Source organism: Argiope bruennichi, chromosome 8, assembly GCF_947563725.1.
Source record: "Argiope bruennichi chromosome 8, qqArgBrue1.1, whole genome shotgun sequence".
Taxonomy (NCBI): Eukaryota; Metazoa; Arthropoda; class Arachnida; order Araneae; family Araneidae; genus Argiope; species Argiope bruennichi.
In genome coordinates this window covers 38,842,141-38,986,319 of record NC_079158.1, presented here as the reverse complement: position 1 = coordinate 38,986,319, position 144,179 = coordinate 38,842,141, and the positions used below count along the sequence as shown (strand labels likewise).

The following is a 144,179-nucleotide window of genomic DNA, read 5'->3' as shown; positions in this document are numbered from 1 at the left end:
CCTTCATCCAGTTTTTTTTTCTGTTCCCTTTTAGTTCCCGATGGCTTGTAAGTTGTAGTCGAGTCGATAAAGGCAGGGGAATGTATTAAGGTTTCATTATTAATTGATTAATTTAAGAACTCTTTAAGCGTTAAAACTAGTTAGAGCTTTATCTTGGTGGAACTTCTTCGATTTCTTAAGTATTCTTTGAAATAAACATGGGTTCATCTCATTAATAAAATCTTGTCGATCCTTTCAGGTACCTAAGGCTTAAAGATATCGCCCATTATGAACTCGTTTGATTAAAATTTCATGAAGACTGCTTTGAAAAAGACCGATTTAAAGAGTTTTAAAGAGCATTATTCAATTCAGAAAACTATTTTACTCCTTTTACGCCTTAATACCTATTAATTAAAAATTTATTAAAGTATGCTGTATTATTATGCGAACTAAATAGACGTTTAATCTAAAATTAAGCAAATGATTAAATTAGTGAGAATATAAAAATTATTTTAATGCTTTTAATTTTTTAAAAATAAAGTTAAGTTTTATTATTGCAATATAAATTAGGAAAAGATATTACTTTCTCAAAATTTTCAATATTCAAGTAAAATGTTAAAAATTGGACAAGATAATATTAAATATAAATACTTGAAGAAAGTCGATTTTCAATTATATTCATAATGCATTCAAATTTAATGAATATTTTGTATTCTTTTGTCTTTAATTATTTACTATAATTTAATTTCATGCCATATTACTGCCGGCTGATATTACAATTTTTGAGAGGATTTTAAAAATTTTAATTACAAAATACTTTTTGCAGTTAAGTATATTAATAAAAGCTCTTTTTATATATTTATTTTATTGTTTTCAACTCTTAAATTTTCAATATATCTCATTAGGTATTATCATAAATATTATAAAATCTTGTAATCAGTTTTGCACAAATATTTATTATATAGTGTCTGTAATACGGAACAAAAATTTCATTAAAATTAAGCCAATGAATGATAATTAATTTTCTAAAATACTTACTAATTATACTATCACTGTCATCACATAATTATACAAAATTTCTGCACATTTTTGGTGTTTAAGTTTATATAAACAAAAAAAAAATGCTTCTAACTATATTTGTGATTGATTGAAATTCTGGGACTAGACTTTACAATAGTCATTCAGGTAATCAGACATTAAATGTTGTTTTTGATATGACTCTATGCCTGTCAGGAACATCTATCTATCTCTAAGCCTTTTATATTTTATTGATAAGTAGCTGGTGACCGGCACATTACTGCCGCAGAAGAAATAATTTTGGAAATATCGCTTGAAATTTGAAATATCTATCGCTTTAATTCGGAATAATAGAAAGAAAGATTTATTTTCTTGTCTCGACAATGAATACATTCATTGAAATTGAATGACATATATAAAGGAAAAGTATAAATAACATTCATTGTAATTTTTTGACTTATTATTCATACGGTAATTAATAAACAATATTTTTTGTTTTCTGTCTTCATCAATTCTTGGCTGTCCGACTCGTGAGCATCCAACATACAACTGGCCATGTGAAAAACTTACGACGATTTTGTAGGTTTAAAGCAATAATTTGGCTAAGTTTTATTGCAATCGGATGAATAGTCCGACAATGCATAAAATACTAAAAAAAAGATTCATTTTTATATATTAGATTTATTTATATTTTTTTATATATTAGATTTATATCATCGCTCAAATGTAATTTTAGATAGGATAAATTCTAATCTTATCCTATCTAAATTTATAGCTGTTCATTATTAAATTAGATATATTTTGCTTTCAAAAGTTATTATAGTCAAAACATCACAAAGAAGTGTTTAAATCTTGAATGCATTAGAATAAAATTATGTTTAAAGATACTATATTATACAATAATTTTGTACCATTATAGAATTTATGGAAGAGTTTTTCCAATTATGAGAGGATTGAGCCTTCTAATTGTAGTGACATATTATACAGAGATTATCTCTATATCTAGGATAAATCATTTAAAGCACAAGAAAAAAGCAAGCGAAAATATATCCCATATTATCAAGAAAAAATAAAGCGAAATATCATATATGCATATTCATTACGAATAGAATCGAAAGATATTTATAAAAGAGATAAAAATATTAATATCAAAGATTTACTGTTGTCAGGTATAAACGTTTACGACATCAGAATGCTGAGAAGGATTAGAACGCAAAATAGCTTTCGTATATTTTACCTAAGCTTTGTTTTTTGAAAATATATATTTCACGAAATTAGGAGCATTAGATTTTAAACGAATTCAGTGCAAAGCCTTTTACATTCTCTAAAATATGAATAAAAAAACAAGAGAAAGTAATCCCAAGAGCTAAGTATAGATGATCTGAATTCAATATGATTTTTCCTATTTTAAGATTACAATATTGAGAAAAGTCGGATTGATTTTAATAATAAAGGATTAATACTATTTTCGTATATAGAAGAGATAAGAGATCATTTTACATAATTTTATCTTATTTTAATCATAATATTAAATTATGATTAAATATAGCTAGGAAAATAGAGTTCGCTAGAGTAGAGTTCGTTCTCTATTTTCTTGAAATACATGTAACACTGCTTAAATGTAAATATAACAAATTTAATTTGCTGTGTAAATTAAATAACTATTTGAATGCAGTTGCATTTTTTGAATTTGATAGTGTAATGGCATTTGCAGAAAAATAGTTTAAGTAAATTGGTATTTTCGAGTATTTAATTCGAGTTTGTATTATTATGTTAAATATACTTTGTCAAGATCCAATATTCCGGAAAGTTATCGTATCTTTGCTTGAATCAATACATCGCCAAATTTCCAGCAATTCGAGGAATATTCGATTTTTTCTTCAGTCGCCAAATTTGTCGCTAAATCGTTTTCAAGCACGAGAATCATCGGCTCAAGTATTCGTAGTATTATTATTCATCGGAGTTATCTGGGAAATTATCTTCTTTTTCGAGAAACTTAGAGGCTGGACAGCAATATTAAAAAGGCATAACAATATTCTTAAAAATTTTCGAATTCTTTTTTCTATTTATGAAATTTAAGTAACCCAATTTTATAAAGCTTAATACTTTTCCTTAGATATGAAATTTCTTGAAGAAAATTAATGAGAAACATCCTCGTAGTTCTCGCAGTTATAACATACAAAAAGTTCTTTGAAACGGTAAAATATGCTCTATTCTAATCGTATATGATTTAGTTAAGCCTAATAAAAAAACTGACAGGCAAATTCCATTGCAGTTAAATAACGAAGGTACTGGGATTTAATTCCAGGCAAATTGCATTGTAGTTTATTTTATTTATTTGGACCTTATTAAAAACGCTAATGTGAGTTTTGTTTCCCCTCAAATTTAAACTATCTTAAAAACTTTTATAAATTGTATGTATATAGCAAATTGATATAGTATTCATCTAACACCTGAGGCCAAAAAGGTATTTTTGAAATCGTAGAACATCATTTGAATCGATAAGACAGTTATTTTAATTAAAATATAGTCGAAACAATTTTTTTTGTTAGAGTGCATTCATTGAAACTGCTACAGAATACTTAAGAAAACTTATGAGGAATATGTTTGAAATTCTTACAGTTCTCTGTATAATATTTTGTTACATCAGATTAATACAAATTTTCAAAGTACATTTTAAAATGAGTTTTGTTGTAGAAATGTTTTGAAATGATATGACGTTCAACTTTTAACTCTCTAAATGAAGAGGTACGGAGTATAAATTCAATGCTCATTAAGGCTTCCCAAATTCTCCTGCAACACTTACTTCAGTAAAGAAAAGAGAAAACAGAAATGGGAAAAATAGCCTCAATTAACGAGAGAAAATTCATTAACAACAAGAAAAGCAAACATTTTAGCAAAATGGAGAGACATAAGTTAATTCATGAATTATTCTTTCCAAATATAATACAGCAGTTGTCTTTGTGTTTGATAAAGGAAGGAATGCTTTTATATGTATGAAACATCATTATATTTGATTACTGGAAATGTTTGTAATGGATGTACGGGTACGAAAGGTTCAACAAGGTCTGTAAAGTAAAACAATGCTTTATTCCTTGAAAAACACAGTTGAGGAGTATAAAAAGAGGAACAACTGTAGAAACTTACAACACATGCAAACATAAAATCCCTAATCGGAGAACAACAATAGATGTACAGTTAAGAAACTAACTTGGCGGTCGATATGAAAGGAGGAGAAAGTGACTTTTAGTGTGAGTGATATGATTTTAACATATATGAATTTCAATAATAATTTCACCATTTAAATATTTATATTTTCTTTTGCCTAGCTGTTGTTTAACCCCTTAACCGCCATGGCCATTCGTGATATTGACTTGAATAATCGCTTCACCAACTTATAAGATGAAATCAAATTTCATTATCACTCTAAATACAAAAATTGCACTCATAAACTAACACTTCTAGAATTCTATGGATTCTTAGTTGAATAAATAGAATAGTACATTCTAGAAATGGGAAGTGTGATCTATTAGGTAATTAATACAACAAAATAGTTAAGGAAGTTAAATAATTTTCTTCAACAAGCTAAATAATAATAAACGTTTAGAAACATTGTACATTATGTTGAATAAAAAAAGTTATCTTTAGTAAATTCTTATCTATTAGTTATCTTTAGTAAATAATCACTTTGTTTAATCATTACAATTATATTCCGACATCAGATATTTAACTTACCGCATTTAAATTTCGTTTTGAAATCTTACTACAGTTAGATCTATCTGAAAACAAATGGTACGGGGAAATACTTTTAATTATGTATTAATCTTTATTAACATCATTTTTACAAAATATACACTCGCATTTATATTCAACATTCATTTCATGAAGTGTAGTTTCCAAATTCATATCTAGCAATCATATGTACATATATATATTAGTAAAGCTCTTCAAATATGGCATTTAATGAAAATTTTGCTACATTCACTTTGATGCTGCGATTTCTATGTGCATAAAAGTCATGAACAGATGAGAAATTTTAGTAGATTTCAAAGTCTGATTAGGAATGTTGGTGTCCATATTATGCCGTAATCTACTTTACTATTCACTGAGACACCAATGAATTGATGAAAGATTGCGATATTGTCACTGTTCTAAAGTGCAAATGCAAATGGGATGAAATGCGAGTAACGAATTTACTATGCAACAATTAATACATCAATATTTGAAATTAATGATCAGATAAGAAACCATATGTCACAAGTGTTGTCATAGGTGTAAGGAATGCAAGAGTCATCATTTTCCGAATGTGAAAATATCAATTTATAAAAAAGGAAGTTAACTAAATTTATATATTTGGAAAAAATATTTTTAATTAAATTCATTAAATTTATATATCTATTTATTATTTCAAAGGACACTTAAAAGGCTGAAAGGCGGAAATTATTTTATAAAAATAATTGACCCCTTTTACATTTTTTTAAAACTAAGTAATATCTTTTATGGAGTTTTTATAATTTTTTGATACTTAAAAATTCGATTATCGTTTGCTTCATCTTTTGCATAAACTTGCTCACATATCACTTGCAATAAATAGTGGAAAATTATTTTACTTATATATTCAGTAATTAATGTATGTTTTAACTGTTCTAGCATTTCTGTGATAATGCATTTTTGTTTTTAATTATATATTCGTTTGAGTAATTATTTTGATTTTACCTATTCTTTTATAATCGAATTTTCTTTTTCCTAGTGTATTTTCTCTTCATGTATTACTCGCTATGGTTTTTTTTTCTTTGCTTATTTCTCATTTATAGCACTCTGTAAATGGAGATTTCTCTCTAGTGTGCTCTTTTGTAAATAAGTAAATAAACATTCTTGATGGCCATCAATAAAAGTACCCTGAAGGAATCCAAAACAATCCTATTAATGCTGTTTCTTGTTTATATAGTTTACGGAAAAAAATTACAGAAATAATAAAAAAATATTAACAATAATATAATTAAATGAAATAAAAAATGAGAATTTAACTGACACCATTTCCATTTTCCACAATTAATTGTTTTAGGCATGAATACCTCCTACATATTCTATAACTCAAAAATCATTACTCATAGTATATGAAACGTTCGGTTGCATAGAGAGCTAGTAAATTTATTACTTTATTTATTGGTTATTAGGTGCAAGTTAAAAATAGATTAATGTTTTAAATACTTTATTTAGTAAAAGAATATCGAATTCTTAAAGTTTTTTTTTCAATTACGTCGAATAATATGATCATAGTAATACCATTTTCACATTATTTTAAAAATGAAAAGTTAAATGTCATTGTTATTAAATTAAATTTATTTTATTGCTTCAATTAATATTTCACTCTCATGCTTTTGCTAAAGGTAATTTTATGTTAAAAAAATTTGATTACAGTAACGCAGAATTTTTACTTTCACTTTAATTCGCATGGCAATGGTTTTAAGTTAGATGCTTTAATGCTTTATGTAATTGGGTGAAGTAAAAGCCATTACGCGCAAAATTCAACACGAGGCAATAGACTAGCGAATCAAGATGGAAATCTTATTATTTTTCCCAACTGCAAGTTCAAATACATATTTTTTGATAGTAAACTTATCATTTTCAATATAAACAAAGATATTTTTTCTATAGGTTAAATGATTCAATTATTCAATATTTTTCAATTTTTCAATATTTTTCGTTAAAGTGAACAGAAAACTTGTAGAGATAAAAGCAATAATTTAAATTATATACAAACGTTTTTATTCAATATGAGAAGCAACACGGATACTATAAAGGATATGTAAAATTACCATTTTGATCGGTGCATCGAATTGTATACTTCTTGACAATATTGACAAAAATTTAATTTAAATAAAATAATTTTGGCATTACCCGAAATTTTGTTTCATCAAATTCTTTTATAAATCACTATCTTTATGATAAAGATTATGATTTTTAAATGAATCTTTTATTGATGATTAATCTTATTAAAATCATTTGTTTCTATGCAAGTGAGGAAAATAAATATATATCCAGGTTATTCAGAATATAGGAGAAGATTTATACAGTTATCCATAATGAAAAACAATCTATTAGGGGAAATAAAACACATTATTGGCTAGAAAAAGGTTCAAGGTTTTATTTTTTCCCATTTGTACAATCCCTGACAAAAAAATCGGCAGTGTGGTAATTAAGGAGACACTGGCGAAGCCTTAGAAAAATACTTTTAATTCTCTGCAATATGCACAGAGATAACCATGGTTGCTTTACAACGTGTATTTCAGTTTAATCTGAACAGCAGGCCGCCTCGTCATAAATGGCTTTACAATTTGCAAAAATTTCAAAGATAAGGGTTGTTGTATATGCAAAGGCAAAATCACTGCTGATTCCCGCACGTCGGTGAAATAGTAAGCGTATTCGAACTTCTGCCGAATGGAACCTTAGGAAATTCACAAAGAGGAGACAGAGCTTAGAATTCCGCAAACAGTGTTATGGTATGTGTTTAAAATTGTGAGACCTGTAAAACTTGTAAATCTTTAAGATCGGTCGGCAAGATCGAATTTTAACAGCAGTAAGTCAAGAAATTGCGATGTGTGGCAAAAAATGAACTTTCGATTCTACGTTTTTAACACTGGAACTCATTATGAATTCGCCGAATAAAACTGAAAGCTTCTTTATAATATGATGCGTCATATGTATTCCTAAATATTGTCGTTTTTATTCGAAATAAATTTTCATAAATCTGATCCTTCCTTTAGAATAACCCTTATAACTCCCCATTACTTCGGATTCTGGGATTTTTGAAACATAGAAACTTATCAAAATTCCAAATTGGAATTCTCCAGTGAATGCCATAAAGAAAATATGGACAAGGAAAAATGATGTCTATGCATTATAAATGAAATGAAAAGAAACGGCATCAGAGAAGAGGAAATATCTGAAGTCATAATTTTTCCTTAAAGTGGAGTATCCAGAAAAGTTCGTCACGTAGATAAAAAAAAAAAAAAATCATTTCGCAATTAATATCAACCTAAATATTGTTTAAAAACTAAAATTCAGTTTTTTTTATTGTTGAATGGCATACTACTATATATTATTCATATATTGTATATATCTTTCATTATCACTCTATATCATTCATTATTTAAATATTTTTTTCTTAAATATGAGTCTTTGTCTTTCAGGTAAATTTGAAAAAGACATTGTTCCAGTTCTTATAAAAAAATAATAAACGAATAAAATTTAATGCTAAATTAAGTATTTCCAAATAAGCAATGTGCGATCGATTATAATTTTAGTTAGTTTTAGAGAAGACTTTTTGAAAGAAAGATTTTATTGCACTCAAAATAACTACTTTTTCATAATTTAATCTCTGTTTAAATATGTTAATGCGATCTCTAATTTATCGAAAATATGATGAATTAATCATTTCTCATTGGATAATTTGTGTATTTTACTAATACATAGCTAATTTAAGAAATGGAAGAAGACAGTTATATTTAATGTCAAGATACGAGGCTTAATTAATGATGAAGTTGAAATGTTGAAATAAATATTTTAATTTAGTTCCATTTGTTAGAATTTGTTCGTGAAATAACTGATGCAAGATGTTTAAAGAAATTTATTTGCAGAGCATTTCTAGTTTTTAACAATATCATATCAGGCTATTTTAATTTTGCAAAAGATTTAAAATCCATTTTAAAGATAATTCGTCTTTTTTTTTTCAGAAATACATATATTAAAATTATGCTAATTTTCTGTTCTAATTCTTACTAAGTAAAGTATGACTAGATGTATATCGTCATTAAATAATTAAATTTTCATTATTTCTGCTAATGCATTTTTTTATACTAATTGAGCAAACGATTTCAGTGATCCAGCATAACCTAAGTCATATTTTGGAAAATAAATGCATTAATACTGTGAATTCATTTATGCCATACCTGAAAAATCTTTACGGGAAATAATACAAAAACCTTCTTTAAATTTGGCAAAAGGTAATATCATTTCTAAAGTATGAATGCCTTGGATCAAATGTCATATTGATCTATTGGATCAATATGGCATTTTAGTAAAAATCAATCTGGTTTCTTTTCCATTCAAGTATTATGACCGTGTATTTACAAATCACATACATTTAATATTTTTGTCTAATTATATAATAATCATGCTTTACAAACTAGGAATATTCAATTTTTGTAAATTCTGAATTCTTTTTTTACAGTTTTTATGGACTTGATATTATTCCTCCATCAGGTATTTCTAATATTGGAATCCGAACTCAACTCATAATTAAGCAGGTTCTCGCTTTCTTGGAGAAAAAAGTGCATTAATGCTTGTGTATTTGTGTTGCTCATGTCCCAATGATCGGTGAAATTTCTTAAGGGAAGAGATGACCCATTGGCCGGCGATAATTATTTTTTTTCAAACTGACTTTAATGTCTACGTTATTATTTAAAACTTTCGATATTTCAAATATACTGAGCCAAGTGCCAAAGTGGGAAGATTTCATTTGACACTCTTGATCATATAAGATTTTACTAGGATCTAAGTTCTATTGTATTTTCTTACCAGTGTGCATACTTCCAACCTTTGATATCATTCTTATTCTTTTTATAAAACTAGCGTAAAGAATTTTTATGTTTTATGACAAAATATTATTCATCTCTCGATACTGAACCGTTCGGAACACCCCTTCACAAGTAAAACGAGGCTCATCCGAATATTCCTGCAAAATTTCCATTTTTTTTCCAACTCTCTTTCAGAACCCTCAAAGGCAGTCTGAATAGATATTTTCTACACTCTTTTGTGCATATTCTCCATAAAAATATAGCGATTTTCTAAATGGAGGTGGGGTGGGGTTGATGGATAAGCACTTATTTTTGAAACAGAAACATGAGTGTTTCAGAATTTGAAGTATTAGTTGAGTTTAACAGATATCAGAAATATAAATGTACATCACATATTTAGCCTCGAAAACAGATAATAAAGACATTAATTCAAATCTTTTTTTTAGAAATTCAAATATACTTGCAAACAAATATGCATGTTTAATTTTTTTTGTTAATGCAGTTCATGTTCAAGTAATATATGCCGAATATACTGTGCTTATGTAGTTTTGGAATCCACAGTGCATTTCATAGGGGAGAAAGTTGCCTGAAGTTCACAGTAGTAAAAGTTAGACACCTTGGAATTCGAAGGTACATGACATGGGCTGTTATATTCATCTACTGACAGTGGCATTAAGTGAAAAGAATCCATTAAAGTCACAAGTTATATACCAGTTGCTGAGTGAAAATTCATTTTTTAAATTTATTACTATTCTTGTAGGGAAAAAAAGCTGGGCATTGGGAGATGACATGTTTTATCAACTAGGTTTATCTTCACGTGAAATTACACCATTATAATCAGTTATCAATTAATATTTTTATCAAAAAATTTAGAACAAGTGTTTTATTGAAAAAAATACAATTTCTTATAGTTTAATGGATTTAAAAAATATTATTTTTCTATAAAAATGAATGCAGATTTATATATTTTTACATATTTTATTAAATACTATACCTTTGTGATCTTTTAAACTATATATATATATATATATATATATATATATATATATATATATATATATTCCTTTTTCTATAACGAATGGCTGTTTAAATAATTAACGTATTAATTTGAAATAATAGCATTCATTGCGAAATTTTATATAATTTCTTATTCAGCATTTTTGTTGTGGATAATAAAGCAAGTGAAATGTTGCTGGTACCAATTACTTTCAGCGGTTTCAAATGAAATATAATGACATTCTCTCCTCTCTCCAACGATATATATTTAATTTATGTAATTCATATTACGAAACTTTATTACATTTCGAGACAAGATATCAATGCAATAATTGGAAATGCTTGAATTTGCAACAATTGGATTGATAGAATTGTATCAATGGTATAATAATCCTTATTCAACAATTTACATAAAATATAAAACTTTTCAATTGAATGCATGATTCGTATGTACTAAACTCAAGTATAATTTTATAGTTGATATACATGCATAAATATTATTACAATCGCCAGATATAATGCTCTCTTATTCATTGTAATAAAATTTTAACTATTCTATTTATATTACCTTGATTTATATGAAAGTTCCGAGTGGATGTAAAATATTAATAATCTTCATAGAATTGAGAGGAAAGTATGGGTTCTTTTTATGTAACTTATATATATATCCATTTTGTCATTCATACGAAAGGCAAGAGAATGAATTGATTAAAGATATATGAATATATGAATTGATTAAAGATAACGAAATGATAAGCCAAATGCAAATAAATGGCTAAATCTCGAAATCGAATATATTATATGAAACCGGATATATTTAAGTATGAAATCAAAATACAGTTTAATAAATAGAGAGAGTTAAATATTGTGAATGATAATCAGATGCTTTTAAAATGAAGTTAAAATAATGAATTTATTTTTTAATAGGATGAAAGTACAGGTGAAAATGTCTTTAAAGGAATTATTATCATGGGGATTCTAAAGGCTAATACGGATAAGCAATTAATTATTTGCTGAGGATTCAAACCAGCCATGTTTATCGATTTTATTTTTTAGTAAATTTTATTCATTTTAATAACAAAAAAAATAATATCCAGGATAAGTTGTATCCTACAAATAGTTCAGTATATAGCCTGCCTCGATAATTAAGAATTGTGGGTAATGTGCCTTTATTTTTTCATCAAATTACCAAGCATTCTTTTTATGTTACAAATAATTTATAGGCCACAGCTCTAAGTAAATAATCCATGTATTCTATTATCTTTCGCATATTCTACTCAGATATTTGCTCTTAAATGAACAATTTTCCATTTTTTGCTTTTTACTGTATAAAATGCTTTATTATTACACTGTTAAACTTTACATTTGAAATAGGAAGAAATAATCATCATTTCTAAATATGATTGTTCCCTAAAATAAAGCAATACGATATCATTTATTATCCAGAATTAAGGAATAAATCCACAATAAATAAAAAAATAACTGAAATGCTTAGTATTTGTTTTTGTACATTTTAAAGAAATTATTAAAATATTCAAATTGATTGTTCATATTCTTGATATTTCTTTAATTGTGATAATAATTATTTTCAATAAAGAAAACTGAAATCATATAAATATATACAGAATATATTTTAATGTTCCCTTTTTCCAAAAAATTAATCCTTTTATTTGAAAAACGTGAAGAATCCAAGTCAAATTATAACGGATAGACTTTCTGGAAATGAATTTTGTTCAACATTGACAGACACCTGCAAATTTGGTATAAAAACTGCATACCAAATTTTATCTCTCTACTAAAAATGATTTTGAATTAAGATGTTCACAGATACGCAAACATAATTCCAAAAAGATGTTTTATTTGATCTGAGGAAGGACAAAAAACATGAAAATTCGTCATAATCGCGATCGAATTTTTAAACGATTATAATAATTTTTTTTGCCCACTTCGTATGCGAAAAAGTGAAAAGTACCAGCCATGCATTTTTAATTAACCACTTAACTGCGGAATTTATTTTTTTAAAGTCCCTTATACACCCCCTTTTTAAAGTCAACCAATGGCACAATTATACATATTGCAAATTTTGCAAAAAATCATAATAAAGCAACTAAGATTTTATTTTTATTATATAAAACATTACACATTGACACCAATATGAAGATTTAGTTTTACGTGTGCACACGTTGACCGCACTTAATTGGTTAAACTCATATTGCATAATTACTTAAGGACTATGAAAAATCTCATTTATTTTGATGCAGGTAAGTACATTTATTTAATGCTGAACGAAGAATAACAATAATTAATAATTCTGCTAAAATTGTAAATTTATATTATATATATATGGGTTTGTCACATTTTACTATATATCGGCATTATATTTATACTGATTTTGACTTTCTAAATACACATTCGAAACTTTATTTTATGGATGGCATATATACGTCACTCGCATCTCTATGCATCATGTTATAGGATACATGGATTATGTAATATGATCAGAGGATGTAACATAGCATTTCCCAGACTTCAAAATATCTGACTAAAAGATCCGAAAAAAAAAATGCGTTGTCACTAGAGCATATGACACTTCAGTTATGCAAGGCAAATTCTTATTTGAAATTTTCTCGACAAAAAGTTCTGCCTGTTTTATTAAAGAAAAGCTGAAGTTCCGGTTACGAAAATATTCTATGGAAAGTAGTGCTGAAAAAATAGAAAAGTAATGCTTTGAATAAGCTATAGAAGCCCTATGTGCTCATAAAAAATTATAATACCAAACTGTGAATTGTTTAGATTTATTTAGAATGCTTCTAAATTAAGCTGTGTGTTTTTTTGCCACATTTTAATATAAATAAAAATTATTGTGGTTATTTATGTTCCAAACCTCCACCTAAACAACTCCCCCAAATTTCGCCATACTTTGCGCATCTAATATTTAAGGAGATATTTAATAATAAAAATACAGTCACCTTTTAAAAGTTGAAACGTTGATTAAATATTAATTTAATAAGAAATTAACTGAAATGTTACAATTTTTCCTTAGTAATTTAAGAAGAAATAATTCAATAAGAAATATTTCTATGGCAATTTAAAATCGGAAATTTAATTTTCATGCTATTTTCTTTTCTTTAATTTTTTTAAAATTTAATACATAATTGGACCGATGCAGACGATTTTGGCAAGTGAAAATTCATCGGATAATTTTTTTTAAAAAATCGTCTGATTCTTATTTTAATTTTTTAAAAATCAGATAATAAATCGAATTTGCCTATTATACTATTTTTAAACATAAGAGTTATTACATTAAAAATATTAAGCAGTGTTTAAAACCCTGTTATACCGAGATCATTGGACGATACACAATATTAGTATTAATTATGACTGCCTATTGCAAAGAGTATCTTTAAAAAATCAAAAGATATCTAAAATCAGTATAAATTAAGTAATACTGATACATTAATCAATAAAAATTCTATTACAAGCAATATCGTATATTATCATTTTGGTTATCAAATAAGCATAACAATGAAAGTGATTTAAATAATTATGAACATCTTGTATTGAAATGAAGTCTCGGATTTGTGCATCGAATAAAATAATTTTTTGGTATTTAAATTTGTATTTCAGTTTGAGCAGTAATTAATTTAAAAGTCTAGAATTTCTTAGATACCTTATAAACCTCGGGTGCCCTTTCCATTCGGATAAAAATTAAAAATAAAACCTAAAAATAAAGTGTAGTATTTAATTATAAGTTTTAATCAATTCGTGGTTCAAGGGATTAATTGAATTTCGTTCATTTCATTAATCTCTTTTTGTAATGATATAATAAATGTTTTAATTATTTCCTTTAAATTTCTATGTTGTTAATATAAAATAATCAGTTTAAATCTCTTTTATTACATCACTCTTTAACGAATTATCTTTTTTCCTATGTTTAAAAATATAAAATGGCTCTTTGTATAATTAATTTCTCTTCAAATCAGACAAAATTTTAAAATAAAAAGTGTATTTTTTATTTTTTGTAAATTGTTAGAAATAATTTGGAAGGATTTACAAACAGCTATAAACAGAGTCGAGCTTTTATTGGCATTTATATTTCCCAAAGCGATTTTTTTTCAGACTTAAAATAAGCATCTAAATTTACGAATTTTTGGAATCTAAAGCAAAGAATTCTAATTTCATTTTATTTATTTTTGTCTAAATTTTTTCTGCTTCATGAAAAGATACTTTTATATAAAAAAAATTGCTTACTATTCTTAAAGGATTTTATTAATTTACTCACAAAAAATGCTGCATTTCGATTTTGGAAAAGAAAAATAATTTCAATAATTTACTTCATAAAATAAATATTCTTTTGAAATTGTAAATGAAACTTATATAATAATAATAGGAAGTCAGTCTTAGATTATCTCGTAATATAATTTTATTTGACACATGTCAACTAAAAAATCATATATATAAATTTACATTACAACGATTTAAATTATTAAATGATTGATTTATTATAATTGTCTATAGAACAAAAATATCATAAAATTTATTACTCTTTTAACCAAATGGATCAAACAATTTTTTGAATCATTTGAGAATAATTGATTCGAAGATTCTCCCCTCAAAATGTCTTGGTACTGCGTCATTGTTTTCTATTTTCTTTTGGATTAATAGAAAATAGATAATGAATTAATATTGAGAAAACACTATTAAAGATAAATGTTATGAATTAAAAAAAATGTATGTAATAAAGAGAAAATAATGTAGATCGTTATATTAGAATTATTATGAAAATTTGATAACATTTAATTAAAAAGCCTAAAAATTAACCTTTGTTTTTATTTTTCTATAGTATTTCATACATTAAATGCGTATTTCAATTAATTTGCATTTTTAGAACTTTGACTATGTCGATTTATAATTTGAAATTATTAATTGGTTATATTTATTTAAATATAGATTCTGATAATATATTTTCATTAGAACTGATTTCTCCGGGTAAATTAAAAAATAATGAATAAATAAATACAAATTTGTTTTCTTTTAAATGGATTTTTTTTTAAAATCAATAGTCGAGTTTTTATTAGTAAAAAGATATTCCTATTCTAAAAAATTGTAATAAAAAAATTAATCGGATTGAGAACATGTTATTTGTTTTATCTTTAAGTAGTTATTTCTATATTTCATAAAATTTATATTATAAAGTTTCGGCTCTCTGATAATCCCTAGATTTTCTTCTATGAAGTTCGAATCAGTTTTTATTCAAACAATTGAGCAATAAGATAATGATAAATTAAAAAAAATGAAACTCTAAATGAAAATTAATCTAAAATAATAGATTTTGGAAATAACCGACAAATATGATTAATGCAGCATTTACGAATCCCGACAGCACTTTCGTTCTCCTCTAAATGAATGCAAATTGATTTCTGTATCGCAAGCGGAGACAGGATTTTGTTTAAGAAAATTCATCACGCAAAATTCTCCATCTTACTTCAGACCCCAACATAAAAAAAAGGAAAAGGGGAAAAAATAAATATCCGAAAACCTTTCATCTTGCAATACCTCTCCCATCGGACATCTACTCTATTTCATTTTGTTTTGCACCCACCTTTTAGCGAGTCCCAAAACCTTATTACGCTTAAATGAAAAGGTAAATTGATTTCTATGGACTCCCTCCTATCTTAAGTAAGGGAGAAAGCGCTTAAGAAGGCCAGGTCGCGGAAGAAAAGAGTTCCTCTTCATATTCCGGTAAAAGCTGTGGAATACAAGCGTCGTCATGGCAACCCGAAACACCTGGTTGGCACTTTTAGTGTACGGATTGCTCCGTGGAAGAGCAATTTATTTCTATAGTAACTTTCCCCGAATATTCCCTCCGACCCACTCTAAGTTTCTTGACGAAGTTTCAATTGATACCATCTGCCTTTAGCGACTTTCAGGTCATCCCGGTCCCTGAAAGGAATTCGCGATTCATCTGTCGAAAGTGGAAGCCAATAAAATTCGGCTGGAATTCGAATGTGTCGATCCACGCGTCATAGAGCAAAGATTCTGCGAAATGGGAGACTGGATTCTTGACATAGAAAGGGTAAAAAAAGTTTGACTTCATGATTAAGCGGCTACATTATAGTAATCAAATAAAATAGTCTTTGATATAAAAATCGAAATCTATATGAATAATAAAGACGAATGTGTGTGTGTTGGTGCTCTACAGAACAGACAATTTAGCATACCGAATACGATACAAATATATGTTGGAAGGTGGGAATGTGCGCATTGGAGTGATTACTTTTAAATTACAGTTAAAATTTTGATTAAAAATTAATCCAGAATTTTCAAGAGATAAATTACGAAAATTTTATTACTTAAAAATAATTTCACAAAGTTTTAAAATTTTAAAAATCATCTTTTTAACGATACTATTTTAATTTTTATACAAGTTTTTCTTGAATTGTTTAAATTTTCTTTTTGGATAATTTCCAACAATAGATTTTAAAGTTTAACTGACATTCAAAAAGTTTTCATTGTTCCAACAGATATTTAATCCCGAGATTTTCCCTCTATTCTTGAAAGATGGGACTTCTGTTTAATATCTGTGTAGTTTCATGAGGATTCAATAACATGAATCCTCATGTTCCTCATGTTATTGAATGAATCCTCATGTTACTGAATCCTCCCCAGGTACAGTTATATTTTTCATAACATTATGATCTTATGATTCATTATTAATATGTTACATATGTTTACATATTACCAATGAGTAGAAAAGGTGAAAGGCTATTAAAATAATAAGGTTGTCAGATGTCTTTATTTGATACTGAAAAAATACATTCTTAGGGAATTAAGTATTGAATTATGCATAAGAGATTTAATTAAAAGTAAATATAGCCAATAATCCCGGCGAACCAACCAGTAGCCACAGTCGACTGTTAAGAAATATTATATCATCAGAATAAAGAACATAGCGTTTCGGAGCATAAAAATCATTTTTCAGGTTATTAAAATTCTATTTATCCAATACACCAGGGAAAAAATATTTTGAATCCACTTCAAAAACATTTAACTCAGGATTCTAATTTAGGAGCGAAAGTTGGTGTATATTGAAGAATTTCTTGAAATAGACGACACAATCATTTTGAGAACTATCATTATATTTAAAATAGCTTTCGCTCTAGACAATCTATTTTATTACACATTTAAATAGAAACAAATATTTCATTGCATATTGAAATAGAAACAAATATTTCATTGCATATTGAAATAGAAAAAAATATTTCATTGCATATTGAAATAGAAACAAATATTTCATTGCATATTGAAATAGAAACAAATATTTCATTGCATATTGAAATAGAAAAAAATATTTCATTGCATATTGAAATAGAAACAAATATTTCATTGCATATTGAAATAGAAACATATTTACTTTAGCACAAGTAGTGAAATAAGAACATAATTTAACAAAACATTATTACAAAAACACCTGACAATATTGTTACGATAAATTCATGGTTCTATAAAATATTCAGAATTTACATTTGGATAACATTTGGAATAACATTTTGTATATGTAGTTCAGTATCTTATGGCGGTAAGTATGGTTTTCTTGCAGCACGACTCAATAAAATGTTTACCAATGTTTTTTCCTGCTTTGAATGAACTAAAATGTTAATTCTCAAATCTAAACTGAAAGATTTAAAAGTGCATAAGACGTCCGAATCCAAATAAAAATTATTATGAAAACTTTAATGCATAAAATGCAACATTAATAAACTACTTCATCAGTTAAGAAAATCTTGTAAAACAATATTAATTTCAAGTTAAATGAATTAGATATTCTGTGCAGATAATATTAATTTAATTTTTAAATTCATGACATTTCTGAAATGAACGAAATATTCTCAAAAGCTAAAAACAAGTGGAAAAATATTTCAAAGAGATTAAAATATTTGCAGTTTTATATACAATTTGTTCTTGATGAATAAAATGTTTTACTTCCTTTTTTCAAATTGTTCAATATTTTCCAATAAGCTTGATTCATTTCCCGTTATACTCAACTTATGCTTAAACGCAAAACATGGCGGAAATAGGGTTAGTTATAAAGAAAGTAAAATCATAATTATTTAGATATTTTCTGATATTTCATTAATATATGCTCTTTTATGTAGGAGATTATATCTTTCTAAGAAAAGGAAGCTCAAAAAATTAAGAGTAAAGTTTTAGTTTTCTTACCTTTATGATCAAGGACAGCATAAATAGGTACTTAAATTTAGCAGAGAAACAACAAAATCCTATAGTTTCAGCTATTGCCACTCAAATTTTTAGTTGTCACTACATTCGATAAATTTGGCAAGAAATAATAAATATCGCCAATTTTATGCCAAATATATTTTCTAGGTCAATATTTACTATAAACAATAAATCGCAGATAAGGAAGTACGATGAAAAATAGTACATTTGAAACACAATGAAAAAAAATGGCATTTAGATGCCAAATCACATACATTTTTAGAATTCTTGTCAAAATGTTTCGTTTCTTGTGCATATTACGTAATTTTTTCTTGAGCATAGATGCTTTTATTTTGGAAAGTTCTTTTTTAAAATATGAAAAAGCTCTATTCTTCACTGCTTTATTTACTTCGCTTTTCATCAACTTCTGCTTGGAACAAATCCTCTGTTTTATATATTTAATTGCAGCCTGCGCTTTCGAAACTTTTTGCTTTAAAAAATTTTTCAGGGATTTTAATCCCAGTTTTTTTAATCTTTTCTTTTGTAAATTCTACTATTTATAATATATGTGCATTCATTCCAATCCAATTTTTCTTGTGTTTTTGGTATAAAAACTAGTTATGCTTGTATTTTATTTGAAAAACAAAAATGAAGTCAAAGAAAAAAAAAGCAACAGAACATTTTACATCTCGTCATCTGATCGTGGTTCAAAATTAAGAGGTCCATTCCAAAATAGTCCTAGCGTTGCTTTAAAGTGGGACGTTAATATAACTAAACTAAACAAAAATTAATCGAATAAGGAAAACTGTCTTTAAAATATTTCGAAAGAAAAAACAGATTTTTTTTTTAAATTCGAACTTTTTACATGAAGCATCATTGAATGATTACGTTTATATTTAATTCAAAAGGTTTTTCTTCTTCTGAATTGGTTGTATTAGTCGTTGTATTCCATGCATAATGATTTTAATGGTATGGAAATTGCAGCAAAATCTTTTACCTTATGCTTGTTTATATTTCTGTTGCATGAAAACTACGTATCTTTATTTTAATATCTTTTCACAGAATGGTGTTTGTTTTACCAAATTTACTTTTTGTATCTAGAATAAAAAATTACCTTTCTTAAATGTTAAAAAAAGTTTTTAATTTTAAGCAAAATCCGTATATATCTTATAATTTTTAACTAATATGCGCATTAACGATATATTTCAAGAAATTAGAAAAATCCTTTTTTAAGATAATATTTTTTTTATTTTCCTTCAAAATAAATAATATATTCTTTTAACAATTTTCTCTTCGTCATTATTTAAAGTGATTCTAGTTGCCTGATATACAAAAGATAACAGTTTTTTTCTTCTTATTTTTGATTTTGAATCCTGATGCCGAAAGAATGCAAATTTGATTGCGTTGGCAGTAAAAAATAATTGCTTCGCTTCTTCTTGCTTCTTTTTGAGATTAGGATTCACATTTTATTAAATAAAAATCATTTGTTTCTTTACTGCTCGATTTAAATCTGCTAAGAGCTTTCTGTACTCAAAGAATAAAATTCAGCTTTTCTCTATGTCGCATCGTTTCTAAGATTACGACTTTTATTATGCTAAGCGGTAGATACAATGATTCTTTCATTTCTATTTACATTTCAATGCAATAAGTTTATCCGTGTAGTAGTTGCTTCTTGCGAATTTCGAAATAATAATCTTATTCTGGTAATGCTTACTTTTAAAAATAGAGTGAATGTTTATATCTTTTTATATTGAAATATTAACGAATTTTAAATTGTGTGATTTTTTATTGTAGTATTATGAACTTAGGATGGAAATTCTAGAATTAAAGATTCATTTTTAATTTCTTTTTAAAAATAAAATTAAAAAGAGGGTGAATTAAAAAAAATATATTTTTCATATTTAGTATTTTTTATCATGATTTTATTTACCAGGATTTTAAACTTATGTTTTTAGATTGGTTTGATTTAGTTATATTAACGACCCGTTTAAAGCAACACTAGGGCTATTTTGGGATGGACCTCGTCATTTTGAACCGTGGTCAGATGACGAGAACGACACCTGAGCTGTCAACCCCTTCTCCACACCACACCAGCGGGAGGACGTTTGGTCATGACGTATTTAACGTGCAACAGACCCCCTTACACGACGGTTCTTCTGTGGAATCGGGTCACGAACTTGAAACCCTCCGGTTCTGAAGCCGACACCTTACCACCAGACCACCGCGGCCTCTTATGTTTTTAGAATAAGAATAAGTGTATTAGATATTGTTCCGATTCAATTTAAATGAATTAAAATAATTATTAAATACAAGTGAAAGAGCTAAATCTTATATAGGAAGAAAATCATTTAAAAATCAAAGCTTTTGTATAGCCAAAACAATATATTATAGTGAGACTCAATGTGTTTAACCCTTTAACGGGCGATTTTTTTCTAGTCATATTATGTTAGAATATTTTCAGGCTTGAAATTAGAATAAGAAAAGGCATTCATTTAGCCTTTTTAGATAAATTTTATTTGATTAATTAATCAATTTGGTTAATTAATAATTAAGTAACAAACCAAGATACATCACTTTGTGTGAGATAAAGAACTGAAGCATCTAAGTTTCTGCCTTTTTTAAAAAAATGTCAGAACTTATGCCAACCTACATAATTTCATACAAAGATTGATAAATTTGGTGGGAGGCATATTTCCCATGGCCCTAGAAAGGGTTAACAGACTGCAAGAGAAAAAAGCTAGAACAATGAAATCTAAGATCTAGAAGAAAAAAAAAACTATTGTAGTAAGGATAGGACATTATAAAATATGTTCTAGTAATTTTCTGATAAAAGAAAGAATAAAATTTCATTTTAAAATATAACTGAAGATCATTAAATTTTCAAGATAGAAGCTGTGAATTATTATTGTCGAGCTAAAAGTTTTTTTCAGAACCACAATCCAGAATTGAAGGTGTTATGAGTCAACTGCTTGTATGAAAACATTATTTCTTTTCTTATATATTATTATGATATTGTTACGAATCTGTGATGCGGCTTTAAAGCATAGTTGGTTCCATGGGAGGTCCCAGAGCTTGGCGACAAACTTGGCGACCATTTTGCGACTTGGCGACGAATTTGGCGACTTTGGCGCCGAAATAGATTATACCCGAAACATCGAGAATTTTCCCGAACCATCCAGTAGGAACCGAGTTACGCCTCCAACGTTCCTGATTGGTTGAGAGGCTTTTAGCCCCGCCTCCTGAGACCTATAAAAGGAAGCAGCCGCAGCTGCCGAGTAGTCGTGAACCGGGGGTGAATTGAGAAGTCGTGAATTGAGTAGTCGTCGGGATCGACGTGGAAGAACGAGTCTTCGAGAGAGAGAGAGAGAGAGAGTAGTCGGGATCGACGGTAAAGAACTGGCCTTCCAGAGAAAGCGGAGCAGCGACGGAGTGAAGCTAGTGCTGAACTAAGCTGTGCGCTACTGTCTGCAGGAGAGACTGTTGTATGCTGCACGTTCGGCTGAAGAAAATCGTCTTCTGTGCTGTATATAGTTGTCGTCCTTGTGCTGTACCGTTTTTCTTCGTGTAAATAAACGTCGTTGCTTTATTTTCTACTGCCGCCTGCTGATTGAACGTTTACCACACCATATAACACCCACTATCCAAACGAACCCCGATAAATTTCGTAACAATATGATATTACTAAAAGATGAGGACCCAGTTTTAGAATAGATATATGAATTGAAGTATTGGCATCCTTTAACTGCCAAATGGTTCGTAAAAATATTAGTTGTGTTTAATTTTTCTTGCATCTCTAATTCATAATTTTGATTTCAGAATTATCTCAAAAGTATTTTTAAGCAGCAAATAGATTTAGTCGAGTCAAGTCCGTGACATTATAGTAAGTAATAGTTCGGGTCGTCTATGTTTTAACTGCTCTCATTTTTTCATGATTTCTTCTTTCTCCCTCATATAATCCGAACAAATAAGCAGTTTTTCTTCAGCATTCAAAATCTCTTTAGTCATTGAAATGAGATGCAACAATAAAAGCGATTTCAAATTTCGTTGCAACGAATTTTGTTCCATTGAAATATATTTTTCATAATATGCACAATTTAAAATATGAAGTTAAATCAAGAAATATTTTTAAAATTTTGCCAAAATTTAGAAAAAAAATTACCTGGAGATTAAAATAAAGTTTATACAAAAATAATTTTTTATATATATTTTAAAATGGACTAAAAACTATTTCTGTAAAATAACATTTTTCTATTAATTTGTTTGTACATAATATGCAGAGTGGAAAACAGCAGTATTTCACATAATTTTTCATTAATTAAATTTGTTAAAAAATTGTTCCACGATTAATATTTTTACCTTCTAAAACATATACTATCCCAGGATTGATAATTGTATGCCAAACAGTTTAACTTATAGAGCGGTAACACAAATATATTTATTTTTAGTACATAGATTACATTGCGGTTCTTTGAATGAAATTTAAATCGTTTTCTCTGTTTTTATAAATTTAAATGAAAGAAAATGTATTTACAAGAAGTAAATTGTAATGTGATGTCATAAATTACAAGCAGATGTAGTATGTAATTATTAATATAGTATTAGCTGCACCACTGCCTCTAATATTAATGAAATCAAAATTTAGATGTCTTTTGAAACCCAGAAACTGAGGAAATAATAAGTATTGAAATCAAGATGCTCCTAGATTTTTATATGAACATACTGACTGTCACTCTGAATTTCTTAAAATGTAATTTATATGGATTCGCCGGTCATCAGTAACCCCCCCCCCGCCCTGCAGTTAAGGTATTAAATAACTTCGATTCGGCTTTGTATTGAAAATTCGTAAAAACATCTGTTAAATTGTTTTGTTTTCATATAAGTAGCAAGCTTTGAATAGATGACTAGCAAGGATTAAAAAATATTTCAATGTATTAAAACTCGACAGTTAAATAAAGAGCTGTGATATTAGGGTGTCCTATAAGATTCTTTCTTGTTTATAATATGAAATGAATTCACAATATTTACTGTTTAAGATATTATTTATTTTGTTTTATAAGAGCCCTTTCACTCGCTCTCTTACTTTCTTCCAGGTCTCAAGGAAGTCTCATTATGCCATCCTTCCAAAACTGTTGTGTTTTGGACAAGAAATAATCCTCGAGGTGTGCTTTTATTTCGCTGATGGATTTAAAGCGTTTATCGCGAAGAGAATATTTTAAGGACAGAAAGAAGTGATAATAAGATGGAACGAGATATGGAGAGAATGCAGGATACTGCAAAACCTCCCAATCAAACTGTAACAGCTTTTATCTTACGATTAGTGAAATATGTGGTCTAGCATTGTCATGATAAAAAACAACGCCTTGTCGGTTAAGTAATTCTGGCCTTTTTTCTTTCTTTTTTTTGCAGCTTTTAATTGATCCAGTTGATGACAATATTTTGTAGAATTTATTGTTTCACCTTGAGGAATGCGCTCGTAGAAAGTTACGCCTTTCCGATTCCACCCAATGGACAAAAGAATCTTTTTCGGGTGTAGTCCCGGCTTTGTGACAGTTAAAAGCCTATTATCCTTACACCAAATGCATTTTCTATGCACATTTTCATATGAAATCCAAGTTTAGTCTCCATTGACAAGCCTCTTTAAAAACGGATCTATTTTAGGTCGCTGGGGAAGAAAATCGCACTTAGAGGTGTGATTCATCAGGTTGGTTTCCGTCAATAAGTGCGGAACCCAAACTTTGCAGAGATTAACATATCCCATTTTGATTAGGTGATTATGCATTGTTGATTTGGAAATCTTAATGGCATTCACTAAGCGATTAACATACCCCATCTTGATTAGGTGATTATGCATTGTTGATTTGGAAATCTTAATGGCATTCACTAAGCGATTAACATACCCCATCTTGATTAGGTGATTATGCATTGTTGATTTGGAAATCTTAATGGCATTCACTAAGCGATTAACATACCCCATCTTGATTATGCGATTATGCATTGTTGATTTGGAAATCTTAATGGCATTCACTAAGCGATTAACATACCCCATCTTGATTAGGCGATTATGCATTGTTGATTTGGAAATCTTAGTGGCATTCACTATTTCCCGCACACTATATCACGGATTTGCATCAAGCATGGCCTTGATAAGGTCCGAATGCGTCGTTTTTGGGAGACGGTCTTCATCTTCCAGATTAACCCCCCCTCTAAATCTTTTAAACCAATTGTGGACGGTTGTAGTAGTTATAGCATCATCCTCGTACACGGTAGGAATCTCGCCGACATTATCCTTTACACTGTCCCCTTTTTTGAAACAGCATGACGTAAATGTAGCTTTTCGATACCCATGTTTAACGCTGTGGATGAAAGACTGTGGCACAAACGAAACGTACTGTAAAAGATCTCTGGTACGACTGAAACCGATGACACAGACGGCTAATAGATAAGCCTGCACGTTTGCACAAGCAGAGCCAGATAAGGCCATTTATAGCGCGATGAGAAAGAAACTTTTGGGGCACCCTAGTATTTTGATGGAATGTTTGAATTAAAAAAATTAATTGACAAATAGACAACGACCATTTTTGTTGTTGTTGTTGTTTCCTATGGCACTTGCCATGGACAAGCCCGCTGTTACGAAGACAGCGATTTTAAGCCGGTGGGGAAGCGTCTCTTGTTTTTATAGTAGCGCCAACTAGGGCCAAGAGTACGGCTTTGCTATTCACGCATCACTCATTCGCTTCCACAACCCCTTTTTACAGGAGGGCACATCTCAAAGAACAACGGAAGAACAACCATACCCAAACCGAGACTCGAACCCAGGACGCCCAGATGATGGGGAAGACGCACTACCCCTATGCCAGGACGCCGGCACGACAATTTTTAAACTAATTAATCAAATTTAAAATTAAAAGTAAATGTTTGTGTAATTTCACTTCATTTACTTCAGGATTAACTGAAGAAAACTTATAAGACAGCAGAATTTCATTTCGGTTTCTATTTCTTTGACCTTTACTTATTTAGATGATACACGCTGCTAACAAGAAAATACAAAACAAGCTATTTTAAAAGGTGTTACATCATCATACACTAAATTGTTTCCATTCGCGAAAAGAATTGCCTCGTTTAAGCTTTCAATCGATCAAATTTGACAAATAAAAATATTGCCACAGAGGAGGAGTTTAAGTTCATTATTCTTCCACTGAATCAAGTTGCCAAAAGCATGATATATCGCAACATCCCTCGAGAGATAGATACTTTCTTCCCTAGACGGAAACGTTGAAAATAATGAAGAAAAATGTATCTGCTAATTAGTAAAACCTGAAGGAAATTTTAGTGAATTACCTTCATTTATTCATTATAAAATTTCAGGAAAATATTTATAGGTTAATTGGAAATATTTAGCTAGAAAAACGATTTTTAGAAAACCGATATTTGAGAACCATTAAAAATAAAATCTGCAATTCCAGTTTTAATAAAATATTAATCCACCGATACATTTAATGAGGGTGAAGCTTATTTTATCTTCATAAAAATGTAAAACAATTTATATTTGATAAAATTTTAGAGATTTTACTAGTTGGGTTTTAAAGTGTTGAAATAAGCTTATCCTGATAAAAACCACTTTATTTTGAATCCTAGTTAAATGTAAAAGAGGACAAATGAATCGGTATGTTCCGTTTTAAGGATACTAGAAAATCATTTTGATATTAACTACATAATTTTAAACACTAATCAAATGTCACAGATGGACCATGAATTGGTACATTCCGTTTTAAGAATGCAAGAGGATCATTTTGATATTAACTACATAATATTGAATCCTAGTCAAATGTCAAGATGGCACATGAATCGATACGTTCTGTTTTAAAGATACAAGAGCAGCATTTTGATATTAATGACATAATTTTGAACTTTAGTTAAATGTAGGAATGCTTCATCAAGCAATGTGTTCTGTCTTAAAGATACGTGAGAATTAATTAAAGAATTTGCCATATTTTAAATTTCTACACACTCTAACAGGGGGCACATCATGTTAGAGGATCAGAAACTTCAGGCATGGTGGTTGGTTCTCGCCATCCTAGTGGGTATAGAAATGTATAGAAGTTTAACGAAATTGCCATATTTAATGTCATTATAATTAATGTGGGGTATGAAAATTAATTTTCAAAACGATGTAATTTTATGATATGTTTGAAAAAAATCTTCTGCAATTGTAAATTTGCTATTCAAAATTTTAAAAAAATGTCATCTTATTTTTTTTTAATTGCTTTGCTTTCTTGATATTTCGAGGGAAAAAATAATTTCGCAATTTACTGCTAAACAGAAAACATATTCTAATCATTAATTCCCTAACTTGATCAACAATTACACCGGAAAACGTTTCAGAATATCAATTTTTAAAAGGGATAATTATGGTAAACCTTCTTAGTTTGATGTATCATATCTCTCTCCAATTGAATTACTTTTACTCTTAATTTACATTTTTAAAAAGAGAGTTATTTACCACTCAATAAATGCTAACGTTATTTAAATTAAAGCTTACCAGATGGAAATGAAACATTCATTTAGCTCAAAATGATAATTTGAAGTGAAAAAGAGAAAAATGTTCATCTTAAAAGAATAATTATAGAATCGCAGCCAACAAAATTCATACATTCATCTTCATTTCTTTCACAAAATACAATTTTATAGAAAGAAAAATGGATAATAAGTAACGGTGAACTTGACATTTGATTCTAGAAGTAAAATTGAAAAATATTAATGGTTTTAATATATTCGTAAATTAAAAATTCATGTCCTTTGGGATATTCTAGAAACCTTTGATCAACAGTTCTCATTTATTTTAATATAAATCTTTCGCATCCTCTCATTAATTGTAATATAAGAGAGCTAATTTTCGCATTTTCATCGAGCAACGACATTTTAAAAAATTGGAACTTAATTTTTAATTTATGTTGTGTGTTGTGTGCCTCAGTTTGGCACGTTTTAGCTTATATAGGGTTTTAGAAAAAAAAACCCAAGATGCATTGATAAATTTTAAAATAAGTGTTATTTAAAAATAATTAAAATTGTTTTTTTTATGTCTGAGAAATATATTAATCCTTACTTCGTTGGAAATGCTGTAATATTTCATGCAATTTTTAATACATGAAGTTCACAATAATATAAAAATCTATGAAGTACTTTGTTGCGAATCTGTAATATCACTTTTATGTGCATTTTGCATCATAACAAAAAAGAGAGTTTACAGATATTTTATTGGGTATAGAATCGACGCCAAGTCAATGATCCTCGACATTAAGGAAAACTCTCGTGCCTTTGGCACAAAAATGAAGTTTTTCGAAATAAATAATTAATTCGATTTCGCTGTAAGCAGCCAAGATCCGAGATCCTTCTAGAAACTTCAAAACTTTTCATAGAGTATATATAAGTAGAAGCGAACAGTGTCCAGTAAATTTTATCTTTGGAGATAGCGAAGTGAGATCTTCCCTGTCTGTCTGTCAGCCACCAGTCAGACAGTTTGTCTATGTGTCTGTGAACCCGATAACTAAAAAATGCTTCAATCTGGAAGGCTGAAACTTGGTTTAAAGAAATATGACTATATTTGTAGATATCTATCAAAGTTTGAAAGAAGTCCATTCCGAAGAAGTCTGTCCGCCTGGCTATTCGAGTATTATTGCAAAACTCAAAGAGCTGGGTAAATAAAATTTCGTGTACAGGTTTAGCGTTTAAAATATAGATACTTACCAAATTTTTAGCTAAATCTAACAAATGGTTAACCGTCTGTTAATCTGCAGTTTTGCACAAATAAAAACATAATAACTCATTAATGCAATGACTTAATGGATTGGAGTTCTGTATCTTATAGTTTTATGTCAAATTTTAGTGTCAAAGCAAAAAAAAAAAAAAAAAAAAAAAATACTGTATGTCAAAGGCGTCCAAAACGCATATTCTTGCGATAGATTTATTAAAAATGACAAATTTCAGCCATAGATATATATTTCGTTACTATCGTTAACCATTGCTATGCAAGATATCTCAAGGACCCCAATTTTATGCAGAGGAGGGGAGGGGATCCTTTAGTAAAGAGTATGTGAGAAAGGTTTGGGGATCCCACTGGTCCAGCGTTCATTTATCCCTCCCAACAAGTAGTGCCTAGTATTAAGTAAAGGACTATCATGTGGATGATCCCATTATAAAATCTATTTACTTATTTTTGTTTGTTTGTTTTCTGAAAAGCAGCAGAAGTGTTTTTAATTCCGATTGAGATTAGTTGTTAGGCATCGGAAAGAAATAAATGCTGAAATTTCCGTATTAGTTAGGACAGACATAAAAATTATTGGATTATTTTTTTGGAAGAAATATTCTGAATAAATTTATTCATTGAAGTATCAGAAAGTTTCAAATATCTTTTGACTAAACAATCAAGAAAAAAACCACCATATTACTTAACATAAAAAAATTGGAGAATAGATCTGCAGGAACAAATCATAAACAGCATTATTAAATAATATAAAGCAGACAAAGTTCTCATAAAAAATGTCATAATCTTCGTATTAAATGCTTAGATTATTTTGTGGTGAAAATAGCATTGTTAAGTCAAATATAACTCCGAGAAAGTTCTCATCAAAAAATGTTACAATCTTCGTATTAAATGCTTAGATTCTTTTGTGGTGAAAATAGCATTGTTAAGTCAAATATAACTCCGAGAAAGTTCTCATCAAAAAATGTTACAATCTTCGTATTAAATGCTTAGATTCTTTTATTGCACAAACAGCATTCTTAAATCAAATATAACTCCAAGAAAGTTCTCATCAAAAAATGTTACAATCTTCGTATTAAATGCTTAGATTCTTTTATTGCACAAACAGCATTCTTAAATCAAATATAACTCCGAGAAAGTTCTCATCAAAAAATGTTACAATCTTCGTATTAAATGCTTAGATTCTTTTATAGCAAAAACAGCATTGTTAAGTCAAATGTAATGCTGAGAAAGTTTTCATAAAAGATGTCAGAATCTTCGTATTAAACCCTCAAATTCTTTTGTGGAAAAAACAGCAATGTTAAGTTCGATATGAAGCTGAGAAAACTCTCATCAAAAGTGTCTCAATCTTCGTATTAAGTACTTAAATTCCTTTGTGGCAAAAACAACATTGTTAAGTACAATATAACGCTGAGAAAAGTTCTCATCAAAAACAGTTACAATCTTCGTACTAAATGCTCAGATATTTTTATAGAAGAAACCTCATTCTTAAGTTCAATATAACGTTGAAAAAATTCTCATCAAAAAATGTCACAATTTTCGTATTAAATGCTTAGATTCTTTTGTAGGAAAACCAACATTGTTAAGTGCATTATAATACTGAGAAGCACTCATCAAAAACTGTCAAGCTTCGTATTGAATGTTTAAATTCTTTTGTAGCATTTTACATTGTTAAGTCCAATATAACTTTTTAGAAAAATTCTCATAAAAAACGTTTCAGTCTTCGTATTAAATGATTAGATTCTTTTTATAGCAAACCCGGCATTGTTAAATCCATTATAACGTTTAGAAAGTTTTATAAAAACTGTCATTATTTTCGTATTATATTCTTAAGTTTTTTTCTGACAAAAACAATATTATTTTTGTCACAAAAATAATTCAATATAACGCTGAGAAAGTTCTCATCAATAAATATCACAATCTTTCTATTAAATATTTACACTCTTTTTGTATAGTGGAATCAATATCCATTACACTGTCACAGAATTATCTATCAAAAATAACACATTTATCGAATAAAACGTATTGCAATAACATGCGCATCAAATTCATACACCAGACACAACACTATTTACCAGTCTATCTTAATTGAAACATATAAATTTCCTCGAATACACACAAAACAGCAAACAAACACTATTTCTCCCCCCCTCCACCCCCCAGAATTCAAATTCCGATTAATTTAACTAGGAATTATCGGTCTCCTTTACGAAAGTAACCGTTTGGTACATCCATTGCGTCCTGTTTACGTGGCAACATACATGTCTGAACATGAAAGCAACGAAATAAGGTTTTGATAAAGCCGGGGAAGGAGTGAAACAGAGCATTCGTAACTTGATTACTAGATTTCCGATTACTCGATAGGGGCGGGTCGTAGCTATTTCATTAATCTCAACAACACATCCACCGCTTGCTTTCTCAAATCCAATCATGGAGAAGGCGAAATGAAGTAGAATGCAGTTCAAGTGACATCGGGGAGATCGATTCAGGGGATATCGAGCAAGGAATTGGTGTTTTAAAGGTGTTCAGAGCAACAGACTGTGTCTCTGTCATCGAATGGGTGGATTCGATTTCTTAAATTTTGGAAAATTCCTGAATAATACATGAACAGAAAGGTGTTGATTCAAAGTAAGGGTGTTTGTGGGAATTTTTGAGACGTCTTTTGAATACTTTTGTATTAAATAGTAAAATGTTAAGGAATTTTAACCTTCTGACTGCTTATTTTTTTTTAAAATCACTATTTAGACGCGATGTTTGAAAATAAGTTCAAATAATTTTCAAAGAAAGTGACCATGACCTGATATTATATGTTACACGATAATAATAATATATGATAAAAATCTATAATTATAAAAATAAACATTATAAACTGCGAAAAACATGGTATGCAAGAAAAAATGGACTAATTACCAATTCGCGGAAATCGCAGGATACGCAGCTGGACGGTTAAGAAAAACAGGTAAAGTAAGAGAAGTATGATTTACCGTACACACTAGAAGATTTTTTTAAAATTTTAACTTTAAAAATCCAGTTTTTTCACAGTAGGTCATTAATTTATGTTTAAACTCATTTCAGTGAGAAAAAACCATATTACACTAATTATTAATTAATTAAATAATATTTAATGATCTAATTAGCATATTTTTTGGAACATGATATCTTAAATTCTAATTTACACAGACACACAATTCTAGTTGAAAATTATGCCTAATATTAGTCTTCATGTTGTCTGCCCCAATCAAGTTATAAAAATATATAGTTTTTTTTTAATTTTTTCATCAACGATGAATAGAAAAAGCGAGATTTTTTCTGTAATTTTAACTCTTAAATAGCTAATAAAAATGTATTTCTATAAATATAACTTTGATTCAGGCACAAAACATCCGCTATTTCATACAGATTATTTTGATATATAAATAATTGTATTTGGTTTATTTCTTGTTGAGTTATGATTGTTTGAATGAAGCAACAGAGTAGAAATATACCATTCTTCATAAAATGAATTAAAAAAAAACCGTAACTAGAGTTTTTAATGAAAGCACCTCAAGAAAAATAATTATTACTCGAGAAATATTTCGAATATTAACGACATCTTGGTATCGGTTGAAAGCTAAAGGATCAGAGAATATTATTAAGCAATTAAAAAAAATCGATATTTTGAAGGATTTTCGAAGTTTCAAGTGTGTACATACACCTTAATGCCTCTAAGTTGTTTTTTTTTCTAATTATTAGCAAAAATGTAGTAAAAGCGTCCTACATTTAAAAATCCAATCTTAATGCTACTTGTTTTTTTAACCTTTCAAAAATATTTCGAGGATATTTAATAAAGATATTAATTTTTGAAATAATCCTCTATTTCATAATACATTCTTTCACGTTAATACACATTATTTCTTAAAGTTTCTAGAGCGGTATATATGTATACAATCACATTGAAATCTGTCTCAAGAATTGCGAAATTTTCAGCAATTATAGTGAGTTTTTGATAAAGTCTCGATTCGAAATCCCACTCTAATAAGGGTAAATCGTATATCTCTGTGCGCCTGGTGAACTAAATATGATAACGAAAAGAAAATATGCTTTAGATGCAGAAAAAAAAATAAGAGGCGAAGCAAAAGTTTGGAATAGACTTAGCCGATTCAAGTATCGTCCTCATTATCTGAGCAGATTCAAAATCATGAGATCACTACTACGACCAAAGTAGAACAGCTTTCTTTTCATAAATGGAAGTTGATATAATTTAATAAGGATCTTGTTTGCTACTAAACACACTTAATCTAAGAATGAGTTGAATTTTAAATATTTTTAAATTGATTTTTTTCATTGACTTTATTATTTCGTTTCGTTGAGTTTTGTTGAATTTGAGACTCCTGGTGTCGAAACATTAATTTCCAATACTTATTTATACTTATCATCCTTATCTCACCCCATGTGATTTTTTTTTCAACAAAAGAATTTCCTTACGGAATAAATATTTTGTAATTCTTTAGAAGCACAGTACGAAGATTCGAGGGGGAGGGGAAAAAGGAATGAAATGAAACATATCTTGGCAGCATTGGCAAAAATGCATGTTTAATGCAGAAATGGGAAAAATGCAAATTTTAGCAATGACAAAAATGCATAGTCTCTTCAAAAGATACATTGAACAGTTTTATTTATTTTAAATCTTCCGTAATAAAATAAATCTCTGGACTTTTTTGAATGCAGCAAAATGATTTTATAAGTCTGTTTTATGCATTTTTATTGAGTCGACCAGATTTGCGTCAGAATGTAAAATATTTTCCCCAATGACATTACCGAGATGTAAACATTTAAGCCACAAAATTCTTCACAAAAATCTTTTTCATAATATATATACTTATTTATATATACAGATTATTTAAAGAAAGTTTTTATCTTATAGGATTACCATATACAACCAATATTGTATATATACATTCAAGACAGAAATGAAATGTGGCAAGTCAACATTTTAAACTGTATTATTATTATTTTTTAAAAAAATCCACGACGCCAACTATATTTACAATGTTTAATCTTTTTACATATAATTATCTTTCTTCGATTTATTTATTTATTTAATTAAAACACGTTTTATTCTAAAAAGCTTTTTTAACATTGATTTTGGGGAATGATCATTGAAAATAAAAATTGCGCTATAAAGTTCTAACAAAATAAAAGAAAATAATTATAAAACTCATTTATAAGGAATCGTCGAATACTATTTTTCTATTTAAGAAATGATTAATTTTTAAGTGATAGCTTTAGGTTTAAAACTATATACCATGTACAGAAATATGAAAGAATAATTATTGATACTGAATGTCTTTTAAATTAAAAAAATTGCGCTGTTATACCTATTTATAAATTTTTAACTGCTCAAAATTTAATAACTTTAAAGAGATGTATTACTTTATTTGTTACTAAACATTTTTAGTCAATCCCATGTGAATTGTTTATTTGCGACTGTTTTGAAGATGGAAATTAATTTCTATTTTTAAGCAACGAGCAGTTTTCAGTTTTTAGAAATTGGTTTTAAAGAAATGCAACAATGAAAAACAATTCCATATTTTTCAAGTCGGAACATATTTTCTGAAAATTTTACTGAATTGCCTATACAAAACAAAACGAACTCCTACAATTAAATCTAAAGATCTTATAAAAATCTTTCTAAAAGAAGTTCAAATGCAGTTTTATATATTTTCTTTAATTATCTATATTTGGGCAGTTCGGTTTGAATAAAGACTTGAAGGCGTATTTACCTTTCCCTAAGGAATTGACAAGAACTCTTTTCCTAACTAAAATATATTTTTTATATCAAATAATCTGCCATAGGACGACGTAAAATTTCTTTGATAAGAAGCTTACCCAAAAGAAGAGATGTGAAATAAATGTTTTAACATGAGGAGAAATTTTTCAGAGAGTAACGAAATTTTAATGAGCTTACAACTAGTAGAGCGCCCTCTCTAGTTTTGCTTAATGTTGTTTTTCTTTTTTTCACCAATACTTTCTATCTATCTTTCTCTTATTTCAGTTTCAGAAGACTTTTTTCACTTGGAATTTCATTATATGATAAGGAAAAAGTACTTTCTTAAATCTTGGGTTTCTCTGAAACGTTTTTTCGTTCAATCGCCACATTTTACTAAAATTAAATCTTTTGAAAGGAAAAAAGTTATTAGAAAGGTAGTGTTAGAATTTATTTTGTTAAAATGGAATCATATTCGTAAATCAGAAAATTTTTAAGCTAGATAAAATATTAACCAAACTAAATCCAAAAGAATTTATGCATTTTAAAGACATTTTGCTTTCGGTTATTGTATTTAAATACAACTGTGAGAGAGGATTTAAATTTTTAATAATTTTAAATATCGCTAAAGAAAAGTACTTTTACTAAGCACTTAGGATGCATTATTATAATTTTAATTTTTACAATTATTACGGGAAGAATGTCTATATTTTTACATAATATATCTACCTATATCTAATAAAAGAATAATAAACATTCTACAGAATGCGTACTTTAAGTATTTATTTATTTCTATCAAAAAACAATGTTGTCACATTGTCTTTATTTCTCTTGTATTTTGAATGATACTTTGTTTGCTTTATGCCATTTTCTTTCTTTAATTTGATTTTGGAAATATAACATTAATTACTTTTTAAAACAAGCCTGGGTTTTTAAACTCTACATTAAAAAAATCTACAACCTTAAATAATTTACGTTCAAATACGTACTATTGTATTTTTATAAGAACCTAACTTTATGTAAAAATAGATCTGTTTTTAAATAAATTAGTTAGCTGAAATTATGAGCTATGAATTAATTTAACAAAAACAGTTTTTTGAAATACACTTTTTCAGACTACTCAAAATGTTATTTTTTATTTTTATTAATTTCTATTTTTTTTCAGTTTAGTATTCATTGGTATAAATAGTATGGAATTTTATAATAATTTTTTCTTCTGAAATTCCAAATGAGATGGCGCATAGTGTATGAAATCAATATTTAAATAAATATTATGATTAATTGAAAATTAAATACAGATAATGGTAATACAATACAGGGTAATTCTTAAAGAATTACACAGTTTCAATGCTCTATAAATCAAGAACTATGTAAGATATTATATGTCACCTGTAACAGAAATTTATGGGGTTATTTTAAGTTATGTTAAAGGCAGTCGCAAATGTTCTATGCTTGGCCCCTTAGAAAGAGCTGTGCACTTTCTTTCTGGACAATGCTCAGAAAAAATTTAACTTAAGGGGAATCTTGCATATGATGCAATATGAATTTTGATTCTGCCTTCCTCATAAGGGAACATTCTGTTTGCTTATCTTCCTACTGACATAAAATGTTGGTTCATCACTGAAAACTAAGTGGTCGGCAAAATCCTCACTTTCAAAACGAAGCTGCATATCGGCACAAAATTCAAAGCACTTTTTTTTGTCAAAGTCATTCAGATTTTATAACATCTGCATTTCGTATGGAACCATTTTTAGCTGCCTTCTTAGCATTCTCCAGACGGTGGGCTGAAAAATCTGCACTTCACGACTCACCCTCTGCGTTAATTTTTCCAGGTTTGTTGAATGACTTTTTGCAATATAGTCAGTCGTCCAAGACTTATACCTTTGCACAAACAGCCCGTAGTTTTGAATTTTTCACACCATTGATAAATAGATTTTCTAATGGAACTTTTTTCCCAATTGTGATCGAAAATGCCATTGCACAACAGTTGTGGATTCCGTTTTGCTAAATTGAAGGACTCAAAAAGCCTTCTCCACTGCATACTCCAGCATTTCTGCTGACTAGTCACACGATACACATGTTACTGCCTATGTGACTTCTGTCAAGGATACACAACTTTAAGAGTACATCTACCTTATGATTCGCTAAGGCAGTGCGTGCCTTTGACTGTTACTATTTTACAGTATCTGGAAAGTGTATATTTCTTTATGAATCACCCTGTATATTCTCATTAAACACAAAGAAACGTTCAAAATTTGAAAAAATTAGCACTTTTTGATGGAGGGAAAAATTCGAAGACAAAACACATAATCTTTTGAAAACCAAGCAACTCAAGTTAATTGCTAGCACTCCACTGGTATCGTCGTGTGGACATTGAGTTGCATGGTTATGTTAGGCTTAAAGCACTAATAATATAAATTTTATTCAAATAATATATACATACCTTTATTGTAATTACAACTACTGGCTTTGCTTGTTAATTTTAAATATTTTATTTGATTTTAAGAATTTTAAACATAGAATGCAGCCGGCAAATATTTTAATATGTGATAAGTTATTAGATCAGAAAGTAGCGTTAAAATTTAAATAAACTTGTTTAGTAAAAAACACACACACACGCACACAAAATGTGTTTAGATATTAATTTTTAAAATTACATCGTTCATTGCTTAATTAATTCTTCAGAATTGTGATATTTTACTTGCTATTTAAAGGAACCTTTGAGATTAATTTCAATTCTATAGCAGTATGATTCAATGACGTAGTAACATGATTTGAATTATTTACTTTTAAGGAATTATTAAAAATCAGTTTTAAAGACGAAAGAGAGCTGAAACAATATGTGATTACGAATCCTATTTACTGAAGGTTTAATTATCAATAAAAAGGCTAAAATGGTTCATAATATTTCTAATGATTGTTTTATTTTATAAAATTATAAAAAATATTAATAATAATCCCTTTACAAAAGTTAACATATTGTATTTATTTAACTAAGTAATAATATTCTGAAAAAATGTCAAATATTTTATTACATCTTCAGTCTGTTATATGAGCTCAAATACCACCGCCATAGATGAGAAACCGTCATCACACAGTAAAATGCATGGAAATTTCTGCCATTATCTGTAACCCCTCATGAAACGAATTTACTTCTCGAAAGCAGTATAAAGCAAGTCAATAAATGGCGACGCATTCTCGTCTGCTAGTTGAATCACGTGATTCTGCTACTTTTTAAAAAATAATTCTTTCTTATCTAATACTGTATTTATAATGGAATTTTAATTTATCATCATTTAAAATACATATACAGATATATTCAAAAGAAATGAGCAGATTAAAATTTTATTTTTAATGAACGCTGATAACGGTACATCATTGAATAAATGAAAATTCAAATCTTCACTCTATGTGTTCAACATTAGTTCTATTCGTTCGTTATCGAAGTAGAAGACCATTTCTTACCACTCATATAATAACTGATCGCTTAAGAAATTTTTTTAAACTACAACCAGTCACCCTGTTACCACAGAATTAAACTCTAAAAACTAAGAATTAACACTTATAAACAATGAACTATTGTGACTGGCTGTTATGCTCATTAACTATCCAACTTTTGCGTAGGAAAATAACGGACAACAAGAGTTCAAAGAATCTTCAAATTGTTGGTAAAAGGCTAGAAATCCTTTCCATCATTTCTTTTAATATTTTTAAAATTCCAGGGTACTATAATATTATTTCAAAATTACTATCCATTAGGAGTCTTTCTCTAATTTCTTTGAATTCGATACATTCTGTTATGTATTGCTGAACTAATAACAGGTCCCTTGTTATTGAAATCACAGCTGTAATTCGACCTTGCAGATCTAGAAGAAAATCAGATATAGATTTTAAGCGCACGTCGAACCGTTGGTAACTTCTTCCTTCATTTGTGGATTTCCTATGGTTACGTTCGAATACATTTTGGATCTGTTCAACATTTTCATCTGACATGCTGGGATGAACAGTGCTTTCGTCTTTGCATATGAAACTATCTTCTATGAAATCCCGTTTGGTATCTGTAAATCTATTTATGACCAGGAGAGTCCTAGTTACAATAAACTCTACACTGCAATATTAGAATGGATTAACTCTGGATACTGCAGAATATAAAGCTTCTGATATGGTATTACATTTTCTCATAAATAAACCATCAAGAGTGATTTCACTTTCTTGCATATTCTCTAATAAACTAGTCATGCCAGAGAACGCTTTACATGGCAGCATTGGCGTACAAGGCTACAAAATATTAGCATTTTGCAAAATATTAGCAATTAGTCATTTTAGCATTTTTGCTGAATCTATTTTGTCATCGCTGGCGACTTTTTTAGCAATTAATCTCTGGAATTCGTTAATAGTATCAAAAATAGAATTTGTGCTTTAGATACGTTTTTCTCAACTGATTGAAACAAAGATTTGACACAAAACTCTATGTAAACATCGCGTTTACATGCTTTTGAAAGTATAGACTTACAGACAGTCAACTCGTACTACTATAGAATTTATACGAAAACGATAAGATTTATCAAGTGCATTCATGGCATTTCTATCATTGCAAATAATTCCCTACTTTCACTTTATTTCTAACAATCTACCTTTAGCGACAAGTTGGTTCACCGGTATTTAAGTTTGTAAAGAATTTCATTTTAGTATTTTGTGTAACTATATTTCAGTGGTTTCCTCAGCAAAATATAATTAAACTACAGATTTTGATAACATATTGTATGTTATTTTAGAAGTCTCTAGCCTTTCTGTTTACTGTACTACTCATTGTCCTAATTTGCTATTAATAACCTTATGCATTTAATTATAAAACAGAAGAAAAAGCAAAAGTCTTTAAAATAACCGAATTTTAAAAACATTTCATCATCTCTTGATTTTCAAATTAAATTTTAATTGTAAGTACAACAAATCTTCAAACATTTTATTAAAATCATGCTTATTATGGTGCCTACTCACTATAGAAAAATATATCAAATCTTAATATCTTTAATATCAACAATGGAAAAAAAATTCAAGATGAAATATTAGCAGCAATAATCAGAATGATTTGAATTTTACTTCCACAAAGAAATATATTGTAAAATAAGCTTAAATATTTTTTTTAAATTGATTAATAATAAAAATTAATTATATTAAATTTTTTTAAAGAATTTGAAATTGTATTTAAGATTGTATACAAATCAATTTATTTGTTGTAAGATTTTTGCAAGTTATCAGGGAACAACTCTAATATTTCCCTAAATTCTAATTTACTAAAATTCTAATTAAAATTTCAGAGTAATCTCTCAGAAGTACATATTTCCATCATCCACATCATAACTGTGTCAAATTTAGCAAATTCAGAATTAATGGTGTATCATGTAGCGCCAACCCATACTAACTCACTAATATATGTAGGGGGACAAGACTGTTTATAAGTTCCTTATGAGATAGATGAAAATAATAGACGAATTTCAGCTTATGAGATAGATGAAAATAATAGACATTTTTCAGCTTATGAGTTAGGTGAAAATAATAGACGGATTTCAGCTTATGAGATAGATGAAAATAATAGACGAATTTCAGCTTATGAGATAGATGGAAATAATAGACATTTTTCAGCTTATGAGATAGATGAAAATAATAGACGAATTTCAGCTTATGAGATAGATGGAAATAATAGACGAATTTCAGCTTATGAGATAAACGAAAATAATAGACGAATTTCAGAAACAGTTATGTGATTATTTTCTAAGTACCACAATTAATAAGACAAAATAATCACGAACACTGAAATATATGATATTCACTAGAATACAATCTAATAATGACCCCCAAGAAGGATCATGAGAAATATAACTTGATGTTAATAAGGTAACGCCATCTTTTGTATCAAAAGAGAAGGTAGCAGAGTTATGTAACCTCTACAAATTTTATTATTAACATAAATATATATCATTAAAAATTATGTAAAGCAATGAATTTTATACTCATTAAATCTTATCATTGTAAGCAAAAAAACAATTAATAAAAGAAATCCTGAATGACCGCAAAGCATAAATCTTAATTATAAATAACTAAATTTAAAATATGTTTTAACCAAGTTTATTAAACTTTAAATTTTTATAAATATTGAAATAATTGTATACTGAATTCTTAAACATGACGACGAAAGAATTTTTGAAAAAGAATGTATTCGTTTGTAGAAAACTCAGCTGTGACATTTATTCAAGTACGTAGCAGTTACATCATTAAATCCCTGCTTAAACAACCTAGAACGTATATCTGAGTTAAATAATGACAATTATGACGATACAGTTGGGTGGAAATTGTAACTTTTTGAATTCATTAAAAATGTAAATTACTGTTACATTTCCTTAGTGAATTGTATAAGTACTATTCAGATTAAATGTCTGAAATAAGATTTAAGAATCTTCATTCCCACTAAACATGCCTTGTTTGTCACTAACGATTTGCTGTTAATATATCGTTGAAGGGAGGGAAACCAGGTTGATTATTAGACAGACCTCAAAGCCCTATTATCCCATCTGGATGTTTGAAATCCACGTCCGAGACAGCTAATTTGCATACATTTCCAGCTGACCACTAGACGTGCTTTAGTGACACATTTTGTATGGCAATGGATGTCTCTTTGAATCAGTGGTGGCAATATGGAATTATTTTTATAGATATTTGTGTTTTGAAAATTCTTATGAAACTTTTGAACTATTTTGTAAGATGAAATCACGGGGGTCTTACTTTTGTTTAGATTTCTCTTTAACTTTTTAAATAATCGTATCTTGGTTTGAAAATTCAAAATTTTACATTACTTTCGAAGAACGAATAGATACTTAAGTTTCAAAAGTAGAGATTGATTTTAAAAATCAATAATTCGCGAAAGAGTAAATACAGACTGATGGCATTTAAAGAAAGAGGAGGGAAAAAAATTCATTTTTTAGCATCTCCCCCCCTCTCTGAAATATATTGATGCAGTTTAAACTGCCATATGTTGCTATGTTTGTTGATTTGATGCTATGTCAAGGACAAGATAATCATAGGAGTTGTACATCACTAATGTTCAATATATCGTCCTCCATTCGAGAGATTAGATATCTGAGAAATATTCTCACTTTTCTCTCACAATTACGTTGCAATTCTTTTATTCGTATTACGAAACATATTCTTTTCCTTTGATAGCCAATTTTTAAAATGGATTTAGAACTCTAAAGCTCTTAAAATTATACAAAGTGGTTTTTTCAGGAGTCCTTTTTGTGAACTTATTTGCTGAATTTGCTGTTTAAACTATTATGGGACAAATGAGTATTCACAATCTTAATACTTCAATATTCACAGGTCATCTACTGTTTCGAATCCTAGGCAGTACACTTCTATGATATAGAAATTAAACCAGTGTGAGAAATCCCCCCTACCACCCAATGCTTCTTTTTTTTAAAAAAAAAAAAATTTCTACAATTTTGACCACCATTATAGAACTAAGATTTACTAGCCACTAGAAACATATCAAAATTCATTTATTTAAGTTATTTTGTTTTCGGGCTAACGTGTTTACATGCATACAGACAGACAAATGGTCAACTTGCCGACATATTTGGGTCAAATTTTAATAAAATTAACTCTTTAAATGTTAAATCTGTGTACTGCATTATATTTATCTATGTTTACTATGTTTATGTAGTTATCGAAATTTCTTGCATTCCAACAGCGGACTGGCAGACATTCTCTCACTGAATTTCATTAGCCATTTAATAATATAAATCTAAAATATGATGTAAGGACACATTACCAAATTTCATTCCTATATCTCAAAGCGGTTTTGAGTTATCATGTCCAAAAACAGACATAATTTCAACCCAGGGAAGGAAGAACTCAGAAAAGTCACAAAGGTGGTAATGTATCGCAATCACTAGTTCGAACTTTTTGATGATTAGAATGCTTTTATTTGTACACTTCGTATATGAGAAATTAAAACTTGATACGGTTATACAGATAATATCTAGAATTTAAAAATGGATGTACAGAAAAGTATTTCAACGTTTCATTGCATTTATTCCACTAAATATTTGGTGTGTAATGAATGAACTTTGAAGTTATTAAATATATATACACTCATGTCCAATATTAAAGTCACAAAATTATTTTTCAAAGTGATTCTAAATAGCTACCAGTAAATTTTTAACAAATTATATTTTATATATTGTGAAGGACCGGTAACACGATATTGACCTTTGTCGTAGAAAAAAATGTTGTTTAGCATTAGTTTTTGAGGGACTACTAAAATTAGACCGTTTAGGCATTTGGGAATTTTTCCTTGAAGCCTATGTGAGGTTGTTCCGGGGTGCTTTTGGCCCAGACTTCATGTTTATGTACGATAAAGCGCGTCCACACAAAGCCCATATCGTTGATGATTTTCTTCAGGAAGAGAATATTCGACGTATGGACTTTCTCTCGAGGTCTCCGTATTTCAATCCTATTGAACATGTTTGGGATGTTCTCAGAAGAGCCATTGCACAGCGTAACCCCCCTCCTAACACCCCCCAAAAGGTAAAAGCCGCGTTTTTGGAAGAATGGGCTTTGTTGCCCCAAGCATTTATTAACACCCTCATAAACAGTATGAAAGCTCGTTATGAAGCCTGTATAGCAGTGCCCGGTGGTCACACTCCATATTAGACAGGTTATTCCCGAAATAAATGTTTTATCTCTGATTCATAATGTAACACTTTTTGATATACTCTGTTTCTGAATTCCTAATTAAAATCTTTTCCATGTTGTTATGTGTCTATGTTCTTTCTTCCATTGTAGTGTACCTCTGTGCCAAATTTCGTGGCAACACAATGAATAGTTTTTTTATTTGTCGCAGATTTTATGTTTGTGACCTTAATTTTGGACATGAGTGTATATATATAATTGTTTTTGTGATCTTATTGATTGGGGCAAATAAATACCGATAAATCTGAAGCACAAACACTGGCCATTTACTGTTTCGAATTTCAAGTATATTCTATTATACAGGAAGGAAAATGAAATGAATGAGTTGTGAATAAATTGAAAATTAGCTCAATATGCTTTGAACTTCTTTCAATAAATTTTCATTTCATTGTGTTTCCTGTTTGTTTGAGGACTTAAGATAAACACACTGTAAAGATAACATTTGCTGATGATTGTTTAAATTGTTATTTGCGTCGTTATCTAATATGTTCCTTAGCGAGAGTTTCAATAAGTCTGTAATTATTTAAACAATGGCGTTTTAAAATTTTACATCGATTTAGCACTGGGAAGTTGTATATATACTAGTATAAAGGAAGATATATTACATCTCCAGAAGCAGTAATATTTATTTCTTTGTATTGTACTAAATGTGTTGCAGGGAATATATATATCTATATTTCTTGCACTGGTAAATATAAATTATAAACATTTAAAAAAAACAGGTCATGTTATCGAATTCAATACCTGTTTTTCCTACATGGCTATGTTGTATATCATAAAGCAGAAAAGTTCCCAAAGCATTACTTATTTGAGTCTTTTGCTTATGTTTTAATATAATAATTGGGCTATAATTGCATAAATGGATAGTTACTTGAAATGCATTTATTTCTTAAACGTAACACCACTTTTGAGATATTAAGTAAGATTTTTTAAAATCCACTTTTTGCATTAAACTACCATCCAATATTTATTTTTTTAATTTTAGAAAAGCCACTAATAATTATGTAAGATAATTAATCTTTATTATCGATGCAATGGTGATGTGGGACCAATACTAGCTCAAGATTAATCAATTTCATTAATCAGAGTGGAATTTCCACTTTAATACAAAAAACATTTTTTAATACACATTTCTTTATTCATGATAAAAATAATAGTCTTTTTTTTGTTCCCATGAATATTTATGAGCAATTAAATATTTGAAGCTGAATTGTATGGATAACCAGTCTATGCATTAAGTTTATTTTTTTTTATATTGGTGAAATAAAATTATCTCTAAAAAATTTTGCAGGGTGAATATAATTGGTTTAAATAACTCATTTTTCTTTAAAGAGGATTATGAGCCTATAGGGAATTGAGTCTAGCAAACGACTTTGTCGAAAATTTGTAAATACAAATAAATTTCATTTATTTACATAAAAATTATATTTTATGTTAGGTGCATATATTTATATAATTTTAAAAGTAACAATTTACTTTTAGGGTTAAGATGCATTTTTTAATTTGGTTTTTAAGGTTTTTAAAACGTTCTTATTTAACTTGAAATGATGCCTGTTGCGAAATGATATTATATAGTAGAAAGTGTTAAAATTTTGCAAATTTTTGCATTTTGGATCGCAATATACTTTTTAAATGTTTTCAAGACTCATTTATGAGATATACTATTTATTATAGTTGATAAAGTTTTAGTACTATGAGCGCCACCTAGTGGTGAATTTTAGAAAGAATATAGGAATTTGCTTATGGTTATAAGTAATAACCACAGGCTAAAAAATAGGAAATAATTCAATTGAAAAAAAATCCTTTTAGCACAATAATGCAAATGGATTTTTCATATCTGTTCTTATTAGATTTAATTATTATTTTTATATCTTTACTACTCATCTTACTACTTTTCTCCCTTATAAGGATATGCAGAATTAGTTTCCGATCTGAGATACTTGAGACAGAGGGAATATGCCAATTAGAACGAGATTGTTAGTTTTTAATTAATTAAAAATTAAGGAAGATTTTTATGTTTCTCGTGATAACGCTCTAAAATGTTATTGCGGTTTATTAATAAAAGTAGTAGTTTTTGTCTCGACATCAAGTTATTTCTAAATTCAATGCATGAAGATTGACATTAATTATTATTTTTTTTTGTATTATTACAAATGATAGTTATGGTTGTTGAAATGAAATTATATATAAGCATTTATTTTAAACCACTTCATTTCTTATTCTTTCTTAATTTTACAGGAAGGATCTCAATGGATACAATACCTTAAAAATAAATTTTACAGTTCAATAGATTACTATTTTCTGTGTGAAATCTATTCAAACAACTTGCAAGAAACTTTTATTCAGTGAACACAATTAAAAGAAAATTATAGAATTTTTCACTAATTTAAACATACGATTTAAAGATAGTCCAAAAGAATCTTCGAATCGTTGCTCGTTAATTATCGTCATCGGTCGGCATTTCTACGATAATCACTCACATAAACAAAATTTCAAAGCTCAAGTTTGTTCTACAGATGCCAAAAAGAAGTTGGGTTAAGTTCCTTGTTGAGATAAAAGATTGGCGGTAAAACAAAAACACACAAAACTAAAAATATAGCGAACGCGTTTCTATGATGAAGTCTCGCCGTTTAATTTCCTGTAAACCGCTTGCGTTCATCTGCTGAAAACACTTTAGGAATACTAAACAGCTATAATGTGTACTTTGTTGTATCTCGAATGGTTTTCTCGAATATGTAAGACTTTATTTTTGAACAATAATTATTCTTTTGATGGAAGGATTCTTCATAATAAAACATTTAAATGTCATAGTAATAATTATTCCATTTTTACAAAAATTAATTTAAAAAATGTTGGTCTAAGATTAACCGGATTCTTTGTGTCGCATTTTAAACCAGAGTTTGAAACACAAATTTTGAAAAAATTTACTCATCAAAAATTCAAAATGATTTCTTTTTTCTTCTTTTTTAATTGCATTGAGTTAAAATATTTAGAAAATTAAACTTTAATATTATTTAGGGAGGAAAATATCTCAAACAACATGTTTTGCAAGTAATTTTGCTTCTTTTATCTGTCAAATTTAACTTTAACAGTACTGTGGAAAAAAATTATCAGAATTTATAAGCATAATTTTATGTAAACTCTGTTAACGACAAATATTACATCTGAATAATAGTTTTATGTATGTTTCAACATTTGCAGGCTTTTATTTTTCTTTATGCGATTTTAATCCGTAATTAAAATTTTATACCTATTTCATTTTATTTGAATTTTTTTAATAAAGATTGTTTAAAAATACCGAATGGATATAATGGTTATCTACACTTTAGCTGTGCACCAAATTTTATCCATCCCGTTCTCCTCGTTTTAAATTGATCCATTTAAATTATATTCGGAGTAGTGGACAGACAGACTCAATATGAATGAATTTGGCTCAAATTTGGTAGAAATTTACAAATTTGTTGTAAAGACAATATGCCAATTTTCATCAGTCTAGCTCAATGTTTTTGTTGTAGCTAGCTGTTTTTAAATTGTATTTGTCTTAGACATACAGATATAATTTTAAAATATGCTTTTCAAACTCAAGAGTTTCAAAACTTAGAGATTTTTCAAAATACCGCAGTCGAATTTTTTCACTATTGCAATACTTCTATACTTCGTAGACTAGAAAGTAATAAAAAAGAAATTACAGTAACACAATTGTTAAAAGATAGATGGAACAGCCGATAATGATTTTATTAAAGCGATGATTTGATGTGATAAGTCTCCAATAGAGAAATTCATACACACATTGAATAAAACATATGCAAGAGAATTAAAATAGGTCAATTCCAATGCCTGACAATTCGACATAATGATGCATATGAAAATATATATTAAAAATTTAACGGAAATTAAATATATCTAATATCTTTTACGGTGTAATAAGTCACCAATGTTTATTAGTAATTCAATAAGTTATTTGGGTTTTTAAACGAACGCGGATGGTTTAAATTAGATTCCCTGATTGTTAAGTCTTCATTCAAATTTGCAAAATAAAATTTTTTTAATTGCATTTTTGGGATGTTGTATAAATTTTTCTATAAAATATCTGCAAAGTATTAAAGTAAATCTCTATTAACAATTAAAATGAATCTCTTTCACTATGTGTGCAGGTTCTCAATAAGTTAGATGATATGACCAAAATTTGACAACTTTGGTGCATTTATACCATGTAGGGTAAAAAGGTGCGTCTAGGAGCAATTTTTTAAAATTTTAATTAATTTAAAATGGAGTTAAATTTTAGCTTTTATCCCCGAAAAATCCCAAACATATTATTGCACAAAATTAAATTTTATACTGTTTCAAAATTTTAAAAAAATTATATTTTTAATGATATCTAATAATCATACAAAGTTTTGTTGAATTTTGACAATTTTAAGCCTTGTTTGCTTGATTTCCAACAACAGATTATGATGTTGTCCTGAAATTTAAATCATTTTCATTGTTTAATCAGTTATTTATTTGTGTAGATTTCTTCCACTGTTGAAACGTAAAGATAAAGGAGTCTATTTACTGTCGTTTACAAGATAAACAGATGAAACTAGATTACTGTATATATTTGAAGACGGATGAACGGACAATAACGTTTTTAATGGAGCTTTACGGCAGAAAACAAATTTTCATTTGGAATATTTATGAAAGCAATGAACAGAACATAAGCGAGACAATTAAAATAACGAGGCTTTAATGTCTGACAATTTGACGGAGTGATGCACATGGAGCTATATTTGAATAATTTAATTGAAATCAAATAGAACCAATGTCATCGGATGGACAACTGCTCGACCATAATGTTTAACGTACAATAAAAGTAATACCCTAGAAACAAGACATCAGTAAATATTGTCCAGAAAAAGATAACTCAGGATAAAATGTTTAGTAAAAAAATGGTAAGAGGTTTTTTTTTTAAGTTGATTCAAAATTATTACACATTTATTATTTTAGGCATAAAAAAATGGAAAGTGTTTCCGACTAGAAATTTTATTAAAGTATTGCGACTAAAAATAGAGATTAAATTATATATGACTTCAAACAAGCTTTGTTTTTTAGTCAATAATAAACCAGCAAATTATTTTTTTTATAAAATTCGAAATTAAAACAATAAAATATTACACTTTTTTTAATGAAAGAATTTTATTTATAAAATTTAAATTAGTATTTTAAACCAAAATTGTAAAAAAAAAATCCTTTTTAATATCGAAATAAAAAGTTCTGAATTTTATTTTATTTAAGTACACAAAAAAGTAAGTAAAAAAATAATAAATAAAAATAAAAATTTGCTTTGATATATTGTTAAACTTTGTTATGTATTGTAATAAAGTCAATAAACACTAATTAATAATAAAGCTTAAAGATCGCGTGCTAAATTCATGGTTTTTTAATAGTTTCAATGATGATATATAAAAAACGTGTGTCCAAATCGAGAAATAAATTCAGTTTAACTAATTTCTTTTTAAACATTTAAAGCTTAAATATTCGTTTTACAAGTGATAAAATCTCCTTTTGATGGAAAAAACAAACAAATTATGCAATATTTTTCTAATCTTATGTGCATTAAATTATTTTATTTTTTTATTTTTTATTTTTCAAAGCGAAATATCTTCCTTTTTCAAGAATACGAAATAAATATGAAGCTTTTCATATGCATATTTATTTATCTTTTGACACTTTAAAAAACGTAGTTGTTATTTCATTCAAATACCGTCACAATTTCGTTTCTACTTTTTTTTTATCAAGCTTTGAGAGCCCCACCAATTAATTTCCTAATATTATTTGAAAACGATAAATAAAGAAAAATGAATTTTCCTGAAACGATCCTGTTTTATTCAAAAGTAATATATTTTGCATTAAACCCAAACGATATTTTCTAACTTTACATTTGTATTTCATAATATTTCCATTTATAAAAAGAATCTTTCGTTATTTATCGTTTGTTTTCTAGCAAATATATTTGAACGTGCGAAAATGAGATTAGCTATATTGCTTTTTAGTTTATGTATATTTTGTTTTAGGTTGTTTATTTGGATATATTTATATCAGCTAAATAAGCATATAAATTTATCTAGGTAAACATATCTTCAAATATATATGCAAGAATTAATTTTTTTTCAAGGATTTTTATTTAATGTTATCAAAGACATTTCTTTTGAAGTTAAAATAAGGAATTTGATTTTATTTGCCTGAAAATTTAGATTTAAATTTATTAATTCAAACCGAAATAAAAAAAATCTCATTAATTTAGAGAATTATTTTATGCATGGTCCTTAATTAGAAATTTCTAAATTTTTCAATCTGCTCATAATATTTGTTTTTTATAATTAATTTTAATATTAGAATAAAACGAGATTAATATTTTATTACTATTGCAAATATTAAAATATGCATTTTTACAGTTTTCTAGTAATTAATCTAACTAATTAATATTAGCTAATGCAATTATTTTGAAGAATAGTTTTAACGATTGTTGTAATGATGATCTTTTATTAAAAAATGTTTTCTAATACTTAATAAAGGCAAAATATAATTATTCTAATAACAATTTTCCCTCCGATTTTTTTTTTTAGTTTTCCTAATTAATTTTGTATTACAAAAGAGAAAAAAAAATCAATTTCCATACAAATGATCCCTTAAGGAGTTAAATGTCGTTTTATGAAGTAATAAGGAATTGTAATAAAGGAATTCATATTAGTTCAAATAATGTTCCGTTAAATAGCCATAACAGGATTGTTTATAGACGGATTTTTTAGTTATAAATCATGAGTAGATGACAAGGAAATGATTCTTAGAATTCTTTAACACAACAGCGAAAGCAGAGAAAAGTTTTGTGAGTATAACAATTGTTTAAAATTGGTTTTTGAAGTGACGATTTTCAAATTTCGAAGACGTCTTTTCCTCCCACAGAAATTTAGACATAAATATATGTTTTGAAGGAAAATGTAAAGTAATTCTCAAAAACTCAAGTATGTTTTAAGAAAGTAGCAAATCAAGAAATTCGAGAGAAGAAAGATTTCATAATAATAATATATAATCTTAAGAAAAAATCATCATTTTCTCCTAATTTATATTTATTATAAAAAAACAAGTACATCAATATTTATTGTGGAACAATATATTAAATCATCTACCAAAGGCATTTTTCAAAATATTTCGCCTATTTAAAATAGTAATTGTTCAAAAATATCGATTTAACATTTAAGTGTGTATCAATACAATTTAGTGAGTATTTGTTAAAAGAAAACGAATATAAAATTGTGAAATTAACTTTTCTTTTCTTTTTTAATGCTTTTGTCAAATAACTTTTAAATAATGATATTCAAGAGCATATTGTGATATAATAATGAAGAGAAAAATCTATGCAATATATTTTGTAAGTACCTATATTTTAACTCAACATAAACTAGATTTTGTAAAATTAAATATTTCTCTATTTTTCTATGCCCCCTATTCGATAAAAAAAATAAACTTTGCACTCAAAAATTACTATATATATAATCAAACAGAACAGTCTGCTATTCTATTTTTTTTTCTTTTTAATAAATCTCAAAGATAAATATAAAATTTATATTTAAAATTTATTCTTTAATCTTAAATACTTAATTTTGTTATTACATTTTATTTTCCCTTTATCTTGTTTGTGCACTCATTAGTAAAAATAAAATTTTGAACGAATCTTTTAATTGTATTGATAAGGATATAATTTAAACAGGAAATTAGGATAGAAATTTTAGTTATAAACAAAGACAGTTTTTTTCCTAAACTTAGTTGGAAATTTAAAAGAAGCTAAGTATTTATCACAATTTTAGTACATAAATTTCATGAATTTCGTATACACTGCACTGTATGCAACACTGTCAGAATTTATTTTAACATAAGGAATCATAGATCGCGTGCAATTTACATATTTCATAGTTATGTTTATTATATCTTTGTAAATATAAAATTTAATGAAATAAAATTTTGTTTCTACAATCCGTATTATAACGAGGATATTTTTAAGTATAAAATGATGATACAATTTTTAAAACAACATTTATTCGACCGAGTATGGAATATATATATATATATATATATATATATATATATATATATATATATATGAAATTTTTTTTGAAGAATGGTTTTATATTTTTCTCATAATATTTTGAATTTTTTATGTGTTTATCATTTTTTATAGACATAACTTAAATTACATAAAAAATGTTTCAAGGTCTTTATATACGTAGAGCATATAAGGTCATGTAGTTGCCTCAAATATATAAAGAACAAAAAAAGTATTTACTTCAGAAATCTAAATTCATAAGCATAATTTTATAAAGAAAAACTGTGCAAAATGACTTTTAATTGTTTTCAAGTATTTATGTTATGCTACTTTGGTGCTATTTTTTAAAAAAAATAAACTTTTTTTATTTTAGAAATCATAAATTTTATATAACAGGCTTCTTTGAAGTAAAGAACATCGTTACAAGTAAGAAGAAAATATGCATTAACACAGTTAATCTGTTAGTAATATCTATATCAAATGTTATGAAAAAATATACTAAAAATTGATTAACAAGGGTTTTGATATTTTAAAATAATATTTAATTATGTGTTTGTTCAATTAGTTTGATGATTCATACGAAGAAATTCATATTTCAAATTCTGATCAAAACAGTTTTATTAAAATTTCCTTTCTTTTTTAAAAATATTTCTTTTCATTTCTTTCCTGCAATATATTTTAGAAACTTTTTTAAATATTTTAAATCTGTAAAAAAAGATTTTGAAATTTTGAATATTTTATAATTAAGGACTTAGCCGTTTAATTTTAATTATTACATAAAGATAATTATATATATACACTGATTTAAGCACTGTATGCATTGTTTTATCCTCCTTAAAGATAAGAAAACAGAAAAATTGTAGAATAAATTGAAAAAAAAATATAGCAAAACAGTTTCACTACTCTTATTATAAATTCATCTGAATTTTTATGAAGAATTTGTAAATATTTAAAACAAAGAGATGGACTATTTATTATTTTTTTCGTATTTATTATTTTATTATTTACTTTGATTTTATTACTTAATTTAAATGAAAAATAATTGCACTTCATAGTAGAATTCATTTCACTTCTGTCCTTTTGCTGATATAATCTGTTTCATTACATATTGATTTTGATGAAGAATAAAATAGAAGTTAATTTAAATTATGTTCGTAACGAAAAAAAAATGTTAACAAAATTTGAAATGGAATTGGATTTATATAGCCTTTATCAGTTCTTAAAAAAACATTTGTTTGAAATAATGATGCGTTTTTATTTAAAACAAATACATAAAAAGAAGCAGTTTTTTTTTGTGTAGACTTCTCTTTGAGTAATTTTTTTTAAAAAAAGAACCTTTTTTCCTGTAAAATATATTTTTGAGGAACCCACAATTAGCATCAATGGATTAAATAGCTTTTAATGATTTCCGGATTGCTGGTCAACATATTATGTTTCTAGTATTTTAGTTCATACATAAAGACTTAGTTATTTCCCCATGAAAATAACAGATTCCGTTGAATGAAAGGAGTATTTTTTACTGCACTCAAAAAGATAAACGAAAACAATCGAATCTACTTTTGAAAACATATGGAAAAAAATGGAATGGTTTATGTTAAAAAAAATACTTTTTTAAATTTTTACTTTATCAATAAATGATGCTCATACAATTTTATGATATAATATGAAAAAATACCTGGAACATCATTGATATTTCATCAAGAATTTCCTATAGATTTTTAACTCTGGAAATATATTTATAAAAGATACTTTTGCATTGGATTAGTTTTATTAAAAGTTATATTAGTTTTATTAGTCTATTAGTTTTATATAAAAAATAAAATAAATAGAAAAATCTAATCTCTAGTGAGAAAATTAATTCAATAATATTGGAATAATTCCTCTTTTAGTCATCCTTCTTAAAATTAAAATAAATCCTTCTCCTTTGTGGCCAAAAAATTGTTTTACAGAATCCACAACTGTTAAATGCTCTCATTAGTACAGTTTCTGTACAGCATTGTACAATATGTTTCGATATTTCACAATAATAACAATTTCACTCGATATGATATAATGTTATTCAGTATTAAAAATATTGTTCGATATTATATAATGTTTCAAGATATCAAATAATATTCAATATTATTGTTATAAGATAGTGAATAATGCTATACATTATAATAAAATAATATTCAGCATTGCAAAAATAATTTTATATCATATAATTATTAATCATAATTAATCATATAATTATTTCATATCATATAGTACATTAAATTATTTTCACTACTGTATGACCATGTTTAAACACATGTTTAACGAAATAATTTGTAACTTATTAAAGAGAAAATCATATCAGTAAATACTCTGCAATTCTATGTTTCTAAAAGAAATTAATTTATAAAAATATATAAACTTACTTCGTATCTTCAAGTTCCTCATCTTCATTTTCTGGTTCTTGAAATTTCACATGACTTTTATCAGGTGAAGCAGAAGCGTTATCTTCCTCTTTTTCTTTGTCTTTATCCTTGTCTTCAACTTCTTCTTTATCCTTTTCATCTTTTTGTTCTTCTTCTTTTTCCTCTTTCTCATCCCCTCCTTCTGGTTTTTCTTCCTCTTCTAGAACGGTTTCGATCTTAAAATCCTTCGAAGTACTGGCCCCAGGCTCTGACGAAACAGATTTGGAACTCGGACTTCGAACTGCCTTAGCTTCAGAAGGCAGTGCAGATCCTGCACTGACTGTTCTTCTAGCTGGAGCATGTGCTCCTCGAGTTGTTGCTGTAGTTGTTGTAGTGGTTGCAGGACCTTTTCTTCGCACCTGGCTTCTTCTAAAAGAAGCAGCTGCCTCACGATTTCTTCGTTTCATACGAACACTGTAAGACCTTACTGGGAGCATGTTGTTCAAGTTAAAGTATAATCCCTTTATATGAAATATTTATTAAATTAATTAATATTTGTTAATGGAAGTAATCCATGATATTATCATATTATTTCGATGGCATTTTATCCAGTTGCATGCTGTGAGCGAAGTAAGGCGTCAATACTTAAAATGCTGTATATCATATGTTATTTATTGCATAATTTTCTTTGAATACTTTCGTTTCAAATTTTAAATCATATTAGAACCACAGTCTTGAAAGAAATCGTTTTGGGAATTGAATAAGATCTTGTGTGAATTATTCAGTATCTTATATCAAAATTTCAGACCATTTATAGTATTAAAATAACATACATCCTTCGATTTTAATTGAATATTTTTTTCTGATTTTTTGTTTTGCTCTATAAAAGGAAAATATTAAGTTTCTTAAGCAATTTAAGCAATTTTTTTCAAAATGATAAGTATTATTATGATTTAAATTAATATTAAATCCATAAATATGAAAATTGTTACAGATAAAGTTTAGGTAATAATAATATGGATGTTTATTAGGTTTCCTTAGGAAATAGAAACGAGTTAATTGAGAGAAATTTCTTAGGAATACAATTGCGATAGAAAGTTGTTAAACCTTATATATGTGAATGAAAAAGACGGCACATCAAACGTGGATATATCTTAAAGAATTTCAATATATCAGAAAATTCTGTCAGAAATAGAGAGAATTTCAAATTCTTTTCAAATAAATATATATTTTTTTTATAATTTCAGGCTGTTATATTTATAGGATATATTCTTCTTAATCTCTCCTCATATAAATATTAGAAATAATTTCATTTAATACGAGAGATAATAGAACTGGAAAATATTTTTATGTTCAATATCAGTATGATATATTCTTCATGTAAAATCTGAATCTGAAGGAATATATATATTTCAGAAAATACGTCACATAGAAAAGTAGATTCTATTTTTTACATTTTTGGTCCTCGATCAGCTTTTTGTAAATCTATTTACTAAAAATTGACATGAAATATTCACAAACGAACATCGAAAGGAAGTTGTATATAAGGTAAACAGCTACTTTGGAATCGAATATTCCGCACATAAAATAATTCTATCCACATAAATTTTGCTAGTTAACACACCGGTGACAATACAGAGAAGTATCGAATGAAACGTGTAAACCTAATCCACAAAACGTCACACTGAATATTTAAATCTCGAAGTGCAAATGAACAGATAATGTTGCTTAATATATCAATGAATGTTTCACTCAGAAAACAATAGAATATTCTATAGAACAATGATAGTGCACGGTTTTGAAGATGAAGAAAATCCACACAAATACAAAGATAACTTCACAAACTTTTTAAAAGTACGTTAAATATTGCTTATACTTGACTTTCTTTTAAGTTCCGTTGTATTTCTTTCGCACGAGAAAAAAAAATCCAATATTTTTTCAGTTATAAAAAATAACTGAACGCAAAAAAAGTAGCGGAAACTTTAACGGAAATAATTCCAGGAAAGCAAAACGAAACCATTCACTCACTCACTTCACGTTCTTCCCAAGTCAAGCTCCTCGCAAAAAACACAGACTTTACGAAGCTGCTAAACTTTCGGACGCGGTCATATCCACCAAGACCCGCTTCCGATCTCCCCATCGCAGGTGTGCGCACTGTGCAACAGGTTAAAATCCAGAACTATCTCGGATCGTTCGCCGAGGTGATGTGACTGCAGATTCCGGCGAGTGTGACTGTTCGCATCGGACGAGGGGATGACGTCTTCTGCGCTTCGCGTTCTAGAGTTTGCGGGACCTATACCCAATCTCAATTGAATCTCGATGCGCACTCAAGAAAGATTCGGGGACCGACGCACACAAAACGCTCAGAGAATTTTTCTTTCGTCTTCAGAGAGTTTAGTGAATGCGGCGCGCGCATGAAAATTCCTTTCCGAGGATCAATAATTCCCCGTTTTAATTCTTGATCTTTTCAGCAACTTTGAATGGGTCTCTTTCACTCATGCTCGATGCCAGCAACAGTTGGGCCTCCCCTGCGATTTTATTGTTCAGTTTCTTTCAGTTCAATCTATAATTTCAGCCTTTGCTAAATCATTATTTGTGAGAAGCGCATCATCGTGTTTTTCGATTTCGTTCTTATTTTTTTTTCAAGCTTTTAAAATTACGTTTCTATTATCGCAGTTAAAATAATAATTTACTTAAAAATGAATGATTATTATGGAATTGATATAAATCTGTGTCATAAAATTGAACTAAAAAGTAGAAAAAAAGTGCTTAAAGGTTTAACAAAAGTTTTACATTTTCTTTTTTTTTTTTGGTAAATGGGTGAAAAACTCTTGATTTGTATATTTCTTAAACTCAATCTAACAAGAATACAGAAATTACTCATCATAAAATAGAAGGAATTGATTGGGTTGACTAAAAGTAGAAAAAAAAATCATCGAAATAAAATTCGTTTGAAGATTTAACTTTTACTCTTACAAAATAATTATTGAATTAAATTATTTTGGAAATTAAGTAAGAACTTTATTTAAGCATTGATATAATTTAATATCTGACATTAATCAATATTTATATGTTACTTTCAAAAGAGTTTAGTGAAAAAATTTAATTTTCAAAAAAATCCTTAAAAAAAAGCAGTGGCGCAGTATCTTTCATATGACAATGGTTCTTAAGCTCAAGAGTACATTGCTGAGCTATTAAGATAATTATTAAACAACCCCCCCCTTTTTTTCAATTCTACTATTTTATCAATTCTTAATATTTTATATTTAGATTTGAAATTTTAACCGTAACATCGTCGCAACAAAAGTTGTTGTTTCTTATGGCACTTATTCCATGGACCAGCCCGCTGTTACGAAAACAGCAATTTAAGCAGGTGAGAGAGCGTCTCTTGTTTTTTTAGTAGCGCCAACTAAGGCCAAGAGTACGACTTTGCTACTCACGCATCACTCATTCGCTTGTACAACCCCTTTTTACAGGAGGGCACATTCACACATCTCGCAGATAGAACAACGGAAGAACAACTATGCCCAAACCGGGACTCAAGCCCAGGACGCCCAGATCACGGGGAAGACGCGCTACCCCTATGCCAGGACGTCGTCACAACAAAAGTAAATGATGGAACAAATCACAATCAAACTTTAGAAAAATCGAAACTAATTTTGGAAGAATAGTAGGAGAGAAATTAAATATAAGATTGTATAAATAGCAGGAAAATCAAATTCTACTTTTCAGCCACACCCATAGAAGAATCTATACTTAATCATGTAGTTAATCACATTTTTATTTTTTCGTATACGAAGCATAGAAGAAATATAGTAATGGTCAAAAAATTCGAAACCAAGACTTTAACGAATCCCCACATTTTAAACCTGTCTGATTTCGAAAAACAAATTTTTAGAAAATGTCCGTCTATCTGTGAAACATATATCTCAGAAATGCTTATCACGATAATTACAAAATGAATAGAACTATATCGATAAAATTTAGTACACATATTTAACGTCTATAGTTTAGACATTCTAGATGTTAAATTCCATGCCAAATCCTACCATAAGTTGACCGTCTGTCGGTCTGTGTTTTCAGCCTCATGTTAACAAGTAACTCAAAAGTGTAATGGCTTTAATATATCAAATTTAGTTTGTGTTTGCGATTACAAGTATAGTCTTGGTATTTGTGTTTGTGATTACAAGTATAGTCTTGGTATTTGTGATTACAAGTATAGTCTTGGTATTTGTGATTACAAGTATAGTCTTGGTATTTGTGATTACAAGTATAATCTTGGTATTTGTGATTACAAGTATAGTCTTGGTATTTGTGATTACAAGTATAGTCTTGGCATTTGTGATTACAAGTATAGTCTTGGTATTTGTGATTACAAGTATAATCTTGGTATTTGTGATTACAAGTATAGTCTTGGTATTTGTGATTACAAATATAATCTTGATATTTGTGATTACAAGTATAGTCTTGGTATTTGTGATTACAAGTATAATCTTGGTATTTGTGTTTGTGATTACAAGTATAGTCTTGGTATTTGTGTTTGTGATTACAAGTATAGTCTTGCATCAAATATTAGTTTCAGTCGGTTGAGAAAAATGTATCTGAAATACAATCACGATTTTGGGATATTATTAAAGCATACCAGAGATTAATCGCCAAATATTTCGCCGAGATGATATGATAGATTAAGCATAAATTCTAAATTCGTGCCAAAAGTTAATATTTAGTAACTATTATATATATCAATTCAATGTAAGGTGTTTTTTGGCATGACAAGTTTATTACAGAATATGAGAGAATGTTTGGGAGAGACCACTTCCGTTGGTTCAGTTTCGAGGAATATATCTCACGAAATTGTTGTCAAGGAGACAACAAAAATAGTAAAATAATCAGAGGCTATTGTTAGTTACACTTATAAAAAGAATTATTTTTCAGTACAAAATTTTATTGTTCAATTAATAACATTTTAGAAAACTGAATATCTAATATCCAATGATTCTTCTCCTAAAATTCTGTCTGACAAGATAGTAAATATGGCATAAAAATAAGAGATAACTTTTAAAATATACTCACAGAATTCTTGTTTCATCGTTCAATTAATCACATTAAAAATAAATGATTAATTTGATGAGGTTCTCTTTACAAGATATTTTTATAAGGTAATATAAATAATAGCTTTAAAAAAATCAGAAAACATTGAAACCAAACTCACAGAAGAATCCATTCTTCTCCTAGCAATTAAAAACCTTTTTTAGATATAAATGATCAATTTGCAGTAATATAATTTATTAACTTCTTATTCATGAGACAACACAAATATTAAAAATTTCAGAGACATATCTAAACCAGTTTAAGAATCCGATCTTCACCAAATAATTAAACAAATTTTACTAAATTGGTTGTTTAATATCACAGACATACATTCTTACAAAATCTTTCTTATTAAACAACACAAATGGTATGAAAAAATCAGGGACTACTTTAATGCCCCGGACACACGCAGCCTTCAACTCAGAATAGAAAAACCACTATATACGTCGATATGAGCTTTTGTATTGCACTTGAACTGCATTATCTTAAAAGCTTGCATCTGACGGGAGTTCCCTTCCACATGAAGATAAAATAGAAGGTTGCATTAGACAAGAATTGTCGAGATAAATATCAATAGCAAGGGAGACATTATTGGAAGAATCCACTATTTTTGACGAACTGCCATCTTGAACTGTAGGTGCGTTAATGGAACAGAAGCAATCTTTCCATGGCTCTGTAAATCAAAAGCAGCCTCCTTAATACAGAATTTTTCTAACGCTGTAATGTAAAAGAATCTATAGAAGTATTTGCTGACGGAAAACGTTATTATGATGTTTAAAAAAATAAATTTTATTTTAATAATTTTTATTGTTATGGACTTTTTAAAAATTAATGGGGAAATTAGTCAGTTCTGAAGATATGTGCAATTTTGATGGAAAAGGATGATTTCTAAAACAAAAAACGATATTTTAAAGGATGATTTCGCTTACTTTGAAATATTAATTTTTTTTAAATTTATTTCTTACATCATTTGGCCTGTTTATTATTATTTCTTATTTCAAAGATTTTATTGTTGTTATTTCTGAGAAGTGTGTTATTTTAACAACAACAAAAACAATAATAATAATTTTCAAAACAGCAGACGATAAATGAAAGGAACTGACATGATCTTTTTCATCAATTAGATATCTGTTATTTTTTCATATCTCAATGAAACTGTGTTTTAATTTTATTTTGACATTATTTTGTTCTCTTTTATTTAATGCAACTGAACCGGAAGTTATTTGAACAAATAAATGAGTTCCATTTATTAAACTGATTCAATTTAGAATTCATTAAACATATTAACCTCGAATAATTAAATTTAGTTAAACAGCTTATTTATTATTTTTTATTTGCAATAATTAGAATAATTTATGAATGAAAAATGTAATTGCTGGTCAAAATATATTATTGCTTTTTCGCTTCAATAAGAAATCCCTAGATGATTAAAATATAAAATTTCTAATAATGTGGACATAGAATAATTTATTAATACTACTTCGAAACAATCAAAAGCAAATTAAATTCATTGTATTCAAAAATCTGTATCAAATATCGGTATCACAAAATACGCACGAAATAACCAATAGTGTTTCATTTATAAGCAATCCATAAAATCTGTATAATCCATGAAATCGAATTATAATAGTACATGTTCAAAACTGTGAAGCTATAAAATTCACTCTATCTACGACACACAAACTCTCCTCTCATTAATTTTTAATTGGTGCAATTAATCTATTGCACCATTTTAAGCTAAAATCAATTAACTTTTTACCATAGTTCTTGGTTCAATGGGTGACAATTAGTCATTCTAAAGTCAGTGCTTTGTATGCAAATTAAGAAATGACTTCAAATAAGAACAATTTACAAAAAAAGTATATAATATTATTGTCTCAAAATACACTCCAAAAACTCATAAAGAATAGCATTTGCGAATAGTCTAGGAAATCAACACAGCATTAAACCAAACCTTAAGGCACCATCCCTCAAATATTCATTTAACTTTACGTTTCACTAAGGCAGAATTATTACTTTTTTTTAAATTTCACTTTCTGTTTAAATAATGTACTTAAACTTCAATCATCAAATTCTGTATACTCCAGGGCTATCGTTTAATATCATTATTACAAATTGTTCCCTCAAAATCTCAAAGGAATAGGCAGATATTAATAATCCATAAAACAAAATATATGATCCAGAATGACTAGCACATGATGCAAAACTATCTAGTTAAATTAGCACTGACAGCATTAATAACTAAACTGATGGCGTAACATTTTCCTTAGATGGAGACGGATTGTCCCAGTATAATGAATAAGGCCACAATGCTTGACTTCAGGTAAGGGAACCTGGTTCGCTAGAGCACTTATAGAGGAGCTGACGACCGGACCAACTGGGAAACAATTTGCTTGTGACCTCAGCCAATCAGAAACTGAGAAATAGGAGCAAAGAGCTACCAACAGAGATTGGAAAAGAAAATACAATGAAAACCAATAGATATGATTCCGGGGATGAAATATGAATGGGCGGATATCCGTTTTAAGTGAAAGGAAGAGTTTATTTTTATTATTATTGCATTTGTGGGGGAGGGAAGGTTTAGCGGAGTTATTAAATTTTGATAAGAATTGGGTACATAGTTTTATTTTATGGATATTTTCCCCTTCAAATTAGTTTCAGTAAGAAATGAAAAGAAGTAGTGAAATACCAGTGCATGCCGCTGCAGGTAGATATAAAGTTTGTAAAATAAAATTTTTATTCATAGATTTCATTAGGTTGTATGCAAATATGCACAAAAAAGAGTTGGGAATATAAAAATGAATGGTTCTGTAGTAAGAAAAGAAAGATGTAGAAATAAAAGCGAAAACTCTTTATATATATATGCATATACTGGATATAAATATTTTTAGTAACGAATAATTTTAAAAGATATCTGTATTGACGCTCCAGATATTAAGAAATAAAATAGCAAACACGTTTTTTTTTTCATAACACTTTATTATGAAAAAAGATTTTATTGCTGTGGAAATTATACTTATAAGTTTTTTTTATATGGCGCATTCATTTCTACATTGAATAAATCATCTATTAAAGATAAAATTTGTTACAAAACAGTAAAATCAAATTTGATTAAATGAATTGAATTCTTATGTTATGGTATACATTAATTAAAATTCATAAATTATTGTAATTCATATTTAATTAGAAAAAATTGATATTTATATTTCAGAGTATTAATTATAAAATATCACTTGATGACTTGTTACATTATTACTGAATATTATCAAATTAAATTAATTATTTCTTCATTTAAAGTAAAAATTTATTTTATAAAACTTTTGATATCTATTAATTAATGTGAAATGAGCATACTACATTTATTTGACCTTGACCTAACTTATGATCGGTTGTCGGAGAGAAATTAAACAAATTTCAAATATTTGTAAAACACATAATTTAGCCAGGATTCTGCCATTGCGACTTATCGATATGTCAAATCCAGACAGTAATTTCATCTCTTCTTCGAGCATGTTCAGTTTAAAGTGGAAATATTTTCATCTTACCATTTTAGTTTATCAGTTTTAAAGAGTAATTGTGACGCATTTGTTTCAGATTCAATGTAAGATGCTCGAAGAATTGATTTTTCTTTCTCTTTTTAAAATTACTTGTTTGAATGCTTCGCCTAAGTTTTTTTTACCTAATACACTTGTTGAAATATTTTTCATCAATAAAAATTTGCTGGAACGGAAATAAAATTATGTTAAAAGAAGGCTCTACAATGACCAAGTACATCGTACAGTAATTTAGCCTCTTGTAAGCACTCATACTTAGCACTCTTCCATTATCCAAAAAAAAAAAAGTTATCTTAAATAAGGATGAAAAATATTATATGAAAGTTGTTAAAGGCGAACATTGGAAAAAAATAGTAGTGAAACCACCATGGATAAAGAAAATATATTTACATAAACAAGTGTTGAAAGTGTTTTGTAACAAAAATTGAGGATATGGTTAAAAGTCTCTTGCATAGTTAATTTAACGTAACTTCTAGTACAAACTACTGGTTTCATTTTGCAATTAAAGCTGCAACTAATTAAAGTGTTTCTAGTTTAAAATTTCTAGTTTAAAAGGCTTTTTAACTTTTTCTTGTTATAAGCAATTTGTATTAATCCTATTAATAATTTGATTTTTTAAAAATTGTTTTTCAAGTCCACATAAATTTTAATTTTCAGTATAGAAAATTTTCTAATTTACTAAATATTTATTTATAAGAGAATCATCTTCCTTTTTAGCTTTCATAATATTCGATAATCCATGTACTTACATTGTGCAGTCTTATTGAAAAATTTAATTATGAACAAGATTGGCAATTGACATTTCCGTATTTTATTGCCCTATCTTAGCACAATACAGAAATTTAAAAGTAAGTAAATCAGAAAATGGAAGATTTAATATTTTTATATTTTATATAACCATAAAACAGCTAGGAGTAAAATTAAAAGAAATTAATAACTGATTTGCTAAAGTTTTTAAAACACCAAAATTTGCTGGTTTTAAACCTGATTTGAGCATTTCTTTTTTCAAATAAATGGAAAAAAATGCTCAAAGTTTAAGACTTCTTATTAAGTAAAAATTGGCTTCAAACAAAATATATTATCCTTAGAATATGGCCTACAAGATTTCCTAATATGAATCTTAAAGAATTGGATTTATCTTTAGAGATGCATGTTTTTATTGTTTTTCTATTATATCGATTTCGAGCTGCCTTGACAAATTGATTATTGACTTGAATTATCCACATTTATATATAAATTAGCCTTTATATAAACTTTATATATAAACTTTATATATAAACCTTTATATATAAATTAGCAATTTATTTTATTGATACATATATCAGAAAATATTATCAATAACATTTCCTATTCAAATTTTATTAAAAAATTATATTTTTATTTTAACTTTATTAATTCATTTAACTGATTATTTTAAACTAACGAATGAATTTTAGAAATTATTATATATTCATGTTTTAAATTCTTGACAAAAAGACAAATTATTAGATACTTCCACTAAACAAAACTATTAAAACTCTTGATAATATAAATAATGGTAATAATTGTATGCTATAGAGTATAATTGTATACTACAGAATGTACTTGTATTATACTTCTATTCTATAAAATATACTTGTATGCTATAGAGTATAATTGTATACTACAGAATGTACTTGTATACTACAGAATGTACTTGTATAATACTTCTATTCTATAAAATATACTTGTATGCTATAGAGTATAATTGTATACTACAGAATGTACTTGTATAATACTTCTATTCTATAAAATATACTTGTATGCTATAGAGTATAATTGTATACTACAGAATGCACTTGTATAATACTTCTATTCTATAAAATATACTTGTATGCTATAGAGTATAAATGTATACTACAGAATGTACTTGTATAATACTTCTATTCTATAAAATATACTTGTATGCTATAGAGTATAATTGTATACTACAGAATGTACTTGTATTATACTTCTATTCTATAAAATATACTTGTATGCTATAGAGTATAATTGTATACTACAGAATGTACTTGTATACTACAGAATGTACTTGTATAATACGTCTATTCTATAAAATATACTTGTATGCTATAGAGTATAATTGTATACTACAGAATGTACTTGTATTATACTTCTATTCTATAAAATATACTTGTATGCTATAGAGTATAATTGTATACTACAGAATGTACTTGTATACTACAGAATGTACTTGTATAATACTTCTATTCTATAAAATATACTTGTATGCTATAGAGTATAATTGTATACTACAGAATGTACTTGTATAATACTTCTATTCTATAAAATATACTTGTATGCTATAGAGTATAATTGTATACTACAGAATGCACTTGTATAATACTTCTATTCTATAAAATATACTTGTATGCTATAGAGTATAAATGTATACTACAGAATGTACTTGTATAATACTTCTATTCTATAAAATATACTTGTATGCTATAGAGTATAATTGTATACTACAGAATGTACTTGTATTATACTTCTATTCTATAAAATATACTTGTATGCTATAGAGTATAATTGTATACTACAGAATGTACTTGTATACTACAGAATGTACTTGTATAATACGTCTATTCTATAAAATATACTTGTATGCTATAGAGTATAATTGTATACTACAGAATGTACTTGTATTATACTTCTATTCTATAAAATATACTTGTATGCTATAGAGTATAATTGTATACTACAGAATGTACTTGTATACTACAGAATGTACTTGTATAATACTTCTATTCTATAAAATATACTTGTATGCTATAGAGTATAATTGTATACTACAGAATGTACTTGTATAATACTTCTATTCTATAAAATATACTTGTATGCTATAGAGTATAATTGTATACTACAGAATGCACTTGTATAATACTTCTATTCTATAAAATATACTTGTATGCTATAGAGTATAAATGTATACTACAGAATGTACTTGTATAATACTTCTATTCTATAAAATATACTTGTATGCTATAGAGTATAATTGTATACTACAGAATGTACTTGTATAATACTTCTATTCTATAAAATATACTTGTATGCTATAGAGTATAATTGTATACTACAGAATGCACTTGTATAATACTTCTATTCTATAAAATATACTTGTATGCTATAGAGTATAATTGTATACTACAGAATGCACTTGTATAATACTTCTATTCTATAAAATATACTTGTATGCTATAGAGTATAATTGTATACTACAGAATGCACTTGTATAATACTTCTATTCTATAAAATATACTTGTATGCTATAGAGTATAATTGTATACTACAGAATGTACTTGTATAATACTTCTATTCTATAAAATATACTTGTATGCTATAGAGTATAAATGTATACTACAGAATGTACTTGTATAATACTTCTATTCTATAAAATATACTTGTATGCTATAGAGTATAATTGTATACTACAGAATGTACTTGTATAATACTTCTATTATATAAAATATACTTGTATGCTGTAGAGTATACTGTATAATAATTGTAAGCTATGAGCTCGTTTTTCTTTTCAGAGTCTGAAATTTTGAAATTAGTTTAGAAAAATATTCTTAACAAAATTGCGTTGACTGTTGCTTGAAAGTAATAGCTGTATGGGACATTTCAGTTAAAAATAGTTTTTCTATGAATTTCTCATCATTTTCTTTATGTATTAACTTAAAAACCAAATTATCATCGCCATCGGAGTGTCCATTACCTTTATAATGGGCACTCCGATCTCTCTCTGCATATATATATATATCCAAAAATTCAAAAGAAAAGAGATTAAAATTGGAGGAGTTAAAGCAAAATAATAAAGCATCAATTGTGAAGCCACTCTTCGATAAAAGTGCACTCAACTCGTAGCATCAATTTCCCATATCCATCTCCGCGAAAATTTCCACCGTTCCAGCTTAATTTGATTGACATGATTGATATAATGGATAGTAGGTCGTAAATTTTCTGGGCATTCGAGCATTCTAAAATACTCTCAGAGAGAAAAAAAGTTATAAAAAAAAGTCAAATAAAGAGGAAGAACTTAATGTAGATGTACATTTGTGGAGGTAGAGGCTACGTTGGATAAATTAGTAGCACATATTCTCGAGAGATCTTATACCTAGAAGTGAGGCAAAAAAGTGCTAGAACTCATTTTCTAAAACTGGATTATATCAGTCGATTAATGTCAAAAACAGTGATGGCATTCAATTAAGTTTGATGGATAGGAATAAGATGCAGTACTCCGACAGACAGCGCGTCAAACGCTTAATTGTGAGATGTACTTATGCTATCTTTGGTTAATTATTTTTAGAAAAGTTGCTAAAATATTAATTAACTTTGACAATTTGAGGAGGCACGAGGGCGTCGAAAAGTTAAGTGGTCACGGATTGACAATGAAGTGAAGAGGGAAGGATGAGGAGTAATCGATCTTATTGTGGAACAGGAAAGGAAATAAGAAAATGTTAATCGATATTTCAGAATAAGTTCTTTGAAATGGCCAGATTGCGATATTTTTACAAAAGAGTAACTGTTTTGAAAAGAAGCAAAGTATTTACTTTTGAGATACAAAGTATAAAATGTTATGATAAGGTATTAAATGTTTGCATTTAGGAATTCTCTTCAATTAATATTTAAATCTAAAACGTAATATTACCTAATAAATGCTATCTTTGTTCATTTATTCACATATTTGTAAAATATATTCTTCTGAAGATACATTTAAAAATTCCATCTGTTAAATAAATGTATTTTCCTATAATTTGATTAAATAATTAGATATATTTTCATTTTAATTTTATAAATTATGAAAGTGTATTTTTATTCATTCTTTTATAATATTTACATCATTTTGATTTTTTATCAATATATTCTTGAACATTTTAGAGCATTTGTTCAGAAACCAAACTTATAGTTCAGAAACCAAACTTATTTGTTCAGAAACCAAATATATATATATATATATATATATATATATATATATATATATATATATATATATATATATATATGTAATATTATTTGTTGTGAAGCATGATGCAGTTTGAAGACAATGAAGATACTTTTAATTTTGTGACGTCGTTTTATTTCATTTTGAAGAAGCAAGCATATGTACAAGCGACGAGCACACAGAACGACACAGCAAGGAATGAGGGAAGAGCTCTTGGAAATTTTATCCCTGGTCTTATATAACCTATGATTTTGATAGGGAAAATACTTCTTTACAGTGCTAATGTATTATGAGATTTCGATAGGGATTTTCGTTATACGGGTGGACAAGGTAGGGGAAACACAGGGAGATTTTAAAAAAGAATTTGCTTGATCAACGGTATGTTATCTCTTCACGCGTAGTGTGGAAAAGTTAGATTTTAGCTGATTCAACAATTTAACAAAGCTTCTCTTGAATTAATTAAGTAGAGACAGTGGAATTGGATCACGAAATAAGAGAATATTTTAGAATGAAGTTACTATGGGCTAAATTAAGATGAAGTTACTATGAAAATTAATTAAATTGAAATTAGAGTTAAAATATCATTACATATATATAACAGATGAATGGGTCCGGTAAATATTTTTACGGGAAAATATAAGGTGAGAATTCCAAAAGACTTAACAACCGACAACGATGCTTTATTCCATACATAAATAAACATAAAACACATGTGGAAAAGTATAGCAGAAATCTAAGCACACATGCAAGATCAATAATGTTGGAAAACTTAGTCATTAACACTACAAAGAGAAATTTCATTTGACTGAATCTCTTTAGTTATTTCATGTTTTTGTTGTATCTATGTCAGGAAGCTCAATGTTCTAGAAAAAATATCAGATCTTGTTTCTTCAGATCGGAAAGGTTTTGTCATAACTCTTGTGTTTTTGAGAATTTTCATTATTATCGCCAAATTACAAGATAGTCGCCAAATTTGTTGTTAAGGAGGAGATTCATTGCCTCTATATCTATTTAGCATTCATTAAAATTGCTGTAAAACTTCCTTTCTTATTATAAAACTAACAGCACATATCATAAATTCTTAACAACATATATGCCATTATTAATAATTGAAATTTAAACTAATTTAATCGAGTTAACTCAAACAAAAGAGCTTGTTGCTTTTACACTTGATATCTTTCATCTATCAAATGATAGAAGCTCATAATCAAATTTTCGCTCATTTTCTGAAGTGTAAGAGTTTTAAATCTTGCACATTTGAGTGCTCTGGATAGCATATTTGAATGATATTTTCTGAACTAAATTATCAGTTTGATTAATGTAATTAAAATGTGATTTCACATCAATTGCACCACTTAATAATGAACTTGATAAAAATTGATTTCGGCATCATATAATAATTTAAGTAACATAATTTAAATGAAATGCTAATATGTAGAAAATAATTAAAGTAAAAATTATTTTCTATGTTTTCGTAAATTATTTAAAAATCGTCATTAATTAATTTATAATCAACATTTCATCACAAAATTAAAATTGTGACTTTGAAAACTGCTTATTTTATATTCTTTTAAAACCTTTTTGCTTCTAAACACCAATTAAAAACCGGCAATAAATATTGATTTCTATATCGCATAATAATTTCAATAATATAATTTGGATGAAATACTAAAATGTGGAAAATAGTTAAATTAAAAATTATTTTGCACATTTTTGTATTTCATTTAACATTCATCATTAAAAATTTACAATCAGCATTTCTTCATACTAATAAAATTGTGATTTTGAAAACTGTTTATATTATATTCTTTTAAAATCCTTCCTGTTTCTCTAATTAATGAAACAACAATAAAAAATTGATTTCTATATCGCATAATAACTTAAGTAACATAATTTAATTAAAATATTAAAATGTAGAAAATGATTGAAGTAAAAATTATTTTTACATATTAGTATTCCAATTAGTGTTTAAAATTAATAATCTATATTTCAAATTTCATCACATTAATGAAAAATTATTCATCTTATATTCATTGAAAATTCTTCCTTCTAATAAACATAAATTAACGAATCATCAATAAAAAAATCGTTCCTAAGAGGCTTGATACAATAAATATCAAACAATAGAAATGGAAACTTTAAAGAGATGAATGAATTGTGGAGAAATAATTAAACTGAATTTCCTTCGAATGGAAAAGTTTGAAACCAGCTGCTGCGGAAGTGTTTCAAATGGATTCCAATACGAGCAAAATGCAGCTGACAAACAGCATTCTCATCTCTTCGGTTGCCAATATCCGCTAGGGAATTTTCTGCTGTGAGGTTGCAGAATCCTGAATTTGAAAGGGTTCGCGTTTCATACTGTTTGAATGAATTCTTAATATGCATTTTATGGTCAAGAATAAGGGAATATTGAGTATAGAAAAATCGAATGGTGGAAGTTATCAGAATATGAAAATTATTTAATAAAATTGTACTTATTTAAAATAGATATAATAATTTTTGGATATTATTTTTAGAATTCGTTTATTAAGAAGGATTGCTTACCATAACTTATTGAAATTAGAACATATCTTTGAACAAACAATTACAAAAGAAAAATTTTGAATTAAATATAATTTATAAAAAAATAATTAAGATTTTTATTATTTTAAGCGTAAGTAAAAGTTACGGTATAACAACTCTAGGGTTAGGTGATTAGGAAAATTCATAAATTATATTTTAATGGATTTTAATTTAAAATCAAATATTCATTTGAAGAAGGTAAGGAAAAAAAACCTTTATACCGCTGATTGTTCAGTAAAGAACTGTTAACAATACTAATAAGTTTATTTTGATGATTATATTCAGTTATATTAAGGTTTAAATGGAAAATTGTTAGTAAAAAGATCCCTAAAATGCCATAAAGTCCGATAAGCAATTTTCTCCCTATAAATGTAAAAAAGGATTTGAGGTGACTGAATTAAGGCCATTACTGCAACTTTTGAGTCTATCTTTCCCAGAAAAAATTTCATGAAAAATTTGGATCATTTAATAAAAAGTAAATTAATTTTCGCATTGCGCAAAGTTTACAAAACAAATCCCTTTAATATTTATCTCCTAATTTTTATCCTATCCTATAAGTGAATTAGAATAAATGAACTAAAAAAGAGCTAAAAATATTCTCTCTGTTGAGTTTGCTAACAAAAAATTGAAAAAGCCTCAATCCTTTTTATTTCAAACTAATTATAATACAATAATTCGTATTTTAAACGCTCCTCTGTTATACTCTCATACTTCTCCACTATGGCCGTTTTTGGTTTGTTGTAAAATAAACAAAATGAAGTTTTTTGTCGACTTACTAATTTCAAAACTTCATAGAGATAAAAAAAAAAAAAATGGTGTCACGATTTCATATTAAATATCATTTATTTACCTCTAAATTCTTCCGTTACAATTGTTTGCATTCACATGAGAAAAAAAATCTTGGAAATCGGGAAAAAAATTTGGAAAATCGTTTTCTATATTTTTGACATAAGTAATAATATGATGGTATAACATTTTTTTGCACAGTTTTTTTATAACAGGATTATATCACAATACCTATTTTGGATTTGTTTTCTCATCGCATATTTCGTAGAAATTAAGGGTTGTTCAAATTTAACTGCGATTTTTTATAGGATTTTGGAAGACGTTCTATTTCAAAATTATCAAAAAGAGCAGTAACCACATCAAATAATGTTAGGGCCCAATTCAAAATATAAAAAAAAGTATCCTTACAACATTTATTATAATATATGTAAAAATTCATTCCTTGCTTCGCTACTAAATATATAGAGAAACAATATTACTTTTACTTAACTCTACAGATGCCCGAATATAACTTAATTGCATTGCTTTTATTTTAGAACAAATACTATCAATTACAGGTTTACGTTACAAGGATTCTTTGAACTTATATAATTATATTTTCAAAAGAATTCTTCAGAACCTATCTACATATCTTTAAGCAAAAATTTTGAGAGAAAAACCTGATTTCTTTCAACTTCTTGAACTTCAAATGGTTTTGACATCCCTTTATTTGGAAGTTCAGTTTCAACGAAATACTCCTATGTGTCCTGCTGAGATAAAAATTAGTTTTTGCTTCTTTTCAATAACAGTCCAAAAGCCCCTGCATTTCTTTATCTGAGTATAAAAACTATCCGATATTTTCTGGTTCAGACTGTTCCTATAAAATAAGATTGAGGGAAATGAGATTATGAGACATTTTGAAGAAAATTCAATTGAATTAATAATTTTGTTTTGATGTTAATTTAATTAATTTAAATGATAATTTAATCTGAAACATTTCTGAAAGTTTAATTCCTTTTCAATTTTTTGAAATATGCAATTGTTATTACAAATAATTCATATGAATACAATAACGATGTAATCTCTAAAAAATTTGGTAATTGAAAAATTTGTATTGATGACATTTTTTTTAAATGAGTACCTTAACAATGTTATTGCGAATTTATTATTGGAAATAAGTATTATCATTATGTTATTTTCATGAAAGATTATAGAACACAAATTTAAATATAATTTTATTTATAAGACTATTCGTTTCTAATATTTAATTATAATAAATGGAAATACGCGTCAATATTTGTGCACGTATGTATGTTGGCGATCTACAGACAAATCGTTTGATCTAGAGTAGCCAAATTTGGTATGGGTAGATATTAAACAATAGGAATATGAATTTTTAAAACTTTACTTGACTTTGAGATAAACTTTATGAACATTTTTGAATAATTATTTAAAACTTTAATTAAAATTTTGATTGATTACAATTTACGGGAAATTTTTTGTACTTTTCAAAAAATAAAATTATTGAAAATGATGTTAAACACAACTTATTTTTACATTATTTACAAATTATAAAAATCTGTATACACATTAATATTAATGTGTAATGATACTAATGTATGATGTTGCATGAAATTTTCTTAAATGTTGGCAAAATTTCAACAAATTTCAATAAAGTAAGAAAAAGTCATATTGTTTCCTGTGCTTCAAATATTTAATCCAGCAGAAAATTCTATCAGCTTTGTAAGCTTTACTGATAAAGATTTTTCTTCTTATTATTATTTTTCCGAAACGAAAGTATCATATGGTAGTACTTGATAAATCGGAGAATGAAATTATATTGTCTCAAACGATATAATGAAATATGAAATATATTACACAGTCATTTAAATTTTCCGTGAGTTTATGATGCTATGGTGCTTCACTTCATTTTGAATGTTCATTTACAGATTTAATCGATTTTTCATTACAGATTACTGTTCATCGGAGATTGATATTTTATACCGGGAATCCTGAACAATAAGCTATGCATAAACGCATGTAATTGAAACTAAACACAGTCAATATACTCGCAATAACAAATAGTCGCCAATGGTGGCTAATATGTAATTTTATTTTTTAAAATTAGATATATGTTTTATAATGTTCCTAAACTATATGCCCTTTGACTTTATTTAGAAACATTCTTTTACTGTTGAAAAATAAATTTATAGTACCGTAGTTATTAGACCGTATGCCATCTACTTTAAATGGCCAAATATTTTTTTTTTTAACTTAGTGGTAAAATTCTACTTCCCATTTTCTTATTAAATCATTAACATAATATATGATACTGATGTTCCTAGGATAATAAATAAAACAAAATATGCGTTTTAGATTTCTGCATTTGTCTTTGCTTGACCCAAAATTTGTAATAAAACAAAATTAGTGATTAATAGTTTTCGGCAATCAACTGAATTTTTAAGAATATTGGCTATATTTAATTTCAGTTAAATACTTTAGATAAAATTTCATAACATGATTTCTCCAAATTTTCAGCTATCAAAACTGTGATATTTTTATTGATTCACATATGTTCTGCACATTGTATGCATGAATCTTTCTCATGAAAATCAGAATCATGATCTCATAGCTCTATTAAAAATTTATGGAAGAAAATCCATATTTTTATTAATATTTTTGCTATATTTTATTGTTGTAATAATAATGGATGTTGATAGGATATCGAATGAGGTCTTAATCAAGTTTTAATCGAAAATACCAATACAATGTGACAAATGTAAAATTACCAATTAAGTAAAAAGGAGTTAAAAATTCCCTGTCTTCTGTTTAAAAATTAATATATTTTAAATTTTGTAACTATTTTTAGCCAGTTCTTAAATACGAGAAACGTCTAATATTTTGCTCTAAAACTCCAAATTTGAGATGATTAATCCAATGTACATTCACCCGTCCTTTGCATATTATGTCTTGAGGTAAAAATTGAAAATAAATATCAAATATCTCCAAAATGTCAAAATTTAGGCAATAAGAAAATCTGATGCCTTTTTTTAGAGTAAAATGTAGCAAAATCACTTCACAATAATTGCAAATCAAGTAAAAAAATATTCACAATTAACGGAATCTGACATAAAAAAGACATATTTAACAGTATCAAATATAAGAAAACATTTTTTTTTAAACTTATTAAAATTAATTTGTTTCCAGGCATTTCCCCCCCCCAAAAAAAAAAATTTCCTTAATTAATTTTTTTTTTCGAAAAAATATCTAAATTTTTGTTTCGGAACAAGAAAGAATTTAATGACACTAGCATATACGTGCGGCATCAGCAAAAAATAATGAACAATACGCCGTAACGTTATTTTTTCTTATAATAATGTCAGTATAGTTAAAATATTATTTTTTATTAATAAAATCTTGTTTGAAATGCGTCTAATGTAAATAAATAAACAGAAATTTTATTGAGAACAAAATTTTGATAAATTCTTAAACTTGCAAAAAAAAAAAAAAAAAGAAAAACTCTATATTTAATTTCAAGGCAAAACTTTGTATTAAACAATGTACTGAAAAATGTGCCATAAAAAATTGGATGAAAACTGCTGACAAAACTCAATATAAGCCTTTCATGTACAGTTCGCAAAAAACAAAATAAACTCAAGTACTCAATTTTAACTTTATACCTGTAAAAGGAAAACTTGCTGAATTTCTCTAAAACTGTAACATTTTTTTATTGTCCTTTTCCAAAAATATATTTCTTTTCTTTTCTCTCTCTCTCTCTCTTTTTTTTTTTTTTTTTTTTTTTTTGTAAATTTATTTTACTATGCAACAACTGAAAATGATTGGTAGGCACAGCATATTATCTTATTATTTCTTATTTAAAAATAATTGAGAATATTTCCTTAGTCAAAGGATTTTTGTGACCTTGAACCTTTATATTTCATACAATATACCTTTATATTTTACATTTTATTAAAGAAGTTCAAGGTGATTTAAATTTATAAAATAAAAAGATAAAATACGAATATGGAGAATGAAGAATTTTCTGAATATAACGTTTATTATCTTCTTAGTCAAATATAGTGAGGCAAAACGTTTGTCGAAAATAATGTCATTTAAATAGTAGCAAACGGTTTTTGTTGAAAACGATTATTTTTTTGTGTGTTTATCTTTGTCTTCAAATGTGTTCCGCTTAATGAAATTTTTGATTATTCTTTTGTTTAAATTATTTTAGTAACTAAGATGTGATAACGATAATTTTAGTAACCAAGATGTGATAATGATAAATAGTAGCAAACGGTTTTTGTTAAAACGATTTTTTTTTGTGTTTATCTTTGTCTTCAAATGTGTTCCACTGAATGAAATTTTTGATAATTCTTTTATTTAAGTTATTTTAGTAACTTAGATGTGATAATGATAATTTTAGTAACTAAGATGTGATAATGATAATTTTAGTAGCTAAGATGTGATAATGATAATTTTAGTAACTAAGATGTGATAATTATAATTTTAGTAACGAAGATGTGATAATGATAATTTTAGTAGCTAAGATGTGATAATGATAATTTTAGTAACTAAGATGTGATAATTATAATTTTAGTAACGAAGATGTGATAATTATAATTTTAGTAACGAAGATGTGATAATGATAATTTTAGTAGCTAAGATGTGATAATGATAATTTTAGTAACGAAGATGTGATAATTATAATTTTAGTAACGAAGATGTGATAATTATAATTTTAGTAACTAAGATGTGATAATTATAATTTTAGTAACGGAGATGTGATGATTATGAGCTATTATTCCGTTTCTAAAATGAAAAAAGACATTTCAATATTCTTTTATTTAAATAGATGAAATTCATAACACATGCTGGAGAATTATGATAGTTTAATTCTTTTCTGCATATTCAGAAAAGTGATATATTATCAATAGGGCAATCAATACTTAGTTTGTTCATGCGCTCACAGTCATCATATTTGAGATATGTCAAAGATAAAGTATGGTAATAATAATAATAAAAAAAATCGACATACATATTTTGATTAATTTCCACATTTCTGAATTCCTTGTGTAAAACATAATTTTCGAATTATGTCTGCCTATATATTTGTCTGTGAAGTCAAAAATGATTTAAACCTGACGAACCGTGCCGAATTTATAAATTTTTGACAAATTTTGAATGAAATTCATTGAAAAATATTTTGCTTGTTTATTTGCAAGAAAGCAAATGAACATGATAAAAATTGGTGCACAATTTTAACATCTTAATTGTAGATCCTCAACATATATTCAGCAAAATCCAACTAAGGACTCATCATATATCGGTTTGTGCATTCTCTTACATTTAATTCTAATAACTTAAAAACTCAAAGATCTAGATAAATGAAATTTGGTGTGTAATTTTATTTTCGAGTTGTAGTTCATTGGCAAATTTTGATTTCAATTGAAAGAGAAAAAGATGCCAAACATTCATAGTCGCTTTTTTTACTATAATATAAATCGCAAAATTCACAAGCGGAGTTGGGGTGTGTCTGAAATTAAAGAAAAATCTAACTACTCTTTGCTTTCCTGATTTTTCTATCAGATGTACAATTTTTATACAGTTAGATTATGGATGGTATCATTATTAAAGAGAATGTGAAAGTTTCGAGAAAACTTGTTTTAATATTACGCATACATTTCATGCCTATCCAAATAAAAAAAAAAGTTCCATCAAAAGAATTTTGTCCTATTTCATAAATATTAATAAGAAATTATTCAGTATTTTTAAATATCCCACAAAGAATACGAAAAAAAAAATATAATTTTTAAGAATATGAAGAAATATTCGTCTTAATGTTACATCCATGTTCTTATTTTTCAAAATGAATTTTGACATAAAATTCAAGATTCGAATATTAATGTCTTCTTATAAATACAATCGAATCTAACGAAATTCTCAACAATTCGAAAATGTTATCAACTTTATTTCTACTTTTTCATGTTTAATTATATTTTGACCATTCTGATATGTTCATGCGTAAAATGATTTTTAAAAAATTGCATTCAAAATTCCATTATCCGGAAATTTTTGAACCGTAAGAAATTATGTAAGGCCACACATTTTAAAATCAAGCATTACATTGCTGAAATTTACAATGCCATGGAAATTCTATGACATTCTTCTACAAGTTAAAAGAAAGCTTAAAATGACTTATGACATTTACAACTAACTTTTAGATCCATAAAGCAATAATTATACCAGTATATAAACCATCGTGAATTACATTTGCCAGAAAAGTTTCCTCGACTATTGTTGAAAGCAATTTTTCATATATAAAATAAGTTTAATTATTTATTTTCTGAATAATACAAGTTGAAACCGTATCTATTGCTGGAAGGCATCATTATTAAGAATTACAAAAATATTACCAGAATATTACACATTCTCTCGCCACCTTATCAACGTTTCACGTAATTGAATTATTTTTCGTATATAACCCTCAATAAATGTACTTCAAAGAGATACTTGAAGTCCTGTGTTAATGTTATTCGCATGCAGTGAATAATAATGCTGTATGGTTATATGCACGTATTTTTTGAAAACTTAATTCCACAAATATTAATATTTATCGCTACCTTCTTGTGTAATGGCAACAGTTTCGCCAATTTCTTTATAGAAGAGTCTGTTTTGGAGAAATGCACTAAGAAAATATCTTCATGGGAAAATACAATTTTTCTCAATGGTTTAGGCATAATCTTCACTTAATACAAAATGGTTCAATTTATCTTAAATTAAAATATCATAAATTAGTTTTTGTATGAATAAAAGTTTTAGAAAAAAAAATAGAGAAGAAGCTGGTAGTAAGAGAAATAATTTTGCAGTGGTACGCTATCACAAATGAAAATGATTGTAAAAGTAAAGTCATCTCTGTAATTGAACATAATCTTCTTTCTTTTCAAAAAATCAGTACATATTCTGCGAGTTAAAATTCTGCAAACATAACAAATATTGTTGATGTATTTGCAATCATATGTCAGAGGTTGTAGAAACGTATTTTATGCCATTAACGATAATGTGACTTAATTTTCTACATTCCGCCTATTGAGGTAGTTTTAATATTTTTTAATTGAACATATTATAATTTCCTTAAAAATTCAGTACACAATCTATGAGTTAAAATGTATTCCCTGAGTTCTTATGTATTACCTCTATGACTATATTTGGATCTCAAATACACTTATTGAGAGAATCATGAATATAAATGTATTCCTTGAGAATTGTTGAATATTTTTGCAAACATAGCAAATATTGTTAATTTCCATTTATTTTAACATGCCCAAGGCTGTAGAAATGTATTTTACACTATTAACGATAATGTGATTGTAATTTTTCACATTTTACCAACTGAGATTGTTGCAATCTATGTAACTGAAATTCAGATTTTTTTTTTTTTTTTTTAAGTAATACATATGCTGTGAGTTAAAATTCTGCAAATTTAAAAAAAAGACTGATGATTTTCATGTATTTGTATTTATGAAAAGGCTGTAGAAACGTATTTTAAACCATGAACGATAATGTGATTGCTGTAGATTTCTAAATTCTGCCAATTGAGGTTTTTAATGATTAAACAAATTTTGAAAATTTTTGTTACAAAATGTGGAAAGTGATAGAACACAAATGTTGCTACAATACGTTGTTGTAATTCAACGGCTGAGAGATTGCAATTTTTATTTACTATTTTGAGAATGGAGTATAGCAAAGACTCCTGCCTCTAGATAAACGAGGTCAAACATGAACGGAATACTTACTTCTATAAATAATCTCACCCATAGACACTCAGATACAGGGATAAGAAGTTTCTCGTATGGTGGTTGGTCTTCGTCATCCTGGTGGGTATATATAGATGGTATGGGATCGACTATCCCCACTGATGACGGAACGTGCCTCCGACGGTTAAGGGCAGGTGATGACCCTTAGGATTCAAATTTAATTCAATTCAATGTGGCGGTGAGAACTAAAGTTAGTGAAGGCTATTCAATTATCTCCGTATGCCTTCAAGATGGGTTGGAGTAGTTCTTATGTATTACCTTTATGACTATATTTGGATCTCAAATACACTTATTGAGAGAATCAGGAATATGAATGTATTTCTTAAGAATTGTTGAATATTCCTTGAGAACATGTTGATCGCCAAAGCTGGCAATAGGCTTCCTAAGAGTATAACTCAGTAGTTATTTTAAATTTCATTTAAAGAAAGAAATATCACAGCTGTGTATCATTAACTTCTTCATTATCAAAATTTCTTTAGCTTCAGAAATTTTGAAATTAATGACATTTTTTTTTTAATATTTTATATAAAATTTATTCACTTACCTTTACCTTACTTTATTATTATTTTCTAAAAGCAAAAGAAATTTTAAAAAAAAGTTATAAAAAGCATGTATTTTTGCATACTTTTATATTTTATATATATTTAAACAAACAATAGGTCTACTGAATAGTTTCATTAGAAAATTATTTGAATTCCAAATGGACTAAAATATCATTTTAACTAATATATTATGCGAGATATAAATTGGCTTCGCTAATTTCAGCTGCAATCTATTATATTCAAATAATATTTAGGTACTTCCATTTTACGGCATTTTAATAATTTAATGAAATTTAGAAGCAGTTGCGCATGTTTCCGAAAAGGAATATAAAAGGATGGATAATAACCTAAAATATAAAGAATAAATTATGGAAAATGGATGAAAATATGCTAAAATAAAATTCTAATAAACTGTTGCAGAGACTGAATTCAAAGCATTTTATTTTGAAAGAAAATCTTATCATTTAAAATATATCCAGAAGAATTCATGTTGATGCAATATTAAATTCATTTCAAATATTTCGTAGCAGGATTAAATGATTTTGGTTTAAAGTAATATCTAATACTGTATAAATGCAGTTTTATTCCATTCCCTGTATAATTATTTGAATTAATTAATTTTTTACCACAAATATATATATAATTAAATTGGTACGAGTTTTATTCGCATAATGTAGAGAAGTTTTATTTATATACTAGATGATATTCGTTTATAACAATGACTGTATGATGAGAAGAAAATATTGAATTTGTTTAATTTTAATTAAATCACTAACTCATATTTTAATGTTAATGATTCCTCCAATAAAGTATTTTAAATCCTCTAATTATGATAGACATTAAAGCCTTTTATTTCAACCTAATCTCTTTCTTATAATTTGATGTAATGAATCCATAAACATTCAGTGGTACCTCAATACAAATGCTTTGTAATTAAAAAAATCAATCCGAAAAAACGGAGGAAAATTATTCGAAAATATATTTAACTTTTCAATTCAAATATTATACAGATATGAGTAATTTCATGATGAAACTGAGGTTAATCGCATTAGAATTTTACATTACTGATGATTTATGAGAAACACTTGAATTTAATTTTCATCAGTCTTTTATGAGGCTTTAAAGAAAAAGGATAGTGCTATATTACTAATTTATACCAAAAAAAAAGTGATAACTTTGTTTTTCAATTTATTCAACATGATATCTTTTTAATTTCCCCCCTCATCTGCCTCCAGTAAATAACCAAAGGAAATACGCAATTTTTCAAAAATTTTAACATATTTATACAGAGATTGTTTTTAATATTTTCTGTATTTGATTTTGTCCTTGTTAGTATATTACTTTATTTACCACGACTTGATATTTTAGACAGAATTTATGTCTAATATTTTAAACTTTTTCTAAGAGCATTTTAACCGTTTTTTCTACTTAATTCAGACCCAATACTTTTTTCCCTTTTCATATATCACAATAAATAATTATATTTTTTATACTTTTATATCATCTCATTACATACTTTATTATCTTCCATTAGTTTGGCATAATATAACCAAATAGGGGTCTGAGCCAATAAGACCCAATAACAAACCACCCATTTATTCACCAGGCCGTTTTCTGAAAGCAATTGAAAAAAATTCAATTTCCCTGATTTGTTTTAAGAATCTTAAAGCTGATATGGGTAAAGGTGATTTTTAATGAATATATATGGTGAAGCTTTATAGGCCAGGTAACAGCTACGGGACACGAGTAACTACTTTTATCCAGTGGTCATGTTACTCGGCTACGAACCCAAACGTTGCGGTCCTAGCTATAACCAAAATCACTGCATATATAGAAGTAACTGTGTAATTAAATATAATATTTGAAAAAAATATTATTAGAGTTTAAGAATAATTTGCAGTGTGATTCTCCTTCTAAAACTATAATTACGAAATAGTGATTAATAATTTAATACCAATTAATATTTCAACATATTAGATTCTTCCAAATTATTTAACTGAAGATATATGCATCCATAAAAATTGTTTCATTTTTAATATTATAGAAACAACAAAAAATAGCCTAAATATTTTTAAAAAATTTTATCAAAATGTTAAGATGGCTCTCGATCAGTTTTTCTCTCTATATATATTTATGCCAGTTAAATTGTTAAAACAGTATAAAAAATCATCATTTTTATATTTTAAAAGACCTCTAGACGGACTTTAAGCAGAAAAATGCTGCTTCGATTTTTCATTTTTAGCAATATAATACGCATGTGGCAAGAATCAGTTATTTCATAAATTGAATTACACCGCCATGTTATGCATAATAAAATCAAATGCTTGTAGCTGAAAATTACAAAGGCATTTTTTTTTTTTGCATATTCAGTAATTTTAAGTTATCTTTAATTATCAATAAAGCGAAATAAAATTTTCATTTGAATAATTACATTTCATAAATTAATAGATGAAAAGAAAAAAAAATTCAGTCTTTCCAATTTTTTAATTTAATTAATTAAGGATACTTTTGAAATAATTACGAGATATTTTTAATTTCACGAGCTTAATTTATAATTGCTCTCGGGAGAAAAAAATATTGTTTTTCGCTGCTTCATTGTGATCAGAATAATTTTAGTAAAGGTAAATTTTTTAAAAATTAATTTGAAATAAAGTATTTTTTAATATAAAAAAACACACACGCAAAAAAATCAGAAACAAACACTTATACAGAGAAATGCTTTTTTTTTAATTATTAAAATCTGTCTTGGCATATTGATATAATTTGAGTATACTTCAAAGGCTTTTTGCTTTCTTATATACAAAGTATATAAGGAGAAAGCATTGTAATTGCAATGTTTGCATTGCAACCATTGTTTGATAAAATTCAAACTCGATATTTTGAATAATCTCGATATTTACCTTACTAATACTTACCGATACTTACCTAGTCTAAAAAACATATTTGTGAAATTTTTTCAATGGACTTGATAATTCAAAACCTCATTGAGACAGAGAGATAAAATCTTATATATACTATCATATATAAATCAAATTTCGAACACCCAGACAGAGAAAAGAAGTTTTCTGTATAATGACATGTTTTATTTTGTTTACTAAACTACGAATCACAAAAAATCCTCTTTCGCATGATTTTGAAAATAAGAATCTGAGCACTAATAGATTTCAACGCCTTTCCTGTGGTCCACAATATTTTGTGATGACGAGACAGGGGCGATATGTTTATAAGAGAATATAAGTGAAAGTTCAGGTGGCAACATTTTTTTTTCTTCTTTTAAATAACCTTTAAGAGAAGCGAAAATATATTTTCATTCGCTTTATTCACATTTCATGGAAATTGTAGCATATAGTTGTAGAAAGTCATAACCAGCGGGATCGATCTTCCCGAGTTTACTTCGGATTTCCTCATATCAATGTATTATCCCTCTTCAATATCTAATAAGTATTCCGGGATTTTGGTCTGAACACCACAATGGAGGTGTAAATCAGGACAGAACGTCTGATTCATCAGAGTTTTATTACAAAAGAATCGGAAACCAGGTCAAGACGGAAGAGAGACAACCTAAGTGGCATGGCTCAAATTTCTGAATCTTACATCGAGTGATATGTCTCACACATGAACATTTTGTGATTCATAGTATAGTAAAAAAAATCATATATACATATTTTATTACTTTTTGGCCAAGTGAAGGCGAAAGTTCTAACATAAATGTAATTTTAGTAACTAAATTTCGTTTATCTAATTTATTTTAAATACATGTATACACATATGTATAGATTGACAGAAGATCAATCTGTTGTTGGATTTGATTTGTGGAGAAAGCTTATAAGCCAGCTAACAGCTACGACACACGGACAATTGATTTTGTATTGTGGTCATGTTACTGGGCTGCGAACCACAAGGTACCAGGTTCTACCCGCTCGTATCAATCCACTACAGATTCAAAACTCGATTATATTTTAAATCCCAAAACAATTACCTTTTATTTTTCTAAGGTTTTATGTTTTGTAGTTTTCTAATTCCTTTCTGCTATATACAGAAAAATTTCTATTTGATAGATTTTATCCAAAATTAGATAGAAATCTGCAGAAATAATTAAGTGCAAAGACGACTCACCCTTTTTTAGACATCGATCTGAAAGCATTTTTGAGTTAAGGTGTTCACATACTAGGAAATATAATTCCATGCATGTGTTTTTTAAATATAAATATTTCTGAAACATGGCGATTTTCAAAAATCTCCAGATCTGATTTTTTTGACGTTTACCTTACTTTCTTCTAATATACTAGAATATAAAACACTATAAGACTATAAAATAAACAAATAAACTTCAGAAGCTTAAAATATTTTGTACTCCTTTGATTTGTTGTTGAAAGATCAGAATTCTAAGTAAAAATTCATATCATCTTATATATTATCTACTTGAAGCCATAACATGTGAGCATCTTAGAAAAGAAGAAACCAGCAGTAAAGTCGTAGTAGTAAAGTTGGCTAATTAGTTGTCATTTTTCTGGATGAGTGTTATCAACAGTCAGATGCATGTGCGAATGGGAGCAATATCCATAAAATGATCTGTGATGAGACGCACTTTCTAGATGATATGGTGCATGACTTTACGATGCACGGGAGCCTGCCATACAAGTTTTTCTCTGTAGCGTTAATTCAGGATGGCAAAGTTACATGGACATGATGCTGCTAATACAGTGACTTGCAATTTATTATTTAAATTATTATTAGTTTATAAATACCGGGATCACAAAAATAAATGCTAATAAGGTTATACATTTCCCCCTGCTTATTTGTTATAATCAATTCTAAAAATGAAATGCATGAACTACTACTCTTTTATTTTTGTGACTTCGCCCTTCCCTTAACCTTATGGTAGTACATAGAAATAAAATCCACACAAAAGTAACAATTTCTTATCTTGTAAACTTCTTACAAATATACGATATATATAACAGTTTAAATTCAAGTACAAAACAAAATATTATATCAATACATTCTATGTTTTATTCTCAAAGAAGCCGTTTTTGGCTATGATTTGATACTGCATAGTTAATGGTTGCTATGAATTATAATTAAATATTTTGCAAAACTGTGCCTTAATTGCTTCTTCAACAACATTTTTTAAGTAAATTTTTATAAACGTATAATCCATACTGTTTTAGAAGCCTTACTTTATTCTCTTGAATTTGCTATAAATTTTACTAATCTTTATCTATATATGTATACATAAATTTAAATCATAAGGAGAAGTAGTAGTGTTTAAAAATGGGAGTACTTAAAAAAGTTTGAACATTGCTAGGTTTTGATATTAAACATTAATCGGAAGTGCAACAAAATTTAAAATGATTTATTAAAAGCTTATTTTTTTATTATTAAATTTCACTCAAAGTGAAAAAATAAGTGGACTATTTATATCTTGGTCAGCAATAATGGACAATATGTAAGAATTAAATAGTAGTAGGACCAATGAAAATGAGTTTCATTTTAACAATGATCTATATTTAATAAAAATTCGCTTAATTAAAAAATTGATTAAAATTCGTATTAATTTTTTATTTAAAATTAAAATTTTTATTTTTTGTATTTAATTTTATCAGTTTAAAAAATGATAAAAAATAGAAAAATTTATATGATAAAAACTGATCTAACTGAAATGATAGTAATTATTTTTAAATTATAAGATGATGCAAAAAATATTTGTCTGTTGTAATACTTTCGGAAGTTATCACTTCGCGATGCACAATTTCATTCTTCGAAGTATACAGGTTATATCAGAACAGCGATTACAAACTTTCAGGAGAAATAAAGTACACCTAGATGATGGGTAATCACATAGCAATGCATGTTCAGAAACGCTTTCCTGGTTCAGCAATGACGACACTAAACACAGAAAAGGAAGGACACGAACAAGATGGGGATACATGCTTTTTATTCTTAGTACAACAAAAATTCAGGGTTTTTGGTTGGCGCACACGAAAGAGCCTGAATGCAACGTACGGCTTACAGTGCATCTGGTGGTATGGCAGGTAATGGATAGTCTTATTGGATCGCCAGATCTCGCTTGCCTTGACTCTTCTTCTAGGGGTACATCAAGACAGGGGTGTACAAAACTCCCGTTAACAGTGTTGTTGCGGGTCTCGAGGTAATTGCTGAGAATGTCCGGGACACGATTTGTATTTTCGCTGACATTACATCTTCAATGTGTCGGAAATGTGAAGAATGCATCAAGGCCAGGGATCATAATTTCGAACACCTTCTTTGATGAAAATCGTAGAACGTGATATCTTTATGTTCTTTTTTATTAGTTGTTTTGTTGTACTAAGAATTTATAAATATGTTTTCTTATCCTTTTCGTGTCTTCCCTTTCTTGTGTTTTGTGTCATCAGTGCCGTGCCAGGGAAGCGTTTCCGACCATACATTGATGTGTGATTTCTCATAGCCCATCTCTACTGAAAGTCTGAAATCGCTGTTCTGATACATCCTGTATATGAACCAAATTTCGTAAATATAAGCCAAACGACTGCCCTGTAGAAACCGCAATAGCCACTAAGACACACATATATATCCATACATATAGTTACAAAAAATTTTCTTCTACAAATACCGCTAATCAATCGCAACACATTTAATCGCTAGTTCAGCAGCTTGTTTGCTTGCTGTCTAATCCTCTCAAAATCTTATTTTGTCGGCGACTCCTACTGCTCTCACACACGACTTTTTACGATACACACGACTTCCCTGCTGCTTCAGAGTGCCCGCCTTTTATAGTTCTGGGAGGCGGGGCTAGAATATTCAGATCAATCAGAGTGTATCTAGGTTCCTACTGGATAGACCGTGAAACTTCTCGAACTTTCCAGTATGACCCATTTTGTCACCAAAGTCGCCAAATTCATCGCCAAGCCGCCAAACGCTCGCCAAGTTTGTCGCCAAGGTTTGAGGTCATTGACGCAGCACCCGCTGAGCATGCACCGGACAGATCTTACAACTTTTTTTCCCACGATGACACTATTCATGCCGGGTAGCAAAATTACAGATTTGTAACAATATTTTTAAGTAAAAATAGATGTCAATAAAATTTAAGCGATAACAACTAATTTAATTATTAAATACATAATGAAAATATCTCATGTTAAATTCATAGATTTTGCATTTAAACTCGATCAACCATTTTAATTCTTTGCATAGTTTTAAGAACAAATCCTTTAAGAATTCTTTCGTCAAAATATTTTATATAGTTTAAAGTTAAAAAAAAGTTTGGAAAATGTATACCAAATGTTTACTGCAAACAAAAAGATTCTTCAATCATCCAACCCTTCAAAAAGAATATATTTACCCAGTGTATACCAAAAAGAATTTTAATTCATTCTTCAATAGAAATGTTTTTTCTATTCAGTTGACAATGGGGGAACGTAAGTTTTGATACGCATAAAATAAAACACGTCGAGGAAAAAGAAAAAAGCTAGTAGAATGAATTTTTGGGACTTCGTTTTTCATTTTATTTCGGCATATTCAGACAAGTTCTCCTGCTTCTTGGAGCGTAACATACCATATTTCCAGAAGCGTAAAATCTATTGACTCTCCCAGAATTCCACCAAGTAACATCTGGATAAAATTTCAATGCAGCTTTTGAAATCTTTAATGCTGCTGTTAGCTGAAACTACTAGCCGGGAAATCTTTTGGATTCAAAGAGCTTTCTTCGAGGGTTATATGAAAATCCATGTTAAGCTATGAAGAATAAATAATGAGATTCAAATGTATAATAACTTGATATTGAACTATATAATAAACTGTCACTTTCAGCGTAAGTGTATTTTTATTCTTTAATTTAGGTTTAGAGAATTATCAGTACAAAGAATACTGATTTTTGATTTAAAATAAAAATTGTCAAGAATAAATAATGAGATTCAAATGTATAATCACTTAATATTAAATTATACAATGAACTGTCACATTCAGCGTAAGTTCTTTTTTATTCTTCAATTTATATTTACAGAATTACCAATGCAAAAAATACAGATTTTTGATAAAAAAATAAAAATTGTGAAGAATAAATATTGAGATTCAAATGTTTAATTTCTTGATATTGAATTATATAAGAAACTGTTCACTTTCAGACAAAGTGTTTATTTTTATTCTTTAATTTATGTTTACAGTTTATGTTTTTTTTTTAATTTATGTTTAAATTCTGTTATTTTAATTACCAATGCAAAAAATACCGATTTTGATATAAAAATAAAAATTGTAAATAGCGAGATTCAAAAATATAATCACTTAATGTTGAATTATATAATAATGTTTTTTTTAGCCTAAGGGCTTATTTTTATTCTTTAATTTATGTTTACAGTTTATGTTTTTTTAAGTTTATGTTTAAATTATTTTATTTTAACTACCAATGCAAATAATACTGATTTTTGATATAAAAATAAATATCGTGAAGAATAAATAATGTAAAATCACTTGATACTGAATTATTAATATACTGTCGCTTTCGGCGTAAGTGCGTTTTAATTATTTAATTAATATTTACGGAATTACCAATGCAAAGAATACTGATTTTTGATGTAAAAATAAAAATTGCGAAGAATAAATAATGAGATTCAAATGTATAATCACTTGATATTGAATTATATAAGAAACTGCACTTTCATTGTAAGGGCTTATTTATTCTTTATGGAATTACCAATTTATTCTTATTATTATTACCAATTTGTCATTATTTATAGAATTACCAATGCAAATAATACTATTTTTAAAAAATAGCGTTATTAGGAATAAGATTTGTATATTATTTTATAATATGCAATTCTTATTCTTAATAAATATTGTAATACTATTATATCCAATATTATGTCGAAATAAATTTTTAAGTATAATATTGGATACAAAAATATGTAATATAGAATATTTTGAGTACATCTTAACCTTACAGCGCATAATGTTGCCATATTTTATATACTCGTTTTCCTTTCCATTTATAAGCTTCGCATGGTTGTACCAAAGGGCAACAATGAGTGTTTAGAAATTCCTTTTTAGGTGCTTTTTGAGAACCGTTTGTAGTAAAGGCTGATATATGGCAACAGTAATATTAGAAATAGATTTAAATTGGAAATCAGGAGAAAAACTAAGATGAGGCGTCTTATAAATAGTTCAGCCATTAAAATTACTATCAAAATGTATACACTTTTTGCATTGTAAAAATATATATTGGTAAAATGGAACGTTTAGAAGAATTATTATAATGTGACTTGTGTCACAGGGACATGGCTTAATTAATAATGTAGTCATTTAGAACATTTTAATTTTCTTTAAATTACACAAAAAATAATTGATATTTTTAAAAATAATTTTCAAAAATTATTTGCAGTTATTCAAAACATATATATATTTTTCCCAAAATAAAAAGAAAGTCTAATTAATCTACGATTAATTCTATATTAGTCGACTTTGGCTACTGTTTAAAACGTCTTTGGAATGTCATTGCTAATAATATCTAAACATTTTAATAAAATATTTGAAATAATTTTGCATTAATAGCCATTCCAACTAAATCCATACATTAAATTGTGATAGCTATATAACAAATACTATTTTAGAAGTCATATGTTTTATTAATTTGCCATACATCTTCCTAATTTTTTTTCTGTATACATCCAATTAAAACATAGAACTAAGCTGCAATGCTTATAAATTAAGGCACTCCAAAAATGTTTCATCTTTGCTTAGTTCTATAGCTAAACTTTTGTTATATGACAAAATTTAAAAAGAATTAATATGCTTTATATTGAAGCTTACTCAGTAGGGAAAACTGAGCCTTATCTGGATCATCAATTGTGGAGAACAACAATGAAAACGATTTTAATTTTAATTCAACAAAGAATTATATTGTTATATAACATGTTTAAAATAATTTTGGAAAATTTATTAAGTAAAAAAAACGAATATTGAAAAATGGAATGATAGTGAAAATAATTTTTGGCATTTTAAGATGCGGTAAAATTCTTTTTTTGTACCTTAAAATTTTTGAAAAGTTCAGTAAAAATAATTCAAAAATAAGCTTAATTTTTAATTAATCTAAAATTTCAAAACATTTCCCAGAATGGCACATTTCCATAGTCCCAATCATATAGGTATTAATTTTGTTAGTCCTAGTTAAGATAACATAGCCTACAGAGTGTTGTCAAAAGACACTCACACAGACATTTATTAATATTAGAGATACCCTTTGACTATTTCTATTTAGAGATGCTCATTTATGTTTTGAAATTCTCATGCAGTCTGACTGAAAATTGTTTTGGTGTATCTAAGATATATATCCATAAAATATTCGCTTTTTTTTTGTAACATTTCTCGGTCACTAGTGGATTTAATTTTTCCATGTGCAATTGTGTTCGTCAGTATTGTCTTGTATTATAAACTTCCCGTTTCATCATGTTATTTTTCGTTACCATATTATTTATGTTATAATGTATTTCATTCCCCTTTTGGTATATTCTGGTTTGCTGCTAATGCAGGTATATGTTAGATCCCTAATACAGAAAAAAAACAATGTGTATAAACTCCAAGGTTGTTTAAGACAAAATAGATCATATCTATAAAAGATTTAATAAGTGAGAAAAAAGGAGAGAATACTTAATTTGTTTCATCATAATATTAAACGCTTTGATATAATATTTTCAGATTTCTCTTTGTCAAAATACCTTATCAAAACATTGTAAAAATATTATATGGAAAACGTTCTCAACATATCATATCAAACTGATAAAGTAGAAAACGTTTTTGAATATAATATTTTATCAATATAAAAAAGTGTAGGATTTATTAATTAGTACAGCACAGAGCTTTACTTTGAGTGAATTACAGTCAGGATTAAATTACAAATACATCATTCATGTATTAATAACTAAAATAATTTAAATTATTTTATCCTATATTTAACAAGTATGGCGATTATATTCATGTTTTACATCAGAAATGACACTTTTACATAGAAGTAGCAAATGGAAAAAACAAGCTAGAACATTTGAACAAAAATTTTACGCCATGGCCTCATTCCGAATTTCAGTCCAGATATTAAATATATTTGAATATATTCTGATTTAGATTTAACTTGGATATCAGTTCGAACTTTACTTCCAACGACAGCATAAAAAATTGTAAAATAATAAAAGTATTTCATTTTTTTTGGAAGTTATTTCATATTACATAAACTTTTGCATTCGCTCTGATTCTATTTTTGCCCGGCCTAGATTAGAATAAATTTTATACGCTTTTCAAATTTTTTTGAAATGTCTGGAAACTGACAAAGAAATTTCTGATTACATGTTACGAAATCTCTATAGTAGAATATAGTTATCCTTGTGCAAGGATATATACTTTTCACTATGAAGTTTATTTTCAAGTATTTCGCGAAAGTCCCCAAGTCTTGAACATGTCTCTGATACAATTTCCAGACATACTTAACTTTTGTTCCGAATTCCACTTTTTTCTGTTTAAATTCATCATATATATATGAATATTTTTGTATTTAAATCCCAATGTAATATTTCTTAAAAACTTTACTCTGCTTTTAGAAATAAAGAAAGAGGTTGATTACATATAAATATAAGTAAACAAATTTTAGAAGTTACTTGGTCAAATTGAAGAAACATGTGAAAATGTAAAACTTTGATTTATTTCACCACGAGAGGCATAATTTACTTACAAGGAATAAGTGGTAAGAAATACACCAGTCTACATCGCGATACCAAACAGAAGAGACCAAAATTTTTCCATTTAGTGATTTTACGATGACAGTTTGATAGGAGTTTCTTTGACACGTGTAGATTTAGAATAGGAAATCTTAGGTATCTTTGAAAAAATGCTGTAAGCATTAAAAATATTTAGTCCTTCACTCGGAGCGTGAGAAAATACTAAGACCAGTAGTTTTATAGAACACGTGTAGAATTATATATATATATATATATATATATATATATATATATACAAAAGTATTAAAATCAAGTTAATAGGAAAATCAAAAAAAAAAATAAATAAATAAAAATTGAACCAAAAAAAATATAAAAAAGAATCCGGCCTCAAGACTTTTTCAAGGGTCACCCTCAGGCAGGGATTCAAAGAAAGGGATTTTTTCTATGAGGAAATGCAGACATTAGTCTAATAATGATTCCTCGTGACAAGAAAATCCCCTGAAATTAGGCCCAAGAGATATACCATTTTAATAGAAAGGAAAATACAAAACAACAAATTAGAAGAAAATAACCACTACAAAGTAAAAATACAATAACAAAAATAACAATAAAAACAAAAAATAGCACTAAAGGAAAATGTAGTAGTATTGGAAGTAGTAGGAAATTGTAGTAGTAGTAGGAAAAATGTAGTGGTTATTTTCTTCTAATTTGTTGTTTTGTATTTCGCTTTCTATTAAAATGGTATTCTTTTTTATATATATATTTTTTGGTTCAATTTTTATTTGTTTTTTTTTATGTTCCTATTAACTTGATTTTAATACTTTTGTATCAATTCATCTGTGTTTTATAAGTAGCTGCAGTTGCGCTCTCTAAATACTATGAAGTTCTTTTTTGGTTTTAGTTTGAATAGGTAATAATTTTTAGTTGCGATTTCGAAACTGTTTTGTTTCGTTTTCATTTTAGTTTCAAACTATTTCTTACTATAGATTGAATACTTAAATATATATATATATATATATATATATATATATATATATATATATTACAATCATGGAATGATTGAAACTTGGAAATTCGTCAAGATCTTGATTTCGATGACTGCAATACTTTCTCTTTGCACCCTTCTTATGCGAGAAAATAAAAATCATAAATTCAATTGATATTTAAAAATTTTAGACAAATATTTTTTATTACATCGAAATACACTAAACTCCCAACATAGAACATTTTTTTTATCCCGCAAGCCTCCAGTAAAGCAATTGATCCTATAGAAACTTACGAAGCGAAAGAAAAGGAAGAAATCATCCAAAACAAACGAAACGAAAAAGATATCAGTAGAAAAAACGTAACATTTCCCCTTAATATCAAGTTGGTCGAAATGAAGCCAAGCAAGTGGCAAGTATCAACAGCAGAGAACATGACAAGAAAGAAGCTGAGGATACTGAAGGAAAACTTTGATCTTCGCTCTGTTAATATATAGGAAAATAAGAAGGCGCGAAGCCCAGGTTAAACGTGGTGTTGGTTTTCTATTTCGGATGCGGTATCACACTTGGTAAATACTATTAGTATGTGAAAGATGTGGCGTCCTAGAGGAAATGGGATATAATTTTATTTCGGTATGGATTGGAATATTTTGGGAGATTTTATTATATAACATTTTCTGATATACGAAGTTTACAAGAAGAAAGTATAGTAATTGTTAAAAATATGGAAATTCAAGATTTTCAAGAATATCCATGTTTTAGATCTCCTTGAATTACAAAACACATTTTTGGAATTAAGTTTATCAATCCATTTGTCTATTTATGAACACGATGATTCAAAGAGGTTTTGATCTATAAAAAAATTTAGTCTTTAAACAAATGTGATAGATTTCTATTACATTGTGGGGAAACCATCTGAAAGAAATTTATCCCTTGGGGAGACACCTTATAATTGAGGATGAGAAGATTCCGGTATGATGGTTGGTTCTCGCCACCATTGAGGATACAGTAACGGGTTGGGGTTAGCTACCTCCCATCGATGATGGGATGTACTTCCTTCGGGAAGGATTGTACCATGACCGGTGATGGCTCTTATGATTCAACCACAGTTCCCACCAGAGTTGCTATCGCTTCGGTCCGATCATTCAAGTTTTGCCGTGCGCCTTCGGGTGGGGTGGAGTATTCAGTCTATGACTATGCAAGAAATTTGGTCGATTGGCTGTTGATAAAAGTTAACACGATAATTATAAATTATAAAAGACTAGATGAGTAAAATTTGTTTTGGTATCTAAGATATAAATGTACAGAAAATTGTGAACTATTTCTGTCAAAAAGTTGGCCTTCTGTTACCCTGTACGGTTGCGTGTATGTATAAATTAATGTAATTTAATATGAATTAAACTAAAATTGTAGTTGTTGTGTTAATTTGTTACATAGCAACAACAATTAATAAGTCTCATCAACAACAGTTGTAGTTTATGTTATCATTAAAATTGTAGCTTTGTGTAAAATTTTGTTTCATTCAATTAAAAAAATCCAAAATGAATAATCGATATTCTTTGTTCTATTATGAATCACAGAGCATTCATATGCATACCTCGAGTGCCCTTTTGAACAATTTGAAGGTCACAGATTCTTTTATGGGCAAAGGAAATAATATCTTTATTAGTGAGAATATATGTGAGATTTTAGAAGAGATAATTTCATTATTCATTTTTGATAAGCACATATTTTATAAGTTATTAATTTTCATTATTCAGAGAGTTTGTAATATTTCTTATATTTTTGGTATCTTGATTCCTTTGAAGAAACTAATTCTTTGAGATGATGAAAATATAATGAAAGAGAATAAATTTTAAAAAAAGTGTTATTTTTATGAATTTATGCAAATAATTTTCGTCTTCTGTAAAAGAACAATAGGAATGAATACTACGAATTCAGACACAATTTAATTATATCGTACGTGAATGACTTAAAAAAACACTTAATTGTCTGCATTCATATTGCAAGCTTAATTAATATGTTATTTTTCTTCATCAAATTTAAATTTTAAGCTACACTTTTGATATCAATTTCGTAAGTGGAACGAGATTTTATGTTTGCATTAATCAAGAATTATATTAAATTAAAATATTTATTCAAATATTAAAAGTAAGTAACAAACTAAGTGCAAGGTAATATAAAAAAGTGTGTAATAAAATATTTTACATGAACAGAAATCAGTCTGCGAGCTAATGAAATTTTATTCTTTTCAATATAAATTTTATATATAAAGGCATAAAAATTTTCTTGAAATGCTATTGTAGAATAAAAGATTAATTAAACCAAAATATTTTCTTAAAATAAGTAATATAGACAAGTTTATTATCTTATGAAATAATGAAAAAATTATATGAATAACCAGATTAATCTCTCAAAATAAAATATAATTCGAATTTTATTTGCTAAGAAAGGAATCGTTAATTTTGGAGAAGAGTATTAATTTAGTGTTAATTTAAGGTATAGTATTATAATTTCAGAATCCTTTAATTTTTTAAAAGATTAAATGGTAAAACCAGTGGGGGTGGTTTCCCAAAAACTGTCTCGCATACTCTATAATAAAGGTGTTATTCTAGAAAATGCCTTCGATGGAACTGGCGTACAATAGTTACGAAATATTTAACCTTTGGCGTGAATTTAGCATTTTTATTGACTCTATCGTGTCATCGCTCAACAAGTTTTTTGGCGATTAATTCCTGGCGTGCAACTAATAGTATCCGAAATCCAAATTTGTGTTTCAAACACATTTTTCTCAACCAATTGAAACAAAAATTTGGTACAAAGTGACACTTGTAGTTAAAACTCCATGGCCGAATGGTCATAGCACTGACCTCATAATGATAAGATCGTAAGTTCGAATCCCGCTAGAGACAATGCAATTCACTGTTTGTGTAAATATTTAATTCTTTAATTTTATGTTTCCCTTTATTTCATGTTCCAGAAGATTCCGGACATTTCTTTAGTTTACCAGACAAGTGTTCTAGACTTTTCTTACTGTCTCCAGAAAAGTATTCTGGAACTTTCCCTGCTAATATAAAAGCAGAAGATTTGTCAGTCACTGTGTTCTGAGTTCAGAGTTGAGTTAATAAATTGGTTTAGCTCTACTTCTTGTGTGTGTGTGTGTCATTGCGTTCCACACTAAAGTATCTGCGTGACAATATAGTTAACAGCCGCACAAACATACTTCCACTGAATAAATCTTGCTCAAAATTAGATATAACTCTACAAATTTGGTTTAATGCCCTTATACCAAATTCCAACTATCTAGCTCAAAGCGTTTTTATTAATCTAAGTCATATACAGACTGACATTTTCCAGAAATATATTTTTTGAATTGAGGGAGATCTGAAATGGGGTCATTCATCAAAATCTGGAGTTCGAATTCTTTGATGATTACTATATTTTCTCTATATACAACGTATATAAGAAAGTAAAGATGCTATAACATATCGGCATTTTCATTAAAGCAATACACTTATTATGCTGATATTCTAATTATCAATCTGTTTATACAATGGAACATTTTTTATCATAAACAATGAAAGCAATCATCACAGATACATTTTCGAAAATCAGAAACAAGAGACTATATTATTTGTTCAAAACAAACTAAATAATAAAAAACAGTCCATAATACATTATTTCACGTAAAGAGAATATCTCTTGCTTGCGCTAATTTGCAAATCATCATCTCCCAACCTCAGATGATGTTCCTTTTCATCCTCGAGCAAGAAGCGGGAATTCTGGAACGAAATCAAAGAACTGGCAATCCCCTGGGGATGAACTCGAAATTCTTTGTACAGAAGAGAAGACTTTCTTCTTCGAGTTCTTTAAATATTAACTCAAGATGTCTAGGAAGAAGCAGAAGAAATCCAAATACAACTGAAGGATTCTCAATATCTGGTGGGAATAACGCAGATCTGCAAGGAAAGGATCTGCATTCGTAGGATACATGAATTTACTGACGCAAGTATTTGTTCAGGAGAGGTTAAAAATTCGAAGCTAACCTTTAAAGAAGATTTAAGAAATTCTTTATACGAATGTATATATAGATATACATGAACGTTAACGTTTTGAAAATGTGTGCTATTTTCGGCGATGGTTCTTTTCCTTCTATTACATTACATTGATTTGCTTTTAAATATAAGTGTCCAAAGAATATCTTATGATTTTAAACAGAATAAACAGTTACTGCTTGGTTTATGATTTCATTTACAATAAAAACTCTTTTAACTGTGATTTGTAATTTTTAAAATATTGTTTAAAAAATCGAATCACAAATTAAAAAGTGGTATTTAAATCGACACATGAACAAAAAAAAACCATAAAAATGTTCGTAAAAAATTGAACTGGAATTCTTATAAATACATAATATAATGTCATCCTGCGCCCATAATACTGAGTTATCTAACCAGTGGAATGAGCACAAGATAAAAAGTAAAGAAAATGGAGGGAAAAATCAGAATTAACATTGGGGCATTATATTTGCATTATAACAATTTTTTAGATGAGTAACATTTTGATATAAGAAATATACTAAGGCAAGAATACGCGCATAAGACACTTATCTTCGTCCCTACTAATAAAAAAAGAAAGAAGTGTGTATGTTGGCTCTCTACGGGACAAATAATTAAAATTTGACCTAGATACTGTTTAAAGGATGCAAATCGAATATATATAATATTCGATATGCATATTAATATATATATTTTAATTATAATTTTAATAATTAAAAAAGTAAGCAAATATTTTTGTTATCTTTCGTGATGATTTTCTAAAATATTACAATACAAAATTGTTTTTCATACCATTTAATAATTAAGAAAATTGTATTTTTAATTACATCAATTTATTAATACTGTAATCTTTTTCCTGGATTTTGGTATTTTTTTTAAATATAATTATTTGAAAAGTCTTTAGTAATAAATTTCATTGTTAAATATTTGTAAATTCAAGCAATTTTTTGAAAACCAATGTAACTTATATAAGGAATTACAAAGTTTGCTTTCAGTTCCAAAAAAATTAGAAAACAGATTAACTGGGTAGTTACGTTTTTGACAGCACTATGATGTCATATGCCATGACTCTATTTGAATGATTCGTGTATAAAATCAGCAGAGGAGATGCGAGGCTACTGAAACCACTACATTAATATTTGTCATAGTTTGAATTCTTTAGGGAGTCTTTTTCTTTCTTAGTTTTGAGCAATATCAGGGCTTCTTTTGGACAGATAACTTAAATTTGAACTTCGAACGGATGATGAGGAAAACATCTGAACTGGCACCACTTTCTCCAATGATCGCATCATACTCATGAGATACGTTTTCTCTCGACAGATTTAACGTGCACCAGAATTTTTTCCCCCTTAGGATCGGGTTATAAACTTGGGAACTTCAACCCAGAGGTCTATGTCTTAAATGCCAGGACCAAAGTGTTGGGTGATATTTTAGAATTTACGATACACTTCCATCCGTTTTCTTTTTCTAGGTCAATGGAAGGTTGGACGGACAGACGAAAAACACCAGCCAAAGCACCTTTCAACTTACATCTGTGACTAAATATAAATAACTATGAAGGTTATTATAACAGGGCCAATGAAAATTAATAATAAGGGTATACATATATAAATAGTAAGTAACATAATGAATTATAATAAAGTTTCTTGTATTTTCTAAATTATTTATATTTGACTTTCTATTATTTACTTTTGATTATTCATAGCTTTCAATATATAAATAATTAAAGGATAAAGAAAGCTTAAAAATCAAATATAGAGATCTAAGAAGAAAATTATGCATTTCACAGATATACTCTGAAACCAAAACAAGTTTTATATGAAAGATCTAAAATTGAAGAAAAAGTTTCTTGAAGAAGAAAAACTTGAAATTTATGAAATGCTGTGATTTAATGAATCCAATATATTCCGAATTTATTAAAATTCTGGGTTTTAATTTTTGTAAACTTGCATAAATTTAATGTACCGAATTATTTAATTAATTCAAATTAATTATTGATTTGCTCTTTACTGATAAAAAAGCTTTGCATTTTCAAATAATTTCACATAAACAAATCTTAAAATAGTTTTCTGCATTCTTATCATGAAGCAAAACGATATATTTACATCTCTTGAATAAATATAAGCAAAATTAATCTTTTATATTCAACTTATCGTTTCCTCTACTAATATATCAACCAATTTCAATTCTTGTAAGTAAATGTTTTCGCCTTACTTCATCTTCTGAGCATACAAATGATGTCAGAAAAGAAATAACGAAGAATTTCTAATTCAAACTCAATCCGTTCGCTTCTAGTGATGCCAATAGTCAAAAGATAATTGAAAGCGCTCTTGCTTTCACCAAAAAGCGTTCCTTTCAATCAGGATTGAAGAAACAGAGTAAAAAAACGATTTTTCATTGAGACTCGGAGCTTTGAAGTTCCATGAAAGGTGATCTCTGACAATATTTGCCGAACTTCTTTTTTGTGTTTCGGACGACAGAAGGTTAACGACAACGTAGTGTTGGATTTCTAGGGTTAGAGAAAGTTATTTCGTCTGTTTTTTTTTCTTCGTAGAGATTATTGATTTATCTGTGAGAGAATTACTTTTCCATTCCATGAAGTGTTATTTTGGATCACAAGAAATGGGCTATCTTGTTATAAGACTGACTGTGTAATATAAAAGAAATGACTTCAATTCTGACTAAAGACTTTGACTACTATTAATTCGCAATTTCAAAAAGAATATATATATATATATATATATATATATATATATATATATATATATATATATATATATATATATATATATATATATATATATATATATATATATATATATATATATATATATATATATATATTACGATTTTTATTAATGACTTTATTACAAAAAATTCAATCTTTAATGTGTTTTTTTTCTACAAAAATACGTACGTTTTGAATTTAAAAGCGAATTCAACAGATATTTCTTTTCTAGATTTCTTCGCATTTTTACACAATATAATATGTTCAGCTCATGCTCTATTATTTATTGTAATAAGAAAGATTTGAAACAGAGGGAGGGCTATGTGAGTCACGGGATGGACAAGATCAACCAATTAACGATTTTAATTTAAAATTTATTACAAACCAAATTTTACTATAAGATACACATTAAATTTTATCTATCTAATCCTTAACGATATTCAGTGAGAAAACCGCATGGGAAATACAATGTTTGATTACAATTACGATATTTTATCCTTGAAAAAATCGTGTTTGGAAATCGAAAATTGAAAGCAGTTAACTAGCTAATTGAGATTATGATGAACAAACAAATAGACTTGAATTATAAAGCCTATTATCATAAAATGAGCTATAATGGGATAAAATCATCCATTGTAATGTTAAAAATATCCATCATAATGTTAATTGATAGATAGTATTCATTACATAATATCGTCAATCAGTCGGTGATCTGCGACATTCTGCAGAACTTGTGTATTCCGAATCGTTTTAAGTGAAAAGTCGTACTTTGTCTGTAATCGGAATCTTTTTGAATTCTCTTTTTTTGGAATATGAGAATTAAGAAGAAAAATTAAGAAATATGAGAAAAAGTTGATTTTATATCCCTTTTTTTTAAAAAAAGAAAACAAAAAAAGTTAAATAAAATATTAGAAATGCAGTATAAGCGAAACAAGGGTTTAGAGAAGAAAAGAGGTGTAACTTCATACATTTACAAGACGTAGATTTTCCTTAGGGCAAAATGAAATGACGAATTGATGTTAGTGATAAAATTGGTCCTGCGTTTTCTCTTATCAATTTAGTAGCCGATCCTGTACGACATTTCAAGATGAAACATATATGCATTTATTACTTAGCATTTCGGACGGCACTGTAAATCTTATATTAAAACTCATATGATTTAAGGAATGACAAAGCATAATTATACTAAAGTCATGTTTTAAAGCAGCAGTAGAGTTATTTATAGGTGGACCTCGTAATTTTGAGCCGTTGTCAGATGACGAGGATAACACCTGAGCTAGGAACCCCTCTCCAAATTTCCCCACCGCACTAACGGAAAGAAATTTGGTTCCGACGGATTTAATATGCACTTGAGCCTCTTATATGGGAGCAAATGATAAAATAGTAGCAAATGATAAAATAACTGATATAATTTGGAAGATTCTAATTGTAAATACCTTATATCCGTATTGAATTGTTACAATTGTAACCTTATGATTCAGCAATACCGAACCTATGAACTCAATATACAGAAGATACCCAAAATTCCTTTTAATAACGTGTGTGCTAACTAAACGGTAAATTTTGAACCACCAGCATTTAAGCATATCAACGCTCGTGTAAAATATTAAAATATACGAGATCTTTTTATAATCACAAATTTTAATTGAAATTTAAATATCCATTGAACCAGATTCTTTTTCATAACCGTCAAAACTTAAGATATTCATGTATATCATATCAGTGATACAAATGTTATAATACAAGAATGTTGTCTTCATTTATGTCTGGACCGACTGATTGAGCTTATTTTTAGTCATGATTAAATCATACTTTCAAATTAATAAAAGAATTGTAAAAAGACTTATTAAAATAAAGAGAAATTTTAAAGTAGTGATAGAGTAGTCCAAAGTGTTGTAGTGAGTTGGTATGGGCGAGGATAGAATCTGGGACCTTGTGGTTCGCAGCCGAGTAACATGACCACGATACAAAAGCAATTGCTCGTGTAGCGTAGCTGTTAACTGGCTTATAAGCTTTCACTACAGTGTAAAAGAGGCAAGAATTTTTTTTTTGAATTTATAATTAATTGAATATTTAATCAATATTGTATTTTGAAAAAAAAACAATTTTTATTTCGATTATCTTATATAACAAATATGAAAAATCTGCCTGAAATCAAACTAGTTACATAGGAGATATGGAATATCCATACATGCATATACAGGAGGATTCCAAATTTATGGTAGAAATTTGGAGAGGTGGTAGAGAACAACTATAAAAAAATCGCTTCAAAATTCTCAATATCCAAAATTTTCATTCCATAACATAAGAAATCCAAATACTTTAAATCTTTCAAATAGAAATAAATGTACCACTCTTGGAAATTTCATTTAAATATCATCACCAGGTTAGAACTTAGAAAAAAAACATCTTTTTTCAATTCAATTGAGACATACTGTATTTATGACTAAAGAAATAGATTGAGGCCTGGATTTCTTTTATATTATTTGAACCCTTGTCCTTAATATACCTTCCAATTGTGTATCATACAAAGTTGAATTAAGAATCACCCTGTTAACTTAATTACTGACATATATACATACGTAACTAACCACAAGGATTTTCATTTTGATTAAGCTATTTGTCTAAAGAATCATTCAATAGAAATGAAAGAAAGACATAGATTTAAAGTAAATATATTTATAGAATTAAAATAAACATTTCATTTGTGAATAGTTCTATAGTTAATTTAATAATTTAAACATTGAATGACATTCTGAATAGAAATACCATTCTCAAAAACAGATCTAACATAAACAAAACATTTTTCAAGGGTTAAATTATAATCTAAAATAAACAAATCTTATTCAATAAAATCTTTTCACTAAATAAATTTTCTCAAATATATAAATAAAAAATATTTTTTTAGAAATATATCTAAAGTAAATTATATATTTTTTCTTTCTTATAAAATGTAATAAATTATTAACTCAGTATTCCAAAATTAATTAGAATTTCTCTGAATTATAAATGTTATGGATAATATTAACAAAATTAATCATTAGCTTAAAAATGAATATGTAATATGCGGCGAAATTTGTTTTATGAATCTTTTCGTGCGTAAGATGTTGCTTTACACATTCCATAATAAATGAATGCATAATGAAATACTTACCTGTTATATTTAAATGTGAATAGGTCACTTATTTCTTACAAGAAAATTATATATTTTTGACTAAAAATTAAATATTTGGAATCAAAATTTTCGTTTTGAAAAATTTGCAATAAAAATATGATTGAAATATATCAAAGAAAAACCACTGCCAAAGAGAAACGTGAGCCTTCAAGTTACAAATGATTAATATTCATTAAATTTATAACTGCCCGCGAATTGAGCAAATTCCCAAGTGGCGTTGATTTTACCATAATTAATTGCATTTCGAAACGAGAACCCAATTTTACAGTTAATTAAACTCACTCATTAATAAAACAGTTGAAAAATTGATTATTCATTTGATAACTTGTCTCATTAAATTTTGAAGATACCGATTTATTCTATTTAAGAATTCGAATAAAATAATATTTAAGTATTTCTGACTGTTTTTGAAAGACATAAATTCTTGTATGCAGATAATATTTAAATTCCAAGAGGCAATGGGTTTTCATCAAAATGTAATCATGGATTTTTCGTAGAAAAAAAAAGCCTTGGTATTAATTCTTCGTATGTGCGTATTAAAATATTTTTTTTTTTAAAAAAATCTACTCAAATATTTATACAAACATTAGCGTAATGTAATAAAAATGTTGGAAAAAGTTGTTTAATCAGTAAATATACGTATTTCTTCAACTGCAGTGTGAAAAGCAGAAATTAAATTTTCTTTTTGCTGTTATTTTATTAGGCATTTCTTTGTTGGCAGTAATTTTTATTCCTTTGTTTTCCATTTTGTCAGAAAATAATTTTATGTTTTTAACTTGAAAAAAATATTCTGATTTCAATTGTTATGTTGTATTTCTATTATAATAAATAAGTTGTGTGTGTGTGTGTGTATGTGTGTAAGTGTGTGTGTGTGTGCGTGTGTGTGTGCGTGAGTGTGTGAGAGAGTGTGTGTGTGTGTGAGTTGATACTCAACAAATCAGATTAATGGAAAAATCGGAAATTTTGCTGCAAATTGCTTTAAATACTCTCAATGTGCAGTTATAAGCAATTGTTCCAAAATTTTTAATTAAAATTTCAATTATTTAAAACACTGTTATTTTATTTCATCACGATAATATTCAAAAATGTTTTTATACCATCATAAAATTAAATTGTTATATTTGTGAAAAATAATTAAATTCATTAAATTATTTAAAAAATTATTTCTCCAAAATACCAATTTACTTTACTTGCAATTTTATTCCCAATTTGAGAGATTTTTAAAACTTATTTTCAAGCCTAATGTGCAATATTTAACATAGATATAATGGATTCAAATCAATATCTTTGTGTTAGCAGATAATTTAATCAGATATTTTTAATTGTTTAAATTATGATAAAAATTACGCTTTTTTTCAAGATTTTTTTTTATGAAAAAGGTTTTTCTATTTTAGCTTTTATTTCTTAGAATATATTTCCGGAAAATTTCAGGCGTAGCAAGAGATAAGTAATTTATTTGACTGAAACATAATTAATATTCCTGCAAATTAGCTAACAATCCGCTTAAAAAATGTTAGAATCACTGCTATAAATATTTAACATGACAACTTTGAGGAACCGAAATGTAATATTGCAAAAATTTTCCGAGACATATAATACGACAGTATCTTGTTAGACCAAGGAAGTGGGCTGTTAGATGCTGTACTATTGTTTATTTGTGTATTTAATCTCCTAGTTGGGAAGACATATTTACAGATATTTTATAACTAATTATCTAAGGATTGCCAGATCTAAAATCTTCAACTTTGATAACATGGATCAAAAATTAGATGTTCTCGAAAACACAAGATTTATGGCGATAACCCTATTACACCCGCTAATCATCGATGCTTTTGGGAAATTCATTCTCCTATTATGGATGCAATATAAACGACAAAGGAATAAAACAAGACTATCACGGGAATTTTCTGTTTTGAGTTTTATTTTTGTGTTCGTTTCGGCTGTTTCTTGTTACGTGTGCTTTGTGCTTTTCATGGAATAAAGTTACTGAGATTATAAAGTATACCTATATGGACGGAATTCCATAAGAATTCGGATCTCTATCGGAAAATACTTGCCTCTATATATTCCTTTTTTAAAATTGTTGTGTTAGTCTTTTACTTTAAAAAATAACTTATTTCCTTAAAGAATTTAAACAGTATGCTTTTAAAATTTTTAACAATTTTTTACACGAATTTTTCATTATTTTCAAGTTATCATCAAACACTGCAAACACAAACAATATGCGCCTGGGCATTGCGAAATGATTTCAACTTTCTACTCTCACATTCGCTTAAACTATAGAATCCTGTGAAAAAGAAAGTTATAATGGATAAAAATTACGCTTACATTGGAATCAAATTATGCTCATGCGACCCAAGTCAAAGGAATTGCGCTAATTTGATTATGGAAATACTGATGTTTCTTGATGGAGTTATTTTTGAATTAGTTAATAACTTTCGATAATTATTTCTGTAATTCCTTTAACAAGTATATTACGGTCATAAACATAATGTTATGCTTCATATTTATTTATGGATTTGTTTTTTGATGTTAAAATAATTTTTTTACAAAAATAGTTTACAATTAATGCTTAAATGCATTTTTACGAGAGAAAAAATATTTTTAGTATAATGCTGCTAATAGTCATTTTCTTCTTCTTGCCTAGTAATAAATAAACAAAACACCTATCACATACATTTTTTTAAATATTTTAATGTAATGAAATTTATATAAAAATTGACAAATTCATTCACTGTAAAAACATGAACTATTTCAATTTACAAACTTAAATGTTTCGGAGATACAAACGAAATAGTTTCTTTCAAAGAACCAGCTATTTTTTCAGCTTTTGTCATTTGTTTCCTTTTTTTTTCTCACACATTTAATTCATTTCAAAATAAACAGGAAAAAAATCTATAAACTAGCCAAAAAAAGAGGCTTAAATTGTAACCTTAAATGATATAAGATGTTGATTCCCTTAAACTGAAACTCAAAGAAGGAAGAACTAAAATACAGAAAAGTATTAAGGCTAACGAAATATACGTTTTTTTTTTAATTCAACAGGTGACGCATCTTTGACATTTCTTTTATTCTATTGATCAAGTCTATACTTTTGTTCCGATTGTATGTTACAAACCAGAACAACGTAGATGAAAATAAGAAATACAAGAATAGGATAAAAGTGTGAGAAAGTCAGAAATTCGTTTACTTTATCCTTTTTAAGCTAAGAAGAAGAAAGTCTTCAAAAACATTTCATTCCAAAAGAAAATGCACCTGATAGTTTTATACAGGAAAAGTAATAATTTATATTTTTTATTAAATAATTTCTGAAATATTTGATTGCTTTTTTCGTATCTCAAAGATGCAAAATGATGAAATACTTTTGTTTATTTTCTAAGCAATTTATCTTAAGAACCGCTAAGTTTTAAATTAATTGTCAAAAAAATTATCATTTAGTCATAAGAGGTAGTCATATCAAAACGGGAAACCAAATCATTATGAAATTAGAAACAAAGAACATCGTCTATTCATTCAAATCATGACTTCTAAAACGATATTTAATTTGATAGAAATGAAAGAAAAAAATCGTCATCTAAATAAGAAATTAGATTGAATTTTTGAAATATTAAATATCGAATCAATTTGCAGAAACACATATAGTACATTTTCTTTAATTTCGATTGAATAAAATTGATTATTTGGGATCTGGATTAGTACTCTTAGAGTAAAAAATGTTTTTTATAGAAATAAACAAATATATTTACAAAATAATATGAATTGTTTCGAATTAATGTATAAAAAAGGTAACTAGTGTAAATTTTTATTTTAATATAAGATATGCTTGTTTTTCTTTAATGCTATCTAAAAAATCCAAATTAAATTCGTAAAGTATTGAATAAAGTATAAAATTCATATAATAAACTAGGCAAAATAGGAAGACTTATTATTTAATTCCTCAGCATCATTTAAATACTATTTAAACAAAAGCATGATATGAAACGATAAGCAAACAAGTATATATATCGAAATTTTCAAGCTGGTTACCTTGATTGTTAATTTTTTTTAAAAAAAAATTCAATTAAACAACTCAACATAACTTGATGATAATGCCCCCTCCCCTCAAATAATTTCAAGCATAAAATTGTTAGAGTATTACAGCTGTGTCATTTTAATAGCTATCTTTATAATGTGCGCGTATCTTCCAAAGGGAGTTGAATGTTAAGACTTTATAATGCTTTAAAAACTTAATTGTGTATGTAATCTGTTACAAACTGCTCATTGTTTTCTGCAGTAATCTAATTTCACTTTATAATTTATCCCTCACAAGGGGCACCTCGAAATGAAAATGAGATGCTTCCGGCATGGTGCTTGGATCTCCCCACCCTGGAGGGTACACAAAAAGGTGGGTATCTGGCTCCTCCCATCGATGGCAGGACGTACTTCCTTAGGGAAGGGTTGTACCGTGGCCGGTGATGGCCTTAGGACTCAACCACAGTTCCCGCCAGTGTTGCTGCTGCGGCGGTACAGTCATTCAGTATTATTTATTCGTGAGCCTTCGGGCGAGTCGGAGAGTAGGTGATATGACTTTAGTAAATGATTTTACATGTAAAAGCCCAGATAAAAAGCACAGTCTTTCTTCCTTAATTTTCAGAAGTAGAATAAAAATAGACAAATAAAAATGTCTGAAGAAACAATTATAGAGGTTACCAAATTCAATCTGTTGTTGAAAATTATGAAAAAGATTCATTTCTTAAGAAATTGTAAGACATTTGAAAACATTACACATGAACTAGAGGGGCACCATTAAAAAAACTATTTTTCTAATTTTAAATATTTTTTAAATTGATAATTTGCAATAATATATTTTTGGATATTATCGTAGTTCAAAGCAAAAATCTCGCTTAAATTTTGATTAATTGAAATTTAAAAAAAATCTCCGATGAGCGCATTCTCAACATCTAAATGTATTCATACCAAACGTGATTGATTAATAAGAAATTGCTTCCTGTAAAACTCCAATACACACGCAAACAAGCTTTACTCTCAGATTACAATTATTAGAGCAGTTAAAGGGAATATTATTGAAGGCATAATTATTTAGATGTGATATATAATGGTTCCACTAATTTAAAATAAACTGCTTTATATTTGTAATTCACATTTTACGCATCAAATTTTAGCAATTTACTTTTAAAGCATTCGGTGTAAGATTTTGTTTTGCTTCTGAACACGTTTATAAGATATATAGGGTGTTCATTAATTATTGTCGGGGTTTCCGTACCTCATAACTTTCGAATAAAAAATATTACGCAAAAACCGATGACGTATTCGTAAATTACAACTCAAAGAATTTTATTAATGATATTAAAGTGTAAAGCTTGCACAATTTGCACTTTGTATGCATTCAGCTGAAAGCGATTATGTATTCGTAAATTCGCTGAACAAATTTTGACTCGAATTGAGGATGATGAAAATTACCTTCGGAAATGGTTCTTCAGTAACGAATTCACTTTTCATGTGTCAGAAAAAGTGAATAAACTTAACTGTAGAATATGGGACTCGGAGAACCCGCACGATTATCAAAAGTCAAAATTTGTTCAGCGAATTTACGAATACATAATCGCCTTCAGCTGAATGCATACAAAGTGCAAATTGTGCAAGCTTTACACTTTAATATCATTAATGAAATTCTTTGAGTTGTAATTTACGAATACGTAATCGGTTTTTGCGTAATATTTTTTATTCGAAAGTTATGAGGTACGGAAACCCCGACAATAATTAATGAACACCCTATATATATGTAATGATATTTTAATATCGAATTTAATCCAAATTAATTTCTTAAATTTTTACCAAATTCGGCTATGTCGGGGTCATTCTAAAGTGTTTCTTGTTTCATGTTCCCATTCCCCTTTTTCTATTTAATTAATTCAACTGAAGTCTTGTAAAATTAATGTGATCCACGTGACGAGTGAAAATGATCCCTCCGTTGCCCTTGCCAAAGGTCAACACGTGTATTGAATCGACACGTGGCGGAAATCTCATGTTATATAAGATCAAGGATAAAATGTTCAGTTGGCCTTCATTCTTCTGTCACTTCTGCTTTTGTACCGCGCTGTGGCAGACGTGGCTTGTACGCGTCTCTGCTAGTAAATAATTATGCCTTCCTGGGACGGACATTAAAGAGAATTTAAAAATCCAAAATGTCTCTTCTATGTCTTCGATCCTGCCTTCTGATCAAAAAATTATGCTTACTTATATAAATAGAATTTATAAACTTAAAACAATAAAGATCAATGAAAAATTCCTCTAAATGAGGGTGAATGTGCTTAATTTTAATTCCACTAAACTTTAATGGATAATTTTAGATATGCTTCTTAATATTGAAAATACATTAACAAAAGTGCATTCTGACGTGATATCGCACCTTTTTAAATTGTTATTTAAGAATTATTGGCTTTGCTCCAAGACAAAATTCTAGTTGTAAAGATTATGCACAAATATATACCTTCAAATATTTACTTTGCGTTATTTAACTTTTCAACGCAAATATGCTAATTCTTCATTTAATATGATGCTCTCCTGGATTCACTTGGATTACAGATTATACAAACACATTTAAAATATTCAAATAATTTGTTTAGTGTTTTGTTTTCGAGAGCTTAGAGTAAAATTTTTTAATAAAACGCATGTGTGCGATGCCACATAAAATTAACTTACATAAATAAATAGTGTTGTATCAGACAATAGAAGTATAAACATAATATAATGAAATTCTATATGCAAGGGTATATTTTGAAAATATATTTGACTTGACTTTTCAAAGTAAACATTACTATGCAAATCAACAAGATCCTATGGAAATTTCATTTAGGGAAGAATGGTAGTTAGATAATGGAATTCGGCATTTACTGGAGTCAAAAATTTAAGGTTAAATCAAAAATATTTTAAGATCCAAAATATAGATTATTTAAGTTTGGATTTTCCGTCTAAACTAATATTTTATTTACCTTTTTTATTAATATCTTATGCCTAATATTTAAAACGTACATTAAGAGTGTTTGCCCATACCACTCATTAAAAAGAGAGAATTCCAGCTTGAAGAAATTTTAGCAATAAGTTTTAAAGTATTTTCTTGAACGTTATTGGACAGAATTTAGATAATAACTTCATAGAAATGTATTTTTAGATATATAATACTCCTTTAATTCTAATTTGAATGCTTGTTATTAACTGCAGTGCCAAAGTTTTAAATCAATCCAGTAGTAATATGTTCTTTTCTAGATTCCCTGGTTCCATTTTTTGGATGTATAAGCAATTTTATCATAAGGATAGTCATAGTTTTTCCGTAATAATATTTCATCTAAGATTTAAATTCAGATAGAAAACTAAATATAACTAACTTTTGTTAAATATTGAAAAAATAACAGAAAGTTTCGAATTGTGAAATGAATCAAATTAGATTTCTAATGTATAAAAAAGAAAAACAAAAGCTTTGTAATGTAAATTACAGTTTCATTTTTTAACATTCAATTAGGTTCTTTAAAATACGCTTCTGACATTAAAAGGCAGTTAAAATGCTTCTTAAAAAATTATATGTTAACAATTTAATATCGTGTGTTTTTTGAATGAAAAGAATAAATTCATATTTTCCTGATTATTTGATTTAATTAAATATGAATGCTTTCGATATAATTCATATTTTTTCGAGGGAAAAACTATACTTAAACAATTGGAATTAAATAGATAAATTTTAAAAATGAAACCATTACTAATTAACTTCTATAAAGGAAAATTAGCTGTGAAAGAAATTATTAATTACACATATTACTGGATTAAAAAACTATTTTGCTTGAAAGACGTGAATCTAATAAATTGTTAGAAATGAAATCAGAAGATCATAAAAAAATCTACTTTCTTTTCTAGCAATTATCAAATATATCACGCTCAGAATAAAAATATATTTTACATTTGTATCCCGAATAAAGGAAAACACAGAATATATCAATGTGCTGACTTTGCGCGATAAGCATATAAAATAAAATAGAAATATGTCAGAGAATGCATATCTTCTTAAAATGTAATGAATTATCACTATTTTTCTTTTAAACTGAATAAAAATGTAAAATATGTTTTTATACTGAGCGTGACAAATTCACTTCAAATCTAGAAAATTACTTTCTCTGTTACTAATGTGAACTTCCAAATAAAGAAATACGCATGTCCACATAGAACCAAAATTGAGTACGATGTTGGAAAGTCAAAATATCCTGCTTAGGTTCAACACGACTGATACGGATGGTTAGATTAAAAACACCACATAAATAAATTGCTTTTGGTGAAAAATTTTATATAACAATACTGCTGAAATATTGTTATTAATTTTCAAATTAATAACAATATTTCACATCTGTGCAATATACTGGAAACAAACTTGCAGAATCAGTATTTAATAATGGCATGTTATATTTTTATATAAAATTAATTTTACAAGTTATATTTTTATGTATATGCAAATAATCACTGTTTCAATATATTTAATAGTTGAAAACCATCAGAACGGTGATCTGATCTGAGTGCAAGCAGTACATTAAATATGTACTGCTTGCACTTTTATTAATCAACAACTAGCTAAATTAACGTCATACACACTAGTTCTAAAATATGTCAGAAATTTCATCTTTAAATATTTTAGTCTTTTTATTGCCATATTAAAATATAATTAATTACCAAATATATTTATTTTAATATCCGTAATCCGAATGGCCATCTCAGAAGTTACGGAACAAAAGAAGAGAAAAAAACATTCCTAACAAATAGAAAGAAAAAATATTAATAAAAAAGTGTAACAGTTCCTCTTAATATAGAACTATTTGAGGGAAACCAGGCAAGTGTAACATATCAATAGCAGAGTACATGACAAGAAAGAAGATAAGAATAGGAAGGAAATCTTCAATCTGCGGAACGTTCATATATAGGAAAATACGAGGAAGTCTAAATCCTAACTCAAGTGTTACTACCATAATTCGATTGCTGTTTCATATTTAGTAAATATCATATTAGTATATATATTAATATTTATTTATTATTAGTATATATTATTTATATTTAGTAAATATAGTAGTCAAAATTTGGTACCATCAGTAAAAACGTAATATTGTAAATATTTTTAGGAATATTAAACAGTCTTGTGTATAAGAAAAATGCTGAATATTGTATCAACAATATTATACAATATATATATCAATATTTAAGAGACATTGAAATTTTAATTTGCATTTTTACCGTAAACTCTAGCAGAAGAATATCAGTTTTACCTTAATAATTCATTTAATTTAAAGTTACATTTCGACCAATACAATGGAGAAAAACTTGTTAAAATTTGATTATTGTATAAAACTGTTGAAATAATACTGAAATATCTTGGTGAAGTCTCTTAAAAAGTTGATAAACGTCTTAATGACAAAAATATGAAATCTATGTTTAAAGACGTAGTGATGACGTAGCAAATTCTATAGTCAGCAAAATGATACTATTGTATGACAATCTTTCATTACTCTAACTCAATGCATTCTTTGAATTGTTGTATTGTACGAATTGTTGCATTGTATTTCAAGTTGTGAATTGTTGTACACAAACAGACAGAGAGACATAATTGAAAAGCATATATTTCTTCGGAACTATATGTTTTGGAAACTCACGAAGTTCAAATAATATAGAGAGATGTTAAAAAATTGAGATAGAATTATTTTAATTATAACACTTTTCATTTATATATTTCGCTCAAAGGGAATTAAAAATAAAAATTCAAATGCAACCAAGAAATGTTTACTTAAACTTGATTTTCAGCCAATTAATATTTGAGTTAATAAGGCTATAAAATAGAATTTAGACCTACAAATTTTGAAAAAAATAAGGACGAAATTATCCATTTGTCCTTAGACTCATCTACACCAATTAAAATAGCTTTATTTATTACATATGGAAACATTTCATGAAGTTTTCAAATAAACAGAACTAATTTTAATTCCAATACCACATCCGAAATTAGATGACGAAAGTTTGTTTTATGATGTCATTGGTATTTTTCATTGGGCAATTCAATGTTGCCACTTACGCTTTTATTATGCTAGAATTTGTAAATAATCGTAACAAAAGGAAAAGCAATAGACTGAGTAATAGAATCAATCCACAGACAATTTCAGAAGAATCTTCGCATCCTGTAGCATAAGACAAAAGCTCTGGAAGCATAATTTATCAGAAATTAATTTATAAACATCATGAAATTCCTCAAAATGGCGTACTGAATTTCAAGTTGCGAATATCTCACGAGTCTGTTCATTTACATATTACAGTTTCCCAAGAGCAGGTGATGCTCCTTATCCTTATGCAAGAACGAATTCAAGGATTCCATGACGAAATCAAAGAACCGAGAACTCCCTTGGGATGAGCTCTTTGTACATAAGAGAAGACTATTTTCTTAGAGTTCTTTAAATATTAACCCAAGAAGTCTCAGAAGAAGAAATTCAAATACAACTTGCGGATTCTCAATATCTGGTGGGAATTAGGCTTATCTTCAAAGGACGGATCTATAAGTATGATATACGTATTTTCACTGTTGCAAGCATTTTTTTTTCAGGATGGATTTTAAATTTCAAGTTAACCTGTAAGATGCTTTGATGAAATTTTATATTTATAAATGACGAAAATTGAATGTTTTGTTTATATTTAAGTACTGTTTGATAGTTTAATTACATACATTACAGCAAAGTGTTCTTTTTTACTCAATTTAGACATGTTTGTAGAGATCGCAATAAACGATCAGTTAAATAGTTCACAATTTTTTTCTTTTATAAAATTTAGTTCTCGAATATCTCGCATACTTACAGAAACGAAAAGATCGCGATGTAATCAATACAATATTCATAATGGTGACGTTCACTTTCGCTCATGTAACGTTACAGTTAAATTATATGAACTGGTTCCTTTAAAGTGAAATAAATAGGAATTTGCCTTTAACCGCTTAAACCGTAACTGGAGACGGGAGTCAAAATGACTCCGCATTGTTTATTAGTTCTGATTATCACGTGGTATTTTGTCCTTGCATACAATCATCTCATCGGTACCTTCAAGTTGTTCTTTCAGTAGTATGTTGGCAAAAGTCTAAGTATAACCGAGTTATTCTTTTTCACATTTTCTGTTGTTATTTATAGAGCGATTGACTCCATGTCTCAGAAACTGTTTTTAATTTCAATGATGCAAAAAGAATAAAGAAATATTCTTAAAATAATATTTTAATTATTATATTCTTCATTCGTGTTTGTTAAATTCTAACAGTTATTAACATTAGCGTTATCCCTTAATGTCTAAACGAAATACATATTTATGAAAATATTGGATGAGCTTTTCTAATAACATTTTTTCAACATTTAATATTATAACATTTAACAATTTTAATATTAATATTTTAAATATTTTTGGTATCTAAATGGTTTTCAGAATGTATTGTTTCCAAAATAAATCTCAATGCTGTTTACAAAAGACAAGTCATTCCTTTCCACGACAAATTTATAACCCATTTCGATTACCGGACAACAAACCTTCTTTTATATTTTGTCTTTTGGACACTCAAACGTCGTACATAAGAAGTAAACAATTTCACATTGAAACTCAACCCCTTCGCATTCTCAGATGCCAATAGAAAAGAGATAATTGAAAATACCTTCGCTTTCATTTGAAAGCGGCTCCTTTCATTCAAAGCTGAAGAAACTGAATAAAAAAAGTTTTTTTTCATTGAGACTTTGAGTTTTCATGTATACCAAGAAAGGTGAGGCCTGACGGTATTTGATGAATTTCATTTTGAGTTTCTCACAAAGGTTAACGATAGAGAAAGGTTAGATTTCTAGGGTCAATAAAGGTTATATCGTTCTTTTATTTTAAAGGTTATCGATTCAGCTATAAAAGAATCGCTTTCCTATTTCATGGTAAGATATATCTGGTAGAAAGAAATGAGTTATCTTGATTATAGACATCATATGACAAAAAATAATGTTTCTATATTTGACTTATATGTTAGATTGTAATTTTCTTTCTTTTCATTTACTTTATCGTACACGATGTATAACAAAGATTAGGTACAGTAATCATAAAATATTTAAAGTTGAGACTTTGGATATTCATATCCTCATGAGAAACTTCCTTGAGTCCTCAAACTAATTTTATTTTCTCTTCACGAAATACAGAGAACGTATAGTAAATGTCAAAATGTACGAACTAGAGATTTTGACGAATATCAACGTTTGCGTCCATCCTGAGTTGGAAAAAAAACATATTTAAAAAATGTCCATATGTCTGTCTGTCTGTGACAAGAATAACTACAAAGCGCTTTGGGCCAGACGGATGAAAATTGTATATTTCTAACAAAATTTTATCAAAATCTATTCAGAGGAAGATGTGGTGACGCTTCATAAGCCAGATACTTTTGTCTTGTGGTCATGTTATTCGGCTACGAACCAATTCGTAGCCATTCGGCTACGAACGAGTTCGGTGCTCGCCTGTCGCCAATCGCTACAAAGATTACCCGGATACAAAACGAAAAGAACTAGATAGATAAAATTCATTCCATAGATTTGACATCTTTAATATTGATGCCTTCCAAATTTCGAACAAGAGGTTGACGGTCCGTCAGTCTGTACTGTCAGAAACATGTTAACACGATAACTCAGAAATGAAACGACTTATTGTTATCAAATTTGATACACGATTTTGTGACTTTAAATGCAGTGTTTGTAATATTTTTGTTTTATCTGAAGAATGTGTCTATAATCCAAAATCCATTTTTGGTTACTTTTGACCGCATGCCAGGGATTAATCGCCAAAACATATGCCAAGGATCACACGATAGATTCAATGAAAATGCAAAATTCATGCCAAAAGTTAATATTTCATTACTATTGTAAGCCAATTCCTCTAAAGGGATTCATTGGGATAATATAAAAGAGAATAAGATAAAGTTTTCTGGAGACCAGTCATGCTGGTTAGAAATATGTCTTTCTCTCCGTGAACACGAGATATAACTCAAACATGCTTTGAAATAGACAATTGAAATTTACTATACGATCTTTAAATCACATTTCTAGATATCTATCAAATTTTTGAAAGAAATCAATTCACTGTTTGGCTTCCGAATATTTGTGAATATTATAAAAGACAAAGAATTAAATAGATAAAATTTGTACACAGCGGATTTAACTCTCAAAATATAGATTCGTATCGAACCGGGTTATAACCATATATTTGTGACAATCTCATTTACATATAATATCAGCCAAATAGTCAACAGTCTCAGGCGTAGATAAATGCAGAAACTTAAAATTGCCCCAAGTTTAAAAAATGTAATATGATATACGATCTTGTTACAGAATTTTTATTTGTGTGGCAAAATTAATTTTAATCTGTCCAAAAACATTTCTTAGATTTCTTTATTACATTACAAAGCACAGAATGTTTACAAGTAGGATTGAAATATTTGCGAGTCGCATTGACATTGCCCAATATCAAAATTTTTATAAGGGGAAAACGCATTATACCTACATTGGAAAGCACGCGAGAAGGTTTCAAAGATCCCCGTTGCTTAAAAATTATAAGTATATATATTTTTAAGAAATGCATTTTAAAACTGTGGTTTAAATAGGGAGTACTTTATTGCAATTAACTCAAATAAACACTAATTAGTCTAATTTTTATAATCATAAAAATGAAATAGCATTGCAGAAATGAGAAACATCTATAAACATACAGCATGAAATTTCAATTTCCTGAAACAAATGAATCCAGGAAAAAGCAGATTTTACTCATAAATTAATTTTTTTTGAAAATAAGAATTAAAAAAAAAAGATATTGCATACAAAATACAATAATCAAAATATTATAAATCTCTTTCGCCAAAGGCACTTAGTAATGAAGTATTTTCTCTGTTATTCTAAGTTTTAGTTTAAATGTTTCATAAGGTATAATTAAATTGCTTTTCTGAATCACATGCTGTAAAATTGCTATAAAAGTAAAAATAAAATTTAGCACAATTACGCGTCCCTATAAAGAAAATCAGAAAATCATTTCCTTTAGTGATGACTATTCATTTGAGCTATAACAATCTTTATTAAATTTGTAACTAATAACATCATTTGAATAAGGGTTAATTCCACTGAATATTTCAATTATAGATGTCATTTTTAAAAATTTCTGACTTTTTCTGACTTGAAAATTTCTGAAAAGTTCAAGCGACAGACTTATTTAAATTATTAAATGGTATAGTATTAATTAACAGCATTAATTATTGTGAATTCTCTCTGAAAAGTGTAACTTAAACTCTTAAACACTGCGACGCATTTTCTAGTAAACCATTTCATTCTAATCCACTTCATCCGTGGGACAGTAGAACGTGAACGGCGTAAGCTTTTCTTACTGAACTAGATTTTGGAAGCAAAAAAGTGTGAAATAAAAGAAACTTATACTGTCAAATTTAATAAATATTTATACAAATAATTACAAATCATATGCAGTTAATGAGAACGCAAATTGAATTAAATGTTCATGTCGAGAAGATATTTCTGATTAGGTGAGTAAAATTTACATGAAAACGTAACTGTAAGTAAAGCCGTAGAATTGAGCATTCAGCAACGTGATGACTCCATCATTTGCAGGAATTAGGTTCCTTATATGTATACGTCATTATTAGGTTGCAGAGACACTTGTTTTGTTTCTTCATTTCTTGTCATTCGACACGAGTCGCTTGTTTACATATTTTATTGCTTTTTTGGCGTATTATTAGCATGCGTCTTGATGAAGATTTTCAGCCTCACATCATATTTCTGGAAATCTGTGGAAGCTTTCATCCAGATCTTTTCATGCTCTATTAAAAAATTCACTAGCATATAGCAACCCAGAGTTTGGGAAGAAGCCTGTCTCTATGAGCTCTTGATATAATGGATATTTGATAAAGAAAAGAAGTACTGACATTCATTGTACATATGTGAATTCAGTAAATGGCTCAAACCTTTTATACTGTCACAAACTATAATATTAAGTGCCAGATTTATGAAAGGAATATTGAAATTCTCGAAATGAGCAATGATTCATGTCCGTTTTTGATGGCACAAAAATGAATGCCGATTTGAAAAATTCCAATTCAATTTCAGAAATGTCAATCCAATTTTCGAATACATTCAATTCATGTTTCATGGGTCCGTGTATCATACAAAATATTAAAATAATCCAAACTAAAGTTTTAAAAAATGAAAATATATAGAGCTCGTTCAGAAAGGAAAGCATTTTTATTTATCTTTGCTATCGGTCCTGTATTTCCTACCTTTTACTTGAAAGCGGTATTCTCGAATGAGCCAGAGAAAAGAGCGATATACCAGCCAACAAAGAAAACCTTAAATTGCAACCCTAAATGATAAAAGATGTTGTTTCCTGAAAACTGAAACTCAAAGAAAGAGGAGAAAAAAATTTTAGAAAAAAATAATAATAATAAACGATAGAAAAGTGTTTCAGTGAGCAAAAAACAGTTTTCTCTCCCAATTCAACAGGTGACGCATCCGTGACAACCCTTTTTTTATTGATCAAGTTTTTGCCTTTATCCTGATTGCATGTTCCAAACGAGAACAAGGCAGGTGGAAATAAAAAGGGAAATACGCCACGGGGAAAAAAAAGTAAGTTTGGAAATTTGTTGATTTTTTTTTCTTCCATTCTTAGAAGAATCTTAGCAAAAAATTTAATTCCAAAGAATAGAAGTGTAGAAAGTTTATTACCAACGGGTTAGAAATTTCTATTTTCTTGACTATATTTTCGGAATATTTTTGTTGTTTATCCTTACACCTGACGATTAAGGATAGAAAATAACGAAATAAAATGTTTTGAATTTTTTGATGATGTCATAATTATTAATTTTTTTAAATTTTTAGGCAATGTACCAAGGATATCGAGCTTAACACGTCAGTTTCTTTGCTTTCTTTCTTTCTTTTCTTTTTTTCTTGTAAAATCGTGTTTTTTCGTGGAATATATTTTGATAAGAATTCGGAGGACTCGCAACACATGTACAAAATAATTATGCACATGCAACACAAATAATTATGACATCATCAAAAGAATTCAAAACATTTTATTTCGTTATTCTCTATCCTTAATCGTCAGGTGTAAGGATAAACAACAAAAATATTCCGAAAATAGAGTCAAGAAAATAGAAATTTTTAACTCGTTGATAATAAACTTTCTTAATAAAGCTATGTTCTTCTGACTACCATACTGCACTGCTCGAACTTCGAAGCGGAGGTAGAAGAAACTTATTCTAATAGTTAGTTATAAAAAATTTTGTGCGTAAAAATGAGCTTTTTCAGGAAATGTAGATTAACTTCATAGCAACTTAAAAACATAAACTACAATAGCAAAACTTTATCTAAATATAAAATTTGATCCAAATCGTTAGAGCCGTTTCCTAGATAAATGAAATAAATTGTTATTTATAAGAATTTTACTGATTCTCGGAAGTTTACTTCGGTTTCTTTACACTCTGCTTGGACTGGTGGCGCCATCTCTTGGACTTTAATAATTAATTATAAAAATTGTTTTTTTTTCTTTCTTTTGAGTGTGTAATTCTATAAATAAATGTCATGCAATGAATTTTTATAAAATATTAAAAAAAATAGAATTCATTCATCGATATATAAGTAGATATTTAGGAAAAGTCATTAATATTTTGCGGAATAATACTATATGTAAAAAGATACATATTTTTTTGAATTTCTCCAGCAATAAATTGCATTCTTTCATTTGAAATTCAAATGGTTTTCATTTTTTCATCAGACGCTGAATGGTGTTTTTCTTTCATTTCTTAAAGTTTAAGAAAATTAGATTAGACTCTTTTAAGATGTGTGTAGTTTACAAAACGAATGAAAACGAATAGCACTATGATGACAAAAAAATGTTCTCCATTAGAAAGGGCCATGCACATAAGAAATCAAAAATATGCAAGAAAATTAAATGAACACGGCTTTAATATCTGAGAGTTTTGCGTAAACATACGTATGAAGTTATATCTAAATGATTTAGCTTAAATTATATATAATTATAATCCCTAGAAAACCAATTGGTCGCCAAAGGCAACTAGTATGTAAAAAATAGAATGATACTGTGATAATATAATAGAATATAAAATTGTGAGTCCAGTTGTTTAAGGAACAGACAATTTCTGAATTTATTTTCAATTGACCGCTTTTAATAGCCGCTTTCGGCAACCAGCTGCTCTTCATCATACTACTTGAAATATCTTAACGAATTTTAATTTGGATAGCAAGTTTTTGCATTATTGATAAGACGAATCATTAATTGCATCAAAAAAACATTAAGACATGAATTGGCAAATATCAAAGCAAACAATGTGTTGCAAAGAGTGTTTTAGTATTTGAAAAGTAAATTTAATTTATAAACATAATTAAAATTGAATTAGTGTTTTACATGTAATGAAGCTGATTTGAGTACATTAAATTCAGAGATTAAAAACATGTTTGATATAAAGACTAAAACATTGTGAAATTCAATACATATAATTTTATTTTATTTCAAGCTACATAAATCTAACCAAAATCCCAAAACAATGGAAAAATGGATGCAAATAATTGAAAAAAGAATCATATGTATTGAAGCCAAGAGATTTTTGTTGCAAGAGCTCTTATTTTTATTAATGTCAGTGTTAATGTAATAATTTTTTTAATTTCATTTTAAAATACTTTATTTTAGAAAAATAATTTCTTTGTGTGCATTAGAAGTAAAATAAATATTATAAATCTGAGAAAAAAATGTTTGCATTTAATAAGAATCTGATATGCGGAAAGAGGGAAAAAAACATGTTTTTCTATATTTTACATTTATTAACTTGCTAATCTAAAAAGAGTGTATTGCTAAATCAATAACAATTAATGTTTATAAATTAATATACTTCAAATAAAAGTTAATAAATCAGTAAAAAAATTTGAATTTATTTTGAAAATTATTAATATTATTTTTTAAACTTCAAACATAAAAAAAACTACAAAATAATATTTATATTACATACATAAGCGCTCTTCTATACAAAGTAAACAGAAGAAATCTTTCATTATAAAAACGAATACGAAAAAAAATCCATGTTATATTAATCAAATTCGACAGCAATTTTTTTCATTAATGTACGAGTATAATCGAATTATGTCAATGCATTAGAATAAAAATGTTCTCATTTCTGATAGATTTTATTTTTAATTCTTTTGTATTTCTAATTCTTTAATTATATTTATTTCTCCAAGGCAGAACCATTTTTGGTAATATCATTAGAAGAAAAAAAATCGATTCTTTTAATATATTTTTCTTCAAAAAAATGCGTAAAAATGTAATGTTTCTTGAATCAAATATTCTGATCATTTTTATAAACTGGTCTTTTGAAACATTTCTTGATTTAAAAATTTGAATTGACTCTCAGTAATTCTTAAAAAATACGATTTTTTGTAAAGTTGATTTTTTACTTATTTCATAAGTACAATGCAAAAATTGATTTTTTTTAGAAATAACTGAGTTAATCTTATAAGTGCGTTTTTAGAGATTCTTAGTATATTGTTTCATTTGGTAAGACAAAAATTTAATAAAAACTATTTTTAAAAATTACCTTTATTAAAAATCAAAAAGCAATCAATTATTATTTTTTTGGTCTTTTATCCGCAATTCATTATAATAATTACATGAGAATTTTCTGAAATTCCTAAATAGTTAGCGTCATTTGCATACAAAGAAAATTTTATTAAATGATTCTATTAAATGATAATTAAGTTCTAAAAATATTAAAATACTGTATTTTCATCGCTAATGTATTAGTGCATAACAATTCGAATTTTTTACTACTTAGGGAGTAAAAAATCTATTATAAATTTTAAATTACTTCAAGTTAATAAAAATGCGAGTTAAATATAAATAAAATGCAAAATATAATATTCGATTTAAAAAAATTCTGAAATTTGGGAAATAAAGGTAAGACGTTCAACATGCCCTTATCATTGCCAAATTAAAGGAAAAGTCACAACGGAATTTCTATATAAAAAAAAAACCATAAATGGTGGTGGACTATTTATTCATTTTTTTCATTTATCACAAATAGCACACTATTTGCCCCCTTTTTATCGCCATTAAAGCCCGTTTATCATATATATTAACAAATAACATCATATAGGCTTTCGAACATATTTATAATCATGGCGAATGATTTAAGTTATGGTGATGATATACATCAGCAAAGCAAAAGAAAAAACAAAATATCTTTGACTTCTCATATCATACAGCTTTTGAAATGTGAAGTAACATTTCAACGCAAAATAAGCTAAGAAATTAAAAATAAAAGAAGATATTTCAAAAGTCTACTTTCCAGAACTATTTTTAGAATATTTAAACAAACTCATAATTAATTTTCTACTTAATTCATGTTGAAATCTTTTAACTGCTTTTACTTTATAGTAGACATCATTCAAAGCTAACTAATTTCATTCTCTATTTTTATAGTATTTACAGAAACGGTTACAAGTTTTGAAGCGTAAAATAAAAGTTTAAATTCCAAATAATATTAATAAATTCGAGCTACTTACTCATTACATTTTTGTCACTACTTTAGTTAAACTTCTATATGATACTTTTATATACACTTTTTGCACACGTGTTAGTTACACTTTTGTATATTTTAGTTACATTTTTGTATATTTTAATTACACTTTTGTATATTTTAATTACACTTTTGTATATTTTAGTTACACTTTTGTATATTTCAGTTACACTTTTGTATATTTTAATTACACTTTTGTATATTTTAGTTACACTTTTGTATATTTTAATTACACTTTTGTATACTTTAGTTACACTTTTGAATATTTCAGTTACACCTTTGTAAATTTAGTTACACTTTTGTATATTTTAGTTACACTTTTATATTATAGCAATGAATTCATCATAATTAAATTAAAATCCACATCGGTTTCATAAAACTTTCTCTTTTATGTTCATAAAATAACCTAGATAGAAGCTTAAATAATAAACTGTATTTAAAGGTTGTATTTATTTTATATTTAAAATTACTTTAGGAAATAATTTAAGAGCTAGTCTAAGCTAGTAGAACCAAGTACATCTATTTCAAAATAGCTTTCACTGCTATTTTATCTTTAGACTAAACACAGTCATAATCCCCGTATAAAACATGCTGTTGTTTTCATGCAAAAGAGTTACCAACAGTCAAAATAACGTAAAAACACACAGCATTCTCGCTTGATATATTCACGTCTGCTGGGAAAAAGCGCAGATGTTTTTTCTTCCACCTGGGATCGTACTGGTTTTATCTGCAAAACCACAAAGAATATATGAAAGAGAAATAAAAAAAATGTCTCGCGTTACTGCAACGATATTTTCTATGCATATTGAATATCGCTGAATAAGGCTTTCCAGGTATGGTTTTAAAGAAAAGATTAGAGAAAGAAGACAGAACAAATCTAGAGCAACTCGAAGGCTTTCACCTCATATTTCCATTTATAATCTAAAATGGTGACTTTTTTATACTAGATGTTTTGCGAAGAACTGGAGTTATAAATGGCTTATCTTAAATTTAATTCAGATAAAATACGGTTGACAAAATATATTCTAGATATTCATGTTTATCGATTGTTATTTCTTCACATAAGAGTAAAGAAAAATATTTCTAATACAAAAGCAATAATTTGAGACCGGTTTTGACGCCTTTATGTTAATCAGTAGATTCAAAACGTAACACCAGTAAAAAGGATATTCCACAAATTATAATTCTATGTTTCTGGCGCTAGTATTATAACTACATTATCTATCAATAAGGAATTGGACACCTGTGATAAAAGAGATAAACTCAATTTATTCATATTCATTAATTGGTAGAACCTCCATCTGAGACAATTACAGCCTTAATTCTCCGAGACATATTTTCCACAACGGTTTGGACAACACACTTTATTTCCTTCCACCCAGCTTGAAAAAGACAAATAAATTCTTTCACCGATTTTGGACTGTTGCTATACCCTTTAATGTGGCGATCCAACACATCCCAGATGTTTTCTATTGGATTCAGTTCTGGACTCTGGGTAGACTCTTCCAGTAAGTTCACCCCATTGTCATCATACCAATCCATGGTGGACCTCGCAATATGACAATTGACGTTGTCATCCTGGAAATAACAATGATACAACCCTTAAGATTGCTACAGCGTAGGAAAAGCACTGTTGTCTAAAATAGTGGAGTAGGAGTCGGCGTTGAGCTTACCATAAATTCGGAACAAGTGTCCTAGTCCATACCATGAGAAACATCCCCAGAACATAAATCTATTTCCCCCAAACTTTATTGTAGACACTATGCATTCTGGCAAAAGGCTTTCTCCATGTACACGTCAAACCTAGATTCTGCCATCCGACTAATAGGGTTTGAATCTTGATTCATCACTTCAGAGAATCTGAACTCATCTACGGTCCAATTTCAACCATTTTGCATCACTCAACCGAGTAGAACGACTGTATTTTTTATTCAAGTAGCACGACCGTGGAAAACAAGGAAATGTTTTTCCTTAAGGATGGAATTTATCGAAACAACAGTCTCGTATGTTTGTTGGAATTCCTGGAGCCTGTGGGTCATCGGTTTGCTGCGGTTACTTTGAATTTCTTTGGATAGTACACGTCGGTATCTATTCTTAGTTTCTTGGGTCTGCCGTGTCGAAACAGCGCATTCCATCAATCAACACTCACCTTGCTCTTCTTAAACACAAAAGCCACTGTCGATTTTGGAATGTTTAACTCACCAGATATGTGACGTAGGAATCGGTATTTCTATGATATCCGACAATTATGCCTTTCTCGAAGTCAGACATCTCTGAATTTCGTGGCATTTTTCATGCGACTAATGCCAATGATGTTTCCTACACGGCATTTAAGTACAGAAGGCGTGAAGTAGATCAGAACCCCAGTTGTCCTCATTTGTTTGGAGTGTAAAGACTTATTAGTAAACAGTATATTTATTGATAGGTAACAGACATGTTTACTTAAGTCTTATTTAATTTACAAAGTCAAAAAGAAAATGAGAAATCTAGTTAATGTATTCTTGTTTTTAAAAACCATCACCATAGTATTAAAAATCTGACAAGTCATTCTATTATATACAGTGAACGTTTGTATAAGTGTTGTAACAGAAATATTTTAAAGCATACTATAAGTATCGTAATATATATATTTTAAAGCTTATTATAAGTGTTATAACATAAATACTTCAAAGCCTACTATAAGTGTTGTAACATAAATATTTTAAAGTCTACTATAAGTGTTGCAATTATGTTAAAGCCTATTATAAGTGCTGTAATATAAATATGTTAAAGCCTTCTATAAGTGTCTTAAAGTCTACTATAAGTGTTGTAACAGAAATATTTTAAAGCCAACTACAATATTTAAGGTGCACGATTGTGTTTCTCATTGCTGTCTGAAATAACATTAAATGATTATTTTTGCTCGTACTTTCTGTAGCAATGGTTAGTAAAACTCAAACACATGCGTATATTTTATGTTCAGTTATTCAAATAACCTCTTAGAGGCTCGCAAATACGAAATCTACTCATTCTCTTTGACAAGTAAGTGTCTAGATTTCTCTTCCTATTAATGAGATTGACTTCTGTATAAAGAGAAACGTAATATTTCTAAAAATAAGTTATAGTTTTATTGTTTGGCAACGGATTCTAAAACCCTTCGCGCTTTTGCGCATGCGTTAGGATGGGTTTAATTCCTCAAAATTGGGGTGAGAGGAAAGATGACAGGATGAGATGTTTACATTTAACAATAAAGTAAACTTGGATTACTCGCGGACTGAATTAAAATAATTCGGTAAGAAACAAAACGATACTCACATACACGTAAAAAAATATTGGGCAAAAAAGTATCTAATAGTGCGAAAATAAAGATCAAAGAAGGACGAAGAATTCCGTAAAATGCGCTCATCCTTCCGCGTCTCTCCCCTTAATGAAATAGAATCGTCGAAAAGTGGTCGTCTCAGAACACTGAAACGATTAGTAGAAGTATAGTTTATTACGAAATATTTCCACTTCTTAATTTTAAACAAGCAGTCTTTTAGAGAAATTGTAACAAACAATATAAGTTCTTTAATATTGTAAATTATTTTTAAACAAACTTGATTAAGGCTTTTGCTTTTTTTTTCCAGAATATGTAATTTTCCCACTTTTTGATATCTTCTAAATCAGGAAATAATGGCTTCCGATCCTAATCTTATTTAAATTTTCAGTAATTTTACAAATTAGATCAGTAATTCCTAATCCAAATGTTTTTTGTCATTTTCCTTTCGAAATTCCAACCACAATGATATATTCTGAGCGTTTTCAATAATTTCTTTCATAATAAAATAATCTTTCACTTTTGTACACAAATTAGCTGTTGATCAAAATATTATCCCTTTTAAGTCTAGCGAATGCATATAATAAAATATATTTATTAAGAAAATCCATTCCATATCTAAACCAATAATTAATAAAAGTTTCGCGAGTTTTATTGTTTTAAATTCTAAATGTTTTTTGGGAAATTAATTACTAATTAAAAATCTTTTCTAATTAATATTTATCAAAATTATCTCTTAATCTTAATATTTATCAAAATTATCTCTTAATCTTAATATTTATCAAAATTATCTCTTAATCTTAATATTTATCAAAATTATCTCTTAATCTTAATATTTATCAAAATTATCTCTTAATCTTAATATCTATTATCTCATCTCCTTAATATTTACAAAAATTTCTACGGACTTCTAAGACACGATGTTCAAGAATACAACATTCTATGACTCACCATAATTAATTTTATAAATAAGTTTATTTATTAAATGATTTAAAAATGATAAAAAAAACAATTTGTTTTTTGAAAGAAATTTATTTTATAAATAATTCTGATATGCGTACAAATATTTTCTTAGTGCTTTTATTTAATTCAGATGGGTTGAAAACTTAAAAATAAATATAAAAGCTCGCATATAATACAACTTTAATTGCTAACTTCATAAATAATTCAAAATTTTATTTAAATAAATGCATAATTAATTATTTTTCTACGTTTACAAAGTGGAATGATATTTATAGAATCTATATTATAAATATGTATTAGGTATCTTAAATGTCAATTTAGTTCAACTCTCGATACATTTTTTGAAAGCAAAGTAAGAAAAAAAAATTGATTCATATTTTAAATAAAGATAATTTTGATAATAATGAGTGTAAAATTCATAAGATCCATCTACTTGAGATGAAAGTGATTTAAATAATTAAATGATAATTAAAATGAAACTTTTTCATGTGCAATTCTCAACGGTGTTAAGAAATTTTAAAAATATATTTAGAATATTTTAATTTTTCTGTCTTGTATAATTTAGCGAATAAATAAACTACATCCGAAAGAATTCATATCTCAGTCCCTTGATAAACCATAACACACTTCCAGCTGCTCGTTGCGTTGTATAATTGGGCTTTGTCGCTTTGCTTACAATTCGCAGAAACTTTTTTAAATAGAAAGAATCCATTAAAGTTATAATGCCCTTCTGTTTAGTTTTTCGAAAACTTCTTGAGTATTTTAGCTGCATATCCAAAAAGTTCTTCATAACAATTATTTTGGCATTCTAAAATGGATAATGAAACGAGATGTACTGTAACGAAAAAATAAATAAAGCTGGGCGAATTCATGAAGTAAATCGAATCGCAATTAAATTTGTTGCATAAGGAATGGAAATTGATTAATCCAGATTTATAAATGGAAATAGAAACATGTAATAAATGGCTACATGATGCACTTAAGAGTTAAAAGCAAAGTAATTTATAATTTATGTAATTTGAAACCGTCTAAAATCTAAAAATGCTGACATCATCATGCCTTAATATACAAGTTGTTCATATTTATCATGATTCAGTAGCTAATTTCAAACCGCTGGAAACAGACACATAGTTTCAATTGGAAAAAAATGCTTTAAATGGTTGGTAGATACAATTTTATTTTATTTGAATCAATAAATATATTTCTCAAAAAGTTGCAAAATCTATCTTTTCATATTCTTTTTCCAACGTCCCTCTATTTGGAGAAATATATTTATTCTGTCAAACAACATAAAATATAATTCGCCCGTTATTTAAAGCATTTTTCCAACTCAAACTATTTTATTTATCTCTAACAATTTAGAAATTATCTATGGGTCACGACGAGAGGATATAATAACACAACCCTGTATATAAACACACACACCATGAATGGAATATGAATTAGTCAACTATATCAAGATAAATTATTTGTTGGTCAATGAATTTGCTTTTCTTGTTTCGAAGACGAAGAGACTTTAATATTTTTGAATCCTCGTGCCATAAAGCCAAACCAAACCATTTATACATCTGATAAAAATGCATTAAAAGATTTGATTGACCTTCATTTAAATATTACGCATTTGCGATCATTTATACTTTTTTGATCAAAGTGTATTAAATCTTTCAAGTTGAAATCTAATGTATCTTTTAAGTTCTCATGTATATAACGAAATATAGAGACTTTAGATTAAAATGAATAATATTGAAATAAATTCCATCATTCTAGAAAAGTTCAAAAGCAGACGATTTTTACTAAAGAAATAAATTAAAAAAAAATATTTCATTAGCAAGCGAAAGAGGGGAAAAAGTAATATTTTCGAAAAATTTGTTTTAAAAATAGCTTAAAATGTTACGATTATTATCTAATCATATAATTTAAAAACATTAGATTTATAATCATGTTATATCTTTAATTTCATTGACATTTGTTATTATTTTAAATTTCTAAGTCTATTAAATTTTATGTGAAATATATACAATTAAAAAAAGCAACAAAAGCGGAATTACTCGTCATAGATTTTTGCTTTTATCATTATGGCGAAAAATTCAAGTTACATATAAAAGCATAATTTTTTAAAGTTATTAATATATATTACAAGAAAATAGAACCAGACAAGAACTTAAAAATAATTTTCTGACACCAAAGTTGAATTTTTTTAACCATTCCGCGATAATGTGGTAATAGCTGAAATTCTTGCTTCTATCCTAAAAAGTATTTGTTATAATTTTCTGTAGTCATTTAAGAGAGTATTCCTTTGGCGAGCTTATTTTTATGACTAACATGATTTTGTAATTCTTGGCGAGAAACTGGACACTAATCTCAAGTCTTACCGAAAGTAAATGTGCGAAGGGAAGTCAAAGACAATTAATTTTAGTGAAATTTTTCTTTAATTTAAAAGTAAGGTACCATCTCCTTACCAAGTTTGCGAATCGCCTTCTAATCATTAAATGGCTTGGAAAACAATATACATAAGAACTACAATCTTTATTTATATTACTGCATTTGGATAACTATCAATTGGGCAAATTCTAGTTTGACGACCTTAGTAATTTTAAATCTCAACTAAATTTTCTGCGCCAGACTTAAAAATAATTTCCATTAGCTAAATTTATCCCTCTTTGTTTTTATTTCCATTTTAGATGTCTTTTGTTATTATATTCAGTAAACATCCAAGATGGTGACGATTTGGTAAGTTTCGGATGGTTGGCACAGTTTGTTTGATTTTTCATTTATAAACAAATGATGTACGTATGAAATATATTTAGTTATTCTCTTAGTTGAAAAATATTTGGATTAAATTAAATTAAAGAATACGGCACAATCACCAATATGTAATTTTTCAAAGGCGATGAATTTCTATATATGGAATCCTAATTGTATTCTTTAGTTAAATTTGCCGAGATTCCTACAGTTTAGCATGGCTAGGCAGAAAATAGAGAAAAATATATGCTGTTTTTTTTTTAATTTTAACAATATTTAGTAAGAAGTTGGACTTTTGTGAAAATATATTGACAGAATTTCTATAAAAAGTAAGGCTAAGTTTTGATATACAGTCATTTGGCGCCTTGCGAATGTCGGCACTTTTTCGGTGGTGCTTTGCTTGGGGTTTCTATTGTAAACGCTATTGCTGCCATTCGTGTCTCATTCGGCCATTTCTTTAAAATTTGGCGATAATCTATTTTATGGCGATAATGATTGTATATCAAAGCTGTTCTAAAAGTAATGTTTTTAGGTACAGTTCTAGAGATGGGTACCATTTGGCGATTTCTCGCCAAATTTTTCTCGCCAAGCCCCGCGAACACTGTAATCTTCAGAATTGTATTTCTCAATATTATGACTATTGGCATATTACCATATTGGCATATTATATATTTAAAATTTGGCACCAAACTTGGCGGTACCCGTCTCTAGAATTTAGCCTGTTTTTATAATGAAATTAACTACTATTATTGGACAGTTTTGAAGAAGCGTTTATTTTGTTCAAGTCCAATTAATTCTTATTTACAATAAGAAAATTTAAATTATTTTAAATTCATTTGATAAACTATATAATTTTACAAAAGCATTTATGTCTTTTGAAATTCTTGAAATATCAATAAGAAAAGGTGAAATCATTCATACAATTGAAATAGATATAATATAATTCAATGAAAATCGTGTTTCGTTTAGTTCGTTTGATTTCTATTGTTTAAACATTTTGATACTGCATTTCTCCCATATTCTATTGCAAATTCGTCTAATACTCTTGGAAGAGACAGTCTGGTTGCATTTTCTAGTTGTGGAAGTTTCAAAGTTCTCCGATATTTGGATTCTGCAAGATTTCTTAGATTATCCTCAAATATTTCCAGAACATGGCACATGAAGTCATCAATTTCATTTAAAAATCTTCTTGTAAGTTTCTGTTTAGGAGCAATGATTTTTTTAAGGCGCCCGATATATCGCTTAAAATTTATTCTTTCAGAATTGTAGATGGCATAATTGAATCTTTTTCGGCATTTTCTAGGTGGTAAAGACTTTAAGACCATATTGTTCAGCATATTTCGGAGAGTCTATCTTTTATTTCGGTTTATATTAATATTTTGAAGATAGCCAATGAATGCTTTACTAAACTGATGCCATTAAAGCATATCCTAAAATAAAAAGAAAGCTATTTAACAAATATATTTCTTGAATGATGGAAAAATTAAATTGAATTTCTGAACTTTTTGCACGTGTTTTTAACGAAAGAATATGCTTTCTTATTAAACACGTGTTAATTTATGCCATGTTTACACTCGGCCAGTAGATAGCGCATGCGTAGAAAGCATGAAAACTGATTCCGATGTTGGCAAGTAATTGTCCCGACAGGACAACAACATGCCACAGTATTGTATTTTTTTCTTACTGCGTATGCATTTGTAGAATTTGGCGTGTTTTTTTTTTCAGTTTATTTGCCGTTTTTTTTTTATAATTTTCCAAATGTTAATATGAGAATTCCAATGAAATATGTTGACCTTTTTTTTATTTTATCACGTTACTTTGTGCAAATATCCATCAATTTAATACGATACGCAGTGAAAAGGAAAAATTCAAGGAATTCCAAAATGGCAATTTTTAGCCAAGCATGAAATACCTGTATCTATCCTATGAAATTGTGACAAACTGATATACATAAATCAGTCCTTTTCTGCGCATGCGCTGACTACTGACTATCTTATAACTGAGCGAGTGTAAACATAGCATTACAGAGAATTATTTTACATTACCTTACCAATCGATTGAATCTCTAACACCATTTGGATATTATATTGAGAATCAACTTTTAAAGATTTTATTTTCTTCAGAAATTTGATGAAATCCTATTCCTTTTTTACTGTTATTTATTTTTTTGTTTTTTATGGAAAAGGTTTTGTTAAACTTCTGGGCCTCTAACCAACTGTTATCCTTCTAGGCTTATAATCAACTCTGTTATACTTTAGGGTAAACTCACCCAAACTTTAGTAAAGCAAGCAGTGAAATTTTTGTGTCAAGAAGGCATAAAGATGAAAGCAGTTTCTTAAAAAATGACTTTTATTAAAAATCAAGAATAAAGTCAATGTGCTCGTCACTGGAGCACTCAAAATAATAAGTTGGATAATAAAAACTTAAATCAACATTACCAGACCTCAGATTCGAACCGTCTAAAATAACTAATCGGCATAGTTAAAATGTTGAAGCAACATACAGTCGCATAGCCAAACAGTCAACGCTCTCTATCTTAGAGCTAAAACACATTTCTAATATTCCATATCCTTCTCTTCTCTTAAGGCCGAGGTGGCCTGGTGGTAAGGTCTCGGCTTCGGAACCGGAGGGTTTCAGATTCGTGACCCGATTCCACCGAAGAACCGTCGTGTAAGGGGGTCAGTTGCACGTTAAATCCGTCCTGATCAAACGTCCTCCCGCTGGTGTGGAAAGGGGGGTGCCAGCACAGGTGTCCTCCTAGTCATCTGACCGCGGTTTGAAATGACGAGGTCCGTCCCAAAATAGCCCTAGTGTTGCTTCAAACGGGACGTTAATATAACTAAACTAAACTAAACCTTCTCTTCTCTTCAAAAACTACGACACGAGCCGAAATTAAAATAGTCGCTCGATTTGCATTGCGATTGTTGCCAACCACAAAACTCGCAAAAAGGTCGGGTTCGAATCATCGGTTTGTTTACTTTCATTGAGATCATGGAACGGGATTGGAAAAACAACACTAGGACCGTAAAATTCGGATCCGAAAATATCTTTCGCATAGTTTTTTCTTTAAATGTCTAACAGGTTTCAATGCAATTGTATTTATTATCAACGAATATATCCAATGATAACTTAGTAAAACAATAATTTATAATTGAACTTAAATTTATTTATTGGAAAACGAAACCACAAATAAATTTGGAGAAGCCACTTTAATAACACAGAAAACATTTATAAAATAAAGGCAAGAGTGAGTTTTAATAAGAAAAAAAGAATTTGAAATATTTATTTAACCTCCAAATGGAGTGCAAAATATGAAAATCTCAACAGAAGAAAATTGCAACACCAAAGTTTTGGCAGCCTTTGAACTAATCTGTTAAAATAAAGATGAATTCTTGTATGTATGTTGCATATATTTTTCAGGCTGATCAACCAAACACTCTCTCTCTCATTCACACACACACACACACACACACATCGATTTTTCGGTAATTGCTTTAAAATCGCAAGAAAGAGATCTTCACCAAAACAAGCTTTGAACAATGTATTAAAAAATTGCTAAATTCATTTTTAAAATCGAAATTTCGTAAACCTTTGTGGGGCCGCAGTGGCTTGGTAGTTTCGAAAGTGGGGAGTTGGGGAGTTTGAAGCTCGAGACTCGATTCCACCGAAGAATCGTCGTGTAAGCAGGTCTGGTTCACAATAATCAGTCTGGGACAAATGTCCTTCTCCTGGTGTGGAAATTAGAAGAGGGTGTACCAGCTCAGGGTCGTCCTCGTCATCTGAATGTGGTTCAAAATTACGAGTTTCGTCCCAAAATAGCCCTAGTGTTGATTTAAAATGAGACATTAATGTAACTAAACTAAACTTTGCAATCGTTATAGGCCAATACCATATAAAGCATTCACGGAATTATTTAAGTTACACAGTTTTATATGGGGGAAAAACAATAACACTTTTAATGGAGAGTATACCAGATAATCTTTCGGAGACAACTCTCATTGGCTGAATTATGTGTTTCAAAAAAATCCGAAATTATCGAATCATAATGGTCATCGGCGTTTAAATATTCGTTGTTGTTTCTTATGACACTTGCCATGGATAAACCCGCTGTTACGAAGACAGCGACTTTAAGCCGGTGGAGGAGTGTTCCTTGTTTTTTCAGTAGCGCGCCATCTAGGGCCAAGAGTACGACTTTGCTACTCACGCATCACTCATTCGCTTACACAACCCCTTTTTACAAGAGGGCACATTCACACATCTCACAGATAGAACAACGAAAGAACAACCATGCCCAAACCGGGACTCGAACCTAGGACGTCCAGATCATGAGGAAGACGTGCTACCCCTATGCCATGATGCCGGCAGTATTCGCTCTTAAAATGTAAGCATTTCCCTTACAATGGCAGCAATCGCGAAATATATTTTTTAAATATTTTTTTCTATTTCTAAATATGAAATGAAATATGTTTCTAATGAATTCCATAATAATGGAATATATTTCAAATGCATTTGTAAATGAAAAATGGGTGTGTTTTTTTTGCTAGATTCAGATATTATTTCTTTTGCTTTTGGATAAATAAATGTAATTTGTGCTTGAAAAAAAAAAGATTTACCCTGATAATAAGCATGTTTTGAGGGAAAATAATAAGCAATTTCTTATTATATTTTTAGAGAAACACGGTAATTTTGAAATTAGAAGTCATTGATTTTATTAGTAACATTTGAATCAACAAGCTTGCTTCTCTAGCTGACTGCTTATGCTATTTCTTTTAATCATTTAAACTTCCATCCATCCTTAACCGCTGAAAACATTCCCTTTTTAGCTTTTATTCTCTAAAAAGACATGGATTTATATGGAAACGGGATCTCAGATCTCTCTAGCGGATTTTCGGGGCTTCGCAATGTTTACAAACATCTTTTACTGTCTCATCTTTCTTTCTTAGAAAAAAATCTCTTAATCCGCAGCTCTTACGTCAGAGAAGAAAATAAACTTTCACCTTCAGAAAAATGTGTTCTGTGTTGAAAACAAATGAAGATAATAAAGGAAGAAAGCTATTTTTTTTTTCCTATTCTAGAATTGACAGATTTGTTAGGTTTAACATTTACTTATTGGAAAATGCTTTTATTTTGTACTATCAAGGAGCTTTTGGCAGGGGCTGAAGCTATAATGTATTTTATTATTTGTATTTGTGTCATTTAAGTTTTAAAATAAAAGTACGAGTACTGCATAATCAAATAAATAATAATAGCTTAAAAGATAAAATAGTCTTTAGTATTAAACATGGAAGAATTATTAAATCAATTATAAACAATATATGTAAGATTAGTTTTTAATAAAGTCTACTTGCATTCTATATTATGTCTACGAGCATTAACATTGTTTTAACGTTCCTTAGTTGCAACTATTGGCTATGTTTAAGAGGAGAGTACTTTTTTGTCGCCAAGCTCCCGAAATCTTTGCCAATGTCTAAAATACTTGTCAATTGGAAACCATCTTTGTTAGTTGGAAAAAATGATTTAAAAAAAATTTAGTTGTAATTATTGATTAAGTTTAAGGCAAGAGAACGATATTGTTGCTATATATAGTCGCCAAATGAAAACCATCCTTGTTAGTGGAAAAAAATTAGCTTTCATTTAATTTAGTTGTAATTCTTGGTTGAGTTTAAGATAAGAGAACGATATGGTTGCCACGTTCACGAAACGAATGCCAGCTTTTAAAATAATCGCCAAATGGAAATCATCTTTGTTAGCGGTTAAAATGAAATTTCATTGAAGAAACATTCGATTTCTGGCTTGCGATTGAAGTTTGTAATTGTCAGATTATAGAATCAGAAAAATATTTATAGTTTAGCGAACGATTCTTAACGATTCTTAATTAGGATATTACGATAAATGGAAGATTCAATTATATTCAATTATTAATTTCTAAAAGTAAATATTTTATTTTCTCGTACATGAAGTATGTAAAGAGAAGGTACTGCAATCTTCATAAATTACAAACTTGCGATTTTGAAGAAACTATTTGTTTGTATGATTCTTCACAAAATCCTTATAAGCAGAATTCTCAAACTAAAAATATCTAATATTCGTTGAATTCACTTTTTTTTCTGAAGGTTCATAATTTTAATTCTGGTAAAGGGGTATAACACATTATTATAGAATATACGAGAAAGCTTCACAGGAAAATCAATGGCTCTTCTTCTATAGTCAAAAATACTTTGCGTTTGTCAACTAACATCCCCTATTTTAAGTCAGCAAGTTCCTTTGAATACTCACTATACAAATATATACCTAAAGAATTAAATCTATCAAGAGTGAAAAGTTACAAACTCCAGGTTCGATAAAACTATGGAAAGCACATGAAACGTCTAGATATCACTGCTAAATTTCCTCCCTCTGTCGTTGAGTGTGATTTATTAAATATCCGCGGCGTGTGCTTTTCTCATTAGAGACGCTCGCCTGCATGGTCTGGTAGGGGGAACAGGAAAATTTTCTGTGATCTCTCAAAGACTGTCAGCGCAGATATTTGCTTAATAGTCATTAGTAAAGTTTATTATTTTTTGTATATCAGTCTTTTCAAAGCACGGGCTATCTTTGCAGTGTTTGAGGAAATAGGACATTTTTCTTATCTTTGAATTCTAAATTCGTGTATTCATGTCTTCTGAGTGACCTAAACTTAAATGATCTTAGGAATGTAAGAGTTAAAGTCCATTAGACATGTAACTTATGGTATTTTATAAACCCACAGTTAGGTGTTTTTATTTATAAATAAAAATCACATTATTTGGTAAATAGAAATAAACTGTCAGTCTTAAAGGCAAAGAGTCTGAGAGATCAAGTCCTCCAACGAAAATTGCATCCATCTCATTTTCCTAATTTTCTCTAGTCTCATTTCAAATTTGAACATTAATTTGAAACGTAAATGATTAAACTTCAAATAATACAAAAAACAAACTTACTGGAACTAAAAGCATATTCAGAAATATAAAGATAAAAAGTCGAATCATTCATCATTAAAACTTCGTGTGTACTACATATTATGTTTTATATTTAAAATTATATCTCGAATTATTATTAAGTGGACATTTCTCCGATTAGACAAAAATGCATTGTAATTCAGCAAAAAAGCCATTTCGAAAATAAAAAGAACGATAACATATTTTTATGCTACCAATTATATTTCAGAAATGAGCAATCCTGTTTTAAAATGGATACATTAAAAAATTTCTGAACAATGTTTATTTATTGACTTCACTGTAAATATAACTAAATTTCAAAAAAGTTTCTGAAAAATATACTTTATACAAAAACCTTATTATCGGAGAAAAAAAAACTCTATCTTCATATATTATTTATAATAATGGAAGAAAAATGCAGGAAAAATGATTCATAACACAAATAAAAGCAATTTGAAATGCATGATAATAATGAGATATATTGCTATAAATTAAATTTAAAAATATTTTTTTTAAATAGATTAAAAAATAAGCGACATTCAAATGGGTATCATTTATAGAATATATATTATTGAAAACATTTTAAAATTTAAAAGGGTGAAACATTTATTAATATCTAATATTTGCAGGAGTTATTGTAAAGGAACGCCAAAATCCTTTTTCTTTTTAATTATTTAAAAAAGAAATTAAAATTTATAAAATAGCTCTGTGAGACATATTTTCACCCTCTAAAGTATATTTATCTCAGATTTGGTAGCTAAATATCGAATAGTTTTTCCTGCAGAGAACGGGCCGCGGTGGCCTGGTGGTAAGGTCTCGGCTTCGGAACCGGAGGGCTTCAGGTTCGTATCCCGATTCCACCGAAGAACCGTCGTGTAAGGGGGCCTGTTGCACGTTCAATCCGTCATGACCAAACGTCCTCCCGCTGGTGTGGAGAGGGGGGTGCCAGCTAAGGTGTCATCCTCGTCATTTGACCGTGGTTCAAAATGACGAGGTCCGTCCCAAAATAACCCTAGTGTTGCTTTAAAACGGGGCGTTAATATAACTGAACTGAACCTGTAGAGCACAACAAACACGCACGCTTTTTTTCTTTATTGTTAAAAGCAAATAATTTTGCGATTTTAAAATACTATCCCCTCCCCCCATCCGCCTTTTCGTCATCGAGCATCCTCTACAGAAAAACCTATCCGTATCTATCCATTTACTGCCATATTTAGTACTCTTTCTTCAACGACTTGCACATAGGCATTTTGGAAGGGTTTTTTTTATCACGCATGTCGCAATTTACAAATAATTTGTCAGTTTATATAGAATACACTCTTTTGGCTATTATACCCGCCTTTAAACATTTTCATGCTTAATATCATGCAATTCTGATCAATTTTTCGTATTTTCAAAAACCATTTAATCCTTACAATTTGAAACCAAATAAATATTCAAATATCTGACTCTTCTGCGAATATTTAAATTACATTTTTTTTTTAAAGATTTTCCACTTCCAACATTTATAGATTTTCCTATTAATGCAATTTGTATTTTATGGACGGTCCCCACTTAACGCATCATTTGAATAATTTATCGTGCGGATTATTGTTTAATCTTTCGTAATGCAATGCTATAGCAAAAAAAAAGCTTTAAGCGATTTTGGCAAGCATAATAAAAGAATAAAGAACTGAATAAATTGTGAAAATAATCACTGGTTTTTATAACTGTGAGAAGATTGGGGATTATGATTTAACACCGGATCAGAGTTTATATAAGCATAAATGAATCGCATCATATGGGGAAAAATCACTGAATTAATTTTTTTTAAAGGAATTATATATAAAAATACTGTATTTATAATGAATAAAACGTAATTTTCAAAATCTAATTATACATACATTCTTTTCATAAATATAAAAAAAAAAAATTAATTATATTTTTCCATAGTTCGAATATAATTAAAAATGTATTCCATAAAAGATTATAATTCAAGTGTTTTTGCTCATAAATTATTCATGTACTTTATTTGCGCCTAAAATGGAGTTTTATTATTTATAAACATTATTCAAATTTTTCTGTAATTTTTTCATGGACAAATAAAACAATTCTGGGATTATAAATGTATTGAATACAATTATGAGTTTTTAAAGAATTTATTGCACTAAACACGTAAAATAGATTACGTTATATGTGACTTTAAATATATGATTAACAAATGTGCAAAAATAAGAGACTATTCTTTTTTTAAAAAATGCCCTCATTTTGAGCAAGAAAAACTTCTCAATTTATATCTTAATTTTGTATTATTCCATTTTAATAAATCCAAAATATGCTTTTAATACATTATAATATGATGGGAAGAAATGGGTGGTTGTTCAAAATAAACAATATCATTTATCAAATAAAATTTGCCTATGTTGTGTTCATAACCACCATCCAGTTAATGAAAGCAGCTAAAAACCAAAATTAGAATGTCTTGTAAATAAACAGATGAAAATAATTTTGATGATTTTTACCAAAACAATATTTAAGAGGGAGAAAAAATTCTATTAAACCATTGCATGTCTACATACAGTCATAATGAAATCTTTTTAATATAACTAACACTAATTATGAATATTCAGAATAGTTATGTTAAAATGATTTCCTTTCTTCTTATTCATCTTAGTTTTTGATAATCATTTTTTTTTCTTTTAATAATTAGTTAATATGCACAGTTTTAATACTAATATCCATTAGTGTTTATGGATGAAAATAGAAAACGTTCGAAAATTAATGTTCCATTTTTGGGTGGTGCCAAAAGTGAGTCTATTCCCCTCTTATATTTTTGTATCATATTAAATCATATTTTTTTAAAAAAAATGTATTTATAATATCGGAGTTATCATACGAACCCATAAAAAGAAACAAGGAATAATTATAAAGAAAATAGGGATAAACTGAGAATCGAAAAGGTTAATTTGGTGAATTTTAAAAGTTTGTTAAAGACATAAGCCACAAAAGCTTTTCAATTGTATATTTTAAGCATTATTATTTAGTGGAATAATAATATAAATTGAAGGATAAAAAAATATTAGATAATATCATTGATTTCCCTTATCTTGTATTAATTGGGACTCAAGGTTATCAGAAGACGTAATATCAGAACATTTAACAGAATTAATAAGAACATATCAATTACCAATAAAAAATTTGAGCTGTGAGGGTGCAAACTTTTAGCAGCAAAATGGGGTGCAGCTTAAAATCAAAAATTAAAACACAAGTCGCATTGCAAGATAAGTAATCAATATTACACAAGATATTCTATAGAATTCTTACATCTTCACAATATTGGATAGTATTGAAAATATTGTGTAGCAGGCATTCTTAAGCTGAAAGAATTAAAGTTTCATTCATCGTTCCAACGTTAAACTTTTGTGATGGAATTAATAAAATCATATTACTTACAAATCCATGTTTGGAACGCAACCTTGCAACTTTCCATGTGCCTTACTGCATTTAAATATGAAACATCAAGGACACAACCTATTATCGTTTTCGACCAGATGCCATAAATAATATCTTTTCATGAAATCATACGTAAAATTTGAATGATAAACAATTCCTATTGCCACAAGACATTCCACAATACACCTATAATATCTTCAAGATATTAGACAGATTTAAAAATATTGAAGAACATCGTTAAAATATCGTACAGTTCCTTGTACTAACAAGAATTCCAGTGTTCTATCATCTAATATAAAATACGATATGGAAGTCTTATGAAATTTATTTGAACTGCGATGATTATAATTTTTTATATCTCCTTTGGCGTTTTAAAATCAAACATTAAGAAAACGATTAGCAATTGCTTTCAATGATTCTATAATCAATATATTTTCATAGAACTGTAGTGAAAGCTTATAAGCCAGTTAACACCTACGCTATCCGAGCAATTGCTTTTGTATCGTGGTCATGTTACTGGACTGCAAACCACAATGTCCCAGGTTCTATCCTCGCGCATCACAATCCGCCACAGAACCATGCGAGAACGACGAAATAAAAGCAATCCTTATAAGAAAAAAACATGTTCTATGCTTTTGCTATGATATTGTGCAGCTTTTATTACATCAAAAAGCAACGTTGGGATATCAAAAAATATTTTGTGTAAATATAGATTCCAACTTTTTTTCAATCATTTTCGTATAAAATGTAACATAAAAGGCTTTTTTCTTGTAGTTAATGAAAACGTATCGATTACCTATCCTAAATTTGGATTGTGATCTTTGCAAACATTAATATATCCTATTACACTTTAAAAACAAACATATAATAAAATTGTAAGACAATTTCGATGCGACGGGTTTGAATTATTTCGGCTTAAACAGAAACTGCACCCCGTTTTTAATAAGTTATGCATAGTGATGCAAAAAAATTCATAATAAAACTTTATTACATCCACTAAGTGTTAAACTGGATAATGCGAAGAAAGTCCATGGTTTCTTGCCTTTTCTATAGTTAAAACTGAATAGTTCTAGATAGACATAAACTGTATCAGAACTTTTATTAACAATATTAGTCTCTTATTAGAATTATCGACTTCACAGACTGACATATAATAACGTGAGGCATCACAGCCCTTGGGCGATATGTTTGGATACTTGTAAAACTTTCTACTCGTATAATTGCAAAATCGAACAATTGTAATCCTATCACAAATTTATACTTCTACAATTCTTAACAAGTATTTTTAATTTTAAATCAGTTTGTCAGACACCGTACATACTTTACGAAATCCATTCCATTTCGCAATTAATTTTCAATCTCATAAAGTGTCATTACGCACGGGATGAGCGACGACAATTTCAATGACGAACTCGTGTTTAATGGCATACTAAATATTACACCGAACAGGAATAATTACTTCGATAAACATTTAAATTTGTGTAGTAAATGCGTTGTATTTACCCTGCGCAGAGTTCCGTTCAAAATTAATTGCTGGCTCGTCATCCTTCCCGCTGCCATGATTGATCTGATTGAATTTGAAGCAGAAAGTCATGTTTACTATTTAGATGATTATTGCCGGTATTGTATGAAATAATTACTGATGCAAGATTTTATAAAACTTTCTTTTTTCAATTATACCTGTAGTTATCATGAAGTAATTTTGATTTGTGATTTAAATATGGTTTCTTTTATCCAAAATGATCATTTCAATTGATTATCGCTTGAGCAATTCATACCTCTCTGCGATATAATGTTTGAGATATGTAAGTGTGAAAATAATGATTGCATAATTGAAAATTGATATTGAATTGATATTTCATACTTTATTTTCTGCAAGTAAATTACACGTTGTTTTCCTAAATCCGTCATTTCTTTATTGATAATATTTAGAAGGACTATGACACGATATTCCTTACATGAACAAATCATTGTTACTTCTAGAACAAAATTTGATCAAGAAGATAAGAAGTTCAAAATTATGCCCGAATCCTTACAAATTATTAAAAAAAAAAAAAAAAAAAAAAAAAAACTAATTGAACCTTGTTTAATCTATTAATTGCTGACAGTAATGGGCATGGATGCTGAAGAATATATTAGTTTGCCTCCAAAATATAATAAAATATAATAAAAGTGGTCACGTTTTCTCTGAAAGTTGCCTCCAAAATATAATAAAATATAATAAAAGTGGTCACGTTTTCTCTGAAAGTTGCCTCCAAAATATAATAAAATATAATAAAAGTGGTCACGTTTTCTCTGAAAGTTGCCTCCAAAATATAATAAAATATAATAAAAGTGGTCACGTTTTCTCTGAAAGTTGCCTCCAAAATATAATAAAATATAATAAAAGTGTTCACGTTTTCTCTGAAAGTTGCCTCCAAAATATAATAAAAGTGGTCACGTTTTCTCTGAAAGTTGCCTCCAAAATATAATAAAATATAATAAAAGTGGTCACGTTTTCTCTGAAAGTTGCCTCCAAAATATAATAAAATATAATAAAAGTGGTCACGTTTTCTCTGAAAGTTCTGCAACATGCCGGAATTTCGAAGAGAAGTCAACTTCTGCTTTAGATACTACTTCGTGGCTCCAAAGTCTTTTTGAATAAAAGGAAATGATTTTTTTATGGTCTATGACTTAAGCATTTGAATAGATATTTTTGAATGAGTTAGATTAGACCATACATGAAAATAAAAAATAACCTTTAAGCGTAAAGGCAATTTTTTTGTTGCGACGCAAAGTCCTAATAGTAGACTTGTAGTCTTGGTTTAGGAAAATAATTTTTCACAAGCCAAATATCTTTGCATTTCTGACTTTTGGGAATATTTATTTTGTCGTGGTGATACAAGCGCATTTATATTGGTATAATAGAAATGAAGTGTTGATTGCCACTTCAAAATTCAGCCTTTTTATGGCTTAAAATTATGTGCTTGTATCCTAAAAGAAAATTAGTATTCTTTTCATTTAACTGTTCATTTGCTCTTTTGTAACTAATACCAATTAAAAAGTAATACCAACTAAACACAAAATATGTATTTAATGGCCAATTGAGTGGATTATTAATTACATGGAATAATAATTTATTGAGATTTGTTATCATGACATTCAATTAAGTAACTGGGTGTTACAAAAGAGTACTCTGTTTATCTCTACATGCCGTTCGGAACTATATACAAAACAAAAAAATTTCACCTGTTTGCTGAAAGTAGAAATATAAGTTGAAGCTTTACATCTAAATCAGATTAATGAGTTTGCAATTTATTTTAACAATAGGGGAATTTAATGCTTACGTTTTGTCGATATTAATGAAATAGGTTTGGCTCGTGCCAGTTGATTGTTTTATCTACTTGAGATAATCAATCAACTTCATTTTATTGCTCTCGGATCATCCCATAGTGCAACACTTCTCCCAGAGAGATATACTTCGAACTTTCCATTCGCCAACAAGTCTTAAGCTACATTTACAATGACTTAAAAGTAAAAATTCACTGTATATTGAACTTAAGTAATCTTTTTATAATTTTGCTGATTAGAAGTTACTTTTTAAATTCCATAAATGATAAGGACAGTAATGATTTCTCCAAATGAAGAAATGATAACCGTATGTTTTTGTGAATCTTGAACTAATTGATTTTATCACAGTTAATTGCCATATACTTCTTTAATGAACTAATTTTGTACATTCTTTACTTCTTTTTTCACATTCTTTAATGAAGTATTCAATCGTTATCACTGTCTTTCTGCACCGACGTCTATCGTTTTCAAGAAACGGTCTCACTTGGTTAGTTCTAAAAATACCCTGCACTCTTATGATTTGATTAGAAAAAAGTTTCAAAAAAAAAAAAAAAAACCCGAGAAAAAATGGAAAACGCTATAATGGTATTTTAAGTATATATGTGCCTAATCAATATCATTTACAACACAAAATATGTTTCATAAACTCACAATTAATTCAAAGTTTAATTGTAAAAGAGGGTTACACTTGTTTTCATCTAGGCTATCTGACATGCGATTTATAAACAATACATTAGAAGTAGAATGCAACTTGTTGCATTATCTTTTTTATATACCATTTTTTTTTTGAAAAATCCCAGAAGAAGATTATTTATTTTGAATATTTAATTTCAAATATTAAATACAATGTTTCAGTTTTAGTGTTATTATTAATAATAAGTCAATCCTTGTGCACCACAAAGTACAGCACAAGGCTTACAGAGGTAAGTTGAAACAACTACATACATAGAAAAAAATATATGTACATATAAAAATAAGGATAAAAACAACAGGAAAAATAAACAACAAAACTAATTAAAAATTGAAGCAGCAAAGGCAATAAATTTACAGAATGACAAAAAAGCCATTTTGTTGTCGACCAAAACATGAAGCGGAGGTGGAAACTTAATATTACAGGCATCTAGATCCACAATAAAATCTCTTCTCCCTTCAGTAAGTTTGGAGCAATCAAAAAGCAAGTGTTCGACATTTTGAACTCCACCCACGCTGCAAGAGCACAGATCAGTGTTCGATAATCCAAATTTCTTGAGATAGTAATTGAAATTACCGTGTCCAGTAAGAAATTTTGTTAAGTGAAAATCACTGAAAAAATGCTTGTTATTCAACCTTTGAGAAATTGTGGGGAAAATAATTTGGTTAAAGAGGCAGTTGACGAATTTTGGTACAGCTCGTTCCATAAGAGAATGGTCTTTTTGTGATTCTCATTACGAATGTGAGATTTGGGAATGCTCATAGGATCAATGATGTTTAGTTTTGTAGCTTGCTTTGCAAGCCAATCGGCTCTTTCATTCCCTAAAATGCCAGAATGACCTCGGACATGAGAAAAACAAACGCTAATTCCTCTTGCTTTAAGCTCGTAAAGAGTGATGTGAAAATTCACTACAATTTTGTTGCAGGAAGAAACATTACTAAGCAGTTTTAGTGTTGAAAGGCATTAAAAATGCAATGATAACATATTAACGGATTTATAAATTTTCAATTATATTACTCTCATATGTCATATTTTATAGATTTTGATTGATCTCATTCCTTTAGTTTTATTTATTTTATTGAACTTTAATTAATTAATTCATATGCGAATCAAACGATAGAAAATGTCTGTCTTAAAAGACAGAAAGAAAAATACCACATTAAACAAAATTGAATAAATATTAATCCTTGAATATATGAAAATATTGTACTAGAGATTTAGCGTTTCAGCTGACTGAATTGTATTTATTTATCATTCGAATAATGAAATTTACTCGCTGAGAAATATTGCCTTTGCGCTAAAGAATTAGACTTTTGAATAGTTTGGACGTCAAAACACCGAAGTTAATTTCCGCGTAAATTCTGTTAGAGGCGTAAACAGCCACGAAATTGGCTTTAAGATTATCAGTCGTCGTTTCATTCATAGAACCGGGTAAAACTTTTTGTCCTTATTAATGCTAACAACTGGCTTTCTAAAGTTGCCATGGCAACTGGAGTTTAATTCACTGCAGAAGACGTCTCGGTTTCTTGAAGCTGCGATCTCCATCAGGATCCTTCCAATATATTTGTTTACTGCAAATTATTTGTGGCAACTTTTGGTTGGATAATTGGATTTTGCTGCTTTGTGTACGATTCTAGTATCTAATTAGCGGTTTGGTTAGCTCAGACTCTTAATTGCAAGATTAA

The 144,179-nt window shown here is 27.9% G+C and overlaps 1 protein-coding gene across 1 annotated transcript; it reads right to left on the bottom strand.

Annotated features, from left to right (window-relative positions):
* Positions 1-53,517: 53,517 nt before the first annotated feature.
* On the bottom strand, positions 53,518-53,997 carry LOC129980615 (splicing regulatory glutamine/lysine-rich protein 1-like). The gene has a single exon (XM_056090996.1). It carries the CDS (start codon positions 53,995-53,997, stop codon positions 53,518-53,520), a length of 480 nt encoding a protein of 159 aa, XP_055946971.1.
* Positions 53,998-144,179: the final 90,182 nt, after the last annotated feature.

Excerpts from the sequence above, each read along its gene's own strand:
- LOC129980615 (XM_056090996.1), bottom strand. The coding sequence starts at position 53,997 with ATGCTCCCAGTAAGGTCTTACAGTGTTCGTATGAAACGAAGAAATCGT.